Below are 121,896 nucleotides of genomic sequence, written 5' to 3'. Positions count from 1 at the left end.
ATTTACAAAAATTTATGTTACAGATTTCTTCAAACATATTGGGAAAAATCCCGAAAAAAACAAAATCTATATGCAAGATTTTAAATACTTCGGGATTTATCCCGAAAACCCAACGTATATGCTAGAACTCATGACTAATAATTTATTTTCACATTTCGGGAAAAATCCCGAAAATATAAATCTATTATCAGGCACACACTTGTTGCATAGATTTTTTTACCCATTTCGGGAAAAATCCCGAAATAAAATCTACAAGCAAAGAGTATGCTACAGATTTCTTAAACATATTGGGGAAAATCCTGAAAAAGAAAATCTTTAAGAGATTTTACAACACAGAATTTTGATACATTTGAAAAGTTTTTATGTAAGTTTGTTTCCAACAATTGTTGAAATTTGATGATTAATATAAGAAAATGTGTCAAATTAAAAAAAATATGAGACAAACTGCATATTACAAATTAAACATAAATATAATATTTCATTGAATAAACTGTTAACACAGATATAAATCTTTTATTTATGTTTTTTTTGTTGTAAAATTTAGATGTGGAAATAAAATGGCATTACTTAAACTTATAAACTATGCAAAATAATTAAAATAGATGTACTAGGATTGAAAGAGCAAGGTTTTAAAAATTATTTCTTAATTAAAAGACAAAGATTGATAGATATGGTATAAAATAATTCATATATGCAATTACTACGCACAAGTTAACTAATAAACTCACATATATAACTACAATCACAACAATGTTTTATAAATAGCAGTTGCATTAATGGAGATAAAAGGTACCAACAAGATTTTCAGGATGTATAAAATAGAGAATGGAAATGGGGAATGTGTCAAAGAGACAACAACCCGACCATAGAGCAGACAACAGCCGAAGGCCACCAATGGGTCTTCAATGCAGCGAGAAACTCCCGCACCAAGAGGCGTCCTTCAGCTGGCCCCTAAACAAATATGTATACTAGTTTAGTGATAATGGACGTCATACTAAACTCCAAATTATACAAATTATGCCTATACAAATAAGATGATAATGCATTATTACATTTATACCAAAAAACACAACAGTTTGAAAGATATCAGGAAGTCTGCAGTCCTTTAAACTACAAAATGAACTATGTCTGGCATTCTTTTCCTCTTGTTTATCTTCATATCTGTGTCTTTTAAGACTCTCGTCAATTTGTCCTCCAAGATTTCTATGTATCCTACAAAGAAAAGTCACTTCAAGTTCAATACTTTAAAGTCCTTCAGGCATATTATTCATGATTGTTTTTGTCGATATATTTTGTCCTTTCTTATAATAGATGATTTTGTTATCACAGGACCTTTCATAGCTTACTGTATGTCATTTGTTTTGTTCAATATTTGAAGCCATATCACACTGATGATTTTTAAATATTGTTCTTATTAAGGCAGTTGTCTCCTTAGCAATCATACTGCATCTTTTTTTTCCAATCTGGTGTTCTCATTTTTTGATACATATGTTACTTTACCGATTATTACCTGCAAACAAATTGGGCAAACTGGAAAAGTTTTAAAAAATAAAACCTTTTTTTTTTACTTTTAGAGTTAGCATTAGGATTAGCAATCATACTACAGATATCTTCTTCTCTAAAAGAGAGGCAAAGTTCTAATCCTATTAATTTAATTATGTTACTTTACCAATAATTGTCTTAAAACAAACAAGGCAAGTTTAAATGGTTTTAAGAAAAATTGGTAAGGGGTTCCTTAGAACCCAGTGTCTCGCCTGTGATTGAAGCTGTCAATGTAAAGTTGACTCTGACAGTGAGCACAGATTTTGCTTGAAAAGACTCAACATTATCTAGACTGTACTTAACTGTACTTGACTTTTGTCTACAATTTAACCTAATGAGTCTAATACAGTACTTGATAATCTTGGTAAGGTCTTGCCAAATGCTCAACCAGTCTCGACCAGTCTCTACTTAGTCTTGACCAATCTCAACTCAGTCTCGACCAGTCTTGACCCCGTCTCCACCCGTCTTGACCTTTAAAGGAGTAAGTTCGGTAAGGGTCATATTAGGCCCCGATTATTAAGTTTAATTTTTCAAGATAATAAATGTTTTAAAGGGATAAAAAGACATGTGAGATCATTTATACTATTCAAACTGTTTCCCTCTCTTTACTATAGTTTTCAATAGGGCTAACAACAAAAAAGATGTGTTTCGATTTGCTGTCCAACCCTAATTTATTGGCTCTGACAAAAAAATCAAAAATCAAAAATTCTTCCTTAGCATATGTCCCTAATTTGCACTATTTGTGAACATGAATGCTAATAAACAATTGGCCAGCTAATGTGTGCTTGCAGTACACTTGATTATATAAATACAACCATAAATCTAATATATATATACATGATATACAAACATTCATGACAGTTTCAAACTTCAAAACATTTGAACAAAAGTTCAAAGAACTTCACTATGAAATTAGTAAGAAAATATCCTGACCTACTGACCCTATATTTTTTTTTACATGCAACTGGAAACACACATACATGACATAATATTTTTTTGGCATAGAAAATATTTAAACAAGAGTGCAATACATTCACAAATGTCATTCCTGCTTTACTTATGATTGAAAATATGAGGCTTTTACTACAATTATCGCATAAACTTGATCCATAAATGATCCATGAAAATGAAGTCACGGTCAGTTTAACCAGTCAAGCAAATACAGCTTACAATCATTTCATACACCAATATAGTGGCCTTATTGCTACTATTATCTGAGAGATAGACCCAACCACAAAAACTAAACATTGTGCAATGAACCAGGAAATTGAGGTCAAGGTCAGATAATAATTGTCAGTTGCACATGTATACCTTACAATCACTCCATACACCAAATATATGACCTACTGCTTAAAGGATATGGATAAGGACTTGATCACCTTACTTGTTCAAATGGAATTGTAACTTGTCCAAAAAAAATCTTAATATTAACCTTTTTTGCATTTTAAGCTGATTCAATGAACAAAATGAGTTTAAACAATGGAACAGAATTTGATTATTATCTCTTGATATCCTTTTCAAAATATGAGTCGAGAACAACTAAATCTAGTATTCATCAAAGCCAAAGTCTCATCCGACTCAGCACATGAGGCTCAGTCTGGTAGGCCTGCTAGTCATAATACACTCATTTGGTTTGTATCCTGGTCTTTTATGTTAAAAATATTGATTATAATGATTGATGCCCTACTACCAGTCAGGGGACATATTGAAATAAGTGATTTTTAAATCACTTATTTAAGGAGCAAATTCGAAGTTTTGTCACAAATTGTGATTTTGTAGTTTTACCAAAATTTAGACACATAGGTTTAGATAATATCTTTTCATTTAAATAGTAAAATTGAAAAAAATGAACGTTTTGCTTCTTTTAAGCAGCAAGGTTTATGCCTTCGATGCAATCATTTAGCTGCAAATTCTATTTTAGTTGAAAAAATGCTATAAAAATGGCTTTACATAATGAACTGATACTTTCTTAACAGATTTTTCCCAGCAGTGGGAGTATATTTCCTGTAAAATTCAAGGTTTCATCTTATAGATTATGTAATAAAATTCTACTGTTCGTGATCAAAATTTCACTGTTCGCGGGGGGGGGGGGGGGTGTTGAAATTAGTGGGGGTTAATAAAATAATGATACTTAAAGGAGTGATTGTTTGGTAGGAAGTTAAGGTATGATACTTAAACAAGTGATTTTTATTTCATTATCTTAGATTCAGTACAAGGTCATCACCTGACATGACCCAGTCATCCTATCAACACAGGTGTTGGTTCTGATAATTTTAGCAATATAATTAGTCCCTGGATCATTAGTATTCTATATTTAAAGCTACAATAAAATTAAATCACTTAGTCTAGTGATTTATTTGTACTACTTAAATAAGTGATTATTATAGAAAGACAACTCTTACTTCTAACCTTTATGGACATAATGTTACTTGAATCAGTGATTTAGAAAATCACTCATTTAAGTAAGTCCCCTGACTGACTACAATCAGCTGTTTTAATATATTAAAATGTTTATTCAAACGCAATCAAATATTGTTTTGTCTACATATGATCAAATATAATTTTCTGAATTTAATAGTCAATAATTTATTCATGTTTATTTTAAGAATATTTTTGATAAATAAAATTTATCTTATTTATTATAAAGCAACAGAATAAGGAAAGGAAATGAGGTACTAGGTTGTTTTGGTCCCAAAATATCTCCTACAGTGCCAAACAGTCGATTACACATGGAGCCGATTCGTTTCTGTGCTGGTGCCAAACTGTCTTGTTACTACCTTATCTACAAAGCAGTAAGACCGGATTCGGAGATAGTATGCGATAGTATGCGTTTTATCTGTTAAAAAGTATCTGACAAAGAACCAGTATTAAATTATTGGTTGCAAGTAAACGTGTCAAATTAATAATTGCTTTTATCTTCTTTTATTGTTATCTTGTAATTACTTTTATCGTCAAAGTTGGATTTAATATTTTTTTTCTACAGAATGATTTAACTTGTCCCGTCGGACAAGCTTCATGTAGCTTTTACTTGTCCGACCTTTTTTCCCTCTGGTACCGGACAATCGACACGCATTATTGTTGAGCCCTGCAGTGGTTAAAGGAGATGATTTTTTTACAAAAATAATGGATGACTGATGCCAAGTGATGAAAATAGCTTACTTGACCAAACCAGTCAGGTGAGCAAATAATGTGGGACAATCGTGAAGATGATTCATGGACAATTCAGAAGTTTAATGTTGAGCAATCAGGAGTTGTTTTGATAGTATTTTAATTGTGAAACAGCACATTTTGTTAGACATAACATATTTTTGCACACTTACAAACTTTCAAACTTACCTTTCACATCTTCCCATATTTGACTAAGAAAGTCCTTGAACTTTACAGAGAATTGTCTAGGCTAACTGCATGTCCTATGGATATATGTCAATCTGAAATAAGAACAGAATGGCCTAAACCTCATGCTGAAAATGTTTATCCTCCATAGCTTTTTTTTTTACATATGAACTGCTTGAAAGCACAATTTAAAATGGTGATTTGCACCTAAATGGGTGGACATTGAATCAACTTCTATGAGATTTTGTCTATGAAATTAGACCAGAGATATGATTCTCACCTAAATAGGTGGATATTGGATCAATTTCTATGAAATTATGTCTAGAAAAGAAACGAGGTTGAAAATAGATATAATATATCATTCAGTACAAATTATCATTCTCAAGCAGAAAACTTCAAAAAGTATTCAGGAAATACTTGCATCTTATTAAAACAAGTTCTACAATAGGTGCCAAATTCCATAAAACCTATCAATAGGATTCAAAAGAAAAAGAAACATTGGTGAATAAGTGAAACAAAGCTATAAAAAAATTTATATAAAAAGCTCACAGTTTCTACTAACATTTAACTGTGCAGAACTAATGAATGACCATCATGTAAACAACACATGTAAACTGATATTCTTAAGACCACACTTCCTTACTATGAAACACTTAATTCAACATTGGTTAAAATTATTTGAAAAACAAAAAATTAAAATGCAAATTCTAATTAACAAATTAAAAAAAACAATTCAAAAACTATTTAAAAAATCAAAAATTAAAACTGTAATAAATTAAAAAAAAATAAATGAATAGAAATAAAAGTAAAACAGTAATTAAAAAAGAAATAAATGAACAAATGGGGAATGTGTCCATGGGGCACAGATGATGCCCCCACTTGCATATATATCATTAAAAGTTATAAAGGGACATAACTGAAGAACGGTAAAAGTGACGCTACCCAAATTTGTTAATGATCTGAGTTTTGTAGTAATAAGTATTGTGTATAAGTTTCATAACATTTGGTTGAGGCAAACTTAAGTTAGAGAACGGAAACGAAAAATTCAGCAATTTTTCCATTTGTAAAGCGGCATAACTCTAGAACGGTTAAAGTGACACCATTAAAATTCAAACTTGATCTGTATTCTGTAGTAATAAGTATTGTGTATAAGTTTCGTAACATTTGGTTGAGGCAAATTAAAGTTAGAGAACGGAAACCAACTTTGGGACGTACGGACGGACAAGGGTAAAACTTAATGCCTCCTCCGCTACGGCGGGGGCATAAAAACAAAAAAACAAAAGGGATGGTCTCTGATGAAGGTTTTCCGAAATAACCCGGAATATTGCATCAATGTACATGATGTAAGGCCAGAGATATGATTCCCACCTTAACATGCTAAATGGGTGGATATTGGATCAATTTCTATGAAAATAATTTACAACTAGAAATGTCTAAAAAACTGAAGTATGGCAAAATTTGTTTTGAAACAAGAGGCTTTGTATCACTCACCTGGTGAACAAAACACCAGTTTACTAGGACTTTTAAATGCACATACTATACAGCTGTATATAATATATATATATATAGGTACTGTTTGTGTTGCTGATCACTTTTGCATTTAACAGGTTTAACCTAACCTATAAATGTATAAGTTAATATATATCAAGCCAAACTGTAAAAAAACAGTAAATATCAACGTTTCAGGGGCAATAACTCCAAAAGCAGAAATCAATGTTAAAAATACCATTAAAGAACATACATGACATAGATCTTGTCATGCTGATAATTTTTGCAGACAACACTTTTAACAGGTCTATCTCCTACAGTTTTCAAATGACAGCAAACAAGAATGTGTCCATAGTACATAGACGCCCCACTTGCACTATCATTTTCTATGTTCAGTGGACCGTGAAATTGGGATCAAAACTCTAATTTGGCATTAAAATTAGAACAATCATATCATAGGGAACATGTGTACTAAGTTTCAAGTTGATTGGACTTCAACTTCATCAAAAACTACCTTGACCAAAAACTTTTACCTGAAAGACCAAAAACTTTAACCTGAAGCGGGACAGACAGACATACGGACAGACAAAGGAACGGACGCACAGACTGAAAAACATAATGCCCATAAATGGGGCATAAAAACTCCTAAAAGTAAGAAAAATAGGTATTTCAGGGGCAATATATAAAAATAAAGTAATCTTTTTATTCCTTGGTGGATAAATTTGTACATCTTGTCAAGCTGATCATTTTTTTCTAATTTACACTTGTATTTTAGCTAGCTCCAATAATTTTTAAATTAAGTGGTCATGTTCACTTATTTAAAAATATATGTCTTATATACATTTGTGCAGTTAAAAGTTGTCTGTACCTATCATAGTTTCTGCAAAAAATAAAAAAATTGGATAAAATATTCATTCAAGGGAAATAACTGCTTTAAATGATCAATTAATGATTTAAATAATGTAAGTCCTATTCCCAGATCTTACTTTGCTGAACATATTTATCACTTAAACATGTTAAAGTTTCTCTCTTTCTATCATTGTTTCTGCAAAAAACATAATTTTAGGTAAAAATAATTTTTCAAGGGCAAAAACTGCTATAAACAGGATAAAGGATCAATTGACTGTTTCGGTCATGACAGAGCTCCAGATAAGAATTCACAAATTGGGGTTTTTACCCACCATTTTTTTATGTAATTGGGTGATAAAGTTTTTTAATTGCATTATCAATTCCAATTCACCCCTCAAGCAAATATCAAATTGGGTTTTTCACCACCAAGCTCCTTAATGTATTGGGTTTTTTCATCAACACAATATTGAATATTTAGGCATGTTATATTCACATTATATCAACCCCAGATGTGTTTCCATCTTAAATGTGTTTCTTTCTTTGTAGAATATGTGCTAGCTGTTTTATTTGGTTTATTCACTGACGAGCAATTGAACATTTAATTTGTGTCCCGTTTTAAACGTTCTGTCAGTTTTGTATTTTCTCAAAACTTATGTAAACTGCAGCTGGTGTCACTAGTTGGACAGGAACTAATTGCCTTTCTAGATCCCATATGATCACCCTACAGTTTAATTATAGTTGGGGTAGATGTGGCTAAGTGTTTAGATTTTTGTGTAATATATGTGAAATTTAGGTGCTGTAAGAAAGTTTTGCCAGTCCTTTCACCTATTTGCCAGATCTACTTTTTAATAAAAATAAAAAAGTAGTTTCCAGATTTAAGATATACCCCAAAACCTTGAAGTTTATAGGGTGGTTTATAATGACGGAGACCACATTCAACTTAAATTTACAAATAATTCTGCAACATCAAGTAAATAAATGACAATGTTATACTGCACTTGCCAATAAGACAACTATCTTAAGCATCTAGAACAATTAGACCAAAACAAAAAAAGTGTCAAGCTGCATTGACGTAAAAAAACGGATATATGTGTATTCACTCATCAACTAAAATGAAAAAAATAATATATAAACTGTTTTCGTTTAATTCAATTTACATAAATCTGGGTTAAGTTGTCCCTTATCAGAACTTTTAGTTTCCGATGCTTTCAAACTACATATCTTGTCATAATTGATTTGGCCTTTCACTTTTTCCAACTGATTTCGTTTTTGACGGAACCCCGTGTTTATCGCTCTAGCAATGTTCTCGTTATGGTACGCAAACACGCCCGTGCGTTCAATGGCCGCTTCCTAAAATCACTAGCTGAGTCTTGTTATCGTCATAACTTTCCCTCAGCTATCAAAAAGAAGCCGAAAACATGCTTCTATTCAATATTTTTACCGGACATTTACTTTCGTTTTAATTCATTGTATGTTGCGATGAATCCCGAGCAATTCGAAAAAAAATGACAGCATGTCACACGCTAATTGGATAAACGCCGAGAAGATCGAAATCTTTTCATAAACACGTGTACCTTTTGAGCAACGGAAAATTTCAACAGGGACCCATTACAGCTACTTGATGCAGGGCTCTATTTTTAGAACGAAAGGACATTTCCAATTATAAATATTATAAAAATAGATTTACCTGACGACTGTAATCAAGTAAGGGTAAATAACGCAAACGATAGCGAATAAAAGCGTTAAAAACCCATGTTTTTGGCATATAATTGGGTTTTCCTTTGAATTAATTGGGTTATTGAACCCTGCAATGGGCAATTACATTGGGTTTTTAATTATTTTTATTGCGTGATCACGCAAAAACGCAGCTTATCTGTGGTCATGTAAGCTTATTCACAGATCTTACTTAGCTGAACATATTTACCACTTAAAGTGTCTCTCAATCTATCATATTTTCTACAAGAAACTCTAAATTTTATTAAAATTTTGTCTTTCAAGGGCAATAACTCATATAAGGATCCATACAACTGTTTTGCTGTTTAAAATTTATCTTTATCTGAAATTGTTTTCAATATGACAATCAGTGTTACCAAGAACATAAAAATTGTGGAAACTTATTATTTCAGGGGCAATTACTTCAAATAGGGTTGTCAGATTGGTCTGAAAATTTCAGGGCAGATTAATCTTAAAATGCTAATTGTTTTGACCAAACTATGCAGAGTTTCTTAATTAAAGGACAAGATTAAAATTACAAAATATATGTACTCTATACCCTATTAAAGGACCATTTAGCCTAAGTTTGGTTAAAATTAATTCAGTAGTTTCAGAGGAGAAGATCTTTGAAAAAGTGTACAACTGACAATGAATTAACGAAAAGGGAGGATGATTTGACAAAGGGATGGCAAAAGCTCACATAGACTCTTAGGTCAGGTGAGCTAAATAGTAAATAAAACTTTTGACAAACAGAAAAAATCATAAGTTGGCTATTATATTTATATGGAAAATAAGCGCTCTGTTAATGTAAGTGGATTCTAAAAGTTGATTGACATATATATATATATATATATATATATATATATTTGTCCTATTTCTATAATGATCATGATGATATTAATGCTATAAAATATATGAAATGAAATTCATCTCTAAAACAGTGATCACATAATGTACTGTTCAATTAAATTACAAAGTTTTTTGCTCTATTATACAATTAACCAGTTTCAATTATAATTTTTCAATTTGAGGTTCTAAGTTTTGTATTTTATCTATGAATTCTGTTTTTCACTGAAAATCTCTTGATTATCAAAATTTCTAACTTTGTACATTATTTGGCCTTATAAACTTTTTTTATTCAACATGTTCAAGAGTAACTAATGAAATTCCTGTCTGACCTAAAAAAAAAAGATAATCAGGGTATTTGTCATTTATGTGTTAATGGCTTGATTTATTAAGGTCTAGATAGGGGTTCTGTATATCTTTATTCTTCATATATTAGATTGTTTTTCTTTAATCTTTTGTTAATTTTGTCCATTTATCTCTATTCTTTATATTTCAGCACCTATTATTCTCTAATATTTATTTTGTTTGCCTACTTTTGCCTATTTATTTTTTATACCTTTATTCTGCACATTTTGCCAGTTATTTTCTTTTTGTAAACCCCATCTAAACCCTCATCCATGTCAAAAATATTTTTAAGTGGTACACATGTTTGCAAAATTCTTGAATTTTAATTTGTAGGCAAATATCAACTCATGAAATTCAGAAACAAATACTTGATACTTCACATTTAAATCAACAACAAGAATGTGTCCATAGTACACAGATGCCCCACTGGCACTATCATTTTAAATGTGTGGACCATGAAATTGGGGTAAAAACTGTAATTTGGCATTAAAATAAGAAAGATCATATCATATAGGGAACATCATGTACTAAGCTAGTTTCAATTGGACTTCAACTTCATCAAAATCTACCTTGACCAAAAACTTAAACCTGAAGCTGGACAGATATCATCATTGATAGATGGAGGAACTGACGCATAGACCGAAAAGCATAATGCCCAAAGGTGGGACATAAAACATAGGCAAATATCCTTAGGTGACAGATTATTAAATTTATCACTAATGCATTTATATCAATCTAAAAAGTTTTTAATTGATCTATTAGAATTTTTTTAAAATATAAAACATGTTGAATTTCTGTATGTCTGTTGTTATGCAGTGGCAGATCAAGAATTTTCAAAAGGGGCCCACTGACTGCCTAAAAGGGGGGCTCGCTCAAATCATTCTTCAGTGATTCCCTAAATAATTTAATTTTTTTTTTAAAAAGGGGGGCGCCAGGCCCTCTAGCCCCACCCCCTTAGTACTCCTCTGGTATGGATATAAAATAAAACTTTTAGGAGACCATACACAAAACAGAAAAGATAACAATTATTGGCATTAAGTATGAAATACTTACAATAAACTTTTCAAATTCTCTCCCTGTATGTCATTGTGAACATCTAATACTGTGTATTCTAATCCTTAATTCTTATGGTTTCACTTTTATTTACACTAAAAGGCCTACTCCAATTATACTTTATTATGCCCATTGAATCAATGTGGTGAGTATTTATATGTATAACATTTACTTGTGTTTTTATGTTTAAGCAAAATACACACAAGTAAATATGGCCTGTTTTTATCCAAAGATCTAGGAAGACATAAAATGAATTTCTCTTTTATCTCATTGGTTACTACAGATTCATATTGATGTCATGACCTGATTACTTGGACATCATAAAATGTGTAGAGGAATATAAAATTTGAAATTCATCATGAATACAGTACTCTCAGTCTCTTATTTTTATTACTATTTTTATTACTATTGTTTTTGTGGTGTTTTTGTGAAGAATCATGCAGTGGAGGAAAACAGTTCAAAGAAGAAAATGGCAAGTTAATTAATTTCACTTTGAAGTTTAGACACAGTAATATAATATAAAAAGATTATGTCTTTCGATTCTCTTTCAAATATTTCTTTAAAAGTTCAACAACAGTGGTTATGAAATTTACACATATCATTCCCTAATTAATGCATATAATGACTGTATACATATGAATTAAATTCTGTCTTGAAATAACTTGTTCAGGACAGTTTGAAGTGAAACACTTTTATGAATATTTTGTCACACACACACATATATATATATATATGTGTACCTTAACTAGATGAAAATAAATGATCTTATGTATGTTTTTGTAATAGTTCTTAAAAATTACTAATTTCTATTTTTTTTTAATTCTTTATGTTAGCGGTACTAATTATATATATAAATAAAATTATCTATTAAGCTTAAATCCTAGGCAATAAGCTTACACCTAGGCATTAGGTTATTGAAGGCAATTTTCAGGCATTAGGCTTATTTCCTGAAATCTGCAATGATTATTCAACCTATTGCCAAACATCATTTCAGGCAATTAATGAGCTTTAGGATATTTGATTCATCTTTAAATGACTAGGACTCTCGCGAGCCTGTGTCGTTCACCTTGGTCTATATATGCAATATATTCAACAAAGGACACTCTCCAACATTGTAGACAAGAATAGAATTAATGACAAAAATCTCTGGGTTTTTTTTTGTATCTTATATTGCTGATCATTGAAGTCAGTTTAGTTTCTCTCTATCTTCATGATCTTATTTAGCTTTTGCTCCAAACACAAAAGAGTAAAAAACTCCTATAAAGAGTAACAGTCTACTAATTATATCAGCATAATTTGACTTATTAGTAGTTCGTCTTGCTTATCATTTTGGATTATTTAAGTTTCTATCTATCTATTATTATTTTTTATCATATAGAGCAAAAAAAAATGGTAAATATCGTAGTTAAAGGGCAATAACTCCCATAAGGAGTCGTCTGACAATTTCCGCCTTTTGTCTTAACTGTAGATCTTGTCTTGCTTATCATTTTTGTATATATTTAAGTTTCTTTCTATCATCATCATGTGTCTATCTATTATACGTTTTAAGATGTAAGACAAAAACGCTAAAGAAAGATTGTACAAATTGGCATCACAGAGCTACAATGTACATCTCTAATTAGGAGTCAACTGATGATTTCAACCATAAGACTTATTTGTAAAACTTGTCCTTCTGATCATTTTTGCATTTTAAAGTTTCTCTCTATCTATTAAAGTTTTCAAGATAAAAGGCAAAATTCGAAAAAAGGGGTAAAATTTGATTCTATTTTGCCCAGTAGTTTCGGAGAAAATTTTTGTAAAAGATTACAAAAATTCTTAAAAAATTCTTAAAAAATTGACTATAAAGGGCAATAACTCCTGAGGGGGTCAATTGACCATTTTGGTCATGTTGTCTTAATTGTAGATCTTACTTTGCTGAACATTATTGCTGTTTACAATGCATCTCTATCCATAATAATATTCAAGACAATAACCAATAAAATGCTCTGCTGGGCGCAGCTTAATACGACCGCAGACGTCGAACCCTGAACAGTTAGGGCAAGTATGGACACAACATTCAAGCTTGATACAGCTCTGAATTTGGATTGTGATTAAATATTTAACACAGCATAGGTTTCTGACACAGAATGAATGTGGTCTAAGAACTTAAAATTTTTTAATTTACCTATTATGGTCCAATATCCAAAATCTAAATACATACAAGGTTAGATTCAGCATATCAAAGAATCCCAAGAATTCAATTTTTGTTAAAATCAAACTAAGTTTAATTTTGGACCCTTTGGACCTTAATGTAGACCAATTTGAAAATGGGACCAAAAATTAAGAATCTAAATACACGGTTAGATTCAGCATATCAAAGAACCCCAATATCTCAATTTTTGATGAGATCAAACCATATCATTATTATTTGCTTTTATACATATATAAATTAAAAATAACCAACTTATAATGGAAAATTTTAAAGAAAAAAAAAAGGAAAAAAAGGAATAATTATCTCTCTCCCAATTTTTTGAACCCCCTTAAGATTCATCTACCCCAAACTCATTCCTAGCCTTCCCTTCGTGGTATGGTACCTTGCAGTACAAGTTCAGAGCGATCCATACACTTGAACACAAGTTATTGTCTGGAAACTGTAAAAATGCTTGTTTTTTGGCCCTTTTTTGGCCCAAAATTCCTAAACGTTTAGGGCAATTACCCCCAAACTCAAACCCAACTTTCCCTTTGTGATATGGAACCTTGTAGTACAATTTCATAAAGATTCATACACCTACACACAAGTTATTGTCCTGAAACTAGAAAAATGCTTGTTTTTTGCCCCTTTTTGGCCCCTAATTCCTAAAATTTTGAGGCAATTACCCCCAAAATCAGTCCCAGCCTTCCCTTTGTGGTATGGTACTTTGCAATACAATTTCAGAGAGATCCATACACTTGAACACAAGTTATTGTCTTGAAACTAGAAAAATGCTTATTTTTGGCCCCTTATTCCTAAACCTTTAAGGCAATTACCCCCAAACTCAAACCCAGCTTTCCCTTTGTGATATGGAACCTTGTAGTACAATTTCATAAAGATCCATACACTTACACACAAGTTATTGTCCTGAAACTAGAAAAATGCTTGTTTTTTGCCCCTTTTTAGTCCCTAATTCCTAAAATTTTGAGGCAATTACCCCCAAACTCAATCCCAGCCTTCCCTTTGTGGTATGGTACCTTGCAGTACAATTTCAGAGAGATCCATACACTTGAACACAAGTTATTGTCTGGAAACTAGAAAAATGCTTATTTTTGGCCCTTTTTTTGCCCCTTATTCCTAAGCGTTTTGGGCAATTACCCCCAAATTCAATTCCAGCTTTCCCATTGTGATATGGAACCTTGTAGTACAATTTCAGAAAGATGCATACACTTACATACAAGTTATTGTCATGAAACAAGAGAAATGCTTGTTTTTTTTTGCCCTTTTTTTGGCCCCTACTTCCTAAAATTAAGAGACAATTACCCCCAAAATCAATCCCAGCATTCCCTTTGTGATATGGAACCTTGTGGTACAATGTCAGAGAGATCCATACACTAACACACAAGTTATTGTTTGGAAGTTACAAAAATGCCTATGTTTGCCCCTTTTTGGCCCCTTATTCCTTAACTGTTGGTACCATAACCCCCAAAATCAATCCCAACCTTCCTTTTGTGGTATTGAACCTTATGGTAAAATTTCATAGAGATCCATTCACTTAAACTAAAGTTATTGTGCGAAAACCAATGTGTCTTTGGACGACGACAACGCCAACGTCATACCAATATACGACCGCAAAAATTTTTTGCGGTCGTATAAAAACTGCAAAATTTTCTTAAAATTACCAATTCATTTTAACTAAACATGTTATTGACGGGCAGTTGGTTGTCTTTTTTAACATTTACATATATATATTTACTGGTATACATGTACTAAATCATTATTTACTGAACTTCACACAGGTTCAGAATATTTTTGTTTTGTTTTGACCCAAATAATGACTTCAGACAGACATATATATTATACATGTCTATATAATAATATACATAATCATATGAATAGAATTAAATATCTCCCTTGAGTGCCCAACTGTTTTCTGGAATATTGCTTGTACTATGTTTTTGACATAATGGAATCAAAATGTCAATATAAGCGGTGTCTTCCTGCTATTCCTACATTTTAAAAATACATTTTCCTTCTCTTCCTACAAACAAAGTACAATAATAGCTGTTGTTATAAGGTAATTTGTTGTTTTAGCAATTTAGATTTAATTGATTTACAGGTAAATAAGTGCAAAAGAAATGCACCTTTTTGCGTATTTATGCCTTGAAGAACAAGGATTTGTATAGTGAGATACAAATCTCACTATACAAATCCTTGTGAAGAATTATGATTATAGAGATAAAAATGGATGCATTGCAGAGAATAAAATAGAAAATTAAATATAGAAATGTACTTTCAATTTATATAAAAGGGAATTCCACGTTTTTCAAATATGAAAAATAATGAGAAAGAAAAGGCTTAATACAGCAATAAAAAATCAAATTGAATTATACATATTACACTTACAGTTTAGAATTCAAACCGTAATCTTAATAGATAGCCTTTATGCTAAGATTAATGCTACAAAAGTATATGTTGAATGTGCAATGCCAAATTTAAACTACACTTCATAACACTCAAAATAAGATAAATCACAGTACCCAGATGATGCATGATGCTAGAACCCATAGATAGGACCAATACATATATTAGTCCCAGATTACAATGACTTTATAAAAGACTGATTGTGTAAATACAATGAAAACAACACGTTAAATAATTTCATGCGTTAATTTTCAAATGGTTCATGTAACATATTTGGTGTAGAACTAAAATTCTTGCTTTATATGTACTGATTGTATAATAAATTTTCATATCTAAACATATTATATTGTCTAGTAATTTTGATATTTCACTCTCATATAAAGGATAATATTTTTTTATTGTAGTGCTTAAAATATTTTATTGTGCTTAAATGATGCTAACGTCATTGTGTTAGTAAAATCTATTTTAGGGGACTTTGTACAAATTTGTTTTGATTTATTTTTGATGGATTCACTCAATGACAAAGACTTTTCATTACATTAGGAAAAACACACAACAGTTTTGAAAAACGATAGAAAAATTACATAAAACAGAATAAAGATAAAGGACAATTACAATGAACCAATAACATGCAGTTGTTTGAATTTTTTTTATATTAACACTTTCATAATATTTTCAAACTGGGAATTTATGAAAACTAGAGCAGTTATATGGATATTTACCCAAAGTTAATTAGCCTTATGTTTTTACAACCTCATCTGATTTAATCCCTTGTTTATTGAAGTATTCCTCCTATTCCTACATGGATTTCTTACAAATGACATACCAAATTTTAAAATGTAGGAATAGCAGGAATAAACCATATAAGCAGACACAAAATAAAGGAAAAAAGATTGTACCTACTTAATAAAAAGAAGAAATTTATATTTGTTCTTTGACTACACAAAAAGTAGGTATATAATTATGTTTGATTGAAACAGGAAAGAAAATTACATATACAATGTATATATACAATTTGAAGATTTGGATAAAGATTGAGGTTTTATTACATTATATTCTTTGATGTATAGCCTGTTCATTTAAGAATATAAATCGCATTAACAAAATCCATTCGCCCTGATTACATGTTTGCCCTGGGTCTGTTCGCCCTGAGTTCGTTCGCCCATAGAGTCCGTTCGCCTAGGGTCCATTCTCCCTACTTCTATTAAAACATATTGTTTTATGGGTATTAAACTTTAAAAAACTTATTCAGATATTTATATGGTATAAATTCTGGAAATTTATGAAAACACATAGAAATATTTAAAAGTTGTTGGCTTAAGATTTGTTTTAGAGCATTAATTGTTCAAAATAATAATTCTCACTGATTGTTGTAATGGATTAATAATAAAAACAACATTTTATTTTGATAAACTAGCTATATAGTCAGCTTGGAATGAGTAAAAACAATGATGTACAAATTTTAAAACTTGAAAAAGATATACATTTATATTGTTATCAAATTGACTAACCAGAATTAATAAAATTGTTAACAAATATCAATAAGTTAAGTACAATGTATTCCAGGGAAGTGCTATTTTGCAGGTGGCAGGTCGCAGGTTGCGGGTTGCAGGTCACACATATAAATATTATATATGTAAAAAGGTCATATTAGGGGAATTAATACATATAAAATCTACCCCATGACTGATAAATTTACAAATTATTTCTTACAGTACACATATACTGTAGGGTAGAAGTATTTTGTCTTTTTTTTTTTATCATAATCTTCAATTCAATAATCATAATTTTAATACACATACATGTATCTTTTGATGCTTATCATACCGCTCAATTGCTATTAATAGTTCTAAACATTGATTCTAGTGAAGTTAAAGTAATAAAAACTTCAAATTGACATAGGCTGAACAGGTTCTATGGAACACATTAATCTGTCTTAATCTAGTTACATAAACAATTAAATTCCTTTCAGTTGACATTCAACATCTTTGAGGCTAATATTAAGAAAGTATAAGCTCTAGATAATTATATGCATTTTCTTGCATGAACATAATAAATTTAGTGCAAGAAACAAACAAAATAATTTGCTTCCCAATTCTGTTTTTATTTATGTAAAGACCAAAAACCTTGAGTCTGTTCTGTTGCAATTGTCCATTTACAATTTGTCTAATGATTTAAAAGTAAAAAATGTATTTATTTTTTTAAGAAGGAGGCAGACATCCTGTTTCTTAAGTATATACCTCCCCAAATTGCAAGCAGGGATAATATAAGCTCACCTGCATTCCATTTTATTTCCATTTGCATTTATTTTGATTTTACATTAACAAGTCTAGGGAATAGAGTTAAACAATATGGAGTAAACATGGTAAAGTTTTGAGAATTATCATGATTATAGTAAAGTTTTAAATGAATTCTTATTATTACAAAAACAATAAAAAAAAAATTTAAAAAAAAAATATGGCAAGAATTGTACCCATTTTCCACAAATTTAATATTTCCAAGGGACTCAACTTTTTTAAATAAAGTTGATTGTCCACCATTTTAGAACTTGTCCGAGATATTGCTGATATCAACCTATATAATAGTACAAGTTTTATAAAAATCTGACAAGAATTGTACCCGTGAGATCGCTAACGAGGCCATTTTCCATATATTTAATATTTCTAAGGGGCATAACTCTTTTAAAAAAAGTCAATCGTTCACCATTTTCGAACCGGACGGACGGACAGACGGAAGCCCGGTATTTCCAAGTGCCCCCACAACGCGTTACACGGTTGACAAAAAGATATCTATCATAGCGTATAAACACAGTCTTTTAAGACGAGACTTTTTAATAGGTAGACTTTTGAGACGTACCCTTGCTATGAATGGAATAGAACTAAAAAGCTAAAAAATCCAGAAACTTACATCGAGTTAAAAGGCAATAAGTCTTTACCACTACATAAAAACTGTGTCAAGTCTTGATGTTTTAGTATGTATGTTCTATGCATTTGTTGAAAGTTTTACCCAAATGTTTGTTAAGTTTCCTCTTTTCGAACAGAAAGTGTATGTATTAGATAAACCCTGAGGGTGTTAGACCAATTAAGTGCATTTACATCTCAAGATATTATGATTAATGTAAATTGATAGATTTCTATTTATAGGTGTAAGTTTATTTACACCAGAATGTTGTTTAATGTAATTGGATACTCTCCCTACTGAAAATGTAAAGTAGGATTTCACTGAAAATACCAGTGGAGTTCCATCAGAGTTCCATTGGAATACCACTGTATTACCACTGGGAAATTTGGTCGGGATTTTCATTGGACATTCATTGTTTTCCATTGGGATATCAGTGGAATATCCAGTGGGGATTCCAGTGAATACTCGAGTGGAATACAGTGGAAATTTCATTGGAATACCAGTGAAAACTTCGTTGGAATACCATTGTTTTCCCACTGGACATTTATTGTTTTCAACTGGGATACCAGTGGTAATTCCATTGGAAATTGTAACAATCAACCAAAGAAAACCAGTGATATTTCAATGGAAATTGATAATTTCACTGAAATATTAGATATCATTTTGCATGCACTGCTTATTTTTTAATGAATTAATAAGAAAACTTGAAATAAGACAATAACCATTTTAATGCAAGTCAACAATTAAAGAAATTACAACAGTTTATACATTATCCACATTTAAGACCTTTTAAACGAAAAAGATCAACCTCTTTAAAATATTAATGTTGATAAATTATCATTTTTAGTCAAATATGTATTTACTTAATTGTACATGTAAATCATTTTTCTGGTTAAATCATTCATAAGTCCATGGTAACTTTTGGTCCTCTTGAAATCTTTCACAAATGGTTTTAATTTTCAATTTTACAAATTAGTTTATTGTGCATTAAACAAACAAAAATGTCCAGTTTACATGCATACGAAATACTTTGTCAGTTTGGTCAGTTTTCTTCATCTTCCATTGATATCATTCATGAATTAAGTCCAAAGTTTCTGCATTCCAATCCTGTTCCATTTAGTCTTCATTGATTAATCTGAAAGAAAAAAAATCATACATCATAACATGCATAGAATTTTGAATTAAAATAACATTACAATACCATGCTCCAGTCTGCAATTATTCAAAAATATATGTTACTGGCATATTTTTTTTTGTTTGTTTAATTTATTCACAACATTTATACACTAAGAGCAATTTAGACACATGAATGTCTATTGTTGAAGACTATGTGTTCTCTAGATATCTTTGGCTATAGTTGTTGGGTTGCTGTCTCTTAGACTTATAACACACATCTCTTTTTATCAAAATAGACTTTTATTGTTCATGGATCAGGTGTCTCTAAGAGGCCAAATAAAATAGTATGTGTGGTTCCAGTTACATTTAAAAAAATATTAGGGTAGGTAGGAAAGAATTTGTTTTTATTTTATGGCTTTTTTTTTACATTGAGTCTATGGGAGCAACATTCTGACATAAACAGTACTTACTGAAAAATGACAAAAAAATCTTTAGGGTAGGCTATTGTTAAGACGAAAAAAAAGGTAGGTAAGGTAATTGTAACCACACATATATTTTTATTTAGCCTCATATTATCTTTCCCTTTGCGTTGTGTTTGTTGTTGGTTTACTATCTGGTTGAAGCATACCAGACACCTCATTTTATTCACATAATAGCCATGATTAACCATTGTGCATGATGATCAGGCCTTGCGGTCATAAAACTTTCGAGCACGATAATTGTACTCAGACTCAGAAATCAACCAATCAAGCACAAATTTTGTATTCCGAGTACTGAGTAAAGTTTTATGACCGAGGGCCCAGATCAATGTTTTTGAGATGTATTTACAGCTTATAGATGTGAATGATTAATGTATTTTTATTTCGAGTGTGGAAAGGATGAAAAAATAATTCAATAAGTACCTTTCAATAATCTTATACTCAAATTTCTTTTCTGCTGCTGGTTCATTTGTTTTCATCGTGTTTTCATATTATTGAGTGGATATTGATCGATGCACAGTCATCATTTTTGCAGCTTTGTACCTTCACCATGATCAATCCCTTTTAATATATGGACGACCTAAAAAAATTAATAATTTTTAATTCTGGTCATGACCTGTTTGCATCATATATTACTGATATTTATCATACAATGTACATATATAATTAAGAAGCTTCTTTCATTTAAGTATAAAGATTCTAAAACACAATATTAACCTTTAGTGATTTTTTGTGTTGCATGTCCATCCAAATCAGAACATGACAAAATTAAGTTGAATGTGCCTGACATTGTGTAGTAAACATCTTTCCTTGATTGTGAAGGCACACAATGTAATTGAATATTGAATAATAAAATTATTATTACATTCCCTCCTCCCCCTTTTCAGAACACCAAATGGTCATCCTCAAAGTGTGAACTAACGGAGCACATGAAACTAAAGGGGTGCATATCTTTTTTTTTTAATTTTTAATCAAAAATATTCATGATGTAAAAATCAAATGTAAAATCTCTTAAAAATTACCTGTATCTGCTGTAAGTCTGCCCTACATCAGCAAATCGTTTCATCGTAAATTCTTGGTTCAACAGCTAATGTCATGCCTAAATGTTCTGCCTTTAATGTCTATTTCTTTATTTATCGAAGGTTGTTGAATATTTATAATTATTAACATGATTAATGTAACCACAGCTGGACAGGATACATACTCGTACAATATTTTTAGTTTCAAATTTGAACACATTTCGTGTATTAATGATAACGACGATCTGATTGGCCAATCAGAAATCCCGGAAATTGAGTTATCCAATCAAATCAGCGGTTATATTTATAGTCTGGTAGAAAAAAATGGCAGCCTCCATGAATGTAAACATGTGTGTTGAAAAACAACATTATAGACTACAGTTTCACGAATTTTCTGCTCAAATTATGCAAAAACACTGACATTTAGCGTACAATTGATTGGAGCGGATTATATGTGAAATGTTTCTATAGATTAACTTATATGACCCGAGTTCCAGTGCCGAGTTCATGACATGAAAATGATGAAAAATTCATCACACCGACAAAGTTAAGATATCGAAACAGTTTATAGAACAATGTGGAAAATGAAAGCCGTTCACTTTATTTTTCTCAAAAGTACAGTAGACCAGTAACAGTCAATGAACATGATGAAGTCAAAGGAGAAATAATGAAGTCAAGGGAGAAATAATTAGTAGACTGTAGTGCAGGGCAGTTGCCAGTACGGTCACTTGAAGAAAAAAACGGAGTTATCCTAACAATTCGTACAGACTGAAGATAATTTCTGCAACAGATCTGTTTAAAAACGGCTCTTTTAAGAGCCATGCACATTTTTCAAAAAGAATCTTAATTGTTTTTGTTCGTTAAATCAAACAGAATCTTATTCTCAACCCAATTTGACATAAAATATTCATTTATTTATTTATATTATTGCACATATAATTTTATCCTCAATAGTTAAAATGTATCCTTTCAATGTGTCATACTCATAGGCTATATGGTGATGCATTATATTCATATCTAAGGAGCTACCTTTTTACTTATTTTATATGGGTGGTGTAAACACAGCCATTTTTGTTAAAGTGTATAGATGAACCTTAAAGGGGCCAGATGAAGCACGTCTCCGGGTGCGGAATTTTCTCGCTATGTTGAAGACCCATTGGTGGCCTTTGGCTGTTTTCTGCTCTTTGGTCGGGTTGTTGTCTCTGTGACACAATAATCCCCATATATCCATTCTCAATTTTAATACAAAAAACTTAAAAACTTGCAGGACCGAATAGAGTGAAAAAAACAAATGCTGCGGCTGAGGAAAGACATTACAACTAATAAAATGAAGTACAAAATTTTTCATCCTAGCCCCATAAAAATCCAATGATGTCCCTTATCAACCTTTAACCCCTTCCCCCATCCCCCCCCCCCCCCCCAAAAAAAAAATCCAGTTCCTCTTTAAACGTACATTGCTCTCACACTTGTTTTAACTAAATGTTTACCATATATATTGAAATCATTTCAACAACATGCTCCTGTCGTACTGACGTGTTTTCATTCAGCAAAGCTCTGCATGACCTGCATCTTCAAGGTCACAAAAAGTTTGTCTTTCTTGAACTGGTTCCCTGATTTATTTGGATAACAGACGCTTTTTCTATCGACACTGCCACTCTTTCTCGACTCTTGTAGATCGAACTTTAACAGATTGAAGGTCAGAATGTTTGTTCCGATTCCACAGACCTGTTACCTGTTACCTGTTACCTATTCTGTAAATTCCACCTTTTCCAGATAAACCACTTCAGTTGGGAAATCCTAAGGTAGGATATGGGGAAATCTGGATTTAGAATATTTTTTTGTCATCTGCTTGACCACAATAAAGTCAATGCTTAATAGATAGAGCAATAATTACCCTTATACAGTTTAATAAAACAAATTTAAAATCCAGAAATAAAGATAATTCATTGAATCAAGACTACTAAATAGGGACCTATTCAAGTACACCTTTTAGGGTGTGCTTGACTGGATTGTATTTTTAAATGTTGTGTAGGAATTTTTGTAAACGATAAATGCTGGCATGGACATAATACTTGTAAGTAAGTTAAATTTTATAATGAAAATCTGTAATAGATAAAACTAATTAAAAGTCTGTGTTTTTTTTTACAAAAATCTAGGCTTTACTTGCACAAAATCCCTATTTTCTATTCATCTACATCACAGGTATTTGGGGCATGGACCCTCCTTATTTTGCCCCATTTAAAAAAGAACTTTTTTTTCCCATATTTACAATTTTCTACAATGTAAAGACATATAACCTGATAACAAGTCTCAACAATCCATTATTAGTCGATTACAATACCTTTTTTTATTATCAACACAAAAACCATGGCAGTATAATCAGTTCGTTGATTGTGGCCATTATCTGGCAGAAGAAGCAGAAGCAGAAACCCCAAGTGAAAATGTAAAAATGGCTTGTCACTTTTATTCTGTATGTATATATCTGTTCTTTGAAATTTTTTTAATACATTGTTGGCGAGCCATTCTTGTGTCTTATTAATTTTTACATGTACTTGGGACTTTTTAAATGTTCAAAACTGTTCTATTTGCTTAAAAGTAACCTGGAGAAATTTCTAAACACCATTCTTTTAAGGTCAAAAGCCTTGTGACCTTAGGGTGAACCTCCTACTGGAGCCCCGGTGTATGAATGCATGTACATATCTTTCCAGGGAGGTTGATCTTACATTCGAGTCGGTTGGGGTAATTCCGTACACTTTCGGTCCTAAATGAAAGTCATTTGGTTCCCTGTTTGATAAACAAGCGAAATGTAATATGTATTTTATTTACCTGCCTGTACGAAATTACCCGGATCGACTATAATCTTTATCATGTTTATAGATTAATCATTTATGCTAATTCTTTTTTTTTTTCATTAATAAAAAAGTTCTGCAGATGATTAAGTATAATTTTATAACTTATATTTATTTCCAACAAACTAAGAATGTTTAAAATTTTAAAAATTCACAGAATCTATTGATAACAAAATTTTAACTTCGCACATTATTTGTTAAAGGGAGTCCCCCCCCCCCCCCCCCCCCCGACAGTATATACTCAGTTCATCATTATGGTAGGATCACATGTCCTGTGCATGCTGTGTTTATAGTTTAATAGATTTATTATGTCTTGTCTATCTGAAGTTTGGATAAACTGCCTACTGGGAAAAACATTATTACATGATTACATTCCAAATTACTACTATTAGTCAATTATGTGTGAAAAATTTCAATTTCATGAGTTTTAATCCCCCAGTGCATGATGTGAAACATCATAAGAATTTGTAGATATAAATGAAGAGATATGAAAATTTTATCCTCAATACTGTGTCAGTCACTTAACAACAATAAAACATTAATTTAAAGTAATAAATATTCCTAAAGAAATGAACATTGAGAAGTTCTCATTCTGACACACATTTCAATGATCAATTAAATCATCTTTTATTAGAGAGCTAACCATTTGTTTTTATAGGTGGGCTAGGATGAAAAATTTTGTCCTGCATTCTTTTTGATGATTAAGGCATCATGATAGATAATATTTAAACTCTTTTCTTACTTGAAAAAAGCACCTGGTTCCCTACAGAGCACCAGGGTGCAAAATTTCAGGGGGAGGGTGCAGAGCCTCTATATTTACTGCTCTCCTGGATACTGATTTGTAAACACGTAAAAATAAGGCGGCTAATGCCCTCATGTATCATCAACAAAGAAAGTGACAAATGAATAATTTTATTTCCTTTTTGCAATTTCTCATTGATGTGATGTAAATTTTCTGTTAGAAAGTCACACGATTCTGTATCTATACTAGTATGACAGTTTGCCTAAGTTTCACAAGACTGTTTTATCTTATTTTTGCAGAATTTTTTTTTTTCTAGGTGTACAACTGTGCAAGTATTGAACATCGCAGCTTGAAATGCAATGTGACCTAAAAGACAGCATAATAATGGACAGATGTAAGTATTTGGTAATATAATAATAGTTAAAGATATGGGGAATGTATGAAATTGTTTGAAAAAGTCCACATATAATACACTCCTTGAAAGTAAATTTTTATCTTTTTTACTGTTCTGCTAAATGAGGGTTTGGATGACTGAGGGGGTCCTTTATGTCTTTATTCTTTAAATATTAGACCGTTTTCCTCTCTATTCAATATTTATTTTGCCCATTAATTATATTCTCTCTATTCACTATATTTGTGTGCCCCATTATTCAATATTCTGTATTATTTTTGCAATTGTTTCTCTTTTCTTTATTTGTTTGCCCTTTATTCTGCACTTTTTTGTCAATTATTCTCTATTCTGTGAACCCCATCCATACTCTCCATTATGATATATATATTCCACTATTCATTCCAATGAAAAGATAAAAAAAGTTTTATGTTGTCCATATTCTAAATTGTTCTCTGATAATACTATTAGTTACATAGTGTGCTAGAGACCTAATACGGTATATATGGGGTCAGTAAATACCATATTGGGATTCGCTCATATATACCGTATTACGTCACTAGCACGCTATGTAACGAATTCATCTTACCGCGACTATCTTAACACATGCTTAACATGTGGTATTTAGACTAGTGACCTATCAAAGTGAGCAAGTCTTCAATACCGTTAGCATTAAGAAACTACTTCACGTAACACCACTGCTAACCGTGTATTGAAATGAGCTCCGCTTACTAACCTAATATGGAATATACATGGTCTCCACGTGGTTGCTTTTAACCAATCATATTCCTAGAAATGTATAGGAGATAAGATAAATATATATACCAGCATATAAAATTTGATTTCTCAATCACAAGAAATATCTTTTATGGTTTTGAGCTATATAATTATATATATGGAAATTTGGTAAAATAGATATAAAAAAAATGAAAGAAATGGATGGTAAGTACATTTGTATATATGATACAGAAACAAAACAACACAACACAAATATAAACAAAAGACTTCTATGTAAACATAATTTAAATTATGATCTTTCAATAGTATTTTAAACTTTAAGTGTATAACTCTATATGCCCCCCCCCCCCCCGCAATTAAAAGTTGGGGGGGCATATTATTTTACCCCTGTCTGTTCCATTATGGGTATATAGTTACTTTTGGCCTTTGGCTGTTTTCTGCTCTTTGGTCGGGTTGTTGTCTCTGTGTTATGTTATGTGTGAAAAATTTCAATTTCATGGGTTTTAATCCCCCAGTGCATGATGTGAAACATCATAAGAATTTGTAGATATAAATGAAGAGATATGAAAATTTTATCCTCAGTACTGTGTCAGTCACTTAACAACAATAAAACATTAATTTAAGGTTATAAATATTCCTAAAGAAATGAACATTGAGAAGTTCTCATTCTGACACACATTTCAATGATCAATTAAATCATCTTTTATTAGGGAGCTAACCATTTGTTTTTATGGATGGGCTAGGATGAAAAATTTTGTCCTGCATTCTTTTTGATGATTAAGGCATCATGATAGATAATATTTAAACTCTTTTCTTACTTGAAAAAAGCACCTGGTTTCCTACAGAGCACCAGGGTGCAAAATTTCAGGGGGAGGGTGCAGAGCCTCTATATTTACTGCTCTCCTGGATACTGATTTGTAAACACGTAAAAATAAGGCGGCTTATGCCCTCATGTATCATCAACAAAGAAAGTGACAAATGAATAATTTTATTTCCTTTTTGCAATTTCTCATTGATGTGATGTAAATTTTCTGTTAGAAAGTCACACGATTCTGTATCTATACTAGTATGACAGTTTGCCTAAGTTTCACAAGACTGTTTTATCTTATTTTTGCAGAAATTTTTTTTTTTCTAGGTGTACAACTGTGCAAGTATTGAACATCGCAGCTTGAAATGCAATGTGACCTAAAAGACAACATAATAATGGACAGATGTAAGTATTTGGTAATATAATAATAGTTAAAGATATGGGGAATGTATGAAATTGTTTGAAAAAGTCCACATATAATACACTCCTTGAAAGTAAATTTTTATCTTTTTTACTGTTCTGCTAAATGAGGGTTTGGATGACTGAGGGGGTCCTTTATGTCTTTATTCTTTAAATATTAGACCGTTTTCCTCTCTATTCAATATTTATTTTGCCCATTAATTATATTCTCTCTATTCACTATATTTGTGTGCCCCATTATTCAATATTCTGTATTATTTTTGCAATTGTTTCTCTATTCTTTATTTGTTTGCCCTTTATTCTGCACTTTTTTGTCAATTATTCTCTATTCTGTGAACCCCATCCATACTCTCCATTATGATATATATATATTCCACTATTCATTCCAATGAAAAGATAAAAAAAAGTTTTATGTTGTCCATATTCTAAATTGTTCTCTGATAATACTATTAGTTACATAGTGTGCTAGAGACCTAATACGGTATGTATGGGGTCAGTAAATACCATATGGGGATTCACTCATATATACCATATTACGTCACTAGCACACTATGTAACGAATTTATCTTACCGCGACTATCTTAACACATGCTTAACATGTGGTATTTAGACTAGTGACCTATCAAAGTGAGCAAGTCTTCAATACCGTTAGCATTAAGAAACTACTTCACGTAACACCACTGCTAACCGTGTATTGAAATAAGCTCCGCTTACTAACCTAATATGGAATATACATGGTCTCCACGTGGTTGCTTTTAACCAATCATATTCCTAGAAATGTATAGGAGATAAGATAAATATATATCATGATATACCAGCATATAAAATTTGATTTCTCAATCACAAGAAATATCTTTTATGGTTTTGATCTATATATATATATGGAAATTTGGTAAAATAGATATAAAAAAATTGAAAGAAATGGATGGTAAGTACATTTGTATATATGACACAGAAACAAAACAACACAACACAAATATAAACAAAAGACTTCTATGTAAACATAATTTAAATTATGATCTTTCAATAGTATTTTAAACTTTAAGTGTATAACTCTATATGCCCTCCCCCCCCGCAATTAAAAGTTGGGGGGGGGGCATATTATTTTACCCCTGTCTGTCCCATTATGGGTATATAGTTACTCCAGATAACTTCTCCTACAGTTTGAATGCTAGGAAGTTTTCACTTTGCTGGCGGTTTGTACATATATTGAAGATGTGCATACACATGATACATATGTGGTCAGGGTTTTGATTTTTATTGATATTTGCTCTTTTGCGAGATAGTTGAACTTTGTCATTTTTGGAGTATCTACTTGCATAAGAGGTGCAAAGCTTTTCAGGATCCCTCCTACAGTTTGAAAATGAAATGGCACCTACATCAAAAACTTCATTTTAATGAGAAATAATTCAAATTTGAAGCATACAAGTAGTGAAATAATCTTTCCCTTTTAAGTTTTCATTTGTATGACATCGTGTTTTGCCATGATGTAAAATTGCTAAATCATTCATGAAATTTCACGGAATTTTATTTAAATCTTAATTTTATACATTTTAGAAGCTTTTTAATGCATTATTTCTTTTTCGTTAAATATGCATTGAATAGAAACAAATTTTATGTATTTGTTTTTCAATCTCAATTTGCTGAAAATCCCGGGATCCCTGCATGCATGTGTATCGCGCATGAATAGATCACAGTGAATGTTACGAAAGTCGTTTCGGAAACATGGTTTATCAAGTGTAAACCAAGGAAAAAAATCTAATTCACCAATCCAATTCAAGTATTTATAGATATGCAAATCATATAATAATTATTGCCCTTTGAAGACAATTTTACACAATTTGTTCATCATGTTTGCTTACATTTAAAAATCTTCTGCTCTGAAACTACTGGGCCGAATACTTTTAAACTTTACCTGAATGTTCCTTAAGGTATCTAGTTTATAAATTGTATTCGAAGTTTTGATCCATCAACAAACATGGCTGCCATGGCTAAAAATAGAACATAAGGGTCAAATGCAGTTTTTGGCTTATATCTCAAAAAACTAAAGCATTTAGAGCGAATCTGACATGGGGTAAAAATGTTCAATAGGTGAAATCTATCAACCCTGAAATTTTCAGCCGAACCGAACAACCCATTGTTAGGTTGCTGCCACTAAATTGGTAATTTAAAGGAAATTTTGCTGTTTTTAGTGATTATCTTGAATATTATTGAAGATAAAGATAAAAAAAGGTTCAGCGAAGTAAGATCTACAAAAAAGTTTATGTGACCAAAATTGTCAATTGACCTCTTTTAAGGAGTTATCGCCCTTTCAAGACAATTTTTCACACTTTGTTCATCTAGTTTGCTTGCCTTACTTTAAAAAATCTTCTGCATTGAAACTGCTGAATTTTTTTTAGCCAAACTAGGGCTGAATGAGTTTCAGAGTATTTAGTATAAATTTTGTATTTTATTTCCTTGCACGTCAAGGAACATAGCCACTATGGCTATAATGGAACATAGGGGTAAAATGCATTTTTTTTGCTTTTCAAGAAAATATGACAGATACAAAGAACATTTAAATGGCATTTTTAAGCCACTCATTAATAAATATTGAAAAGCAAAAATAATCATTGATGAAAGATTTTCAGCAAAATGTTACAGGTGAGCGATTAGGGCTCTTGAGAGCCTCTTGTTTTAAGATATAAATGGGAGAGCTATCTTTTTAAAGTTTGAAATGTTTTAGAGATAATTTATTGTAATATTGTCTGTCTGTTCGTCCCCTCTTACGCTCTTTATACGTGTACTTGGATTTCAGGATTTTATATGCAGAATAGCTTTGACAGGCTCAGCTAATTCTAAATGGTCTGAAATTTTTTAGAGTAATTTTGACCACTTAACACCTAGATAAATATAAGATGAGGAGATGTGGTATGATTGCCAAGTGAAGTAGAATTAACTTAAGGACACCACATGTTGTCATTGTATAGCCTTCCACAATGCAGAGCAAAATATAGACTGATTTATTACAAAACAATAAAAGAAAAACAAATTTGACAGACATAAACCAACAGCAACCATTGAGTTACAGACATCTGACTTTGAACAGGCACATATATAACATGGTTTTACTCTTTGTTGAAGGCCTTCAGTGACCTTTAATTTCTGTGTCATTTGGTCTCTTGTGGAGAGTTGTCTCATTGGCAATCATACCACATCTTCTTTTTTTTGTACATGTACATATATATAGAATTAAGCAGGGTTAAGCAGATACAGTTCAGTTTACACCACTATAGAATTACTTTTCCACAGTTGTGAATAGTAAGTTAAACTCAGATCTTTAAAATATTATGAAATTTTATGATTGAAAGATAGCAAAATTCCTATTTTTCCACAAATAGTTTAAAATTTGAATATTTTGCAACATATTTCTTTTAATAGGAAATACTGTGCACCATGGCTTCCAATCGGTCATTTATTCCGGACTTGAAAATATTTCCTTGAAAAATGTCCAGCTGTCATCAGAAAATTTTGGAAGCCCTGGTCTGTCAGAAACAATTCACCTGAACTTGACCTCATTATATGGATCAGTATTCAAGGTTAGAGTTGCGTGATTTAGTCATTTTTGTCGAGTCTTCGACTTTAGTCGAAAAAGTGAGACATAGCGATCCTATATTCCGTCGGCGTCGTCGTCGTCGGCGGCGTCCACAAATATTCACTCTGTGGTTAAAGTTTTTGAAATTTTAATAACTTTCTTATACTATCCTGGATTTCTACCAAACTTTGACAGAAGCTTGTTTATGATCATACGATAGTATCCAGAAGTAAATTTTGTAAAAATAAAATTCCATTTTTTCCGTATTTAACTTATAAATGGACTTAGTTTTTCTGCCGGGAAATATTACATTCACTCTGTGGTTAAAGTTTTTAAAATTTTAATAACTTTCTTAAACTATCCTGGGTTTGTACCAAACTTGGACAGAAGCTTGTTTATGATCATTAGATAGTATCTAGAAGTAAATTTTGTAAAAAAATAAATCCATTTTTTCCTTATTTTACTTTTAAATGGACTTAGATTTTCTGCTGGGAAACAACACATTCACTCTGTGGTTAAAGTTTTTAAAATTTTAATAACTTTCTTATACTATTTTGGATTTGTACCAAACTTGGACAGAAGCTTGTTTATGATCAAAAGCTAGTATCTAGAAGGAAATTTTGTAAAAAAATAAATCCATTTTTTTCGTATTTTACTTTTAAATGGACTTAGATTTTCTGCCAGGAAACAACATATTCACTCTGTGGTTAAAAGTTTTTAAAATTTTAATAACTTTCTTATACTATTTTGGATTTGTACCAAACTTGGACAGAAGCTTGTTTATGATCAAATGCTAGTATCTAGAAGGAAATTTTGTTTTTTTTGCAGTTAACATTACATTCAGTCTACAGTTAAAGTTTTTAAACATTTATTAGATTCATAAACTATCCTGGATTTTTACCAAACTTGGGCATAAGCTTCCTACAATCAAAAGATAGTATCAAGAGGAATATTTTTATTGATTTACTTCCTCATTTTTGTTGAGCCTGCGATTAACAGAAAAAGTAGGCGAGACACTGGGTTCCGCGGAACCCTTACGAATTTTTAGTCAAGTCTGCCACTTCTGTTGAAGAAAGCCAGACACATAGATAGTCTGGCAGGTTTTATTGTTGAGCCTGCGACTTTTGTCGCAGAAAGCTCGACATAGGGATAGTAATCCGGCGGCGGCGGCGTTAGCTAACTTCTTAAAAGCTTTATATTTTAGAAGGTGGAAGGTCTGGATGCTTCATACTTTGTATATGGATGCCTCATGTTACGAAGTTTCCGTCAGTCACATGTCCAATGTCCTTGACCTCATTTTCATGGTTCAGTGACTACTTGAAAAAAAAGTTAAGATTTTTTGTAATGTTAAATTCTCTCTTATTATAAGTAATAGGATAACTATATTTGGTATGTGCGTACCTTGCAAGGTCCTCATGCCCGTCAGACATTTTCACTTGACCTCGACCTCATTTCATTAATCAGTGAACAAGGTTAAGTTTTGGTGGTCAAGTCCATATCTCAGATACTATAAGCAATAGGTCTAGTATATTCGGTGTATGGAAGGACTGTAAGGTGTACATGTCCAACTGTCAGGTGCCATCTGACCTTGACCTCATTTTCATGGTTCAGTGGTTATAGTTAAGTTTTTGTGTTTTGGTCTGTTTTTCTTATACTGTATGCAATAGGTCTACTATATTTGGTGTATGGAATGATTGTAAGGTGTACATGTCTAGCTGGCAGGTGTCATCTGACCTTGACCTCATTTTCATGGTTCAGTGGTCAAAGTTAAGTTTTTGAGTTTTGGTCTTTTTTTCTAATACTGCATGCAATAGGTCTACTATATTTGGTGTATGGAATGATTGTAAGGTGTACATGTCTAGCTGGCAGGTGTCATCTGACCTTGACCTCATTTTCATGGATCAGTGGTCAATGCTTAGTTCTTTAGGTTAAATCTGTTTCTTAGAAACTATAGCAATAGGTCAACTATATTTGGTGAATTAAATGATTGTAAGGTGTACATGTATTTCTTATTATTGGTTAATCTGATCTTGGCCTCATTTTCTTGGATCATGTTAAGTTCATATGAAACTTGTAGTAAAGCTTTATGTTTAGGACTATCAACATAAAATCAATGGTTAATACAGAAGGCAAGACATTTCAGCGTGTGCACTCTTTTTCAGATATTATAAGTGGTGTATGAAATGATTGTAAGGGGTGCATCTCAGTTTGGCAGGTTTCATCCTTGACCTCTTTTTCATGGTTCAGTATTCAATGCTAATGTTTTGTGTCTTTGTCAGTTTTTCAAATACTATAAGCAGTACCTTAACTATATTTGGTGTATGGAATGGTTGTAAGGCTTACATGACTGTCTGGTAGGTATCATCTGATTTTGACCTCTCCTTCATGGTTAATTGGTCAATTGTTCAGTTTTTTGTTTTGGTCTGTTTTTAAAATACTTAAAGCAGTAGGTCAACTATATTTGATGTATAGAATGATTGTAAGGTGTACATATAAAAAAGAGGATGTGGTATGATTGCCAATGAGTCAACTCTTCACAAGAGATCAAATGACACAGAAATTAACAGCTATAGGTCACAGAAAAGCCTTCAACAATGAGCAAAGCCCATACCGCATAGTCAGATATAAAAGGCCCCGAAATCACAAATGTAAATCAATTCAAACGAGAAAACAAAGGCCTAATTAATGTACAAAAAAAATGAACGAACAACAAACGACAACCACTGAATTACTGGTTCCTGACTTGGGACAGGCACATACATACAGAATGTGGCAGGGTTAAACATGTTAGCGGGATTCTAGCCCTCATAAATTCATATATTTTAGAAATTCTCAAGAAAATCTGCTATATTATAGAAATGTTATTAACATCAACAATATTAAATGTTGTACTTAACTATATTTGATTTATGCTTTTACATTAATATTTTAATTCCCTTATTGCTATAAAATTTATTATATGTTTTTTCTCATGGCAGCTCTAATATAAAAATGTATTTTTCTTTGAAGTTCATTATCTTCTTCATTTCTAAACACTTGTTATACACCTCTTTTTCTATAGCCATTATTATTACAGCTGGTCAGTGGTCATAAACCTATGAAAATGAGTAAAGAGCACTACCCACATGTTCTTATCCTGTGTATTTGATGAATAATTTTAAAACTAATTTTCATCAAAACTCATTAAGGTAGCACTACAGTCTAACAATGATTTTTTGAAGATATTTTTTTTATCACATAATTTTGAATTAAGTATTATTCTGCACAGTTTGTAAAAATCCCAAAGTCATTATCATATCACAACAGGGAGTAAATTGATAATGAACTTATGTAAATAAAAGCACATGGTAATCAATCTAAATATATGATGCATTTGGGAGGGGCTAATATGTCAATGATCTGTTGATACCAGTGTCCAGCTGCAAATCCCTGACCACAAGATAAATATTGTGGTCTTATCTCATTGTATTGCAACAAAAGTAATTTATATAACATGTTTATAATCAGAGAAAAAGAAAAAGATATGAAAAGGAAAAAATCTACCCTGCATTTTCAATCCCATAAAACTCACAAATCATGTGGGAGTGTCTTTTTTTAAAGAAGTGGATGGTCTTGGATCTTTTTATGAACATGTCTTTTGATGCACAATTTTAATGTTCTAGCTAATTTCAGTAATAGTATATTTCTTTTTAAAATACAAATGAAAATTATTCTTTATAGTGAGAATAATTATGTTAAATATTGATTATATGCAGCTGGTCAATCCTGTTATTCTCTTATCTTAGACTGTCTGGACAGAGGCGAAGCTTTGTCTATATTTAATTACTACATCACAGATCTTGGTCAAAACTCCCGCCAAATGCCAAGTTAGTATTGCACAGTGCCACACATAATGCAAAATTTACAGCATTAGAGCATCAAAGAGACAAAGTGTGTGGTTCTATTGATAAAGTAATGGTGTCAGAACACTCCTGGGGTGTTCCCAGTGGAATTTTTGTATTTATGTTGCATTTATAGGGGTTCTAAGGGGGAAATTCCGTTTTTAGGTCATTTCTCAGAACAATTTTTCATGAGATTTGTTCTGAAAAAATGAAAATATAAACTTTATGGGTACCCCCTTTGGCTTGACTTTGATATATGTGATTAAAGTGAGTATTTTCTACAATACCGTGTCCCAGTTTTTGGATAATTTGTTTCTAAACGAATTTATAGGTCTCCAAAGATGAAAGGTGAAATGAGGTTTGGCGCCCAGCAGTTAAATCAATATATCTTCTTACTGGAGGCATATATCAAAAATCTGAGACACGAATTTGCAGCTTGTATATGGTTGATTAAAGGGATGAAAACAAATTTTTACTACCATTTGACCTGAATGTGCCATTTCCATCCAAGTTGGGAGACCACTTTTTTGGCAATTAATGAGCTATATTTTGAGATTTTTCATACCAAAAAAAAAATTAATCTATAGATTAAGAAAGAGTAATATTTCAGCTTTAAAATGAGTTAAAGATTTTTAAAATCCATCGAGTAGTTTTGGAGAAATTAATCTTTAAAGACTGTTGGTTGGAGTCAGAAAATTCTGACTGTAAGTGCTACCTTAACAGGGCAAGATATGGAAATTTATTTTTCTTCTGTGGTTTTAGAATATTAAGTAACAAAATGAAATTGATATTTTGATAAACATGTTGTTGTCTTTGTATTAATTGTGCTCTCATAAACCATCAGATAAGTATGTACTGTACTGCAATAAAAAAAACATGAATCAATATCAGGGAACTTGAAGTAATTGAAAACCAATACCGTATATATAGTTGGCTATAAAAGGGCCGGACATGTACAAACTTAGGGTTCTGAAGAAATATTTGATTGCCTATAACTGCCTACATCCACTTCATTTTAACTCTGACGGATAGTTGCCTCTGGCTGTCATTAGTCTGTAGGTTTGGTTTCAATTACTTCAAGTTCCCTGAAATCAATGGATATTGATTCATGTTTTTTTTATTGCACTGCCGTACAGTACATACTAATCTGATGGTACTAGTTCAAAACCCAAACTGCACTCTAACTTTACTTTGCCTCAACCAAGTGTTATGAAACTTATACACAATGCTTATTAACACCAAACACTGATCAAGTTTGGGTGTCGTCTCTTTCACCATTCTCATATTATTTTACTTTATTAATAAAAAAAAATGATAAATTTGAGATATTTTTACAAGCAGGGACATCTGTGTTTCATTGACACATTCTTGTTTTATTTATTACATATTTTAGTGTATTAAAAGTAATTATACTGCTTCCACTTTTCAAAATTCTAACAAAGCTCTACCTCTTTGGATAAATAAATGATACTAGTCAAGAACTCAACAGATATTTTTTTTCAGGTTCTCTGGTCGTTCGTAATTGTTGGCCACACACATGGAGATATTGATCCTGCTTTCAGGTAATATCAGAAAAATTTAGAACAAAGGATGCTGAAACTGTGCAGTCACTGTTCAGGATTATTCCAGATGTTTCAAAAGTGAAATTATAATACAATATATGTTACTGGTTAATTCCTATGATTAGTAATTTTAAACAACACACAGAAACTTTGCATTATTGTTTTACAAGAGAGACACCAAAAGATGCAGTCAACATTTATCATTTTTATCAAAATACACCCAGGACAAACCATGGATACACTTAGCTTGAAATATGGTGATTTCTTACCAAAATTGCCTGGACGTAAAAGAAATGAAGAACCTAAATTCATGACAACAATCAGGAGATACGCAGAAGAACTAGTATAAATGGTTAAAGATGAAAGAATGCAGAATAAGGTACTGTCATATTCAGTCTTAATAAGAGTCCTGCTGCTTTATATATATATATATGCATTTTTTTATGCCCCATCGTAGCGGAGGGGGCATTAAGTTTTACCCTTGTACGTCTGTACGTAATTTGATATAAGAAGATGTGGTATGAGTGCCAATGAGACAACTCTCCATCACAATTTGTAAAAAAAAAACATTATAGGTCAAAGTACAGTCTTTAACACGGAGCCTTGGCTCACACCGAACAGTTAGCTATAAGGCCCCAAAAATGACTAGTGTTACCATTCAAACGGGAAAACCAAAGGTCTAATCTATATAAAAAATGAGAAACGAGAAACACTTATGAACCACATCAACAAACCACAACTACTGATCATCAGGTTCCTGACTGAGGACGGGTGCAAACAAATGCAGCGGGTTTAAACGTTTTAATAGGTACCAACCTTCACCCTTACCCGAAACAATAGTGTAACATCACAACATAGAAAGACACAGTATAAATGGAAAACAGAAATATTTTTTACAAAATAAATAATTTTGTTGTTCATAGTACGAGAAACAGAAGTAAAAATTTAAAGTCATACTAAACACTTATCAAAGCAGCTGGTATATATCAAAAATAGAGAAACATTGAATAACAAAAAACATTACGATTGTAACAACAGGTTACGTATACTGAAAGCTAGTTAAAAGCCAAAATTAATCAATTAATAATAAAAAAATCATGCATCAGAGACTAAAATCAACTAAAACACATCCCAGGGATTTAGTATTTAATATCATGGACAGTCAAAGAAGACATGACTTGTGCAATGCCAAAAATAAAAGTATCGACAGGCTGTAGGATAGTTATGTTAACCTCTATATAGAAAAAATTAACGTGGATTTGTATTTATACATCCCACTTAAAAAAAATACAAATTTAGTTATGTTTTAATTTGCTGATGACAAAATCGTTATTTGTGCTAATGTAAACTATAATCAAAGATCTAATTACAACATTTGTAAGATAACCTTTACAAATAAGTTTGTTTAAAGGTTTGATGAGTTTACATGGATCACACAGTGATTTCCGTGCTTTTAGTACAATATTACTGTAAAATTTAGGATGTGAAATACCGTTTTTTATAAGTTTTCTACAGGTACAGCCAAATTTACTAATCAAATCTTTGTATCTATGAAAGAATTTAGTAAAAGTTTTAAGTTATTTATGGTAACGAAATCCCTGACTTAATAATTTACCAGACGAGTGTAAGTCTGTACGTCCCATTAATTGGTTTCTGTTCTCTAACTTTAGTTTGCCTCAACCAAATGTTATGAAACTTATACATTGCTTATTACCACAAACCACAAATCAAGTTTGAATTTTGGTAGCGTCACTTTTACCATTCTAGATCTAGAGTTATGCCTCTTTACAAATGGAAAAATTGCTGATTTTTTTGTGTCCGTTCTCTTACTTTAGTTTGCCTGAACCAAATATTATGAAACTTATACACAATGCTTATTACCACAAAACAAAGATCAAGTTTGAATGTTGGTGGCCTCACTTTTACTGTTCAAGAGTTATGCTCCTTTACAAATAGAAAAATTGCCAAATTTTTATATGCCAGTTTACGGGACGTATTATGGTATACCGTTGTCCGTCCATCCATCTGTCGTGAACATGTCTGACAATCAAAAACGATTGAACCAATTTACATGAAACTTTGGTGAATAAGTTATATCTGTTGACGTGCGCTCCCTTTCGTTTTTTATAAATTTTAGACTTTAAGTTTCCAAGTTTTGGGGTTTTTTTTCATTAAAAAGGGGGGAATTTCCAGTTTTCGGACAATAACTCAAAAAAAATTCACCAATTTGCAAGAAACTTTGGTGATTTGTTTATATCTATTGCCATGATCTCCCTTTCGATTTTTATAAATTCAAGATTTTACGTTTCCGAGTTATGGAGTTTTATTCATTAAAAAAGGGTGAATTTCCAGTTTTCAGACAATGACTCTAAATGCTTTCTGCAGTTTTCATGAAACTTTAGTGAATTGTTTATATCTATTGACTTAAGCTCCCTTTTGATTTTTATCAATTTTAGGTTTTAAGTTTTGGAGTTATGTGATTTTATTCATAAAAAGGGGGGATTTTCCTGTTTTCTTGAACAATGCTTTGAGCAGTTATCATGAAACTTTGGTTACTGGTTGTATCTATTAAGATAACCTCCCTTTAGTTTTTCATGAATTTCTGATATGACATTAAGAAGTTATTGAACTTTATTCTTTGAAAAAGTGATGGGCATATATCATGCACTCATGGTGCAGCTGTTTATTCATTTTAGTTCACTATAAACTTAAGTTTGCTTAATCAAATGCTCAAAAACTTAGACACAATGCATATTACCACAAAACTCAGATCAAGTACTCATTTGGGTACTGTGTGTCACTTTTACCATTCTTGATTTATAACCCTTTAAAATGTTATATGCAAGTTGGGGCATCATCTGTGTCCCATGGACACATTCCCCATTTATTTTATTCGCAGAATTTTGAAAGGAATAAATAATACATGATTTTCACATAGATAAAACATATTGTTACAAGAATTTATACCTGTTAAGTACAGATGGAATGCAACTCAACAAAAGAAAAAATAAATAAACAGCATAGATGCAGTTTTGACCTATACTTGTATAAAAACAAGGAGATGGTACATGATTGCCAATGAGACAACTATCCACCAAAGTTTGAATAAAGTGGATGTAAGCAGTTATAGGTAACTGCACAGCCTTCTACAATGAGAAAAACCCATACTGTATATATAATCGGCTATAAAAGGCCCCGAGAAATCTAACGGCCTAATTCATAACAAAACAAGTAGCGAAAATCAAATATATAACATACATATAAAACCAACGACTTCCATGGAAGTATTGGCTCCTGACTTGGGACAGGCACATAAAGAATGTGGCAGGTTAAACAAGTTTTTGAGTGCTCAACCCTACCCTAACCTTCCGGGACAGTTGGTGTTACAGCACAACTTAAGAACAAACTATAAAAATCAGTTGAAAAGGTTTCATCATATTTTTATAGGTCAACTGTCTTGAAATGATTAACAAGTGATTGTAGAATTTAATAAACATCTCAATTGTCAATTGAAAAGCCAAAAACAAACAAACATCTACTATCAACATCAAATTCCCTAAAAACAAAAGCTTTAAGATACAACTTTAGATGACAGGAAAAGTCTTGACTTTGGATAGGCACATGGACTTGCAGTAGTTTCTGAAAACTCAATATTGCTCCCCTTTTAAATATTGATCAGTATTTGTAAAATGAAAAAAAGTTACATAGAAGAATGCAGGTTGCCAGTAACATTCAATTGGAGAAAGGGAAAAGCTTACTCAACTCTACACTGAAATAATTTTGAAAACTATTAATGGCTATACTATCTTTATTGTAAAAAAATGTTGGAAAAGTTATGTACCTTATGATCATGTTGATTGTGTAAAACGTCACACAAGGCAATCAAAATGTGCAGAGGGGGAAATGAAGTTTTGTTATAAATGTCAAGTGTGATAGTCTCAACCTATCAACATGATCAAAATTGTTGACCTCACTATTAATATTTACATTTAGCATGTACAGTGGAATAGAATGTTTTTGTTATCTTTTATTAAATGTTATTTTACTTTGCTCTTATAGGCAGGATTGAAAGGAAGAAAGAACTAGTCATCAGTAAAGAAACAGATCAATTTATATAACATGAAATAATTCCATCTGAATATAACAAACATTGCACATGTTATGAAGATTTGTTCACATGTCTTCTCTGATTTGTAGTTATATATTTGTAATATTATATAGTACATGTATTTTATTTTAGAACAGTATTTTTTTTTTGCTGTGGAGAACATCAAAGAAATTTAGAAAAATATAATTAAAGATAGTTTCTTCCATTTTTTCTGTGACAAAAAAATTGTGCAAATTAGGAAAATGAAATGAGGCTATATTATTAAATATTTGAGTTTTAGTTTTTTTTTTACATCCTATTTTAAAATTTCATTGGCATTTGAAGTAATGAGTTGAAACCAGTATTTATCAATCATTTTTTTTTTCAAGATGTACAAACAGTACAGTAGGTTAAGTCTTTGGTGTACATTAGTTTACTATGATGTTAAGGTCAAATAAACTTGAAACTTTGTACTTTAAATACAAGTGTTCATTATGAAGTCATTTTTTTAAAATAATTACAAACAAGTTACTGAACATGGAAATGTGATTGTGGGAGCAGGGTATAATGTGTTATGGACACACATCTCAATTCCATAGAGCACCGCCCTCCTCACCGGCCTCTCAGTAACCTAATGGTATATTGACTTTGAAAATTTCCTTAGTTTACACTGTAAGGTTTGTGATAAGTTCAGTTTAAGGAGAACCATTAATAGTATGTTGGGGATATTTTATTTGCAGTTGAATAAGCTTTTGGACAACGCATGTGCTTGGGGATTTTTTTTACCTTGAACCCTCAATCATGGTCTAATAACTAAGAATCTTTTGCCAAGTTTACATGTTAAAGTTTATGCTTAGGCCAGTTTAAAATCGACCTTTTATCAGAGGCGGATTTAGAGGGGGCCTGGGCACCCCCCCCCCCCCCCTCTTTTGTGGTACAAATTTGGTTGATTATATATAGGGAATCACTGAAGCATGACAAAATAGATGCAGTAGAGAGCAACCTTTATATTTCTTAGAAAATACTTTTTTCGGAACTGTAATGAAAAGTATGCTTATAAACAAAATTCCTATTTTTTTTCAGTTAAACACATATTTTTTATGAATCATAATATTTCAAAAAATGTTTGAAACAAATTAACATAAAAACTTTCTAAATTTATCAAAATTCTGTATTGTAAAATCTTATCGATTTTGTTTTTAGGGATTTTTCCCAATATGTTTAAGAAATCTGTAGCATAATTTTTGCTTGCAGATTTTATTTCGGGATTTTTCCCGAAATGGGTAACAAAAGTCTATGCAACAAGTGTGTGCTTGATAATAGATTTATATTTTCGGGATTTTTCCCGAAATGTGAAAAGAAATTATTAGTCATGAGTTCTAGCATATACTTTGGGTTTTCGGGATAAATCCCGAAATATTTGAAGACATCTGTGTTATACATTTTGCACTTAGTTTATTTTTGTCGGGATTTTTCCCGAAATGTGTTTCAGATCTATTTCTCAAAATGCTTTGCCAACATATGTGTTATAAATAATAATGTTGAAAATGATTTCGGGACATTTCCCGAATAAAAAGTTGTCACATACATCTTTACCACAAATATTTTGAAACTTTAATATATTTTGGGAAATTTCCCGAAAATTAAATGTAAGTTTTATCAATTATATGAATAAAAACATGGAATATTGTAAAAATTGTGTGTTTCTTTATGAAATCTGCATTCATTTATGGTAAACATTGAAAAATATTATAAAAAGGAATAAAATGGATTTTACTCTTTTAAAATAGAGTCAGTTATATGCGTTTCATATTGAAATACATATAAAAATCAAGTTTAAAAAGAACAATATTTACATACATACATATGTGCTTATCAATCTTTAAATCAATTGTGCACTTAGTACAAGGTAATGAAGTCAATGTTGACCAGATCAATAAAAATTGGATTTCTCCATTAGATACATTTAACAGTTTGCTTGATAATGATTGTTTGAAAAAAGCAGTTTGGTGCCAATTAAACGCTTTATATGTTACAGTTTCTTTCCTTTTTAATCCTGTGTTAGTATCACTTGCCAAAAACAGAAAATTTGAATAAAGTAGACAACATTCTGAACAGTATATACAAGTAATGAGAAAAGATAAAGTGAAAAGAATTTTGTACAGTTTCATTTTTTTTTTTCTTTTTTGTTATGATAAAAATAATATTCAACTAAATCTAAGTCATTAAGTATTAATTTCAATTATACTTCAGAAATTAGATTTTGTTGTTTTTGATCTTTTACTTGTGTTATTACTGGCACCGTCATGTAGCTTCTCTGTAGGAGTCACTGGAGTTTTCTCTAAACCGCTGATTGTCGATGGTTTGACTGGAGTATCTTGATGTTGGTTTTTGCGTAGAGACTGATTTGGACCTGAAATGAAACTGGTGATTTGTGATTGACCACGGGAATTTCTGTTGGTAGCTACGCTTGATGTATGTGAGGGTTTGTTCGATTCCCTGCGAGCTGGTTTTATTTTCGGTCTGACTGCCGGAGGTAAATCATTTTGTTGTGTACTTATAGGGTTTGAGTTCATGTTCTCGGTCAAGATTGATTGTGATTTTAGTGAATCATCGTGAATGTCTGTAGTTGAAACAGAATCATTTGCTGCATGTGCTACATTCGCTGTTAGTTGCGTAGCATCCAGGTTCTCACTATTGTTTGTTTGCCATTGTATGTCATAATCGCCAGGCTCATTAAGATCTTCATGATGTATGCTCGAAGCGCCTTCTTGATCCTGCTCAGTAAATATTTCACTAGTGCATTCATTTTGCCTGTGCCCTGATTCACCATAGTTTCTGCACTTCCAATCATTTTGACAATCTTTGGTTTTGTGTTCCATGCACTTGTTGCATTTAAAGTTATCATTTTGTTGACCTCTGTAAATAACAGACGCTCTGTATTTTCTAATTAGAACAGACTTTGGAATAGCAGAGATCAATGGAACTTCACAGCAGACTATTCTGTCTCTGGTCTGACAGTTAGTTATCGTAAAGTGCTTCAAAATTACACAATTATACGTTTCTAAGGCTCTCAAAGTTTGTTCATCATCAGCCGAGAGGCGTACATCTTTAATACGAATTTTCACATCTGTTGAATTTTCTTGTATGCGAACTCTACGATTTCTAGAGTATATTGAGAATATATGCCTCGAAGCTCAAGACCATCTGAGGGTAGACATTCTTTATCTTTTTCTGTATCGAGCTAAATTCTCCATAGACCTTGTATTCTCTTTTTTGCCCCATGACTGATCTATCTGGCACGACTGCACCTACAGCTTGGTACATTTCAGTAATAGTTAAAAAATAAACTTTTAGTAACTGGTTTGGGGAGATGACTAAACACATCTGGTTCTTCTACAAACACTGGCTTTACTGAGGACAAAGAGTCAGATTTTTCAGATTTAGGTCCTCATTTAAATGCCTCGGCATACGACGCCATATTGGATTCTTCTTGTATGTCTGATTTGTTCATGTTAACCAAGATAACTTTATAGTTTCAAGATTGCAAATGCAATTTTACAAGTGAAAAGTCATCAATGTGTGTACTCTTTCCGATTTCAATACTCTCCTTTCAATATTCAAAGAGAAATATTACCAAAAAACTGGTCTTTTTTTCTGAGCTACTCACAGACCCGTTACCTTAGTTAGGGGCCGCAACTTATCATGATACATGATTTATTGATTGTCGTTTGCTCTATGTCCAATGGGAAATATTTCATACATGTCACAAGACCAAATAAACAATAAATACAAAAAGTATATTCTGCAAGTGGGGACGGAACATGAAATTTTCAAAATGAATTAATTGAAAAAACTTTATGACACATTAAAGGCATTGCAAAAAAGTACGCAAAACAGTTTAGTTTTTGTCATAAAATAAGAATATTACAGTAATTTTTCAAAATCCCGATTTTCCAACTTATTTTGTAAACTTTTTCCATTTCCGAATGTTGGTTATTTACACATTTTCACTATTCCACAGTATGAATTTCTGTTCAAACACAACCCTTATCATGCTTATTGTCATTTAAATAGTTAATATCAGTTTAACGCATCTTCTCATCCAATAAGAATGGTAAAAGTAACTTGTAGTTCTGTCCCAGCATGTTCATTATTTTCTTCTTGGGAGATTAATTTGTATATAATGTCATATTACCTTTAAGAGTTCTTTTGTTTGTAACACATCAATTGCTGGACTGTAAAAGAATAATAAAAAACACTATATTAGAATGTTAAAGTAATAAAGAGGATAGTGAATACATATTTAAAAGTTGAATTTGATTTTAAGACAGTTCTTTCTCCTACGCCTTTATTCAGGTTTCAAAAAAAAGACACAGAACATGCGTCAATTGTTTCTAAGTTATTGATTATATAGTTCAATTTAGCTTTAAAACTTTACTAAGGTAAAAAGGTAAAGATGAATATTTTATGAATAATATAGTTCATGTCAAATGATCATCGGCTTCATAGCCCCCTCCCCCCCCTCCCCCCTAAACAGTGTTGTCCGAGATATTTTGAAATAGCACCTCCACCAATAGAAATATGTATAGCACTCATTGCCTGGTACATCTAAATTGCTATACTTGGTAAAACATTCCATTGTAAAGAAAGAGGGTATGAATTTAGTACCCTGATAATTTAGTAGCCTGGGAGAACACTGCCTGAACAAATGGTTATAAAAAAAATCTTAAAATATAAATATGGCAAGTGGAAGCTTCTTGCAAATTTGTTAATTCATTGGAAGTGTGGCAACTTACAACATTGATAGATAACATCACAAAATATTTCTGATAATCAGACATTTAATTCTGCTTTGTTGACATTTCCAACATTGATTAGTAAACAATAAACATGATAAATAATATTTTGTTTCTTTTCCAACCTCCTCCTCATTTTACCTTTACCCCCATACTATCAAATTTCAATAGTCAAATGACCATCTGCAGAAAGATGCGTTCATTTATAAACCCTTAAACTTACCCATCCTGATTTACAGAACTTTTGTGATTGGATTGAGCAATCAAATATTATTTATTGTAGATTTTAGACTCATGCAAACATATATCATAAACATTCTATCTGTGCTTTACTATGGGACAAAGTTAAAGCGAAAACTTTAGATGAAACTGATGATTTATCATATTAATGTCAAAGTAATCATTGTTGTCAATATATGCAAAATTTGTATATATTTGACACAAATCATATAACTTACAGATATAAGAAAAATATATGAAATAAGATGTTTCAAGTAGAATGTTCTTGTATATAGAAGTATGAATCCATAGTTTTCATGGAAAACAGGAAGTAAAACAACCAAATATATGCACTTCATATGCACCTATTTAATCAAACTAAAAAATGTGTCCATGAGACAAAACATTTGAACGTAACGTGAACTGGTGGTCTCAGACCTACCACTTCATGAATAATTTCAAGTTTCTTTGCTCTGTAATCATCTAGTAGTCTGAAGGTGTAGATAGCTGTATTGTCAGTACTATTTCCATCACTGTCTAACGCATTGTAATTTATAACAGTGTAGAAATCTGGAAATCCAGGCACTGTCGAAATTACTTTCCAATTGTATGTTCCTTCATTGAACGTATGTCGAACCTTTTTTCCGACAAGAATAGGTGCTTTTGATGATTTCTGTCGACTGATAAGTTTTATAACATTAGATGTTAGATCTGCTATGCTCAAAGCTTTCCCTTTGGGTGTAGCATTGAATATTGTTTTATCTTTCACATACTGCTTCTAATCATTTTGTCTGAATCTTAGTTGTGAAACGAGGGCCTTGCGTTTTTCTGTTTGCTTTGAGATATATCTAAGAGTTTCATCCACTGCACTACAACTTTGCCATAATCCATAAAATATGATATCGGTTGTTTCCTTTTTTTCTTCTAGTAGGTATTTTCCTTTTTTTCTGGAATGCTTCCTGCTTTGCTTTTAAAGCATTAAACCTTTTCCTCTCGATTTCCACACATCTTGTTTTGAATTATTGTTTTGCCTCCCTGCCTTGTTTTCTGGCATCATTTAATATATTGTCCCGATCTGCTCTAGGTAAGCTGTCTAGCCAATCAATAGTCTTGTTAAATGAGAAGGTAACAAAAGCTTCATTTGTTAATATAGTTGCATTGGGTCTTTGGCGTACCATAAAATCAAGCATGCCAAAGGCCCTCTCAGGTAACTTATTGTGCGGTATAACTGACAAAGTATCTTCAACCAGGGTTTGGTACATACTATTGACCACTTGGTATTTGTTATTTCATTGCCACTTTAAGTAAATTATGAAATGAAATAAATAAAGTCTGGGCAACTTGGACAGCAATTGAGTCTTTACCCTCATTCTGCAGTTTTAGACAGTCATAAAATTTATCTTCATGTAGAAGAGTTTGAACAAAAGGAAATGACTCACAATTAATAAAGGAATTACCATCTTTGCTATTAGAATCCAAGAAATCCAAGAGAACTTCAAAGTAATCATTCATTTCCAAAACATGTTTATTTCCTTCAATCAGTCTCCACAATGGTACAGTAAGGCAATCGGTCACATGATTTCATGTTAATAAGTGAATTCTCCCATGAGAAATATTATGTTGAATCTATTTCCTCTAAAGAATACAAAATTATTCTTTTCATTCTTATCTCGACAATATGAACTAAAATAGCTGAAACAGCCACATTTTTCATAAACACCTCGTGCAAAACTCTTTGCACAAAACCTTAAAAAGGTTTTTACTTTGCCATCAAATTAAGACAGAAAAATTTCGTCTCTCTCATTGGCTTGAAATTCATTTTAAAGTTCACCAATGACATAACATTCGCCTTCATCTTTGTATAATGCCTCAACTTCCTTTAGGGCCAGAGTTGCACATTCAGCAAAATTAACAAGAAGATGAAGGCCAATATAAATATAAATATGGCAAGTATAAGGTTCTTGCAAATTTGTTAATTCATTGGAAAAGTTGCAACTTACAACATTGATAGATAACATCACAAAATATTTCTGATAATCAGACATTTAATTCTGCTTTGTTGACATTTCCAACATTGATTAGTAAACAATAAACATGATAAATAATATTTTGTTTCATTTCCAACCTCCTCGTCATTTTACCTTTACCCCCATACTATCAAATTTCAATAATCAAATGATCATCTGCAGAAAGATGCTTTCATTTATAAACCCTTAAACTTAACCATCCTGATTTACAGAACTTTTGTGGTTGGATTGAGCAATCAAATATATTTTATTGTAGATTTTAGACTCATGCAAACATATACCATGAACATTCTATCTGTGCTTTACTATGGGACAAAGTTAAAGCGAAAACTTTAGATGAAACTGATGATTTATCATATTAATGTCAAAGTAATCATTGTTGTCAATATATGCAAAATTTGTATATATTTGACACAAATCATATAACTTACAGATATAAGAAAAATATATGAAATAAGATGTTTCAAGTAGAATGTTCTTGTATATAGAAGTATGAATCCATAGTTTTCATGGAAAACAGGAAGTAAAACAACCAAATATATGCACTTCATATGCACCTATTTAATCAAACTAGAAAATGTGACTATGAGACAAAACATTTGAACGTAACGTGAACTGGTGGTCTCAGACCTACCACTTCATGAATAATTTCAAGTTTCTTTGCTCTGTAATCATCTAGTAGTCTGAAGGTGTAGATAGCTGTATTGTCATTACTATTTCCATCACTGTCTAACTCATTGTAATTTATAATAGTGTAGAAATCTGGAAATCCAGGCACTGTCGAAATTACTTTCCAATTGTATGTTCCTTCATTGAACGTATGTCGAACCTTTTTTCCGACAAGAATAGGTGCTTTTGATGATTTCTGTCGACTGATAAGTTTTATAACATTAGATGTTAGATCTGCTATGCTCAAAGCTTTCCCTTTGGGTGTAGCATTGAATATTGTTTTATCTTTCACATACTGCTTCTAATCATTTTGTCTGAATCTTAGTTGTGAAACGAGGGCCTTGCGTTTTTCTGTTTGCTTTGAGATATATCTAAGAATTTCATCCACTGCACTACAACTTTGCAATAATCCATAAAATATGATATTGGTTGTTTCCTTTTTTTCTTCTTGTAGGTATTTTCCTTTTTTTCTGGAATGCTTCCTGCTTTGCTTTTAAAGCATTAAACCTTTTCCTCTCGATTTCCACACATCTTGTTTTGAATTATTGTTTTGCCTCCCTGCCTTGTTTTCTGGCATCATTTAATATATTGTCCCGATCTGCTCTAGGTAAGCTGTCTAGCCAATCAATAGTCTTGTTAAATGAGAAGGTAACAAAAGCTTCATTTGTTAATATAGTTGCATTGGGTCTTTGGCGTACCATAAAATCAAGCATGCCAAAGGCCCTCTCATGTAACTTATTGTGCGGTATAACTGACATAGTATCTTCAACCAGGGTTTGGTACATACTATTGACCACCTGGTATTTGTTATTTCATTGCCACATTAAGTAACTTATGAAATGAAATAAATAAAGTCTGGGCAACTTGGACAGCAATTGAGTCTTTACCCTCATTCTTCAGTTTTAGACAGTCATAAAATTTATCTTCATGTAGAAGAGTTTGAACAAAAGGAAATGACTCACAATTAATAAAGGAATTACCATCTTTGCTATTGGAATCCAAGAAATCCAAGAGAACTTCAAAGTAATCATTCATTTCCAAAACATGTTTATTTCCTTCAATCAGTCTCCACAATGGTACAGTAAGGCAATCGGTCACATGATTTCATGTTAATAAGTGAATTGTCCCATGAGAAATATTATATTGAATCTATTTCCTCTAAAGAGTATAAAATTATTCTTTTCATTCTTATCTCGACAATATGAACTAAAATAGCTGAAACAGCCACATTTTTCATAAACACCTCGTGCAAAACTCTTGCACAAAACCTTAAAAAGGTTTTTACTTTGCCATCAAATTAAGACAGAAAAATTTCGTCTCTCTCATTGGCTTGAAATTCTTTTAAAGTTCACCAATGACATAACATTCGCCTTTATCTTTGTATAATGCCTCAACTTCCTTTAGGGCCAGAGTTGCACATTCAGCAAAATTAACAAGAAGATGAAGGCCAATATAAATATAAATATGACAAGTATAAGCTTCTTGCAAATTTGTTACTTCATTGGAAATGTTGCAACTTACAACATTGATAGATAACATCACAAAATATTTCTGATAATCAGACATTTCCAACATCGATTAGTAAACAATAAACATGATAAATAATGTTTTGTTTCTTTTCCAACCTCCTCGTCATTTTACCTTTACCCCCAAACTATCAAATTTCAATAATCAAATGACCATCTGCAGAAAGATGCTTTCATTTATAAACCCTTAAACTTACCCATCCTGATTTACAGAACTTTTGTGGTTGGATTGAGCAATCAAATATTTTTTATTGTAGATTTTAGACTCATGCAAACATATACCATGAACATTCTATCTGTGCTTTACTATGGGACAAAGTTAAAGCGAAAACTTTAGATGAATCTGATGATTTATCATATTAATGTCAAAGTAATCATTGTTGTCAATATATGCAAAATTTGTATATATTTGACACAAATCATATAACTTACAGATATAAGAAAAATATATGAAATAAGATGTTTCAAGTAGAATGTTCTTGTATATAGAAGTATGAATCCATAGTTTTCATGGAAAACAGGAAGTAAAACAACCAAATATATGCACTTCATATGCACCTATTTAATCAAACTGGAAAATGTGTCTATGAGACAAAACATTTGAACGTAACGTGAACTGGTGGTCTCAGACCTACCACTTCATGAATAATTTCAAGTTTCTTTGCTCTGTAATCATCTAGTAGTCTGAAGGTGTAGATAGCTGTATTGTCAGTACTATTTCCATCACTGTCTAACTCATTGTAATTTATAATAGTGTAGAAATCTGGAAATCCACGCACTGTCGAAATTACTTTCCAATTGTATGTTCCTTCACTGAACGTATGTCGAACCTTTTTTCCGACAAGAATAGGTGCTTTTGATGATTTCTGTCGACTGATAAGTTTTATAACATTAGATGTTAGATCTGCTATGCTCAAAGCTTTCCCTTTGGGTGTAGCATTGAATATTGTTTTATCTTTTACATACTGCTTCTAATCATTTTGTCTGAATCTTAGTTGTAAAACGAGGGCCTGGCGTTTTTCTGTTTGCTTTGAGATATATCTAAGAATTTCATCCACTGCACTACAACTTTGCCATAATCCATAAAATATGATATTGGTTGTTTCCTTTTTTTCTTCTTGTAGGTATTTTCCTTTTTTTCTGGAATGCTTCCTGCTTTGCGTTTAAAGCATTTAACCTTTTCCTCTCGATTTCCACACATCTTGTTTTGAATTATTGTTTTGCCTCCCTGCCTTGTTTTCTGGCATCATTTAATATATTGTCCCGATCTGCTCTAGGTAAGCTGTCTAGCCAATCAATAGTCTTGTTAAATGAGAAGGTAACAAAAGCTTCATTTGTTAATATAGTTGCATTGGGTCTTTGGCGTACCATAAAATCAAGCATGCCAAAGGCCCTCTCAGGTAACTTATTGTGCTGTAAAACTGACATAGTATCTTCAACCAGGGTTTGGTACATACTATTGACCACCTGGTATTTATTATTTCATTGACACTTTAAGTAACTTATGAAATGAAATAAATAAAGTCTTTGCAACTAAAACAGCAATTGAGTCTTTACCCTCATTCTGCAGTTTTAGACAGTCATAAAATTTATCTTCATGTAGAAGAGTTTGAACAAAAGGAAATGACTCACAATTAATAAAGGAATTACCATCTTTGCTATTAGAATCCAAGAAATCCAAGAGAACTTCAAAGTAATCATTCATTTCCAAAACATGTTTATTTCCTTCAATCAGTCTCCACAATGGTACAGTAAGGCAATCGGTCACATGATTTCATGTTAATAAGTGAATTGTCCCATGAGAAATATTATATTGAATCTATTTCCTCTAAAGAATATAAAATTATTCTTTTCATTCTTATCTCGACAATATGAACTAAAATAGCTGAAACAGCCACATTTTTCATAAACACCTCGTGCAAAACTCTTTGCACAAAACCTTAAAAAGGTTTTTACTTTGCCATCAAATTAAGACAGAAAAATTTCGTCTCTCTCATTGGCTTGAAATTCATTTTAAAGTTCACCAATGACATAACATTCGCCTTCATCTTTGTATAATGCCTCAACTTCCTTTAGGGCCAGAGTTGCACATTCAGCAAAATTAACAAGAAGATGAAGGCCACTTAAAAAATGTTTATTTTGAAGCAAGCATCTTTCTGTTCTTCAGTAAAGTCATTCCATCCATCTATGACATCCGGCATTATATCTTTTCTGTACTGAATTAACAATTCAGTAAATGCTATATTTGTTTGGCTTTATCGCTCATGAAATCTCTTATATTGCAAAAGAATTTGATAACCACTTAAGAGCTTATTGTTTTCTAAGTTATCATCACATAAATCTGAAATGTCATTCAGTATTTCTTTAAATGTATCTACGGTTGTTGATGCGGCTTTGCTATTCATTTCTCGTAATCCTAACATATAAACATTTTTATTCTCGTCACTTAGAAAATAACGATTGTACGTTTTACCAAACTTGCGTGTTTCGTCAACATATAGAGTCGTTTTCTATTTTTTCTCTAGTTCTTGCCCTACCTGAATATTACTAACAACTAATTTTTCTGTGACAATGTTGTCAATAGTGTTTCGATTTGGAGTTTGTGCTAAACTTTTTCCTGCTAACTTAAGACTCTCATTTATAACAGAATGTACATTCTCTGTTGCTACATTAGCATGATTATATCCTGACACATTCATTACTACATTCCTAAACTCCGGAGTATATGCTTTCGACTTCTCATCAAAAATAGCTATGTCCTTATCATCCTGTAACAAGGCATGGAAATAGTCAACTGTTTGTTGCGACTCATTTAATTCATATTTTAATCTATCAATTGTTGCAGATTTCTCATTTTCCTGTGTCATAATATTGTTGTAATTTGTATGAATGGAAGTGAAATCTCTTTCTAATTTTGTAAATTTGGCTGATTTCTCATTTTTAAAATTTTCAGTCGCTTGTAATTTTTGATGTAATTGTCTGATATATGATTTGTGCTTTACAACATAAGCTGCTTGTCTGCTTTTTTGTATTTTCAACATTTTAAAATTGTATCTCAATGTCTTCATAGTGTTACTTTGTTTCTGTACTTTTAATTCTAAGTTTTAATTTGTTTTCTTAATTTTTTTGTATTTCTTTTTCATGTTCCTCTAAAGTATGTTCATGTCTTCGTTTCATTGATAAATGTTCCGCAGTCTTGGCAGTATTTTCTAATTTCTGGACCAAATTTTTTGTTGTCGTTTGAGCGTCAATTTCAAATAATTCCTTCAGTAGTTCTTTTTTTTTTATCTCCTCTCTTTTTACTCACAATAGTTTTTAAGCGATGTAAACGTGCTTCTAAAACTTTGGTTGAAATGACTGTATTGAAATTTAACAGAACCATTTACACATTTTGTCCTGTGGAATTCCTTTTGATATAATGAAATCAGAAATATCTAAATTCAATTTGTTATTTAAACGTACATTAGTTTCAGTGAGTTCTGGAAGGTCTAAAAGTGGAGGAGCTGTTCAAATTCTGTGATTTCTGACATTTTTGTGTTAATCTAAATTGAAGATTTAGTCATCAAATACTCCATTAAACCATATATGGAAATGCTGGAATAAATCTTCACATTCTGTTTTATGGCCTAAGTTTCTTGGCATTGGTTCTAACCCGCCGCATTGACAAATACAGTTTTAAACTCATAAAAAAACAGAAAATATACATTGGTTTATGAGTTTCATGGGCTAGATAAAAATTGGCATCAGGATCATTTATATACTTTTCTACAAAGTCTATGATAAATAAGGCTCTTTCATTAGTGCAGTTTAAAATCCTGTCCAAATGCAAATAGTACTTCATCTGTATACGGGGGTTGAAGTCCCAATAATCTACATCGAGTACTTGATTAATAGCCATTTTCAGTGGCATTTTTCTATTAATATAACTTACATTATTAATTTGACGTGAAGATATGTATTTCAAGACACTTTTTTCTAGCCTTTCATCGCCAACAACTTCTGAGACTTTGGTAACCTGACCATATCCACCTGAGGTAACCTGACCATGTTCAGTCATACAGAGGTGACCTGGGGTAACCTGAAAATATTTGTGTTTTGTAAAGCTGATCTAGGTTAAGATGACCATGTACAGTATTGTATTGGTGACCTGAGGTAACCTGACCATGTACAGTAATACAGTGGTGACCTTAGGTAACCTGAAAATATGAGTGTTTTGTAATAAAAAGCTGACCTGGGGTAATATGACCATGTACAGTAATACGGAGGTGACCTGAGGTAACCTGAAAATATTTTTGTTTTGTAAAGCTGACCTGGGGTAACATCATCATTTTCAGTATTGTAATGGTGACCTGAGGTAACCTGACCATGTACAGTAATACAGAAATGACCTGGGGTAACCTGGAAATATTTGTGTAAAGCCGACCTAGGTTAATATGACCATGTACAGTATTGTAGGGGCACTGACTATACAAAACACTTATATTTTCAGGTTACCTAAGGTCACCACTGTATTACTTACATGGCCAGGTTACCTCAGGTCACCTCTGCATTACTGTACATGGTCATGTTACCCCAGGTCAGCTCAACAAAAACATTATATTTTCAGGTTACACCAAGTCATCTCTGTATACTGAACATGGTCATATGACCCCAGGTCAGCTTTACAAAACACAAATAATTTCAGGTTACCTCAGGTCACCACTGTATTACTGTACATGGACAGGTTACCTCAGGTTACCTCAGATCACCATTGCAATATTGTACATGGTTAGGTTACCTCAGGTCACCATTGTAATACTGTACATGGTTAGGTTACCTCAGGTCACCATTTCAATACTGTACATGGTCATGTAAATATCAAAGGCTGCAGTTTACTGGATTGTCATTAACTGCTTTGGTTTTGCGTAAGTTGAAATTTTAACTGCTTTCGATCTAAAAACAACATCATCGTCTTCATCTTCACTAAATTTGGAGAAAGGGTGACAAAATCTACATAACTATCACGTGACTAACACCATACACTGTAATTAGGTAATCAGAGAATGACGCGATATCTAGCTTGCCAAGTCATTGCCGCCAATTTTGATAAATACAGAATCTGGTTTAAAAGTGTAAAAAACGTGCATAAATTCTGCTTTCTGAAGGCTTTTACTACCCGGACGCAAAAAGAACATCATCGTCTTCATCTTCACTAAAATTTGGAGAAAGGGTGACAAAATCTACATAACTATCAGCCCAAATATCTTTTCTGATTTTTTCGCTGACATTAAAGCCTAAGGGCAAAGTATTTCTTAATAAGTAATTGGCTGTCTGCCCTATAACAGAATTGTCAATACCTAATGACTGGTCTTCTTGTTTTGTTTGACTATTGGCTGTGAAGTTTTCTGCAACTGATTGGTCTGAAGCCACTGGTGGTACCACTGAGCAGTGGACAGCGTTTGTGTATGAAGACGGCAATGGATTATGTCTCTCTTTTGATAATTATTGCAGACCGCTTCCTGTGTTGCGCTAGAGTGTATACCATACACACTTGACAATCTATCATCCGATACTCTGACTCAACTGCTGTCGGTGAAATGTAAACCAGCTCCCCTCAAATGAGCGATCATTGCTGCAGCTATTTCATCCGCTGTTGGCTTTGCTGTTGTACTTGCACTAGTCATCACAGGAGCGGCTGATGTACTTGGATCGTTGTTTCGGACTCGTTTTCGCCCTCTTAGTGGATTAGCAGTTTCAGTCAGTACCTCGGGATCTATGACGAAGTCCCTTTCTGTAAGATCGGAAGGAGCAGCTTCTTTTTGATATAGCTCTTTGTTTAGGCATCTTTAAAGGAAACAAAAATAATTCTTGAATACCCGATAATGTGTGCCAACTTACAATATAAGATGAGAAAAATGTACATGTATCACTTAATAATATTTCATTGCAAATTGTATATAGACAAAGTTCGTACAACAAACAATGTGGCACACAATAATGCAATAGTATATGACAAATAGATTGTAACCATACATGATAATAACCATGTAAGTGTATGGTACATGTAAAAAAGTATAAAACCAGTGTAATCTGATACATAAATACAAAAGTGCTCTATGTATATCAGAACCATAACCATAATGATGGTTAACCATATGTAGTATACATATTTGTTTAGGGGCCAGCTGAAGGACGCCTCCGGGTGTGGGAGTTTCTCGCTGCATTGAAGACCCACTGGTGGCCTTCGGCTGTTGTCTGCTTTGTGGTCGGATTGTTGTCTCTTTGACACATTCCCCATTTCCATTCTCAATTTCATAATGATACAAATATAACCAAATAAAACAAGTGCAAATTGTTATCATTTTACAAAATTGCACTAACATATATGATAACCATAGCCATAATGATGGCAAGTAAAACCATGTGTATAATGATAATAATTAGATAAATTAAACCAGAGCAGGGGATTGTCCGCAAAATTTGTATATACTATATACAGTATTAAATAACTGATGCATAATTTGTCATGAATAATAAAACTATGATACATTTACAGATAATGGCATACTTTAACTATAAAGCTTTTAATTATCATAAGCAAACTATGTAAACGTATCGTTTGATATGTCATTCTTATTTTAATTATTTCACATACGATGTACACTACCGACTACTTGTAGCTTAGATGTGCATACCTTCATCATTTAAATGAACTTCATCTGGCAACAAAGCTTTCGTGTTTTTCCAAAGTCCCCGATGTTTCAAGAAAGTAATATTTTTAATTGATTTCAGAGTTGAAGACAATACCCGATTCACTTTGTTTACTTCATTGTTATAATCTGAACCCGACCTTTCGGAATACCTCGGCAGTAATTGCTCAACGATCATGTGACTAACACCATACACTGTAATTAGGTAATCAGAGAATGACGCGATATCTTGAGCTAGTTTCTCAGGTTTCCTCTCGCTTGCCAAATCATTGCCGTGAATTTGAATAGATACAGAATCTGGTTTAAAAGTGTGATAAACGTGCACAAATTCTGCTTTCTGAATGCTTTTACGACCCGGACGCAATGTACTTCCACCCAAACCTGCAAATTCAACCTGAATTTCGGTACCATCGAACCCTAAATTATATCGCCCCACTGCACGATTCTCATACAAAAAGGATTCTAATCTATGTACAAATGATTGACCAAAAATTAAAACTCGATGAACCATAATGTACAAATTTAAACGATTTCCACAATATCATAAAAAGATTTAAGTAAATGATATTTTTGATGGCGTTTACCTTCTGAGCAAGTTATGTTATCGTATCTACATCTTGTCCGTAAACAATCGTAAGAGATCTTCTGTCCAAAATTAATCCATTTGAAAACATAATAACCATGATTCTTCAATGATATCATCAGCCTGTACAAATCACTACTGAGTTTATTGCTATTATTTACTACTTTACACCAGTACGAAATCATTTGCAAAGGAGATCTTCCCAATTCTCCATACACCATAAAATTTGGTGTAGTATTTCGAACTTTTAGAAATCTTTTGCAAAACTTCAAATGCACCTGTTCAAATATTTTCAAATTCTCAGAACTCCAAACCTCAGAACCATATAAAAGAATTGGTACTATCACAAAATCAAATAATTTCAGTTGCAAATATATTGGAATGTTTTCGTTTCTAACAATTCGATATACAAAATGCATCGATTTTTTGCGCTTGGTCAATAAATTTCTTTTTAACAACTACAAAAGTACCGTTATATTTAAATATAACACCAAAATAAGAAAATTTTGGAACAACCTCAAGTACTTTGTCTTGTAATAAAGATTCAAAATTCTTATTACTTTTCCTCTTACTAAATGTCATAACCTTTGTTTTATTCTTATTTACTCCTGATTTCCACCTTGAACTGAAACATGTTTAGTGATACATGTAGCTGCATACCTTCTTCTGTTTCAGATAAAATTAACGTATCACCTGCATATAATATAACAATATATTTGCAATTCATTTTGAAACGTCTTTTGATGCCAATTGATATACTTGTTACTGATTGAAACATGTAAGTACTTACATAAATTAATGCTTTCTTTTCATACATTATACATATAGATCCATACTTAGACTTGTTTTCATTAAAAAGGCACTGCTAACTAGGCATACAAGATGATAAGACCTCCAGGGGCGTAAATTGTCGAAAATTTGATATACATGTAATATTGATTCTAAATGCATCCACGAATGAGTGAATCGAGAGAGGGTTTGGTGGTCTCCCCCTAGAAACATCTTACAGTGTAAGTTTTGTTTTTGTAAGTGTTTATCTTAGATCAAAGGAGCCATATCATTTAATTTTACATAAAGGTATACTGATGATGTTCTGTCTATTAACAATACAAACTTTTCTGATCGGGTCCGATTAATAGTCATATCAAACTAGAGATTACAGACACTACATATACAGCTTCCTCTGCCTTATTTATAGAATTATTATGTTTAAATTTACCATTTTGTCCCAGGTCAGTGTTGTATTTTTGACATTGTTCTAAAACTTTTTTTTATTAATATTGTATTAATATTGTGTCATAAATCAAACTTTTTCTTTCAGTGTATATTTACTTGTTTTTGTTTATATGTCTTTTTGATCGAGTTAAGCCATTTCAATTGATATTTTATAGTGTGTCTTTTTATGTTGTAATGTTACACTTCTGTTTCAGATTAGGATGAAGGTTGGCGCCTGTTAAAATGTTTAAACCCGCTGCATTTATATGCACCTGTCATAAATCAGGAGCCTGTTGTTCAGTAGTTGTCGTTTATTGATGTGGTTCATAAGTGTTTCTCGTTTCTCATTTTTTATATAGATTAGACCGTTGGTTTTCCTGTTTAAATTGTTTTACACTAGTCATTTTGGGACCCTTTATAGCTTGCTGTTCGGTGTGATCCAAGACTCCGCGTCGAAGGCCATATTTTGACATATACTTGTTAACTCTTTATACATTGTGACTTGGAAGGAGAGTTGTCTCATTAGCACTCATACCACATCTTCTTATTTATATCATATATACCCGGAGTTTGATTACAGTGGTCATCTCAATACCAGCGTCTATGATAGACAAAATGATTTCAATTTTGAAATTTTAAGATTTCCTCACTTAATCAGTATCTTTCCAACTGCATCCACGTATAGAGTATACATTTTCAATATCATACGATATCCAGGAGCTTGTGTATGTTTGAACGTTTATTTTTAGTTGTGTTGTATTTCTGCTATGTATGTTGATACAGTTTTGGCTGCAGGATTCCAGTTATAGCCACGTCAACCAATTATGTCTGTTTTGATTCCTCAAACAATTTGGCAATATTACGGAAAATTAAATAACAGTTATACAAGAGGGCGTTAAAGCTAGATAGAAACCCAGGTTTAACTCACCATTTTCATTGGAAAATGCAAGTGCCAAGTCAGAAATATGCGCTTTGTTTCAATGTAACACAATTCAACAAAGATTTTCGTTTTATAGATATGAATGTGCATGAAAACCAATGGAAATTAGATGAGATAATTTTCACTTTTCATACGATATAAAACTTTTGCAGGACGGACACACCGTATTATTTTGTTATAAGGCAGGTAGCTGCTGTGGTATTATCAAATAATCAGATATAATGGCATCAAAATATTATAGCCCTTTTTGCAAACAAAAGTGAAGCGAAATATGCAAATCCATTCTTTTGCTATAACAATTACAAAATTTGTAATGTGTTTAACGAATAAGCGGCAACAGATCTTTCACGATCCTTTTCACGATCGTCAAATAACGTACCTGATCTTTCACGATTCAAAATATCAAATCTTTACAAATATTCCCATTTTTGCAAAGTTTCGGATTGAATTAACGCTAAACTCAAGCTAGCAGCCACTCGCTAGCAGCCACTCCGCTAGCAGCAAGTTTTCAGATATGTCTATAAACCTAAATGTTGCATAAGATTCAAACTTACTAAAACGTTTTTATTTGATATTATCACTACAATATCAGTTTTAACTTCAATTTAGCCGTCGAAAATACTATTTAATGAATTTAGAAATTTCATTTCGTGTTCAATATTTTAAAAACAAATAGTATGTGCTTTTAGCATCGCGCTTTAAGACTTCACTAAAACTGTCAACACTGAAAATTAGACATTATTTAAATGTTAACCAAATTTTCTTATTACATGTTATCGACTTTTCCATCAGAAAATTTTTGTGCGATATTGTGTGAAATAGCTTTCCATATTCTCGGCATCCTGTAAAATAGTTCCTAAAAAGTAAAAATATTTCTACGCTACAAGAATGCAAAGTTGCGTTCGTACTTGAATACTTTCATGTCATACAAATCTGTTTAACGAATCATTCTTTTTCTGCAAAAGTGGGTTTTGCTTAGTTTTGATGACACGCAGGGTTTATTTTTAGTAATCAAAGTATGGTGTGCAAGGACATAACTAATTAGTCATATTACCATTGTTTTTTAAACTCACAAGTCGAAAACAAACTGACAATGCCATGGCAAAAAACAAAGCACGACGAACAAGTACACAGAGCAATGTGTCAATCCGTCTTTCTCAATCTTCAACAAGTCTACATTCGGTTCTCTTTTCTCCGAAATCGTCAGTGGGTAGATTCTTTTCTTTTCTAAACCATTTACGTTTATGAATATATTCGGTTTATTTTTTTCAATCTTGGTAATGTTCTTGAGATTCGCTGGGAAATCAATCCTTCAAACGTTAACTCGTCTCGCATCGCTGGTACTTGGTCACATGGTCAACGCTTTTAAGGTCTACCTACCCCTTTGTTGTGTATTGAAGCCAAAACCGCCCACTTAAAACATTGCTCGTCCTGGTTCTTCACATCCATGATGGCTTTAATGTCTGCCGGCCAATTATGTAAGACCAAGTATTGAGATCTGGTAATTGATCTATATTTGCCGATATCAAATTTTATACCAATCACCTCTTTCAGTGCATTTTCACTTTGTCGAGCAATGCAACTAAGCTTCTTCTTTTTCCTTCCTTCTCCGATCATCTTTTCAAACATACAATGTTATTCACATTTATTTTTGCATATTTTCGTTTAACGTCATTTATAATTTCCATTCTTTTGAAACGGATGGTATTTTGAAATGTCTCTGGATCCATCTAGACTGGGATTAATTGAACTTGAGGCAAAGAACCCATCAATGGCTTTTTTAAAGGGTTGACTACTTTAAATTTCTATTTCGATTGTTCATTGTTTCTTCTGGTTTTCCCCCACAACACTTATGCCCTAGACCCGAATGATTTTGGCAGCGTAGGGTTAAGAGGGGATATTTGGTATGTCACGTAGTCCAACTTAACTATTGCGGGCTGTTTAAGACAAAATCAAGTTTCTCCACGTTGGTAATGGAACCGGACGTAGAAGAAGTTGAAATTGCCTCTAAAATGGCTTTAACCACTTATGCCCTTGACCCATACGAGCTTGTCAGCAAAATGGGTAGGGTGAATTAGAGTACCTTACATGTAACATATTCCGAGTAAACTATTGCAGGATAGCCAAACTATAAGATTCACCACGTTGGCCATGACACCAGAGGATCAGTTTGTCAGCATAGGTTTTGGGGTACCGGGTATGTAACATGGTCTGATTAAACTATTGCCGGCTCGCCAAACTAAGAGATTCTCCACATTGGTCATGATACAAGAGGTAGAAGAAGATATTGTCTCTAAAATGGCCTTTAGCACTTATGCCCTTGACCCATACGAGCTTGTCACTATTCGGTGAAGGGTAGGGATACTTGGTTTGTCATATAGTCTGACTTAACTATTGCCGCCTGACCAAACTAAGAGATTCTCCACGTTGGCCATGATACAAGAGGTAGACGAAGAATTGACTCTAAAATGGCCATTAGCACTTATGCCCTTGACCCATACGAGCTTGTCACTATTGGATGAAGGGTAACGGTACCTGGTTTGTCACATAGTCTGACTTAACAATTGCCGCCTTACCAAACAAAGAGATTATCCACGTTGGTACCAGAGGAAGAAGTAATATTGACTCTAAAATGGCTCATACCACGTATGCTCTAGTTCTGTAAGCGTTTATAAGTATCAGGTAGGGGGAGGGGGTGGGGGAACTTTGTATGTCTCATAGCCCGACTTACCTATTGCCGGATGGCCAAATTGAAAGGTTCTCCATGTTAGCCATGTTCCCATACAATACTTTTTTCTCTTTAATCCAATACTACCAGAGGACGAGAGAGACATTGCTTTTAAGATGGTCTATAGTACTTATGTCCTACACCCGTATGAGCTTGTCAGCATACTGTTTGAGATTCTAGCATGTTACATAGTCCGACTTAACTTTTGCCGACTGGCCATACTAAAAGAGTCGTCACGTTGGCCATGATACAAGGGGTAGATAAAGATATTGCCTCTAAAATGGCCCTTAGCAGTTATGCCATCGACTCATAGCTTGTCACTATTGGGTGAAGGGTAGGTCTACTTGGTTTGTAATATAGTCTTACTTAACTATAGCCACCTGACCAAACTAAGAGATTCTACACGTTGACCATGGTACCAAATGTATGGGTAGAGATTGCCCCTAAAATGGCTCATAGCACTTGTGCCGTAGACCCGTACGATTTTTTAAGCATAGGAAAAGGGAGTTGGGGTACAGGGTTTGCAACATAGTCCGACTAAACTATTGCCGGCTGGCCAAACTTAGAGATTCACCACGTTGGCCACTATACAAGAGGTAGAAAAAGACATTTCCTCTAAAATGGCCTTCAGCATTTATGCCCTTGATCCATACGAAGTTGTCACTACGGGATGAAGGGTGGGGGTACTTGGTTTGTCACATAGTCTGACTTAACTATTGCCGTCTGTCAAAACTAAGATATTCTTCACGTTGACCATGGTACCAGAGGTAGAAGTAGAGATTGCCTCTAAAATAGCTCATATCACTGATGCTCTATACCAGTACACTTTGCAAGCATATGGTGAAAAAAGAGAGGGTTACCTGTTATATATCACATAGTCCAATTAAACTATTACCGGCTGGCTAAACTAAGAGATTATTCACGTTGACAATGATACGAGAGGTAGAGGTATACATAGTCCGACTTAACTATTGCCGGCTGGCCAAACTAAGAGAGGTGTCACGTTTGCCATGATACAAGAGGTAGAAAAAAACATTGCCTCTAAAATGGCTCTTAGAATTTATGCCTACGAGTTTGTCAGCAGATTGGGGAAGGGGGGTGGAGTCCTGATAATCTGATGTCACATTGTCCAACTTAACTTTTGCCGGCTGGTCAAACCTAGAGATTCTTCACGTTGTCCATGGTACCAGATGTTACCACTAAAGTGGCTCATAGTACCTATGCCCTAAACCCGAACAACTTTGTCAGCATAGGCACTAGTAACTGTTTTCACTACTGAAACGGTCATTATAAACTGAACAACTCTTAAATGTCTGAATTCATCGCAAGGAAAAATGTCAAGATTTTTTTCAGTCGTTCAGTACATGTTCAGTGCACTGGCTACCGCGAGCGATCAAGTATCGGACAGTACTGGTTCAGGTAATTAAGAAACGATCACTAGCAGTTAATTAAGTACCGTCAAGAGCGTGTTTGTACAAATCAGTACATCGATAGATTAAACGTCTAGTACCGTTCAGTGCAATAGAACAATACAGGGATTGCTTCCCTTTGACAAGCAGAGGATCTTAAAAGAAATCGAAAAAAAATTATTTATAAGATAATAACAATGAATGTTTAAATAAACAAATAAATATATGTATAGATATATGTTTACATGGTGTATGTGTTCCGTGATTATTACTGTAATAAAACAATGATTTGTATAGAAACTTACTTTAAAATCTTTGATATAAATAGCAAGAGTGAAAATTATTGATAAATTATTTTTTTATTGAAATAACAAAAATCAAATCGACTTTCTATGTTAAGAATGAAAGACTTTCGTATTCGGCGTTGGTCATTTGTTACGGTTATAATGATGAAGAGTCCCGATAGCTTCCGAAAATACCCACGCTATTAATTCGCGCCATTTGTCATTTAATAATATTTACATACAATAGTCTGATAGCATTTCAAGAAGTAACGTAAGTACATTTCTTTGAAGATACGTTAACTATCTTTAGTTAAAAATAATCCTGAGCTGTACAAGAATGTTTGTTTGCAAAATAATACCGACAAACATCTACTAAGCATTTTCATCAAAGAAGGAGGGGGTGTATACAGCTGTTTAGAAATCAACACCCTTAGTTTTTTTAAACATAAGCATCGAAATATTTGCGTTATATATGTAAAATCATACAATTTCTAAAATCTCTTCGCTAGTACACAAGTGTAAATTTTGTGAAAACTGCAGTGGCAACTTTAGATGTCTATTAATGGACTATTGATCCATGTATAAACTATGATGATGGCTTTGTTGCTTTTATATTAATCAAACAATATTGTGTACCACACTATCATGTACTGGGGCTTATCGTCTGCACTTAAGCCTTTGGCTAAGGAAACAAGCACACTGTTATTTCCTTCTCTTGTTCAGTTAGAGACCATTCATCATGTTGTATGTGGGCAGTATTTGGAAGAAGAAGAAGAGACAAAAGTATCGGACACTATGTTCTGTGTGATAGATGTAGTAAAACACTTTTTGTCCTAAAACACGCTATATTGCTTCAAGTGACTTATTTCAAGAAGTACCGTGCAATGTTTTGGTGTGAAGTCACCAATGGTCATAACATGTTAATTATACAAATGCAATATTAACTTCAGTGTCTTCCTTGCAAATGTCTGATGAAAAACTTTGCTACATGTATTAATTATTTCCCAATATGTCACAACTACATATCTTTCTGTTTGCAAACTCGCCAGTTAGCTATAGAGATCCTCCAAAACATACGTTCTAGATTTATTTACAAATTTGAAACATTTCTAATAGAGTCTGACAAACATGATAGCTTTACCTTAATTACTGATGCTAACAGTTACTTCTCTATTCATTTGAAATGATCATTCTATTCTGATTAAATGTATATTTGACTTTTTTGTTAAGTTATATCATTTTTCACTTTCCTTCCGGAGTCATTAGAGAAAATATATTTATGCAGTTTTGCAGATATAAGATGAAAATGAAATACTGACTAGTGAGTGAGTGTGCAAAAAATAAATTGTTTTATATATTTTATCTAAAAAGAAATGGTTTTCAACCAATTATCAAACTTTCCTTTTTGGTACAATTTATAGTTGTTGCTTTGCAGTGGGGTATAGGTTTTGCTCATTGTTAAAGATTGACAGTGATTGTGGTGACCAATAGTTGCTAACTTCTACATCATTTGGTCTCTGATGGAGAATTTTCTTGTTGGCTGACATACCACATTTTCTTACTTTTATATTTAACTTTTGGACATAGACAGAACTGTCAGAATGATATATACATGTACCCTGTATGTAAACAATATTCATAGTCAGAGACTTGCAAATTTCTCCATAAAAACACCTGGCATCAAGGAGTAAGAGAAGACTTGTTCGTGCAGTCATAATAACTTCTTTAAATAGTAATGTTTTTTCCTGCCAACTGTATATACTGTACCTGAACTAGCACATACAAAATCCAGCTCAGCATGTCAATCTGGTAAATGTTCAAAATGTTCGAAGCAGGGTTAATGTTCATATTTCATTAACATTTTTTCATCCTGAATATGTATTTACATGTAATCATGGTAATTGTGATACTGTGAATTATTCATGTTATAATATTATATACTAAGCATCAATAAGATATTTTTGGAGTACACTCTATGTGAAACGAACTGAAGTAAACAAGCCATAAATTCACAACAGAATGTCAACTTTAACAGTGCTTACAGGTGTGATGTCTGACACAATTATTAGTGTTGATATTTAGGCAGTCAAACATGTCAAATATCATTGACTATATTCATATTTGATATACATGTACAGTTAGTCACTGACTCTATATGGCCATGTTTATGACATTGACGATGTGCTTCATTTACCATGTTTACATGTATGACATCAGAATGGTCCCCACCAGAATACAGGTTTTCCAAATTTCCTGCTCCGCTTCAAATTCAAAAATGATTTTTACCACAAATATCTATAGCTGCATTTTTGTAGAAGTTGCTCTTGAAATATAAAATTTTATTTGCCTCATATACTGTAATAAAAATTGGTCCAAAGCATGTAATAAAAAGACATTAATATATAGTTATTAGGAGGACCCTCAGGATTATAATTCTATACTGGAGTGGCAGTTTTATTACAGGAAAAAGGATAAAAAAACAAGTTCAAAATGGCGATTAAATTCCTCTTTAATCGGATCTCAACAAAATGACCAAAATTATTGTAAAAAAATAAAATTTGTCCCAAATCCCAATCTGTCATTTAGGACTTATAGCATGTATACAGGTATAGATTTCAGATTTGGTCATGTCTGGCAAATATGATTGTTTCCAGACCCTTGGTGGGAACCTTTTATAGCCTACCATCATGACTATATATAAGGTATTGATTTTTTCATTGATGAAGGCTGTACAGTTGCCTATAATTGCTTCCATCCACTTCATTTGAACTTTAGTGCATAGATGTCTCTTTGGCAATCATACCACATCTCCTTATTTTTATTTTTATTTTATTATTAGTTTATCCAAGTATATTGTATATTTTTAAACACAATACGCTTGACTTATTTCTATTAATGCATGATTCATATAAAAAACTATATATATAGTTCGGTAGAAAACTTGTGCCAGGAAAGAAGAAATCGCCAACTCAACATGCTCAATGGCCATGATGGCTGAATTTAAACCAATTATGATGTACTTAAAATTAAATTGATACTGATAGACACAATAGACATGATAGCCAGGTTCATGGATTGTCATGTTAATAATTGTTCAGTAATTATTACTCTACAACATGCATGTACAAGGGGATAATCTGTTGTGACTTTTTCATGAGTTATACATTTCTTCAAATATATTTGCCTCAACTTAGAATGCTAGAATGCTAGATAAGTCTATTATTATTATGTTCGTCCAATTGATACAGAAGTTTTAATTTCAAGAATTTAATAAACAGCTGCGCCATGAGCGCATGATACGCCCGTCGTCTTGTGTGTGAATTTTTATGCAATAAGCATAAATAGTTTCTGACGTACAACGTGACATGCGAAAACCCCCTTTTTTTAAACAAAATACTCAATATCTCTAAAATAAAATTTTGAATCAAAACCAAAAAGTATACAGATCTTTAGATTAATATAACTAAGAAGTGTGTAAAATTTTAAGCTATAATCATAAATCGTTTTTGAGATACGGTGCGACATGCGAAAACCCCCCTTTTAAAAAAAAATCAATATCTCAAAAATAAAATTTTGAATCAAAACCAAAAAGTATACAGATCTTTAGATTAATATAACTAAGAAGTGTGTAAAATTTTAAGCAATAATCATAAATCGTTTTTGAGATACGGCACGACATGTGAAAAACCCCTCCCCCTTTTTTTACAAAATACTCAATAACTCAAAAATAAAATTTTGAATCATCACCAAAAAGTATACAGATCTTAAGGTTAATATACATGTAACTAAGAAGTGTGTAAAGTTTTAAGCAATAATCATAAACTGTTTTTGAGATACGGCGCGACATGTGGAAAAAACACACACCTGTTTAGTTACTAAGTCCCGTAACTCGAAAAGTTTTAATCTTATTTTCACCAAAAAGTATACAGATCGTTTGACCATCATAAGAAACAACTATGTTAAGTTTCATGAAATTTGGATAAGTCATTCTGAAGTTACGGTGCGACATGTTTACGCCGGACGGACGGACACTGGACATTTGTATACCATAATACGTCTCGTCAAAAAATTGACGGGCGTATAAAAAAGGAAAAGGTCTATACCATCGTAAATAAGCGACAGATACATCTATATATAAGTTAGGGTAGTTACATGTAGACTTAGGGATTACATTCTGACTGTTTAAACAGTGCTTAATGAAAAATGACAAAAAAATCTTTCGGGTAGGCTATTAAGACTTAAAAGTAGGGTAGGTAGAACCACACACATATTTTTATTTGGCCTGATCATTATTTATTAGTATCCTCAATCTCAATTTCCAGCACTGTTTTAATAAAGTAGGCTAAGTGTTGAATTATTTATAAATGCAGTTCAGAGAGAAGCATTACTTTGATTTAGCTCGCAGGTCACTGAATATGCATTTTGACTTGGATGGAGAGTTGTCTCATTGGCACTCATACCACATCTTCTTATATCTATGAACTACAGTCAGGAATATAACTCTATAGGGTTATTACAGAAAATATCTTGCATGTGTTATTACAGATATTTATAGATGCCTAATGTTACGAAGTTTCCATCTGTCACATGTCCATTGTCCTTGACCTCATTTTCATGGTTCAGTGACTACTTGAAGAAAAAGTTAAGATTTTTTGTTATGTTAATTTCTCTCTTATTATGAGTAATAGTATAACTATATTTGGTATGTGCGTACCTTGCAAGGTCCTCATGCCCGTCAGACAGTTTTCACTTGACCTCGACCTCGTTTCATGGATCAGTGAACAAGGTTAAGTTTTGGTGGTCAAGTCCATATCTCAGATACTAGAAGTAATAGGTCTAGCATATTTGGTGTATGGAATGATTGTAAGGTGTACATGTCTAGCTGGCAGGTGTCTTCTGACCTTGACCTCATTTTCATGGTTCAGTGGTCAAAGTTAAGTTTTTGAGTTTTGGTCTTTTTTTCTAATACTATATGCAATAGGTCATCTATATTTGGTGTATGGAAATATTTTATGATGTACATGTCACTTTTTTCTATTTACAGTTAAATAAAGGTGAAAATGTAATCCATCAGGCGTAACCGGTGCGTGTGTATTTTGTTCTTCGTCAGTGAGCTAGAAGGTTTCTTTTTTGGCATTATGAAGATCTGTCTCTCTTTTACCTCTTCATTTTAAAAAGATAGATAAGACGACATAGGCACATAACAAACATTGTGTCGTTTAATCGAAATAAGAAATAAATGAATGCAGATATAATAGAATAAGAGCTATGTGATCAACGTTTTTTTATTTTTAAAAATAAGAACTAGCCGCACAAAAACACGGAGTAGTGGGCAGGAGGATTTTACACATTTAATAATATTTTGATCTGTCGCTAAGCATGCTTTTTCAGCTCTCACAAGGCAACCATATTCTTATTTAAAATCCTCTAGACCCCCCTCCCCCCCAAAAAAAAAAAATTGAAACTGGTTTTCCCCTTTTTAACACGAGTTTAAATTGATTGATATGTTATTTTAAACACCGAGTGACAAATATGTCATGCAATTTCAGGACGACCACAGTTTTAAAGTCAGTTATTACAATATAGAAATAAGGAAATGTGGTAAATGATTGCCAATAAAAATGACTTTCTCTCCGTTTACCTAAAGCAACTATCCACCAGAGTTCGAATGAAGGGTAGGTAAGCAATTAAAGACTCAAAATTCAAAAGTATACTGTATATATAGTCAGCAATAAATGGCCCGACATGATTGTTGGTTGCTTATTTCAAAGTCCAAATATTTCATGTTTTTTAGAACGACATGAATTAAAAAGTCCGGTATAATAATATAATAATTTCTATAAATTATAACCAAGAAAGCAACTTTTCATCAAAGTTCAAATTAAGCGGACGTAAGCAATTTTGAAAAATATGAAGCAATTCCAACGGAAATTGATTGCTTATTTCAAACGTCCAATCGCAAATATTTCAAGCCTATCAGGACAACATGAGTTTAAAAGTCCGGTATATAATATTAAATATTTTTTATAAAAAGATGTGGTATATTATTACCAATAAAGCAACTATCCACCAGAGTTAAAATGATGGGGATGTAAGCAATTATATTAAAAATAAAAGTGAAACAATTCAAACGAAAAAAATAACACCCTTATTATCTAAATGTATAACAAAGCAATTTACAACAACAACACAATGTGCCGACCGACATGAACCAACGACAACCACTGAACTACAGGCACATTGCAAACATGTCACGAACACATCTTTTTCTTCCAACCGATTTTCTTCGTTTTTACACTTATTATATAATTACATCTATGCCAAACGCACAGAACAATAGTATAGTCATGTCGTACCTTAATTTTCTAATAAATAATCGTAAACTTCAATTATGTAATTTAAAATAATAAATCACTGCTATATTCGACGGGAAACTGAATTTTTGTTTTATTGCTTCTTTGATCTCCACAATAGCTCCAGACGAGGTATAAGGCTTTGGTCCGAGATAATTAATGAGAAGAAATTACAGTAGTTTGACAAATTTGAAGGAACGACCGGGGAGGGGGGTATGTTTTATTTCCTAAACAAATATTCTGATCTTCAATTTGATGAAAAAAAATATTCTGGTCAGATGACAAAAAAACAAAAAATAGTCTGAATCGAGCTTTTTCCAAAATCTTTTATAATGTTAAATATTGAAAAAATAATTTGATTGAAAGCGTCGAAAAATAAATGAAAATGTTTTTACTCAGAAAAAAACCTAACCCCACCCCCTTTTGAAGTTAAATGGTTGCTCCCTAAATCAAAAATTATACAATTATTAACAAGTCTATCGATCTCTGATGATATACTGGTCATTCTATTTTCAATAAACTTTATTAACCTTAAGCCTAAAATACATGTACTTTGGCATGTATGTTTATACAATAAACCGTTAATTGTTATTCGGGTTTTTGATGAGGAGGTGTGATATTAAGATGGCTAAAAATTCTCAATTTTCAATGTTTTTCGTTCTTCAATTATTACATTTATATCTAAAATATTTGAACGTTTTCGACACTATGATGTCATATCTGAATGATTTGTAATTCTGACTTTGATCAACTTCTATCCAAAGGGCGCTTTGGGGAATTCTATTCTAGCGCGTGTTCTTTAAACTTATTCCCGATCCTTTAAAGATTTCCTTCCAATTTTGATTTTGAGTTACATCTTTGAAAATTTAACCCTTTTTAATTAATGAAAAAACTTCAATGAGCCTGATTATTACTTTTATAACTGACTTTTTTTTTGAAAAGTGGGCTTTCGTCCGAAGTAAAGATATGATTGTATTTCTGGTTCAATCCAAACAGAGACATTGCCAAGGTCAACAATTGAATGCATATTAATAAGTCCAACAAGTTAAAGTATCAAAACATATTTTCATTCTCAAAATTGTGTGCACGATAGTATAACAAGAACCGTATGTGAGCGTTCATATAGAGAGCTCTTGCTTCTATTTTTTTATACGGAGTATTGCCAAATTGTGGTTTACAGTTTGCGTGCCTGTGTGACATGTGTAAATATGTACAGATTATAAACATATAATATTTGAAAAATATTAATACACCCGGCCCAATGGACCTATAAGTCACCTGAAATGATATTGAATAATATAAAACACTTATATCCCGTTCTTGGAAATAACAAAGCTATATGAAAAGAAAAGAGGACTAATAAATTAGAAAATGCATGTTATGCCAAAATGAGACAACTCTCCGCAAGAGACCAAATGACACAGAAATAAAAAAAAATATAGGTCACCGTATATACTTGTATATGTCACTGAGGGTAAACGGACAGAAAGTCACAGGACAAAAAGTTACAGGACATAAGTCACAAAATTGATAGGACAAAAAGTCACAGGACAAAAAGTCACAAATAGTTTGTTGACAATTGTTTGAATATATAAGAGAAAGATCTTGAAATATTTTCTTTTTATTACATATATTCATTTTTAAGTTTAGGAAATTGTTCATAAGCCTTGATAAATGAAAATTTATTAAATTTTATCGTGCAAAGGATTTATTTCTTGGCACCATGAAGCTATTTAAGGATCAAGCCTCTTTGACATTTTGTTTTCATAGCAATTATTTGATCATTATTAATATTTATTGCATAAATTTTAATTACAAAGTTGCTTTATAAAAATTAAACAAAATATTTCTTTTTAAATTAGTTTTTTCTTGTTCAAAGAAAAACAATCTTAAACTGAATTGTGACTTTTTGTCCTGTGACTTTTTGTCCGTGACTTTTTGTCCTGTGACTTTCTGTCCTACATTCGTCTCTGAGAGGACCTATACATAGTCAAATTCATATTCCAATGATTTAATATGTTAAATATAGCTAACGATAAATAAAACAAAGAAACACGATATAAAGTAATCCAAGTGCTGTATATCGATTAAGACTTTTTTTAAATTTTTCGAATACTGCAGTTGACCATGTCTAGGTGTTCGGTGTTTAATTGGTGATCCGTGTCGGTTCACTCTATCAAGTGTGCTACCAAGCTTTGGAGACACATATACACGTGTCCCTGACTCTATACACGTACGACTGTCGTCTTAACAAATTAACAAAAACGGCAATTGCCATTCCAATCACATATACACAGGAAGTCCACCTCCGGCTATGACCACATGTTTAATACATTCAGCTGTAAGTTATCTGTGTATACATGTATATAGCTTTTAACTTTTATTTTAAAAGAATCAATGCTAATGTACAGATAGATATAGTTTTTTTTCCATTAAAACATGAATACAAAATAACAGATGTCATAACATGATAACATATTGAAAAAAAAAAGATAAAATAAATAAAAGTAGATAAAATAAATAAAAATATTAGCAAACAAATAAAGCAAATTAAGATGTTTAAAGAAATCGTTTCAGTGTTTAAATATGTTGAAATTATGGTCTAGAAGAAGGAGTAGTTTTACTGTGTATACATCTTATGAAATTGTTTTTAAAGTTCAACAGTGTCTTGTATTTTAAAACATTATGTCTGCTACATTAGTTTGTTTGGTATCACTCAATTTTTTACTTTCATCTTCTAAAGCCGGGAAAACAAGAAATTCGTGATATTCGTTTCCGATATGTCCATTCTGGCAAATAGAACACGTTCCGTTACTTCTGTCACATGATACTATCTCCCTATATATATATATATCTATAAGCTATATACATTTTTGCACATTTTATTCTGATTTTAAGCCATTACCAAACACGTTTGATTCTTCCAGACTGACTATTTGAACTCTGTAAGGACATTTTTTTAAAGATTAAAAAAGATACAATTTATCTACAAATGGGGGAGGGGGGGAGGGGGGGGGAGGGGGGGAGGGGGGAGGGGTGTGTTTAATAAAGACAGTTTTAAAACGTGTTATCGTGTTACAATCAAATATGCACAATGCAAGGAATGCACATAAATTCGAGACATAGGATTTTCGTTTAAATATGCGGCATATAATAATTTGGTTTATACTATCTATGATTGGTTGATAATTGCTTAACGTACAGTGGCAACTATTTCATGCATGTTCAGGACGAATGTATAAGATCTTTGATTGTTTCTGTTTAATTAATTCTTGACTGTTTTATATATATATACATTATACCGGTACACCTGTCTACTGTTAAAGCCTTATGTTAATGGTCTTAAAATGTCTTCTAGATATTGTTGTCGTAGAGTTGCTGTCATATTGATGTACACCCAATATATTCTTAAATTCACAATGCATGTCGGGATAAAAAAAACATTATTATAGATAAAGTCTATTTGCTCAGTTAAAATTTAAATACCGGACATTCGTTTACTTATTTGAACAACATAACTGCCAAGTAAATCCTCAAAAATGCTATTTTTATGTAATTTTCACTTAAAAGAACAAATCAAACTCATTACAAGGAGAAAATAAACAGATAGCTTGAAACAAATGATATATGTTGGTTATTTATACTGAAAATGTATCTATTAATATTGTTAATAATCATAAACGGCCACTAGCATTGACAGACTTATTCTAAATATAAATAAGAAGATGTGGTAGCTAGGAGACAACTATCAACCAGTTCGTTCGTCCACCGACAAGAAAATAACAAAACTTCCGAGATCTTGCAGTATAAACGAAAAAATAAAAAACTATTTCTGAAGAAATGTGTATATTCATTTAGGTATCTTGGGTGTTTGGGTCGAGTAAAAAAACTTACATGTAATACATCTATAGGAATAATCATACGAATTTAATTTTAGGGGCGGATCAAGGATTTTTTTTAAAAAGGACTGCATTGGGGGAGGGGGGGGGTTTATAATTTATTTCAGAGAACGTATTTGGTTAGACGATGTTATATGCTACAATGTCATATTTATAGATCGCAAGAAACATAAATTTTATTAACGATCGCGATCAATAGCCATCTACATCTCCCCTGTATTTCTTACCTGATTTTACTATAAGAGTGTTATACTATCGAGACAAGGATTTATATAGGATTCCTAACTGGTTCACTGTATCTAAACTACCCCGGCGAAAAATGTTTGGACTCAATAGTATCTAATGTCCGGTACGGTGACGGACAATCAACAGACAGAGAAATGTAGAAATTCTGTTTATTTATATGTTGTTTTAATGATATTGAAGAATATACATACACATATAACTATTTTCGATAGTGTGATGTAATATTTTCTACCACCGTTCTAGATTTATGGAGAAATAAGTAAAAATGCACATCAAAATGGTGATATGAGTGAATCCTGCCTCGAATTTGTTTAATTTCTCTTTAAATTGAGCACATTGTACGGAAAGAAAGGTACGGAAAGAAAGATATTAAGACAGAGATTTCAAGACTTTTCACTATGATCGCCTCAATATTTGCATGTCTGTGCATGGAATGAAAGAAGTGGGTCATGTCAAAATTGAAGCACCCGGTTTTGTCAATGTGTACGACCCGGTTTTGTCCTTAAATTTCACAAAGCAGACCTGGTTTTGTCATAGAAAATAATGCATAATCGCATGACGAAAATTAAAATATGGCGTTCAACAGCAGTTTGAGGGATCGTTGAAAAAACATTTTCTTTCAGAGGATAACTTATAACCTTTTTGAATCCGTAAACACTTGAATTCCTGCTATATTAGAACAAAGCAGCAAATTTCAATTTTGTTTTGTATAAAAAAAAGGAAAAATTAAAAAGAAATGAAGGTTTTGAAACGGAAATAGATTTTTTTATATCATCTAAGTAAATTTATGTTCAAACTTAATTAGTGTACGGCCTTGAAAATTTAAGGACGCACATTTGATATGTGATTTTCTGGGACAACAAGATGGTTATCTTAGTGTTCCGCTCTACTTAAAGGGAAGACAGTATAGTCGTTTGAAAATAAATATTCTGAAACTAAACGTTCATTATAAAGCAAGAGAATAAGACAAATGTATGTGCATGTAGAATCGCCCAAGAAAAGGAATATCCATGCTGCGCAAAGGATCACAATAATAGTGCGTTAAAAATCTGTTTACCCCTAAGTATAAATAAGTATAAAAGTCTTAGGCCATCCGGAAATTGCAATAATGATTATTTGATTAGTAATTTTTATAAATAAACGATGTTTTATCTCTCTTTTTTTCTTTTTTTTCTTTTTCTAACATTAACAAATTCTTTAATGCACTAGTATCAAGTTGTTAACAACTGCCCTATATAGTACAACTATTATATATAGGTTTATCTCTTCATTGTATAATGATTATCGTACATTGACAAATGTTCTACAATTTAAGCAATTTGGTCAAGTTTAAAATTGTCAATATGCATGGGCGGACCGAGGCCATGATTTTTGAAAGGGGCGTATTCATAAACGGATTTTATACCGCCGAGCGTAGCGAGGGGAACTTTTTTTTAACGATTTTATGCTAAATAAAAAATCATATATAAATCGTAAAAAACATGATAAAATAATTATTTCTAGCCACCAAAAAGGGGGGGGGGGGGTGTCGGCGTACTCCCTGTACTCCTCTGGATCCGCCACTGATATAATGTTACTATATCGTATATCATCATGAAATTTAATAAAAGACGAAAAAACAGAGACAGCCGCCAATCGCAAATTACTATAGGGGTTCTGTAATCAAATGAGTTAAGCCTTTTTCAACTCACTGAATTTTATAGTTTGTTCATATGTTGTGCTGTTATACCACTTTTTTTTCTTCTTTTTTTAGAGGGGGAGCGTGGGGGGGGGGGGGGGGGGGGGGCTAACACGTTCAACCTCGCCATTCTGTATGTACCAGTACCAAATTCAGGAGCCTGTAAATCGGTTGTTCTCTTTTGTTGCTATATATCATACATGTATTTGTTTTTCGTTTTTTATTTTGTACATAAATCTAGGTCGTTAGTTTCCACATTAGTTTTTTTTTGTACAGTTTTCATTTCGGGGCCTTTTTTAGCTTGCTATGCCGTATGGACGTTTCTCATTGTTGGATGCTATACGGTGTTCTATATTTGTTAACTTTTACGTCATTTGGTCTCTGATGGAAAGCTGTCTCATTGTCATTTTTCACGGGCTAAATTGCCAATTAGGTTGTTCTACGAAGACGAAGACGAAGATATTGGACGTTATAATGTTGCAAACCAACTTTTATTTATATAAAAAAATAATACTTTCATGCCATGCTCAATGCTCATTTTAACATAGGAAGGCATTATATTTGTTAAAATTTTTAAACCAAGCGTTAGCCAGGTATAAAATATTGACAAATATAATGCCTACCTATGTTAAAATAAGCGTAGAGCATGGCATGATAGAATTTTTTTGTTTCTAATGGGGAAGTTTAGAACTTGTGTATTTCGAAGCGGACATAAAATATACGTTCGAAAGGCAACCATTTTGATTGAGATATCCAAAACGTTCTAATAGATATAAGAAGATGTGGTATGAGTGCCAATGAGACAACTCTCCATCCAAGTCACAATTTGTAAAAGTAAACCATTATAGGTCAAAGTTCGGCCTTCAAAACGGAGCTTTTTCTCTCACTGTCCGTCAATGGATGAACGAATGAGTAAATATATTGTAAACATAGCGTACCGGTATAGTGTAGTAAAGCATACTATCCTTACTCTTTTGATAAATTGATATGGTAACACAATCATTCCACATCTTCTAATTTTTACATCATTACAGTAGTATAGAAAACAAACAAACATTTGTGAGATGTATTTCTATTTGTATCCATCTGATGACTTAAGCCTTTTTCAACTGATTTTTATAGTTCGTTCTTATGTTGTACTGTTACACCAATTTCCTAGGTTAGGGGGAGGGTTGGGATCCCGCTAAGATGTTTAACCCCGCCACATTCTGTATATATTTACCTATCCCAAGCCAGGAGCCTGTATTTCAGTGGTTGTCGTTTGTTGCTGTGTTACATATTTGTTTTTCGTTCATTTTTTTGTACATAAATTAGGCCGTTAGTTTCCTCGTTTGAATTGTTTTACACTTGTCATTTCGGGACCTTTTATAGCTGACTATGTTGTATGAGCTTTGTTCATTGTTGAAGGCCGTACGGCGACCTATAGTTGTTAATTTCTGTGCCATTTGATCTCTTGTGACGAGCTGTCTCATTGGCAATCACCCACATCTTCTTTTTTATATCATAAGGAATTAATGTAAGTACATGATATAAAGTATTTATTTCCATTTAAACTTAGTTCGAAGATAAGATCAATAAGGTATACATAAAGCATTCAAAAATGTCTACTCCCTATTTCGAAAAGTTCCCGTTTGAAATATATTTTAACACATGTTTGTATTGCAATAACATCTTTATAACATCTTTTTGACTCAAATATTTAATATCTTCCGATGGGCAATGTCCAGATCCGTGCTAACGTAGCATTTCATAAATGTGTGGTTTCAAAACAAAACAAAACCGGGTCCTATACTGAGACAAAACAGGGTCCTTGTGTAATAAACAACATTGACGAAACAGGGTCCTTTCATTTTGACATGACCCATTTTTTTCGTTCCATGCACAGCAATGCAAATATTGAGGTGCTCAAAGTGACTAGCCATGCAATCTCTGTGTTAATATCTTTCTTTCCGTACTTTTCTTTCCGTACAATGTGCACAATTTAAAAAGAAATTAAACAAGTTCGTAGCAAAGTTCACTCAATTCACCATTTTCACGTGCCTTTTTACTTATTTCTCCATTAATCTAGAACGGTTGTAGAAAATATTACATCACACAATCGAAAATAGTTATATGTGTATGTTTATTCTTCAATGTCATTAAAAAACAAATAAACAAACAGAAATTCTACCTTTTCTCTGTCTGTTGATTGTCCGTCACCGTACCGGACATTAGATACTATCGAGTCCAAACATTTTTTGCCGGGGTAGTTTAGACACAGTGTGGTTGCATCAAAGTAAAATACATAATTATAATATACACAGCACAGTAATAGAGAGACAAATTAGTAGAAATATAAACAAAATTAAATTTCAAAATGCTCTTCAAGTCCTTTTAGAGGACTAAGAGTATTTTGAATAGGGCTAGGTGTGATTGCCAAGGAGAAACTTTCCACCAGAGAACAATTCAAAGGCCGTTTTTCTTTTTTCTTTATATTTTTTGTCCATTGTTCTCTATTTTTTTAGTTTTAGCACCTCATTATTCTCTTTTCTTAATTTTTTTGTCGATTTTTCTTCATTCTTTATATTCGTACATTCTTATTCCCCATTCTGCAAACCCATATCAAAAACCCTCTCACATGTCTTGCATTTTTTATGGTAAGTATTTGTTTCAGGAATTTTTGATAACTTTTTTTATTTTTTATTATGAAAGATCTTTTAGTTGTTTAAAAGAATCATAGTGTAATGAGAAAAATTACATACATACAAATTTGTTCCACTTATTATATAATCTGTGTTTTGAATATATTTTTAATGGGATTACGATTACGTGCATAATGTCTTCCTCATTTTTTTTATATCTTTATATATACAAGTTGAAACAAAAATGTCTTGGACAGTTTTAGTATTATATATTTATTTTTTATCATATGTCATAGATTGATTTGTTCACAGATTCATATAGGGTCAAACTCTAAATCAAGTTGAAGTTTTTATGACGCATTTGCAATATTTATAATGGGGCTGATTTAATGGGTCACATTTAACAGATTTATATACTTAAATTTAATGACCATGTACTCGAATAAACATAAAACAAATATAATTGAAAAGTGAATGAATGAAATTTATATAGTCACAGAGAAAATTGATATTTACAATTATAGATTTATTTATATACAGTTCTAAAATTGTAGAACCCGAATTGTACTGAGCTTAAAGGTTTGCATTTATTCAAAAGCCGCTTCCGTCGTTAAATTAAAGATTAGTACAAAAAAATACGCAATTCCGACATCAGATTTCATTTTCATTGTAATTTATATTAACCACATTGTAATTTATAACCATTTAACTTTCAAACATATTTCATTTTTGGACAATTAAACAAAACAGAAGTAATTTTCACGGAAAGAAATCAATATCATTGATGTACTGAAAATTAGAGTCCAAGCGCGAATGAAGGGAGACAAACCTTATAAATCTGCACAAACTATTTTATGTCAAAATCGGAAGATTTACCTGGCACTGAACAGTACTGAAAATTCCCAGACAACTATTTTATCGATGTACTGATTTGTACGAAAACGTTCTTGACGCTACTGGATCGAATGCAATACGTTTTCTCTTAATTACCTGAGTCAGTACTGAACTGTACTGGATTTCCCGCGCGGATCAGGGTACTGAACACGTACTGAATAACTGAAAAAGATCTTGACATTTTTCCTTGCGGTTAATTCAGGCAATTAAGAGTTGTTCAGTTTAAAATGACCGTTTCAGTAATAAAAACAGTTACTAGTGAGGGTGGGGGTACCTGGTTTTATCTTTAGTCTGAACTGTTTAATATGGTCGAAAACGATTGTATATAATATTAGTACTGTTTAATTTTGAAAGTGATTTAAAACCAGTAAAAAATGTCAAGTCGGCATGTAAGAGAATTTAATAAGAACCATAATTAAGATTTCTAACCTTCAAAAACAAGTTATTCGAAGTTCATGAATATTCATAATGAATCTCATGAAAAGGGTTTAAAATGAAACTGAAAATAGCTTAATTATATATAATTTCTGCAACTATTTGTTACATGATCATTAACAGTCAATACATAAATGCTGGACACCATACAAATATTTGTTATTTTACGCATCAAAGAAGGCTTAATAATTTAATTGTTCTCAAATAGTACGTTTTAAAGGGAGGTAAATCATATTTTTTAAAGATTTTTAATAAAAAAAAATTTCCTCATTTCCAAGCTTTTTATTTCTTAAGATACCAAAATAGTCATCTGATCTGTTTTAACGATTGTGTCTTATTCTTTATTTTGATATTTTAACTGATTCCCATGCAGTTTTATGCATGCAGTGCTAATAAATTCATTTAAAATACCAGGCTCAAACATTTGTAAGTCAGACGAGCGTTTTAAAAACCAAAGACTCATCAGTGAAGGAGGAGCAAAATATACCAATGGGACATTTAAATTCATAAATCAAAAATCTTATGAACTGAAATCGCCATGGTGATAAAAGAAAATGACCAAAAAGACAAACAACAGTATACAAAACTCAACAGAGAAAACTAAAGACTGAGCAACACGAACCGGCCAAAAACTTGGATTGATCTCAGTAATGTGCTCAAGAAGGGTAAGCAGATCCTGCTTCACATTTGGCACCCATCGTGTTGTTCATATGACGCTCGAATAAAAAAAGGCAAAATAAAGTATGAAGTTGAAGAGCATTGAGGACCAAAAATTCCAAAAGATTTTCCAAATACAGGTAGTTGTTAGTCTATTCCTGGGGAAGAAAATCCTTTATGTTCTTATTCAATACTTCAAACGAACATAAAGCATTTACAAAGTAAAAACTCAACACAGTTTTTGGTTATCAGCTCGCCCCGACAGCACAGAAAGCTTATTTTTATTATAAACAATAAACAAATGTCCAATTTGCTGTCATCGACCGCTGCCATCACATATAAACACAATCTACAATAGAAAAATGTTCTATAAGTTGAAGAAAAAATCATTTCGATTTACATACATGTATTTTATCAACTATTTTCTACATAACATACTGATTCACATTCCTATGAAGTCTTAATAAAAGGGGTGGGTGGGTGGGAAAACGAACCTTTCTGTCGGATAGGCGAACCTCGAATGACAATTCTAGATATCTTATTATAATTTTAGCGCTAAAATTCTAGCATGAAGTTATCATGATTGATATAACTTAAACCGGTAATAACTTACTGATGGTCCAATCAAATTAAACATAAACATGTTTTGATTTAAACACACGTGTTAAAAGTAAACAAATACACGTGTTCCCGAGTAACCTTTATAAATACATTTATGTTCTTATTCAATACTTCAAACGAACATAAAGCATTTACAAAGTAAAAACTCAACACAGTTTTTGGTTATCAGCTCGCCCCGACAGCACAGAAAGCTTCGATTGATAAAGAAAGGGACATGAAGAAAAAGGGGGGACAAACAATATAAATTACAATCCTAAATTCTTAGATACTGACAATCTGTTGAGTATACTCTCTTTAACATAACCATCTTTGGCTTTATCACTTTTCCATCTCCCGTGTTTCTTAAACAACCGGTCATCTATTCCAGCTTCTGCCGCGGCAGTAGCTCCTCCTGACCTCAAACTATGTAAGCCAAACTGTTTTTTATCAAGACCTAAACTGTCAAGTGCAGATAACAATAACTCTCTGGCTCTGGTGTAAGAAATATGACTACTCTTTCTAAGTTTGTATATATTCAAAGATTTACAATAACAAATAGATCTAAAAATAAAATCATTCGATTCTTCAGGAATGTTAGCTAACTTTAGATAACGCTGAAGTACATCTACCGGGCATGTAATATTCCCTGTTTTTGAAATGACAACATCTTTCCCTTCCCTATATACATCAGTTTTACTCTTGACTAAATGAAGTGTAAGGTAAGTAGGGGAAAACTGTATATCAGACCTTCTCAAGTTAGCTAACTCGGAGAATCTTAAAAAGCCAGCATAGGCTAATAAACACATACATGCTATTCTTACATCTTTTAAATTACAAGTATTATTAGCATATTTACATACAATATTTTTCAAAATATGCGGTGTGATAGGTTCTTTTTTGACAACTGAATGACCTATTTTTCTATGAGCCCCTTCAAGAACAGATGCAACTAGATTATTTTCACTGGGATCAGCAACGCCAGCTAATTTATGTGCCCATTTTATGGCGTAAAAAGCATCATTTAATTTTGAAACCGATTTTGCAGTTTCAGACAAATGAATTAAATATAAAGAAATATGTAAATGAGATGCTGGCAATGGTGAAAAAGAATATTGACTAGTCCACTTACACCATGAATTGAAGGCATATCTATATTTCTTCTGAGTACTCGCAGCCTTGGACGAAAGAAGGAATTCTGGTAACTGTTTGAACAAACTGCTGAGATCATTATTAGAGGCAACTTGTGAATTAAAGTCTGACCAATGTCCTACTGAAAAAATATCTGAAAAACGTAAAATTGCAATAACATTTTATATACATATACAGAGGACGAATTATTAGCATATTTCAGATTTCTATACACAGTAAAATATAATATATATTCAAATATTTCAACGCCAGCTACAATATCTTTATAGATACTAGGGCCATAAACTGTAAAACAAATTACCATGCCTGCTAAAATATCATTATAGATACTAGGGCCATGTCAAATAAAAAACCAAGCCTGCTACAATATCATTACCGATACTAGGGCCATGTCAACATAAACACCCATGCCTGCTACAATATACATATACTAGGGCCATGTCACAAACAGACCATGACTGCTACAATATATCTATATATATATTAGGGCCATGTCACAAACAGACCATGCCTGCTAAAATATATCTATATATATTAGGGCCATGTCTAAGATGCATCTAGCAAAACAGCCAAAACTGGCGAACCAAACGGTTCAATTCCGAATATCGTATTCTTATTCGAACCTTGCTTATAAATACCATCAGTATTTTTAAACACAATAACATCTTTTACGTAATCTTGATAAATCAGATGTTTATCGAATATCAAAGGCCAGAATGCAGCAGAAATCCACTTAGGCACAACTAACGTGCCTCGAGCTTTACAAGCTATAATGTGTTTAATCGATCGTATCACAAGATTAATTGGTGGAACTAGCCAATTATTTTCATTGGTCCAAACTTGAGAAAATGCATCAACTGCTTCAGAATCAGGTTGCCAAAATAAGGAGTTAAATCTCATAACTTTTCTATTTTCGACACTTGCAAACCTGTCAATCGAATAAGGACCCCACATATCATTTAAAAAATTGAAAAATATATGTGTGACTCCCCAGTCCTCGAAATCAACCATTTTGCTGATATAATCAGCCTTTTCATTTTCTTTTCTGGGAATCCATTGAATGTCAATTGATATTCCTTTTTGAATGCAAAATGAAAAAATAGATTTTGCTATAACATGAAGATTTTCTTTCATACTTCCCGAATTAACAATTTTGACACAATTTTGATTGTCAGTAAACCACTTTATAGTTTTTCCTGTGAAACTATTCTTAAAAGAAAAAAGGGCCAACTCTATAGCTTTCAGCTCTCTCCATGTGGAGCTTTGTACCGTTTCACTACATGTCCACATCTTATGGAAAATCTTATTTTCTAATTCAACGGTGTATGCACCAGCGGCAATATTACTAGCATCTGAGTATATGACAACAGAAGATTTACTGTAATGACATAAATTACGATAGTTAATCATGGTGACATTTTCTAACCAGAACTTTAACTCTGATAAAACCTCGACGGGTTTGTACCCTGTAATGGGAATATCCCACCCAATTCTACTTTCAATTTCCATGTAACAGAACTTTGACATAATTCTAGCCACATTTCCGATTACGGGAGTCATAGAAATAATTCTACCTACAACCTGAGCTAAAGATCTAGCTGTAACATAGGGAAATTTAGCCAAAATTACATTCAATGAGAAAATCAAATCGTCAACTCGACGTTGAGTAATAGATAATTTGTATTCTTTCGAGTTCCAAACTATTCCCAACCATTCTAACTCGGTAACAGGTTTAAAAACAGACTTCTCCTCGTTAATAAGGAAACCAGCATCAATCAAAGACCTTTTTACGAAGGACGATTGCTCATTACATGTATTTTCATCTGGACTCATGCCAAATCCATCATCTAAATACAAAACAACTTTTATACCGTTTCCACGCCAAAATTTTACTAGTGGCCTCAAACATTTAGTAAAAATGTACGGACCGGTAGTAATTCCGAAAGCTAAAACAGTATAGCAATAAAATTGACCTTCCCACTGAAAACCTAAGAAAGTCTGTTGCTGTGAGCATATGTCTAAGTGAAAATAACCAGATTTTAAATCAAACTTAAACAGATACATATCTTTGTCAAAATATTGTATAGCTAACTTCCAATCCTCAAATATTATTTTTTCGCGCTTTATGTGTTTATTCAATTGACTCATATCTAAAATAAGTCGTTTCTTACCAGACTTTTGAGTAGCAACACTCAATGGATTTACCACATATGGTTGAAAAGGCACTTTAATTACGCAACCTATTTGAACTAAATCTTCAATTGACTTTGTGACAAATTCAGTATTCTGCCGTGCTGATCTATTATTTCTGTGGTACATTTTAAAAGGTGTATCTATAAATGGAATAACATAACCATTTTTTATTGTATCAAGCACAAAAGGACAAGCACCTATATTTTCCCAATACTTTACATGACAAGCTAATCTACCTTTCACCCCTTTAAATTTATCATATGACTGACAATTTTCAAAATATTGAACTTGATCTAAAAAAGATTCTATATAATCGTTATCAACAAAACATGTAGAAAATTGGTCATTAATAGTGTCTAAATACTTATCATTCACAATGACTGGAGAGTGACGTTCAGGCCCTACTTTACTACTTCTGGTAGGTTGTGGAGTTGCTGTTGGATGACCTGAGACTGGCGAGAAGAGGACAGTTTTTTCTCCAGTGGCCTTGTTGCTTGCAGTAGTGGCACGTGTCGATTGAGCAAGGCTCACGCCTTGCGAAGCTCCCACGAAAGGGCTGTTGCTGATTACGTTGATAATGCTGAGCGTAAGCAGGGTTACCATAAGATTCCGCAGGTTGTTGACGAGGCGGTTTTTTTGGGTAAGGTTGCTGGCGAGATTTTGACTTCTCCTTGGAGGTACGGATAGCTCTGGTCTCAGCTTGTCGTATCTTTCTCTCATCTTCAGAATCTGAAGCCACGGCATTGGATTCGTATTCCCTAACGGTTCCCCAACCAGCAGGGGAAGCATCAGCTGTGCGTATTTTCTTATTACGGCTTTTGATCTTATCAGTTATGTCAAGAACTAATCTATAGGCTTGAGTATTGGAGTTAGGGATGAATTTTGAAAGTTTATTAACAGTGTCTAATAATTCCTCGTTAAAGGTGTACTGAATTCTGTTTCCTTCCCCCTTAAATTTTAGAGTGACGTCCTCCTTAATTTTTCTCTTAAGGCAATCTTGTTCTTGTATGAGTTCAGATTTCAACTCACCTAACTTGCTGTCTAAAATTGTCTTAAAAAGCTCTACAGTATCTACCAAATCAGACGACTTATCAGCTGCTTTATGAATATTAGGTGGCGGTAAACTATTATCTCCTTCGAGTAGTATGTCTTCATTCAATTCCAGACGTGGAGAAGATTCGGACATTTTACTAAGTGGCGATTTAAGAAAAAACGAACCTTTCTGTCGGATAGGCGAACCTCGAATGACAATTCTAGATATCTTATTATAATTTTAGCGCTAAAATTCTAGCATGAAGTTATCATGATTGATATAACTTAAACCGGTAATAACTTACTGATGGTCCAATCAAATTAAACATAAACATGTTTTGATTTAAACACACGTGTTAAAAGTAAACAAATACACGTGTTCCCGAGTAACCTTTATAAATACATTTGTATTTCGAACAATTCAAGGTTTCAAACAGTTTATCAAATAGACCATGCCCTTTTGACGAACCAAGTCTAGTTTCATCATGGTATCATCAGCCCAGTAGGCGATCCTTCGCTACAGGCATGAACATATTGTTTCATTTGAATTTGCTGTTATAAAATTTGGAACCATTTTAAATCAAGAATATATTTCACTCAGGGAAAATTTGATTTCTTGTCCGGCATATTTAGGTATTTTTTTGGTTAGATAAGCTCTTCAACGTATGTGTATGTTTGTTTGTTTGTTTTTTTTTTTTAATATTTTGGACCTCGAGCATCACTAATGAAACATTCATTGTCCACTCTGGTGTACCGTTAATGTTAATATTGTCGGAATTCACATCTGGTGCAGTAAAATTGGTATCGTTAATAATAATGTTATTTCATGTCAAGCTTCAGAATTGTTGACACAATTATGATTTAGATCAGTATCTTTAAATATAACGATAAACAACTGCTCATATTTTCAGACGGCGCAGGTGCACTCGACTCCAATCTTAATTGACTAGGATTGTCAGTTTTCCTACCGAAGGTCGGTGGTTCTCTCCGGGCACTCCGGCTTCCTCCACCAATAAAAACTGACCGACACGAAATAGCACAATAGTGTTGAAAGTGGCGTTAAACACCAATTAATCAATCCATCATATTTTCAGCTCTTACAAATTATAGCATTATAAACATACTGGCCTTAGAAGACTCTGAAAACTTAAATAGCACACGGAAATAGTGTGTTCATATCATATTCACCGCATTTTGCCATAATATTTTAAAATAGTTGATCACTAATATCATAAATAGGGTTTTGGATTAATAGTTGGTCTGCATAGGTTGTGACATCGTCATATCGAGAACATTTAGTATTAATACGTGATTTTGTCTTGCTTTGGTGTTGCAGGACATGATTTTGTCTTGATTTGGTGCTGCAGGACATGATTTAGTTCAATGTTTCTAAGATGATTTTGTAATGATTTGGTGCTGCAGGACATGATTTAGTCTTGATTTGGTGCTGCAGGACATGATTTAATTCAATATTTCTGGGATGATTGTGTTTGATTCCATGTAATTCACATAATACAGAAATCCAAACATACATATTTGCCTAACATGCCTAAAGTCGCCATGCAAAACGACATCTCACAAATGACGAAGAATGTACTGCCTTTAAATAATATCGCCTCACCAGTCCAACAACACTGTTTATTCTAGTCCTGACCATAAGCTTGCACATGTTTGCACCTGTTCTTAGTCAGGAACCTGATGTTCAGTGGTTTTCGTTTGTTGATGTGGTTCATAAGTGTTTCTCGTTTATCGTTTTTTATATAGATAATACCGTTGGTTTTCCTGTTCGAATTTTTTTACACTAGTCATTTAGCTTGCTGTTCGATGTGAGCCAAACCTCCTTGTTGAAGGCCGTACTTTGACCTATAATTGTTTACTTTTTACACATTGTGACTTGGATGGATAGTTGTCTCATTGGCACTCATACCACATCTTCTTATTTATATATTTGCATTAAGTCGCCATGCAAAATGACATCTCACTAATGACGGAGAATGTACTGCCTTTACATACTATCGCCTCATCAGTCCAACAACACTGTTTTTTCTAATCCTTACCAAAAGCAAAAACATAGTCTCTAGGAAGTTTAAACGCAAAAAGTAATATACGAATTTATTTCTTAATGAAATAAGATTGAATCAAATTACATATTACACGGCGTATATTCAGAACGCTTGCTTTCCGATTAAATCGACGGTAACGGTTGCTTTTCGATTCCGGAAATCCTTACTTTCCGATTTTGTACAAGAAAATTACAGAGAGGGTAGAAAGGTAGGTTGCTACAATATTAAAACAAATAATGAAGTATCAATTTTCTTGAATGAAATTGAAGTTGACGAAACAAAACAAATATACAGATATTCATGATTTATTGTTTCTTACAATGATAACTGAATGTGATTTCGTTTACAACAGAAATGCGTTGTCTTGTAAAACAGACTTTACAGCCAAACATATATATCCAAGTTTTAAAACTCTCATCCACATTTACTTAACTTTCTTAACATGTTTCATTGTAGAAAATCTTTTCATTACGTAATGTTTCAAGACTACTGACACAGCTGTGTTATCTAAAGCGAGTGAGGGCTTCAAACCTATATGATAGGGGTGTCATATTTTCATATGATTTTTTCGACCTCAACATATATCATGGAGCTAGAAATAGTGATTTACTACTCGTTGATAGTAAGTTCCCCCTTCACTGAGATGTTTTGCATCGAATAACGTCGCATACCAAAATATGTCCAAAGGACAATACCTATCTTTTCTTTTAGCATGATTGTGGTTGTTGTTAACCTTCTTATATGTTTTTGGTATAGATACCCAAAATTTGCTAAAATCTGATAAAATTTCTGAATTATATCCCATGGTTTATAAATACTAGGTAATCTCTTCATAAAATACGCAAGTACACACATTGGGCCGTGATACTGTGATTGAACCATTACAGGTTGATTTTTTTTCAGAGCTTTGGTCAGATAACAATTATTTGATGTATTAATCCATTAATCTTTTGCGGGTGTTGTTATGTTTAATATATTTTTCATGTACTCTTTTGTGGATGTAGTCATAGTTCTATATTTTCCCGTTTATTGTGTTGTGTTTTTTCTTTCTTTAAAAAGTTATCATTAAAATGTAGTATTTTAAACACACAAGTACCAGAAATTATTTACCCTTTTGGAACACATGACTTGTTTTTATAATTTGTTTTTGTTTGAGGTTATTTTGGGGATTTTGTTTTATTGCTTTATTTTTGTGTTTCATATAAAATTTGGTTTGTGTTGTAGATTTTATTTTTCTACCAAGAGAAATTATCATACACAAAGTATGATAAAAAAATAAATAACCTAAACGTAATGGGTGCCGATTTGAACATTTTAATCTTTACTATGCATTTTATTAGAGTGAAATATCCCATTGCCGATTAAGCCAGGCGCAAATTAGACTTGTTAGCTCTGCTGTGTCGTAGTGTGTTAAAAATTAAAAAATCGAAAACAAAAACAAATTTTATAATCTGCATGTGTTTCAATGACCAGCAAATAGTTCCATCTGAAAGAAGTCGTTTCCTGAAAATCGGAAAGCAATCGTTTCCCAGAATGAAGGTAAACAATCTGAAAGACAGCGTTTCCTAAGATCTTTTTCAACGGGCATTTATGGTAAGATTAAATGAATTTCGAGAAACGGAACAGTATTAATGATAGGAAAGTCAATAGAGGATTTGAAACCCGAGTTAATTTTAAATATTTTAAACAGTTTCATTTAAAAAAAAATACATTCTTGTATTCAATTGTTTACAGTGTTGCGTTTGTGGTCCCGTTTACGACCTGAATAAACATTTATATGGAGTACATTTATATGCAGTACATTTTATCAAGAAAAATATTCCGTGAGATACAAGAGAGAACACCATTTACCATCTGATTTAAGTATCATTCATCCTCATTTCGTGTCTCCTGCTTCTTCGTCAACAAAAATCTGAAAAAAAGCGTTACGCGTATCGGAAAGCAAGCGTTATCGTCGATTGGATCGGTGTGTGTATTATAAATTGCTAAGACGTTGAATGACGCCATACTCGTGTTCAGCTGTTGAATCATAGCTAATTTCTATTATATTATTATTACAAAAACATTTCATGAGCAAGAAAATATCTATTCAGTCTTTTATCACATTGTACATAATATGCCACCGATGCGATGACGACGGCGGGATAGTTATAGGCATCAATGAAACTAGGAGGTTCACATTGATGTGTTTAACAAAAAGTGTATTCCTTCTCGTTACGTGTACTAGGTTTTTTATTGTCCGTCAGAAACTCGACTCTACGTAAAATACCGCCTAAAATTTTTACTTAGTTCACTGTCAATAATTGAAAAGGACATACCGATCGAGAATTTTGTTGTCGTCATGTATTTTGTTTAGCTTTTTTTGCTTATAAAAAAATTTGCACCAGGAAAATAAATTCAAATTCGAACGATGACAGTAAAAATATAAGATGTGATATGATTGCTATATATATACCGTACAGTAAGCTATAAAACTAACCGGCATGACAAAATGAGATCAATTCAAAAAGAAAAACAAAAGGAAAGACAGCATGCAACTGCAACCACTAAACTACAGGATCCTCATTATTGACAGACACAAAAAGAATGTGGCGAGGTTAAACTTGTTTTAGAGCGCCTAATCTTTCCCTTACCAGAGACAGTGGTGTAATAGCACAACGCAAGACCAAAAGTAAAATCTAGTTGAAAATGTCTTTGGTCATTCAAACGGTATTATGTACAGAAACAACTTATGAAATATATAAAAGACACAAATTACCGATACAATAGTCACCGCAGTGAATAAAAATTAGTCCAAAATCAATGAAAACTGATAGAATATAATCATCCGTTCTCAGATGTAAATATTATTAATAAGAACACATTCCAAGAATTAATCGTGAAAACTTCACAGTTAAAGAATCCTGTGGTTGCAGTTGTATGCTGTCTATTATTTTGTTTTTCGTTTATTGTTTTGTGCATAAATCAGGCAGTTGATTTTCTCATTTGAATTGATTCACGTTTTGTCATGTCGGGTTTTTGTAATACATGTAGCTAACTATACAATTTGGGTTTTGCTCATTGTTAAGATCAGTTCGGTAACCTATACATGCTATAGCTGCTTACATCAACGTCATTTTGTATCTGCTAGATATTTGCCTCATTGGCAATTCTTCCACGTCTTATGTTTATACTTTGCAATGTCAAAAATATAAGTATGGATAAAATGTACTCCTATCATGTATCCAAGGACAATAGATGTTCAGTTTTACTTAGGAATACATATTAAGTTATGTTTTATTTATTTTTTAAAATAAATGTAACATTTGAGTGTTTTCGTCACTATCACTATCCCACCTGTATATCTATCACAGGTTTATTTGATTCTTTTGCACACTAGTTTGTTCTGATGTCTCATCATCGTCTTTATCACATTCATCGCTTTCACTATCCGTTTCACTAGTATCGTCGTCATTTTCGTTTTCCTCGGTTGGCTCATCGGTTGGCGCATCGGTTGGCTCATCGGTTGGATCAGAGGGTATAAGGCCTCCTGTACATAGAAGTATATTAAGATTAAGAAAACAGAAATGCAGTTTGCAAATAGTAAAATAAATACCTTCGTCTACATTACAAGATAAAGATAATAGATTAATAAATGTATGACTGTTAAATTATCATTGACAAATACTACATGCATATTTGCCTGTCCCAAGTCGGAGCCTGTCGTTCATTGATTGCCTTGGTTAATTTATGTCATTTTTCTTTTCCATATATTGTTTTGTTATAAATAAGACCGTGTTGTTAATTGAATTGTTTCATATGTTTCATGTCGGGTTCTTTTTTTAACGACTATACGGTACTGGGTTTTCTCATTGTTGAAGGCCGTACGGTTGCATATAAATGCTAACATCCACTTCATTTGAACTTTGGTGGATATATATATATATATGACACTAACATGAAAATAATGTAAAGCATTTATATAATCCGTCACGTGTTTGAAATTTGAAAGTTCGGGGTCTTTATGGCTTGCTATGCAGTATGGGTTTTTCTCATTGGTGAAGACCGTACGGTGACATAAAGGACTTTCCAGAAACTCACATCCGAAAGCCTGAATCTGATTTATTTTATAATTTATGATTGAATACGTATTTTTACCTTTGTTTGCGCTGCAGTGTAGAGTAACGATGAGAAGAAAAATCGAAAATCATGTATTAATCTAGTTTACAAACATTTCCAGTTTTGTAATCGAATTTGTTAACGAGTATATTGGAAGAAAAAAAAAACCTTTTTATTATCTATTTATTTAAACTAAATATTATCTTTAAATCAACGGGGGTTTAAAACCTCTAATAGTTTACTCTTCATGATTTCCTGGAAAGGGCTATAGTTGATAACTTCTATGCGACTGTCATACAAGTGAGAGGTTTAGGTAGCTATAAAACCAGGAACTTTAAATATACAATTATCCAACAGGTTCATATTAAATAATGTTAAAGGACAAATAGGAAAACGGTCAAAATTTGTTGATAAATAAAACTGACATGTTTTAAATATGAATAGTTGTTAACTGACAACATCTACCCAACTGTATAAGCGTTCGACAGAAATGTCGAAACATCGGCATGGAATCCCAAAGTCCATCATCACCGTAGGCATGTATTGTGTCTCATAAGTCAACTTTGATTCACTTTAGTAGTATTCATTGTATTTTATTTCTGTGCGATGTTTATCATATTATAGTAATTATTTTATATTTTTTTAAACAAATGTGTAACACTTTAATAAAATGAATAATTAGTATTGCATCAATACTTTTGAATAGCTTGGTATATTTGAACCAAAAGAATTATTAAAACTGTTTTACTGGTTATCGGATTCTCACCGATTTAACTCTCCTTTTTAAATTCCCAAAATCATCTTATCGCGTCTCCACATTTTTTATACTCACATTAAATGTTTTTATGTGTGAAATATATTTTATCCAACGCAATCATAGGTTTGATCGTTGTTTTCAATTTAGACTTGTAAATATATATATATATACATAAGTACGTTTTTTATACGTGTGCATGCAAAACAAATTTCTTGGTAGAGGGGTCTAAATACAGCACAAACAACATTTTCCAAAAGACCAAATGAGTGAAGAAGTATATTTTAACAAAACGCATTTGACTAGCAGGTCGAACAACTGATGTTCCTAAACCCTGCTGACTGCCATTGGCGATTGCCAAATAAACGGATCACAAGATATAAAAAATAGATCTTATTATTAATTTATTACCAAACAGAAAACAATATTTGCGGAAAAGATGGTTTACCGCAAACAAGAGGTGCAAAAATTTGTACACCATATCCGGATTTCGACAATTAATGTCTCTTCAGTGATGTTAGGAATCGAAACGGTATTTGGAAGGCCATATAATTTACCTTAATTTAGGATAGACTCTTAAATTTTGAAAGAGTCAAAATAGGATCATATAAACCCGAAGGCAAATATAATACAAGCCCAAACGAAAAAATATAAACAAGTCTAAATTGAAAACAACGTTCAAACCTATGATTGCGTTGGATAAAAACCGCAATTTTTATACGTGTGCATGCAAAACAAATTTCTTGGTAGAGGGGTCTAAATACATCACAAACAACATTTTCCAAAAGACCAAATGAGTGAAAAAGTATATTTTAACATATATATATATATGTATATATATAAGTACGTTTAAACCATTGACGACTCTACAACAGATTTTATCCTTCGGATCACAAGCAGTGATGGTGATACAAGGCTGAAAATACATTCTGTATATATAATTCGTGCATGAATTCGAATCCCGGCAAGGGAAGAACAAATAATTTGCTTCCGAAATTTACAGATCTAACATTGTTGGGCTGTTGTTTAGACGAATTATAATTATATATATATATATATATATATATATAGAGAGAGAGAGAGAGAGAGAGAGAGAGAGAGAGAAAGAGAAAGAGAGAGAGATTATACTACTGTATCGAGTGTGATACGATATTTATCCACTCGAGACAGTTAAATTTTAAATATTTAAAATTAAACTGTCGAGAGTGGATAAATATCGTATTGAACAAGATTTGGTGGTGGAATTTGCTTCTCTTATGATTTTTTATACGATATGCAGACACATTCAATCCTTCCTTTCAAATGATATGCAAAAAGGATGTGTTCTTTCTATGTGACGTCATCAGGCATGGTCGCTTTTTTTCAAGACGTTACAATAAGAAATTCAAAGGAAAGCAAGAAAATTTCACGTCATTGTCGAATTTTCACCAATGAAGAACTGAGATCAAACGAACCACACGTTGATTAAATAAAAAATATTCAACAGGTCACGAAAAGGATAAATTGTGTAAGAATTAGAGAAACATATATATAATACTACAGCACAATCTGTATACATACCTGCAACAATGTAAACTATAAATACAGTCAGAATCACTATAACAGCCAACTTCCCCATTGTGAAAGATTTGCTGTTCACACTATAAGTCTTCGAAAGTCCTCGTGCAAATGTTACCTGAAAATACTTGTCCTTTTATAACTCATTAGAGATATGTGTATAATTAATTAAACAAAAAATATATTATATGTATGTACATAATTAATTTCTATAATTTATTACATTAACTTTGCATGTAATACAATCTATTCAGTTCTGTTGCCCTTTGGTCTTATCTTGGTGTATATATTTCTTCTAATTGGCAATTATACCACATCTTATCTAAATATTCCTAAATAAATTTTATTATTTTATATTATAAAATTATCAGATTGAGATAGAAAATGCCATCTTGATGTAACATGAGAAATATTTAGCACTTTTCAAATATGAATTCTAAACAGGTTTTGAATATAAGTTCTTCACTATGTATTTTAGGTAAAATGAAATTTAAGCAAAATTGAACAACCTTCGCATATGTATATGCACATAATGATGACTTGAGTACAGAAATAAAGTCATCCCGACCTCTTCAGTCCGATCAAAAACCCTGATTGTGAGATAGTTTTTGTAATAAAGTCACGTCCGGACTGCAGACATGTGTTACAAAGGTGCCATGTAGTTTCTAAGAGAACTATTGGAATACTTGTGGTATTCCGTCTCCTTTTGCAACACAAAATGTCTGACTCTAAAGATAATGCATTTGTTTTTTATATAGGTTGGACCGTCTGTTTTTCTGTTCGAATTGTTTTACACTTAAGTCAAATTGGGGCCTTTTTTAGCTTGCTGTTCGGTGTGAGCCAATGCTCTGTGTTGAAGGCCGTACTTTGACCTATAATTGTTTACTTTTTACACATTGGACTTGGATGGAGAATAGTCTCATTGACACTCATACCACATCTTCTTATTTTTTTCTATACACCAATTCAATACCTTAATTGCAGAGCCAGAATCAAGTAATTCAATTGATATCTTAATCTTCTGCTTATCAAAATGTTTTTTGATAATCCTCGTCCTATAATGGTATTTCTTACAAAACAGATTTCAAAATAAGAATATAAGTTATATCTAAATCTGATAATAAAACTACATGTATCACAATGATGTTATAATTAGAACTTCAAAATGCTGTCATATACGTTTTGAGATGTTTTCCCTGAGGCCCAATTAATTAGCTGCAATATTATTTATTGCAATGAAGGTATACTGTCATTTTGCACATTCTCGTCAATAAATAACATGACTGCATCTGCTGTCTGTTAATATGTTTGTCATCTGCTACACAGGGAACTACTTACTTAATAAACTTGAAAACCTGTGTCGCTCACCCTGGTCTATGTGCATATATACAACAAAGGACACTCTTTAACATTGTAGACGAGAATAGAAGTCACGACTAAAATATCTGTTTTGTTGATCTTGTATTGCTGATTATTTAATCTTTTTATTTTCTCTCTATCTTCTTTAGTTTTTGCTCAAAACAAAGTGACAGTCTACTAACTACATGTATATTGGCAAATTTTGACTTGTTAGTAGCTCCCATGCTCAATGTTGTGTATTTTAAATAACATTTTGCATCTGTGGGGGCATCATTTGTGTGTCCCAGACACAATGATATCTCAAAGAAAGTCCTTCATAGACCTTGCTTCAATACAGTAACTTCAGAGTGGAGTGTGTGGCATCACTTTGTCTATTTGTAATTTAAAGTAAAAAAGAAGATGTGGTATGACTGCCAATGAGACAACTCCCCACAAGTGACCAAATGACACAGAATTTAACAATAGGTCACCGGGAATTCTTCCTCAGACTGCCAAGATGGCCGATGGTCATTTGACCCGACATAAACATACACATTAATTTAGATTGAAAGACAAGCCCGTTTAATAGTATAATGCCGATTTTCTATGTCCGTTTGATTTCATACCATATATCTAAAAATATTTAATCATTTTTTTGTCTTAAGCTTGTATATGAATATTTTTTTGGGCCGAATTAGTCAACAAAATCGTTGTTAATGAGGTCGAAAGGTAATAATACGCCAGGAATGTTTCTGAGACACGATTTACTAAATTGAACCAAACTGGCTGCTAAAAGCCATTTATTATTTAGATATTCGCTTTAATTAATGTTTCATACACATACACGTTATATAATCGTAATATAATGTTTTGTTCATATTTGAGCGAAATTGAAAAAAACAAATGTTTGTCCGTTAAAAGAAAATAAAATACCTCCTCCCTCATCAAAATAAGAATTGTTGGTCCATCAGCAATAACACTGCTTAAGAAATACTGTAAAACAATGAGAGACAGCGAGAATCACGTGAATCCAAAAAAAAAATCTCACTACCTACATTCACACGTTGTTCATCATATCTTGTAAAATTAACAAAATCGTTCGTTTGCATTGTTTTACATTTGTCATTGCGGGGCCTTTTATAGCTAGTTCATTGTTTAAGGTCGTCCAGTGACCCATAGTTGCTAACTTTTACGTCATTTAGTCTCTGGCGGAGAGTTGCCTTATTAGCAATGACACCACATCTTCTCATTTTCATATTAAACTTTTTGACATTATACACAATTCTTATTTTTTCAGATCAATCCTTTTAACAATTACTTTGTTATATTTTTTTCATATTATGTATCATATACTTATAAGAAATACCTTGATAAAAGCTCAGCATTTTTTGCTTGCTGCAAACGAACTGAAAAGGCAATCTCCCGTCCTTGAGTATTTGTTGTGTACCTGTTTTTGCTAGATATTGTTTCGTAAAAAAATGGATCTATTGTTACCAGACAAAACTTTTCGTTTATTGTTTTGTACATGAATTAGACCACAATTTGTTTTTTGAAGTGTTTTACATTTGTCATTTTGGGTCTTTTATAGATTACTATGCTATATGAGGTTTGTTTTTTTGTTGAAGGCCGTACCGTATCCCATAGTTGCAATTGCTAACTTCCAAGTCAATTGTCCTCTGTTTGATAGCTGCCCAATTGACAATCATATCATCTTCTTATTTTTATATCATTTTTCTTTTAATAATATATGAATAAAAAAATAATCCTGCATTGAAGTGTTTTGTTCTGTTTGCATGACATTCAAAGTGTAACCATGATAAATGCATGTTGTTGTATAAAACTGTATAGACAAAAACAAGTGAAATGAAACCAATAAGATATGTAATGCTTTAGTTAACAATTTAAACCGAAGAGTATGCTAAAAACAAATAAAAACAAGAAATATCATCGTGAAAGGTTATCTATGCAATGATACAGAACATTGTGTACTAAGCGAGAATATTCAATCTCACTGAAACAAACAAAATGTATCTTCTTTCCATCAATTTTGATGAAATTAGTGTTGTCAATGATTTTTAATAGAAGGAGATGTGGTTTGATTGCCAATGAGACAACTATGCATATGGGAATAAGCAATTAAAGGCCACTATTACTGTACGACATTGAACAATGAGAAAAACCAACATAGTAAAGTCGGTTATGAAGAAATGCCCCGAGATGAAAAATTGTAAAACAAGGAGCAAGAAAACTAACGACCTACATTAAAACTGAGACCGTGCACGTTTTTTTGGTAGGGTTCGTGTTTTTCGTTCTTTATTTATCTTTTTTTTGTTTTGTATAATGTTGTTTGTCTTTTAATCTTTTTTTTTCTATTTTTGCCGTGGTGTTGTCAGTTAATTTTCTATCTATGAGTTTGAATATACCTTTGGTAATATCAACAACATACACAGATACCAGGATGAAAAAAATTGCACGCCAAACACTGATGTCGTCTACAAATGATTCCTCCTTAGCATGCATAACATATTTGCCACTGGACGCTCAAATAAAAAAAGTAAAAAAAAGCCCTATCGAGTGCGAAGTTAAAGAGTATTGAGGAACCAAAATTCGAGGTATATCTAGCAAAAATGTCTACCAAGTAATTTTATCAGCTGCTGAACAATCTCACTGTAAAACAAATAAACAAGACAATCATAATGTAACAGCATGATACTTCATTGTATGTGTTATATAATATGCCAGATTTTTTATTATAATGAAGGTACGCTGTCATTTTGCACAGAATTGTCAATAAATAACATGTGCGTCTGCTGTCTGTTAATATTTTCGTCATGTGCTACAGTGAACTACTTACTTAATAAACTAGAGGCTCTAAAGAGCCTGTGTCACCCACCTTGGTCTTTGTGCATATACAAAAGGGGACACTCTCGAACATTTTAGACGAGAATAGACATGACAAAAATCTCTGTTTTGTTGATCTTGTATTGCTGATCTTTTAATCTGTATAGTTTCTCTCTATTTTATTCAGTTTTTGCTCAAAACACAAAACAGAATAAACAAATTCTCATTTAAGGGCAATCACTCCTATAAAAAGTGACAGCCTACTATCTATATAGGTAAAATTTGACTTATTAGAAGATCTCGACTTGGTGATCATTTTTATGCCCTGGCAACTGAAAGTTGGGGGCATATTGTTTTACCCCTGTCTGTCCGTCCGTCTGTCCTGCCGTCCGCCCTTCCGTCTGTTCTTCCATCCATCCTTCCGTCCGTCCTATTATGGGTATAAAGCTTTCCCAGATTACTCATCCTACAGTTTGAATGTTAGAAAGTTTTCACTTTGCTGGCTGTTTGTATATATACTGAAAGTGTGCATGTGGTAAGGGTTTTGATTTTTATTAATATTTGTTCTTTTGAGAGATAGTTGAACTTTGTCATTTTTTTGGGCATTTACTTGTGTAAGAGGTGCATAGCGTTTCCAGATAACTCCTCCTACAATTTGATTGCTAGGAAGTTTTCACGTTGCTGGCTGTTTTTACATATATTGAAGGTATGCATGTGGTCAGGGTTTTGATTTGTAATAATATTTGCTCTTTTGGAAGATAGTTGAACTTTGTCATTTTTTGGAGTATTTACTTGCATAAGAGGTGCATACCGTTTCCGGTTAACTCCTCCTACAGTTTGAATGCTAGGACGTTTTCACTTTGCTGGCTGTTTGTACATATATTGTAGGTGTGCATGTGGTAAGGATTATGATTTTAAATAATATTTGCTCTTTGGGAGATAGTTGAACTTTGTCAGTTTTGGAGTATATACTTGCATACATGTAAGAGGTGCATAGCGTTTCCGGATAACTCCTCCTACAGGGAACCATAGACCTATGTGCTCCCATGCTCAACTTTGTGTAATTTAGAAGAACACTTTGCATCTGCGGAGGCATCATTTGTGTCTCCCAGATACAACAATATCTCAAAGAAAGTCCTATATTGACTTTGTTATAATACAGTTACGTCAGAGCGGAGTGTGGGGGCATCACTTTAACTAGTTGTGATTTAAAGTGTTTATTGATCTATTATAATGTTTATCATACAATGCAAAACGCAAAACATATGGTGAAAATCGTCATTCAGGGGCAATAACTCCAATAAGGAGTCGACTGACGATTTCAATCATTAGACTTATTTGTAGAACTTGTCCTGCTGATCATTTTTGCATTTTAAAGTTTCTCTTCATCTATTATAGTTTTCAAGATAGTAGTCAGAAATGAAAAAAAGGTAAAATTTGTCATTTAAGGGCAATAACTTCTATATGAAGTCGTCTGACAATTTTGACGTATATGGACCATTGGTAGAGCTCCACATTCGAAACATGTTTGGCCCGTCAGATTATCTCTATTTATAACAGTTTTCTAAATAATAGACAAAACTTGCAATTTACCCCTATGTTCTATTTTCAGCCATGTCGGCCATCTTTGTTAGCAAGCGGGGTCATCGAACATTTTTTTTAAACTAGATACCCCAATGATGATTGTGGCTAAGTTTGGTTAAATTTGGCTCAGTAGTGTCAGAGGAGAAGATTTTTGTAAAAATTAACAGACAATGGAAAATCGTTATTAAACGCAATAACTACAATAAGGAGTCGTCGGACAATTTCCTCGATATTGTCTTAATTGTAGATCTTGTCTTGTTGATCATTTTTCCTTTTTTAATTTTCTATCTATCTATTATAACCTTTAAGATATAAGACAAACACGTTAAAAATTGGTAAAAATCGCTATCAAAGGGCAATAACTCTAATAAGGAGTCGACTGACGATTTCGACCATGTGACTTATTTGTAGAACCTGTCTTGCTGATCATTTTTGCATTTTAAAGTTTGTCTTCATCTATTATAGTTTTCAAGATAGTAGTCAAAAATGAAAACAAATGGTAAAATTTGTCATTTAAGAGCAATATCTCCTATAAGAAGTCGTCTGACTATTTTGACGTATATAGACAATTGGTTGAGCTCCACATTCGGAACATTTTTCCCCCGTCAGATTTTCTCTATTTATAACAGTTTTCTGAAATAATAGACAAAACTTGCAATTTACCCCTATGTTCTATTTTTAGCCATGTCGGCCATCTTTGTTAGCAAGCGGGGTCATCGAACATTTTTTTTAAACTAGATACCCCAATAATGATTGTGGCTAAGTTTGGTTAAATTTGGCTCAGTAGTTTCAGAGGAGAAGATTTTTGTAAAAGTTAACAGACAATGGAAAATCGTTATTAAACGCAATAACTACAATAAGGAGTCGTCGGACAATTTCCTCGATATTGTCTTAATTGTAGATCTTGTCTTGCTGATCATTTTTGCTTTTTTAATTTTCTATCTATCTATTATAACCTTTAAGACAAAGGCAAACACGTTAAAAATTGGTAAAAATCGCTATCAAAGGGCAATAACTCTAATAAGGAGTCGACTGACGATTTCGACCATGTAACTTATTTGTAGTACTTGTCTTGCTGATCATTTTTGCATTTTAAAGTTTCTCTTCATCTATTATAGTTTCAAGATAGTAGTCAAAAATGAAAACAAATGGTAAAATTTGTCATTTAAGGGCAATAACTCCTATAAGAAGGCGTCTGACTATTTTGACGTATATGGACAATTGGTAGAGCTCAACATTCTGAACATTTTTACACTAGACGGATTTTCTCTATTTAAAACAGTTTTTCAAAATAATAAACAAAACTTGCATTTTACACCTATGTTTTTTGGAACATTTAGTATTGAATGAAGTATTTTGATAGTAATTTGAAAATAAGAAGGAGATGGGTTGATCATCTGTTCATCGTGGTGAGTTAATAAAAAGAAAAGTATTTCAAAATTGAAAAAAGTGAAATAATGAATGGATTCACCAGGAAGAACCATTTCGTTGACTGATTCGGTCCAAAAAAAAAAATTCATACAAAAGTAAAACGATGATCACATGTATTTTAATCTACGAAATTAAAAAGACATAGAAAAATCGTCATTGGACTATTGCACGTGCTTATTTATGTTAATGTGTTTGTTTATATCGGGTCACGTAATCATCAAAAGTCTTACGAAGTCTTCGTGATGGTTCATTATATGATGTGTAAAAAACTTAGTTTCTGTAATGAGGGACATAAGTTGGAAAACTCACTACCACCAAATTGACAAAAAAATCTTTAATTTGATTTATAACGTCCTTAAATATTAACCCGAATTACAAAAGATGCATAGGAAAACAATAATCAATGCATGAAATATCAATAAAGAATCAGCATTCTGTGTGTCTTATAGGACTAGACGCCATATAATTAATCATCGAGAAGGCTTACTCAGACTGCCGTAATTGCCGATGGTCATGTGATCCGATATAAACATACACATTAATTTAGACTGATAGACAAGCACGTACAATTATAGTATAATGCCGATTTTTCTATGTCCGTTTGATTTCATTCCATAGATTTAAAAATATTTGATCATTTTTTTCTTAAGCTTGTATATGAATATTTTTTCTGGGCCGAATTAGTCAACAAAATCGTTGTTGGATCCCTTCATTATTTCATTTTTTCTCAATTTTGACATGCTTTTCTTTTTTATCAACTCACCATGATGAGCACACGCTCAACCCGTCTCTAACTAATTGTCAAATATAAAGGTTGCTTGCATACGATCGAAATGAGGTCGAAATGCTATAATATGTCAGCAACGTTTCTGAGACACGTTGAACTAAACTGAACCAAACTGGCTAATTTTTTAAATATTCCACTTTAAATAATGTTTGCTACACATACACGTTATATAATTGTAATATAATGTTTTGTTCATATTTGAGCGAAATTGAAAAACAAATGTTTGTCCAAGAAAAAAATCATGACTATTCCTCCCTCAACGAAATAAGAATTGTTGGTGCCTTAATCCATCAGCAATAAAACTGTTTAAGAATAACTGTAATACAATGAGAGACAGTGAGAATCAGACGTGAATTCAAAAATGAAAATCTCACTACCTACATTCAAACGTTGTTCATCATATCTAGAAAAATCAACACAATCGTTCGTTCGAATTATTTTACATTTGTGATTGCGGGGCCTTTTATATCTAGTTCATTGTTTAAAGTCGTCCAGTGACCCATAGTTGCTACCTTTTACGTCATTTAGTCTCTGGTGGAGAGCTGGCTTATAAGCAATGACACCAAATCTTCTCATTTTCATATTTAAACTTTTTTACATTTTACACAATTTCTATTTTTTTCAGATCAATCCTTGAAACAATAAGTTTGTAATTTTGTTTTATATTTTATGTACCATATACTTATGATAAATACTTTGATAAAGGCTCGACTTTTTTTGCTTGCTTCAAATGAACTGAAAAGGCTATCTCCCGGCCTTGAGTATTTGTTGTGTACATGGTTGTACTAGATATTGTTTTGTAAAAAATGGATCTATTGTTACCAGGCAAAACTTTTCGTTTATTGTTTTGTACATAAGTTAGACCGTAATGTTTTTCGTCTGAATTGTTTTAAATTTGTCATTTTGGGTCTTTTATAGCTTACTATGCGATATGAGGTTTGTTCTTTGTTGAAGGCCGTACAGTGACCCATAGTTGCAATAGCTAACTTCCAAGTCAATTGTCCTCTGTTTGATATCTGTTTAATTCACAATCACATCATCTTCTTATTTTTATATTATTTTTGTTTTAATATATAAAATTTGAACTGTTCAACACATCTTTATACAACAATATATGAACATAAAAATAATCCTGCAATGAAGTTTATTGTTCTGTTTGCATGACATTCAAAGTGAAACATGATAAATGCATGTTGTTGTATAAAACTGTATAGACAAGAAAAACGAAATGAAACAATAAGATATGAAATGTTAAGTTCACAATTTAAACCGAAGAGTATGCTAAAAATAAATAAAACAAGAAATATCATCGTGAAAGGTTATCTATACAATGATACAGAACATTGTGTAATAAGCGATAATATTCAATCTTGCTGAAACGAAAAAACAATTATCTTCTTTCCATCTATTTTGATGAAATTTGTTTTGTCAATGATTTTTAATAGAAGGAGATGTGGTTTGATTGCCAATGAGACAACTATTCATATGGGAAAAAGCAATTAAGGTCGACTGCTACTGTACGACATTGAACAATGAGAAAAAAACCCACATAGTAAAGTCGGTTATGAAGAAATGCCCCGACATTAAAAATGTAAAACAAGAAAACAAGAAAACTCGAGGCCTGTATTAAAACATGCCCGGTTTTTGGTGGGGTTCGTGTTTTTCGTTCTATAGCTATCTTTGTTTTGTTTTGTTTTGTATAATCTAATTTGTCTTTTGATTCTTTTTTTTTTCTATTTTTGCCGTGGAGTTGTCAGTTAATATTTCTATTGTTGAGTTTGAATATCCCTTTGGTAATATCAACAACATACATAGATACCAGGATTAAAATTTTGTACGCCAAACATGGATGTCGTCTACAAATGATTCCTCATTGACGCTTCGTCCTTAACATGCATAAAATACTTGCCACTGGACGCTCGAATAAAAAATAATTGAAAAAAAGTCCAACGGAGTACGAAGTTATATTAGAAGTATATCTAGCAAAAATGTTTACCAAGTAATTCTATCAGCTGCTAAATAATATCACTGTAAAATAAAATAAACAAGACAAGCATTTTTTAACAGCACGACACTTCATTGTATGTATTATAAAATATGACATATTATTTATTGTAATGAAAGTAAGCTGTCATTTTGCACAACCTTGTCAATAAATAACACGTGCACCTGCTTGTCTATTTATATGTTCGTCGCGTGCTACAGTGAACTACTTACTTAATTAAAAAAGAAAAAGAAAAAAGAAAGACATATTGAGAGACTATAAAACATTTTAAAAAAAAGTAAGGAAACAACAAAGTACAATACACGTTATCACGGTGAAAAAGTATTATCTACATGTACGACACGAAATCAAACAGAAATAGAAAATTCGTCATTATACTATAATTATAGTACGTAAAATTGAGAATGGAAATGGGGAATGTGTCAAAGAGACAACAACCCGACCATAGAACAGACAACAGCCGAAGGCCACCAATGGGTCTTCAATGCAGAGAGAAACTCCCGCACCCGGAGGCGTCCTTCAGCTGGCCCATAAACAAATATGTATACTAGTTCAGTGATAATGGACGTCATACTAAACTCCAAATTATACACAAGAAACTAAAATTAAAAATGATACAAGACTAATAAAGGCCAGAGGCTCCTGACTTGAGACAGGCGCAAAAAGGCGGCGGGGTTAAATATGTAATTTGAGATCTCAACCCTCCCCCCCTATATCTCTAGCCAATGTAGAAAAAAACAAACGTACAACAGTACGCACAGTAAAACTCAGTTCAAGAGAAGTCCGAGTCCGATGTCAGAATAGGAAACAAAAGAAAATAAACAAAATGACAATAATACATAAATAACAACAGACTACTAGCAGTTACTGACATGCCAGCTCCAGACCTCAATTAAACTGATTGAAAGATTATGTCTTCATCATATGAATATCAGGCACAATCCCTCCTGTTAGGGGTTTAGTATCATACCATCATAACATATATGAGAAGAACATAACCCGTGTCATGCCAACAACTGGTTTTTAAATAAATGTGTTTAGTGCCGATGCAAAGACCCTATAAGTGAATCAATATTAAAGCCAAAATATGCAATCTTTAATGACTTGACAACAGTATCGTAACTATATCCCTTCTATATAAGTCTGTTTAAAGGTTTTGTTAGCTTTTGAGGTGAATACTGACATTTTTGTGCTTTGTAAAGAATATTACCATAAAAGATTGGATGTGAAATTTATATTAAGGTATATGTTTTTATCGGGTCACGTAATCATCGGAAGTCTAAATGAAGTCTTCTTGATGGTCAATTGTATAGCGTCTATAAAACTTAGTTTTTGTATAGAGGGGCATTGACTGCCAAACTCACTACCACCAAATTGACAGAAACTCTTTAATTTGATTTGTAACGTACTTAAATATTAACCCGAATTACAAAAAATGCATAGTAAAATAATAAACAATGCATGAAATCTTAATAAAGAATCAGTATTCCGTGTGTATTATATGACTAAACGCCTTACAATTAACCATCGAGAAGGCTTCCGCAGACTACCAAGACTGTTGATGGTCATGTGACGCGATATAAAGATGCACATTGATATAGATAAATAGACAAGCACGTACAATAGTATAACGCCGATATTTTTCTGGTCCGAATTAGTCAACAAAATCGTTGTTGGATGCCTTCATTATTTCTTTTTTTCAATTTTGACATACTTTTCTTTTTTATAAATCTCACTATGATGACCACATGCTCAACCCGTCTCCAACTAATTTTCAAATATAAAGGTTGCTTGCATACGATCAAAATGAGGTCGAAATGCTATAATATGTCAGCAACGTTTCTGAGCTAGCTTTTACTAAATTGAACCAAACTGGCTTCTAAAAGCCATTTATTATTTGAATATTCCGCTTTAATTAATGTTTGATACACATACACATAATATAATCGTAATAATATGTTGTGTCCAAATTATACATGGTATATGAATGAAGAAATTATTGTGAAACGAAGATTCAAACTCCGTCAGGCAAAGTTGACCTCAGATGGATTTGGCTATTACTTTTAGGTCCTTTGTGATCATATAGCTCTTCAACTGTTTCGATTCTTATACACCTTTGGTTTTCAGGTATTCGGCTTTGAGCTTTCTAGTTGAAGATTAATTCATAAAAGCGCTTCGGACGCATGAAATTCATCACAAATGACATAAGAATAATAGACTTAACCATCTGAGGTCAACTTTGCCTGACGAAGTTGAGATCTCCGTTTCATAATAAATTTAAATACGAACAATTTTAGAAAGGTTTGTTGTAAATAATATCAGTACTGAAGTACTGATTACTGAGCTGATGATACCCTGGGGACTGATCGTCCACCACCAGCGGTATCAACCCAGTACTTTTAAAAATGAAAAACACCTTAGGTTTATGAATTTCATGCGTTCGAAACCCTTTTCTAAATTTTTAGTCATTAGGAAAGGTCAAAGCCGAATGTATAATAGCCAAGGATGTATAAGAACCAAAACGTTTTCTCAATGTAAAATTCAACCCGATGATTCGGAAACGTGTTGACTGTATTGCGCTTTTAACGTCAAAAACAAATTTCACGGATTCAAGATGGCGGATATTGTGAACGACTTTTCAGAGAGAGACTTTAATGCAAAGAAAACTCTTTAAGAAGTGGAACTTTAATTTATTTCCAGAATGGAACGAGATTGTGGTTGGAGAGTGTATGGATACGTCATACGAACTTTAAAGAAGAATACGTTTAGGAGAATAACATGATGATTCAAAGTAAAAATCGTTAAACTATAATTTAAGAGAAGTTATTTGATATATTCATTTGTTCATTAATAAAGTACAATTACCTTTACAGTACTCTTTTAACTTGTTTTTTGTTTTTTTAAGACCCTATATCCCTTGTTTTTTCTTCTTCAGTTAATTTCAATTACTTTTTTAAAAGTACTATTTTTTCTAGTAGTCATGGGTGTATTAAAGATCATTGGGTAATTTCAGGGTTCGTGTTGCTCAGTCTTTAGTTTTCTATGTTGTGATCTGTGTACTGGGGTTTGTCTCTTTGTCTTTTTCTTTTTTAGCAATGGCGTTGTCAGTTTATTTTCGACTTAGGAGTTTAAATGTTTTTTTGGTATCTTTCGCCTCTCTTCGTATTCATGACTTATTCCTTACTGTATAAAAGTATGAATGTTTGTTTCCGTTACGTAACACTGCATTAGATATCATTTGGTTACGTAACGGTTCCGAGACCATGGGACAAAAGGTCACTATATTTACTGCTGGTATGAGATTGTCACTATTTGTTGAAAACCGTACGTGGACCTATAGTTGCTTAGATCCACATCTTAGGGACTCTAGTGAATAGTTGTCTCATTGCCAATACTACCACATCTTCTTTTTTTTTATATTAAAATTATTTGTTCTTAACGCTGTGCTGTGAAATAATTTTAATGCACCGCAGGATATATGTTTCAAATAAAATGCGTCTCGAATTTGGTAACTGGCTTTCGTGCCTGTTCGCGGAATTGCATTCACCTAGTTTTAATATGTATCAAAGTATATTCAGAACACTTATACGTCTTATATATACGAGATTGATACATTGCATTCATCTTTATATTATAATTTCCAGATTTTACATATGAATAAAATCGCCACCCTCTTTTTATTATACATTTGCAAAATACAAAAATTTGCATACACAATGTACATTACAACAACACAACCTTATTAAAAAGTAACTTTGGAACAGTTTTTCATTGTCTATTTAGTTTATTTCTGAAGCAGTTAATTAATATTTCTGAAAAATCAACACATTATTCAGTCTTTGATATCCCATTGGCATCAGATCTTCTGATGTGAAATATAATTTAGTTCAACTAGGCTTTTGAGTTTTTCCGCCGAAGACCAATTGTTATCTCCGGTGAGTCCAGATTCCTCCAACAATAAAACTGACCGCCACGAAATAGCTTATAGTGCTGAAAGCGGCGTTAAACATCAAGCAATCAATCATTCAGTTGTTGATAGTATACTAGTCAACAAAAGAAACGATGCAAAGTTAATTTTGTCAATACTTCTATATTTTTCAATTTTACGTTTCTGTAATAGTTTATTTCTGTATTCAGCGTCAAAAAGTAACTGTTAATCTTATTTAAAAAAAAAGAAACAGATACGACGGTTATCGAGTTTGCCGTGAATCAATAAAGCATTTTAATTGTTTGATGTCAATAATTGGGCTACTGCATCAGGTAAACAATTTGCCATCTTAAAAATGGGAAACTAATCCAGAATTTGATGCCACGGTTACTCCAACATGAGCGTGAACAAGCATTTGGCATGGTCAGAGCTGGGATGACGCACGGTGACGTTGCAAATCATTTTCATGTGGCAAGAATAAAATATTAGGACTGGTGATTCGTCTAGGCAAACTGGCTCAACAAATGATAGATCGCGCGGTACGTCTTTAACACTTGCACAACCGTACATTAAATGCGAAAATACGTCCCGACGAATACCTAGTCCTCACAACAACAGAATTTCGACAGTTCGTCGAAGACTCAGAGCGCATGGACTGCGTACAAGACGTATCCTGAAAATGTCGCTCTTTAAACGCCGTTATCGGGCTGCAAGATTTGAATGGGCAAGACGATGTTTGAAGTTACACATCTGGCAGCATATACTGTTTACAGATGAGTTCCGATTTGTCTCCGTTTTAGTGATGGACGCATGAGAGTATACCGTAGGCAAGGTGAACGTGTTTCGTACCTTTGTGTTATGGAAACGGATCGTTTGGAAGTCGGCAGTGTGATGGTATGAGGTGGAATATGTCTGTTCTCATACAGTTAAAAATCGTTGATGGTAACTTAAACGCTTTGAGATATAGGGATGAAATTCTTTGTCCTATTGTACTGCCTTTTATTCAGCAACGCGGTTTCAACCATGTTTTCCAACAGGATAACACTAGATGTCGAGTGGCAAGGATTTGTATGGATTATCTTGAACAAAACCATATTCGCGTTCTCCCGTGGCCAACATTAACATCGGATCTTTCTCCTATAGAACATTTATGGGATCAACATGACAGACGTGTTTGTGAAAGGCACAATCCAACGGAAACGCTACAAGTTTTCCGTTTAGCACTCATACAGGAATGGAACAATGTCCCTCAAGCCAACAGTATGACTTTGATTGGATATATGCGTCGTAGGTGTGAAGCCGTGGTAGCTGCAAAATGCGGTCATACTCGCTATCAAATTCCACAAACTGAAATTCTGAATAATGACTTTGATCCGTCCGTATTTGGTCCAGGAACTGACTGGGACGTTATTTTTTGTTACAGTGTCACGTAGAACGTTAACAAATACATATTTTATCTACTTGTTATTGTTTTCTACCAAACGGTGAAATATTGTTTTAGATAAAAGTGTTGTATCGTTTCTTTTGTTGACAAGTATATACGTGTACTGCTATTTGATGTGTACTTGTCTTTGTGTATAACTGTTTGTCATTTAAGGTCTGTGTTTAATTACTATATTGGTATTGTAGTGTCAATTATTGATTTTGTGTGCGGCGTATTTATATTGTTTACTTGTATGTATATTGACTGAAATAAACAATATTGTTTTAATACTGTTTACATTTACTTGTGGTTGAAACGGGTTTTTTATATGTACTCTTGCACATTATTAATTCAATATAGATAGTTTTGTTTAATTTAAAAAAATTTTCCATATGCAGTGACCTTAACTTCTAGACATCTCGTTAGAACTTCGGCCACAATACAGCGAAAGTGCGAAGGAAACTTCGTGATGAAAGAATGTAAAAAAATTGTGCACTGGAAGTTAATAGCAATAATTGATTCTTAAAGAACAAATTGAATACACCAAATTATTTAACAGCGAAGTTTTATTAACAAATGGGTACGCTTAAAAAAATATAAAAAACCATTTACATTGCTCTATCAATTCACTTATTTTTCACGTTATCCATGCTTATGTGTTGATTGTTTATCGATGTCACGTTCCGGTAGACTTTGGTAACTAACTCTAACATTAATTAGTTTGCGATCAACAACTACTGAATACAATGCTATTTGTCGATAATGTGTTATACATTCGAAATAAATGTAAAAAGACGTGCATATAGGAATTAGTTTAGTATATACGATGCATTTGTTCAATAATTTCCTTAACATTATTATAACAAGAAACTCGTTTCACGTGACTTTAAAACATTGTCATTAAAATGTGTCCCGGTTAATGAATCCAAAATTTTATTCTGAAAACGTTTTGTTGAAAATTTTCAAAAACGAAATTGATGGTACACCAATTGTCTTTCTAATTTGTCTTCAGTAAACAGCAGTCAAGAGGACATAAGTATTGCTCAAATCCAAAACATTTCAGTTTACGGAACAAACAAATCAATAAGACAAAAAATATTGATGTACGGTTACCATTTCATTAACAGAATTTGATATTGAATGACGTAAATATCGTCTAGTAAAAATTCGAAAGGATCTAGTTCACATATTATTAGAAATAGCTTAATTCATTTGCATAGCTAAAGTCTATTTGAACACATGATGAAAGAAAACATGCATTTATCATGTTTATCAACCACATGTCTTATCTCAATGATCTATCAACTTTCGAAGCTTGTTTGCTTAGTTTGTTCCAAAGTGCAGGCTTTCAATATATATGTTTTGAAAGGAGAGCACAACTGCTTTAAATATGTAATCAGTATTCTATTTAAAACACATTTCTTTCTATTGATTTCTTCATAAATTCTTATCTTCAGGTACAACACTTTTATTAAATATGATCAAAGGTCATGTGATATACATTAAAGAGACCAAACAAACAAACAAAAATGAATCTGCATATCCACATGCAGTCTCCATGATATGTTCAATGTTTTGGTATACAGGAAAATCGTTTCTTAATTGTTGTGTGATATGCAATGTAAATCAAAATTTTCATAGGTTAAATCTGAATTGCATATTTAATAGTTGACAAAACATGAATAACCGTCTTTTTCTAATTTTTATTCGATTTATACGTTTCACAACCGGTTTATTATTCTGTTTATAATCAAGGTGTGGTTCGTTTGATCTCACTTCTTCATTACACTAATAAATTAATTTTAGTCTGAAACGGTCATGTTGATCTTAACATCATCTGAAAAGTCTAAAAAAATAAACTATTAAGTCATGTTCAGCCTTTCAGTAAGTTGTCAGTTATATTTAACCTCGCGTTTTAAATGTAAATATTTAACTGTCTCGAGTGACAAATATTGTAACACATTTGATGTAGTGGTAGAGTCTATATTTAGTAAATTTAAAACTAGAACCCACACTCAGTCGTCAATAAATATATTCATGTACATGTTTTCCTTTGGAAAGATAAACAAATTATTCGTCTACCTAACGATTTTCAAGAATCTATAAAAATCATTTCAAAATTTCAAGGTTCACTACAGTGGCGTATTTCTGTACCAAACTAAAAAGCTCAAAGATGGCTTAAAACTGCACTTTTTGAAAAGATTTTTATAACTTTTGAACGTTCATAAAGAACATATATATGAAGAATATTATTACATGTATTAACAAAACCGACACTAAGAAATAAAATTATATGTTATTTCAGAAACAAATAAATTAATTTGGTTTATTGGATATCTGGATTCCTAATTTAAAGAATAAAAAAAACTCATCTTTAAATCTGCAATTTTATAATGTATCAACTTGTCTTCACAACACAACAGGGCTAAAAATCATTCTTGTTTATTTAAGGAATGGCTGTAATACTTTTTCTGTCTATGAAGAAATAACATCAAAAATGTGGTGCACACTGAATAACCCGCGAAGCGTGTTATTTAAAAGTGTGCACCACATTTTTTAGGTTATTTCGAATAGACAGAAAAAATATTACAGTTATTCCTTATAATTTAATTCTAAAAAGGAGTAAATCATGATAAAAACGTTGATGACGTCACGGTCATCTGAAAAAATTACGTCTATGAGCTGATAGACAAAACACTGTCAGCCAATCAGAAGACGTGTTACATCCAAAATTAAATTATTAGTATATGAAACAAATTTGCAAATATTGTGAGACTTAGTGTATTATGGATATTCTCCACTATTAGAATCCAACTGGCTTTCATAAACTTTCGGATTTAACTATGAGTGAAACATATTCAAGGGAAAATGCTTCTGCATTCTATATCTTCATATAAAAAGTGTACGAAGCCCAAACAACATTAATTTTGAGTCATATTTTTGATACGTGTGTGTGGATATGGGTAATATTTTATTACTTGTAATAATTATCAACAAAGGGAACACGCGATTGATGCTTTTCCTTGTACTACTTAGTGGATGTTAATTCACTGCATTAGAATTAAGACAACTGATTCAAAGTGTTAGCGTTATACTTTATGATACAATACTATTCAATGATAATTTAATTTGTTTCATATCTTGTTAGTCAGAGTTTAGATTTTTAGTTTCTGTGAATACATCAACATACATATATTCGTCTCTTTGTGCATACCATTTGATTTGTATTTGATATTTGATTTTTATAACATTTTATTGCAAGGTCTCAATTTTAATGATTGAAAAAATTACTACAAATGCGCTGATTATTTACGTTTAACAAAATTCAAAAAGTTAAATATAATACACATGGTTTTAATCTTACAAAAATGATTCGAGATTAACCTTTTCCTTCTTAATACGATATCAGATCCAACAACTACATGAACTACATATAGCAATACGAAAATTACCCATTTAACTCGCTGACCTTGCTAAGAACCCAAATTACACAAAACGAAAGTAATTCATCCGAGCAAATTAAAAACAAAATATACAATATATAGATATAGAAATTGATCAAAATTCTTCTTTTTTTCATTGTGTTGTTTTTAATTAAAATTGAGAATATTTGCAAATGCTGTCGAAACTGCCAATACGATAATAAAAGTCAATGTTGTCTTAAAAAAAGTTTTTATTTCATTTGCATAACTTTATTTTGTAAGTAAACAGGTATTCTTTAAATTATTTGGATATAACGTGGATCAAATTGAGACTTCTTACACAAAACAATTGTTAATATAACAGAGTGCTTCATTTCATATTCTGTTCTTAATTCAACGTGTTGTCATGTTTAATTACTATGATTAAAAAGAAAAGTGGTACATATGTCAAAGAGACAGTAATTTAACGACAACACTCTATCAACATACATCTAGAAGTTGATTTACGATCGGTAACACTATATGTAGTCGGAATCTAGCTGTATGAAGTAAATCATCAAATAGAAAGCAAAAAATAAAGAAGTAACCACTAAAAAAGATAAAGAGAATAAATCACAAATCGAAAAACAATAAATCAAAGACAAAATTAAGAAGAAATATAATATAAAATTTGGGAAATATGCTATCCTGAAATGTTGTTCACGATTCGGTGTAATATGTATTATCCATAACGCTTGTCATTAAAAAATAACAATGTCATTAAAAATTAACAATGTCATTACAATATGTATGGTACACTGGTATGTGTACGTAGGGTGGGAAGGGGGGGGGGGGGTGGGGGTTGGGGGGGGGGGGGCGATTATCAAACGAATCATAGTTTGACGTCGATAAGAGGATACCAATTTTGGACCTCGATTTTACGTCATATAGACACTGATTTATAGAACCGAATCGATCCGAATTTTCATAAATGACAGTATGATGACTTTTGTCATTTTCATTAAAATTAAGCATTATGGTACATTGTTTGTGTGGCAAATTGTCTGGCTACTTCTACAGCTGTATGAAGTAAATCATCAAATAGAAAGCAAAAAATAAAGAAGTAACCACTAAAAAAGAAAAAGAGAATAAATAACAAATCGAAAAAAATAAAATCAAAGACAAAATTAAAAAGTTCAGGTCTGTCTCAAATGTTTTTTTTCTACATTTTTGCCAATATAAAAGTATCAGAATAAAATACTGCAAGAACATATACACTTTCAACGGCATAATATATATTCAATGTAATGAAATATATTCAAATGCTTATTTTATTGACTTGCAGTTTAAACTGGCTTCGGCTCTTGGACTGATATTATATCTGATATGAAAAGCTATCATGTTATAATCTGATATTATCATATACTGTTATTAAAGTAAATAACTATTGTTTTTACAGTATGACAATGGCATTGAATTAACGTGAATTCGGTATTTTCCGAATTGGTTCTCAGTGGGCCAATTACAAACATGGTAATTCCTAGTATGGGCCAATTATAAACATGGTCCAGAAAATCTAAATAACTTCACTTTTTCTATAAAAAATGTAACACAGAATCATGAAAGGCAGATATAAGAAACTGGAAAGAATATTATAAAATAATACAAAACAAATAATACAATGTTTGCATTTTTTTTCTCAACGTTTTCAAACTTTAGTTTGATCTATGAAAGTGTTGAAAATGTCAAACTATTTCAGCAAATATGGTCAGTCTAAAAAATTTTTGTCAGTACAACCATAATTATGCGTGTTTAGAAAATATAAGTACATGAGTATTCTAAGGTTGAATATTTCTTAAACAAAACTAAATATCTTAAACGGCCTGTGTTGTTGACTTGCAGTACTAATTGTGTAGCTGAGATTGATACTTTTTAAGTAGCACATTTTTATACAATGATAGTTTCCCAAGTTGAAGTATATTATAAAAAGAACATAACATGTCTTTTTTCATATCAGATGTAATATCAGCCCTCGAGCCTTATATTATGACCTAGGGCTGCTAATACAATACTTCTGATATGAAATCTGTTATGGTCATTTCTATGCCTTATACTTATATCATTAGTATATCAAATCAATATTCTGCTGCAGCTTTATAATGAAATCTTAAACATGTTGATACCAGTTTAGGGGTACCTTTTGTTTTTATTTAAACTGCTTTTAAAATATCATCTTGTAAATTACCTCTTACTGAGCTGATTACAGAATACACAACAAGTAATACGAGCAAGGCTCACAAACTGATAGTCAGTCTCTTGCAAATCCGTGATTTGCTAAAGGAAAGTATAAATCATTTAGATTCAAAAATAAAATGGCAGATGCAATAGTACAAGTTGGACAAAAGGACGAATAAACGGACTAACGGACAGAATCCAAATCACTATATCCCGCCGTTTAAGAAAGTGGAGACGGTTTACAAATATAGATTAAGCAATGAATGTACGTGTAACAATGCACACAATTGTTTCAACAAATGATTAGAGCAAAATTTTGATAAAAGAAATGAACAAATGTCGCTGTCGTCTCGCTGAAGTTGTACATTTCATAACAATTTTTTAAAAGTTTGTCTCAGCGGCAAACGTGGCTTAACACGGCCAGTGACTGTATATCACATAAATGTATACACTCATTGCATTTTGACTGTCTTAATTGGACAATTTCAGAATTAAAAACGATAAATATGACTTGAATTAGAATTTTAAAAGATAGACAGCGTCTATCATTCCGAACGTAAGATATCAATATAAAGATATGGAAATTTTAATCCACTTTATCCTTTCGATAATTATTTTTAAAATGATTCTTACAAACATATTGCAAAATGATATAGTTCATTATAGTTATTGTGATTGAACCGGTATATTTTGAATTTCTTGAAAATCATTCAATTAGCTAATTGCCAATTTTGGGAAAAGTATATATTTTTTGTATTAATATTTTCATAGGCATTGTACTGTATTTCATTATATACGACGTTTCCATAATTACATGCATATAGGGGCCACTTTAAGGGTGTTTCTGAGTTGCCTTATTTTCTTCTTTTCTTCACTAAGTAACTACTATGTTTTTTTTCTCAGAAACAGTATTATGTAGTATTAGAATGAAATTGTGCCTTAGTTGTTGATGTTTTATAAAACAGATATCGATAAACGTTTGCTTTTTCCTGTGCTTTGTTCAATGCATACAATATGACGATAAATTAATATTTAAAAAGTGTTTTATCTAAACTATCCTATTGTCAACTTCCAATTTCACAGCAGTAACATACCCTTTACCCCCATATCATGGCGCTCACACTATACGGACGACATTAACAAGGGTTTGTTTCCTACACAAAAGCTACTCTTACACCTCAAAGAAGGAACGACTGAAATAGACACTTCATACATTTTTTTTGGTCAGGATCACAACTTGGTTGATCGATACAATGTGTCTGTGTCTGAACTCTATAGCGAAATGTTTTGCGGTCTTCTAAAATAGACGTCGCATCTGTCAGTTTAACAATTGTTCAATCCCCGTAATTGTAACATTTGGACTAAGTGTTGATTCGCATGGCGGGGGATTCGTGAATAATCAGAGACGCTTAACACGTTGACACACCCGGTGTCGCTCTTTAAAGTGTTTTTTTTCCTTTCTTTTCCTTTTTTCTTAAAATGTTTTGTACCAAGTCAGGAATATGGCAGTTGTTATCAGACAGTCCGTTTCTATGTATTTTCACGTTGGTGTTTGCTTTTGTTGTAGTTCAGTGATTCTGTTGTTCCTCTTATAGTTGATGTGTTTCCCTCGGTTTTAGTTTGTTATCCAGATTTGTTTTTGCTTAATCGAAGTATGACTAATGAACAGTGGTATACTACTGTTGCCTTTATTTATGTAATTCCATCAGTTGTTGTTTTTACCTTGATTTGTCTCTTTTCGATCCATTTATGCGATTTTAAATATTTGTTAGGTTTTCAATCATCCAGTCATTGTTTGTCTCGAGCACCACTGATAAGTCTTTAATAGACGAAACGTAAGTCTTCGGTAACAAATTAAAAGTATGGTATCTTTGATGTTTTCATACCTATATCATGGGAAATTGATATTTCAAAATAAAAGCAAAGTTCATCAAAAGAAGTAATATGAGTCATTTTTATGAATTGCATAAAAACAACCTTACTACACGAAACATGATCAAGAAATATGTTAAAAAAATAAAAACAAAATATCTTACACATACGTTATGTAAATTATATACAACAATGCATTTGGTAAAGTCTCAAACTTAATTAAAGATTATTAATGACATATATTTTATATTAATGTCTGAAACAACAGAAACCATACTTTAATTCGTTCGTCCAAATCAATTTAACGGTCGAAATGTGGTTTCTAATCAAATTTGTTTTCATTCCAGCATGAAGAAAAATTAGAGACTAGAATTTTTATCATCAACTTTACTTTATCAACTGTCAATTTTATGAAACAGTTATCTAAGTATGCCAAACAGTATTATTTATTTTATCTTGGAAAATGGTTTATTTGGGTCTAGTAAGCCCTCAAGAGATCAATATCTCACTCATGTCGAATTTTATAAAGCCGTTGGTGGTCTTGTGAATCCCAGTCACTTAAAAGGCTCACAAAGAGTGAGGGGTCTATCTGTGGAGGATATATCATGAGGATCGGGATAAAACGCTTACTAATGGTATAGTCATTCGATAGAAGTTTATTCAAACATCTCCCAAAAATCCTATGGTAGCTGAAAATGAAAACCCACCAAACATTCGGATGAGATTCAAAAATATAAGCTGCTCTACAGACGATGGACAAGTTAAGAAAGCTTTGGAGGAACAAAATTGTATTGTAAATAAAATATATTTGGTTAAAAGTTGATGGGCGTCATACAAACTGTCAGACCGGAGATCGCATTGCTATCTGTGATCCCATCCCCACACCGGTACCAAAAACTCTTCTTATTCGTACATATAGAGCTATAGTTCTCCACAGGGGAAAATAAGACACTCAGAAAACAATCAAATGCAACAAATGTCTGCAAGAGGTACATAAGTTTTTGGAGTGCCCTAATGACTGGGTGTGTAGAGCTTGTGGCGGCATTGGGCATACATCTAATTACTGTACTACTTGTCCCAATGATTGGTTTTGTCAAACCTGTTGAAAATCCGGCCATACAGCACAATACTGTAATGCTGATATTGTCTCTTCCAGTGAAGACAGCCAATCAGAATCGGATTCAGATTCGGACGACATTTAGGAAAATGGAAAATATGATAAACCCCAACCATCAGATCTGTCAAATTAAAAACACAGCTTTACATTCAAAAAACAAATAATTGACACTGTAGAGAAACAAGACAGTAACATGCAATACAATCAATCAAGCCAAAATGAAAAAGCACCAGCTACAAATTCCACAGACGAAAAGAGGCAAGTTAAAAAAGCTAAACGACCAAATCATAAAAAGGTCACAAACAACAACGTTCTTCTAACGATCAGCAAAGCAAGGAACCTTTTTCTTGAAAGAAGCTTTTCGAACTCCTTCTCAGAAACCCAACGATGAGACAAGAACACGAAATAAACAGAATACAAGTACCACCATTGATGAGCTGAACGAAAGAGAGGAACCTCAGAAAAAAACTAAATCTTAAGTTTCTGAAAAAAAAAACAAAAATAAAAAAAAAAAAAAAAAAAATATTTACTTTAAATTTACATGTTTTTAATTTTATTCAATTTGTATATATTTTTTATTTACTTTTTCATATCACCACAGACTGTGTCTATCATGTTAACATAAACATAATTTGTGAATGTGATGTCTATATAAAAGATAGAATACATTCAAAGAAAAAGAATTTATATACATGTAAAGAGTTTATATTTAAAAATTAGTTAAATATTTCAAGTATAGCTAAAGCTCTATATGAAGACTGTCTAGAATATAAATTAAAAGAATGTAAAAGCATTTTTTTAAAGAATAAAACCAGAGCCTTATCTGAAACATACACTGTTATGTCCTTTGAAATTGGTACTGTATTCATAAACTGTATCAATATCACTTTAAAAGTATCTGTTGATATGTCCTTTAATATTCGCTTAGACGGTTTTCAGTTAGGCAGAAAACTGTTTCAGCTCAAGCGGTTCTTGAAATCGTACACAAAATCTACAGCTCTTATAAACTTTAAAAGTGTTATGCTTGTGATTAATAAACTCCTAAAGTGCATTTCTCTAGGATGTCAACAAACAAATTTTCTTAGATGGATAAAATCAGTTGAAATGTCAAATTCACAACATAATGCTGTATCCCCTCTATATTGTCACATAAATCATGCATATGATGTCTATGTATATATAGAATTATTCAATTGTTTACATTCCATATCCTGCAAATGTTGATTGTCAAAATAGCTCAGGTAGTCGGAAGTTCATATAAGATCAAAGCATCAAAATTAAATAAAGCCTTTGTTGTTGGATCTGAAAAAGAAAAGAAAGTTTGTCACGAAGTAGAAAGTAGTATATTTTATATAATGATCATAAGTGTCAATTTCAAAACTTAAATCCTGTATAGTTCATTTACCTAGTACGAGAAATTTTTAGGAAAGTCAGTAATGAAGCTAAAAATAGAGGTTAACTTCCACAATGCTATTTATAAGTCTATAAATGACCTGGTGTACATCTGGGTCACGACCAACTCGTTTATCGAAAATTTTGTTACAGGCATTTAAATGAAATTTTAGAACATTCTACTACATTGGTAAATACACCAAACTACTATGAACATTACAAATCTTCATATTTGTTCATTAAATTGTCAAGGGTTAGCAAGGAAAGAAAAACGCTACAGACTATATACTTGGTTTCAACAACAAAAGTGCGACATTTTAATGGCACAAAAAGCCAATTTTTCAAAAGATATTATAACTTAAATTAATAATGAATAACCTGGCAAACATCACCATAGTTTAAGTGAGACAAACTCGAGAGGCGTTTCTTTCTTTATAAACAAAACTCTAGATGTTAAGCTAATAAACGAATTTTGTGACAACGAAGGAAGAATAATCATAGTTAATTTTGAAATTCAAGATAAGATATTTACTTTATTAAATTTGTTTGCACCAAATGAAGTTCACGCAAGGAACACAGTCTTTAAAAAATTAAGAGCACACCCTTGGTGCATTAATAGTAGAAGGAGATATGAACGACCTTCTCTCAAGTACGGATACAAAAAATCAAAAACTTCATAAAAGGTTTAAAAACACAGTAAATAATCTTAAACGGTTAATAAAAACAAATAAATTGATGGACATTTGGAAACTTTTTGATAAAAACAAAAAAACAATACACTTGGAAAAGAAAACATTCTATCAATGAGGCCAGTAGAATTGATTTTTTTATAATAAGCTCATAAGTACGCAAGCTGACAGTATCAGCTGATATCAGACCAGCTCAAATTTCAAGTACAGATCACCAATCTATCTCTCGTAAATTAGATATCTATGCAAGTAATCGTGGAAAAGTTTATTTCAAAATGAATAATAGTGTACTAACTGACTTACAGTATCAAGAAATAATAAATAAGTTAATTAATAAGTACGAGAATAAATTCAAAAAAGAAAATCTTCTTACTCAGTGGGACTTGTTTAAAACTGATACAAGAGACACTACAATTCAATACTGTAAATCTACAGCCAAGGAAAGGAAAAACAAAATCAATGTTTTGGAAAACAAAATTAAAACTTTAAATGGAAGACTGTATACATTATCTATAGAAACAAATAATAATCTTTCTAATGAAATAAAACATTTAGAAAAAGAACTTGATGATATATATCCGTCAATGAAAAAAGGGGACCAAAATATATCACGAATAAAATGGGTTGAGGAAGGTGAAAACAATACAAAATTATTTTTATATTTAAAGAAAACACAGCCAATCAAAACATCTATTAATAAATTATTGTCCCAAAATGGGGAGGTTTTTGTAGATCAAGGTGAAATTCTAAATATAGTAAAGAGTATAACAGAGAACTGTATAAAAGCTCTTACCCTGAAACTGAAATTTTAAAGACATATATTGAAAATACAAATATAAATCATTCTTTGACAGCTTCTGAAAGCAAACAGGTAGATGGTAAATTAAGACTAGAAGAGTTAACATCTTCCATTTTTAATATGAAATTAAACAAAACACCTGGGAAAGACGGTTTAATAGTTGGGTTTTATCGATAATTTTGACCAACACTAAAGAACATAGTCTCTAATACTTGTTATGATAAAGAATCTTTATCGGATACCCAAAAGATTGAGATTATATCGCTAATTTATAAGAAAAATGACCCTTTGTCCCTGGATAATTACCGCCCAATAACTTTATTAAATACAGATGTGAAATGAATAACATATAACCTAGCACAAAGTTAATTAATAATTCACAGAGACCAAAATGGATATATGAAAAATCGTTATATGGGATTTAACGTGCGTCAAATTCAAGACATGATAGATTAATCTAAAAATTTTAATATTGAAGGAGCTATATTATTTATTGACTTTTCTAAAGTATTTGATTCACTGGAAGGGGATTTTATGTTGGAACCATTAAAGAAATTTGGATTTAATGAATCATTTCAGAAGTGGGTCAAAACCCTATATCATAACATAAAAAAGATGTATCTTAAATAACGGGTGGATTTCAGAAACCTTTGACATTGAACGCGGAATTTGACAAGGTTGTCCTTTTAGCGCTTTATTGTTTGTTTTATCAGTTGAATTACTGGCTTGCAGAATAAGGGACTCTAATGATATGAAAGAAATACAAGTAAAAATCGATAAAAAAAAACTCATAGCCTAAAATTTTCACAACTAGCAGATGGCACAACTTTTTTTTAAATTCTAAAGATGAAATAAAACATGCACTTAATATAATTGAAACCTTTGGATCTTTCTCTAGACTTAAAATCAAAAGAAACAAAACAGAAGGCTTATGGCTAGGTAAACATAAACACTTCAAAGACAAATTTGAAAACATTAATTGGAAAGATAAGGTAAAAAGCCTTGGTATCTATTTTGGCTCTAACAAAAAAGAATGTCATAAACTAAATATAGTGAAACAGTTGGAAAAATCAGAAACAATAATAAATGATTGGAAACAAAGGAAATTAAGCATGATTGGTAAAATCGCTATCATCAAAACACTTGTTATACCTAATATAACATACGTTGCATCACTGATAAATCTGTGCAAAGAAACTAAGTTTAAGAAAATGATATATAATTTATTATGGGAGGGTGGTAGCGAGAAAGTTAAATGCTCAGTGTTAAGTAAAGATCATTTAGAAGGGGATTAAAAATGACAGATATTGATTCAGACATTGAAGCAATGAAGATAAATTGGGTTAAAAGACTTACAGATGAAACTTCACTGTGTCTAAACTACCCCGGCAAAAAATGTTTGGACTCGAT

General features: G+C 32.2%; 1 protein-coding gene and 4 long non-coding RNA genes across 7 annotated transcripts; 1 reads left to right on the top strand and 4 right to left on the bottom strand.

Moving 5' to 3' along the window:
- Positions 1 to 552: 552 nt before the first annotated feature.
- Positions 553 to 23,011, bottom strand: LOC127702504 (uncharacterized). 2 transcript variants are annotated; one of them, XR_007982455.1, is made up of 3 exons: positions 22,766 to 23,011; positions 4,879 to 4,970; positions 553 to 1,212 (listed from the first exon to the last, which is right to left on the bottom strand). It is a non-coding gene; the product is annotated as an uncharacterized LOC127702504 (long non-coding RNA). The 2 variants fall into 2 exon arrangements; XR_007982456.1 differs by lacking the exon at positions 22,766 to 23,011 and adding an exon at positions 11,170 to 11,269.
- LOC127702505 (uncharacterized) lies at positions 19,375 to 21,681 on the bottom strand. The gene is made up of 3 exons (XR_007982457.1): positions 21,282 to 21,681; positions 20,683 to 20,839; positions 19,375 to 19,799 (listed from the first exon to the last, which is right to left on the bottom strand). It is a non-coding gene; the product is annotated as an uncharacterized LOC127702505 (long non-coding RNA).
- A 28-nt stretch (positions 23,012 to 23,039) lies between the features above and the next one.
- On the top strand, positions 23,040 to 40,800 carry LOC127702502 (uncharacterized). The gene is made up of 4 exons (XR_007982453.1): positions 23,040 to 23,080; positions 27,131 to 27,208; positions 36,182 to 36,619; positions 40,300 to 40,800. It is a non-coding gene; the product is annotated as an uncharacterized LOC127702502 (long non-coding RNA).
- A 39,576-nt stretch (positions 40,801 to 80,376) lies between these two features.
- On the bottom strand, positions 80,377 to 85,575 carry LOC127702490 (integrase/recombinase xerD homolog). 2 transcript variants are annotated; one of them, XR_007982446.1, is made up of 2 exons: positions 81,928 to 85,575; positions 80,377 to 80,547 (listed from the first exon to the last, which is right to left on the bottom strand). XR_007982446.1 is itself a non-coding variant. In XM_052206702.1 (2 exons), exons 1-2 carry the CDS (start codon positions 84,927 to 84,929, stop codon positions 81,065 to 81,067), a joined length of 1,446 nt encoding a protein of 481 aa, XP_052062662.1. In that variant the 5' UTR covers positions 84,930 to 85,575; the 3' UTR covers positions 80,557 to 81,064. The 2 variants fall into 2 exon arrangements, 1 of the variants encoding a protein (XP_052062662.1); XM_052206702.1 differs by lacking the exon at positions 80,377 to 80,547 and having other exon boundaries at positions 80,557 to 82,089; positions 84,509 to 85,575.
- A 4,924-nt stretch (positions 85,576 to 90,499) lies between these two features.
- LOC127702500 (uncharacterized) lies at positions 90,500 to 93,817 on the bottom strand. The gene is made up of 2 exons (XR_007982451.1): positions 93,648 to 93,817; positions 90,500 to 90,764 (listed from the first exon to the last, which is right to left on the bottom strand). It is a non-coding gene; the product is annotated as an uncharacterized LOC127702500 (long non-coding RNA).
- Positions 93,818 to 121,896: the final 28,079 nt, after the last annotated feature.

This window comes from Mytilus californianus, unplaced genomic scaffold (assembly GCF_021869535.1).
Source record: "Mytilus californianus isolate M0D057914Y unplaced genomic scaffold, xbMytCali1.0.p SCAF_5, whole genome shotgun sequence".
NCBI lineage: Eukaryota > Metazoa > Mollusca > Bivalvia > Mytilida > Mytilidae > Mytilus > Mytilus californianus.
This window is presented reverse-complemented; position numbering and strand designations above follow the sequence as displayed.

Excerpts from the sequence above, each read along its gene's own strand:
- LOC127702490 (XM_052206702.1), bottom strand. The coding sequence starts at position 84,929 with ATGCTTCCCCTGCTGGTTGGGGAACCGTTAGGGAATACGAATCCAATG. Across the intron at positions 82,090-84,508 it reads CTCTCCAGTCATTGTGAATG|GTTTTTCAGATATTTTTTCA; the intron begins ATAAGTATTTAG and ends TTGCAATTTTAC.